The following is a 144,179-nucleotide window of genomic DNA, read 5'->3' as shown; positions in this document are numbered from 1 at the left end:
TGGAATTGAAATTGCAGAATGGAAATGCTAATTTACGCTTGCGGAATGGAAACTGCAGAATGAAAATGCTAATCTATGCTTGCAAAATCAAAATGCTAGTCTATGAAAGTAGGAAATGTCTAATCTACTTTTTCAGAAATGAAATTGCAGAATGGAAATGAAACAACTACTCTACTCTTGCTGAAATAAACTACTTAGCAGAAGGTTGTAGTAGAAAATAGAAGAAAAGCAGCAACCACAAATACTCTGATGCTTCCCCGGCAATGGCACCAAAAATATGGTGGGCTCTAGTATTGCAGCAATGATGCTACAACTCCTGGGACTTCCTTCTTTACTTTTATCAACCCGGTAGTTCGTAACAAACTTGGAAGCGACGGTGCTATATGCACAAGTACTAGCTCTTGCCGCAGGCTGTCACTTGATCAGCTAGCACAAGTCCGCTAGGAGCTTAAGCCAACTTATATGAGCTCTTAGAATAATATTTTAACTATGATGGATGAAAGCTAACTAAAAGGAGGCTAATCTACTTGCAGAAAGAAGCTGAAAGCTGAAAGGAAACGCAAACCCTAGTTTTACTGACTAGCCCTACTGGTGCAAGAAAAGAGATGAAAGTTGCAGAAATGGGTGCCATTGACTCTTGGAACGGTGAAATGCATGTGAATAAGCTACTTCTGAAGGAAAATATGGAAAACACATCTTTTTGTATTTTTGAGTAATTTTGTAGGATTATTATGCATGTGCTTTAACTATGTTTAACTGTGCAGGGGTTATTGGCGAAAGGAGATGGAATGGGTATTTGCAGGAGGTTAGGAAGGTGAGAAGAGGGCCTAAGGGGTCTCTAGCACCCTTCCAGAGAGTTTCACAGCGATCAGGTCTCGAGAAACTGCTCACGTGATCTTCTACAGGAAGTCTGCAGGGGTTCTACATGATGTTCTATAGGAAGCACCGAGAGAGGATTTTTGAGGGTTGATGGAGGAAAAACGGTGGGAAAGCGGAAATGGAGGATGGATGAGGCTATGAAGAGGTCTAGGACCTAGTAAATGAGACTAAGGAGTGATGAAGACGTTTGGATTTGTTCAAGGATGGAGGGAGCAATGTTGCACAAAAATGAAGAAATTAGGTCAAACTGGAAAAGTGTGGCAAATGAAGGGAAGGAATCTGGAATTTGGGGTTGAAGCAGGTTGTGTGAGGAAGGAAGGATAGGAAGGGATGGATTACAAGTGATCTGCACACTATCTCTCAAAACTAATCAAAGAAAGACTATAAAAATTAGAGATCTATCTACTTTGACCTAATCTGACCTAGAAACCAGAATCATGATGAACATCAAACTATGCACAAGAAATCATGCAAGAGAATTATGGAAACCTAAGCAAGAACAGATATAAATATGCAATCACCACTGGTATAAACTTTTCCATGTAAAAATCCAACACTTTCAATTGCATTGAAAGGAAAAATAATGTTTTTGTGGCAGCAAGTATGCCTTGGTCTCAGCTCATGGTCCCAAGGAGGGAGAGGTGAGATCAAGGGTTGCTTGACGGCCTTTTTTGAAGAAATTTTCTGTACTCAAACTGTCAAATCAACCTGAAGCATGAAAATCTATTTTAATCATCAAAATCAACCTAAGTAACAAAGCAAGATCTTAACCTAAATAGCAGAAATTATTCTATGAATGCAAAGAAAACACATAATAGTACATAAAGGAGGTACTGGCACTTGGGTTGGGCCCAACCCCAAGAGCTACAACCTCCTAAGAAAAGCTCAGATCTGGTGCAAAGTGAAATTTATCTCCATTACTCAAAAAATAACCATGTCACAGAAATGTTTACAGCAAAAGCTTGAAAATGAGTTGAAAGGCAGAGCAACACTAAAGTGCGAAAACAACTATTCAAGAGCTAAACTACCAAGGCTTGAAGCCTTCCTACTTATGCAACACGAGGACCTCCAACAACCCTCCTTAACTCGAGGGGCTTGGCCGCTCAAAACTGCAAGTAATCAGCCACTTCACAAAAGCTGCTCGACTGCCCTTGGAAATCATCTTTGGTGGGCTACTAAACTCCAATCTGATGGTGGAAAACTCAAGGAAGAGGCCATTTAGTGCAGGAGACACCCTTCCTACTAATCCTTAGACTTGTTCCCTCATATTTGGCTATCAACTGGCTCATAAATGCTTGACCTTGGTCCAAAATATGTCCAAAAATATGCAATAACACATATTAGACTTCATGGTCAAGTGACTAACCTCATTCATTCAATTAACATAATATACTCAAAAGCATGCACAAACTATGAAGAATGGTGGATTAATCGAGAATAATAGGCAAAATGAGCCCAATAAGTTACCCATTTTTGGGGCTCATCACCCCCCTCTATCCATATGATCGAGAATTGTCACTCTTTGTAATCAATAATATATTTAAGGTCTAATATAATAATACTTATAATGGAAATGATTATTATTATTATTATAAATTGGAATATAATAATAATCGACATTTCTAATTATCATACCAATAATAATATATAAAGAACTAACCTATTAAAGAAACAATATCATGTTTATACATATACCAATTTGTGATCAAATTGGTACATTTGTGCCTTCCATCTTAAATTACAATTTACAATTTACAATTTACATTACATTACAATACGTTTTACATTTATATTTGTTTTAATTTGAATATTAATTAAAACATATAAAGTCAACATTTTTTCCTTTCTATATACACATATTTCTGAACGTTTACAAATTGTTGACATACTTACATTATGCCTCAACATCTCCCTCCTACTGGGTTGTAGAACACCTCTAGGCACAAAGAGGGATTATTGTTTAAGAATCGACAACTATGCATTCCACAATCTTTAGCAAGGTTGAATCTTATTACAAAGCTACACGGTGGAGGCTTGGGTGGACATTTTAGCATGGATAAGACCACAAAATTGGTAAAGGAAAATTGTTTTTGGCCTAGCATCAACAAGGATATCAGGAATTTTGTTGAGTGTTGTAGAGTTTTCCAATTAGCAAAGGGTAGAAATCAAAATACAAGATTGTGAACTCCATTGCCAATAACAAAAAAATCTTTGGGAGGATGTGAGCATGGATTTATTCTTAGGGCTACCTAGGACACAAAGAAAGTATGATTATATGATGGTTGTAGTAGATCAATTTAAAAAAAATGGCAAATATAGTAGCATGCAAAAAGACAAACAATGTTATTAAAGTGGTTGTTCTATTCTTTAGAGAAGTTGCTAGACTTTTGACAGAGATACAAGATTTCTTAGTCACTTTTGGAGGACACTCTAAAAGAAAATGTCATCTAAATTGTTGTATAGTTCAACCAACCATCCTTAGAAAGATAGGCAGAATGAAGTGGTGAACATAATTCTTGGAAATTTGTTGAGAAGTTTTGAGTGGTGAAAATCCCAATCGGTGGGATATGATTTTGGCACATGATGAGTTTTCCTATAATAATTCAATGAATAGATCCATCGGTAATATTATTTTCCAAATTATTTATGCAGGTCACCAAAATGGATTGTGGACGTGATAAGTTTTTCTGATTTGTAAGAAAGATAGAGTGTTGATGCAAGTGATTTTTCAGAAAACATACAAGAAAAGCATGAGTAGGTGAAACAAACTCTTCAACAAAGTAATGCCAAGTATATCAAGTAGAAAAATTTGTAGATGAGGATGAAAGTTTTTGAGGAAAGTGAATTGGTAATGGCACATTTATAGAAGGAAAGATTTCATGTGGATACCTACAAAAAACTAAAGTACAAAAAGATAAGACCATGCAAAATTTTGAAGAAAATTTCTGAAAATGCATATAAGCTCAAGTTACCAAAAAATTTGGATATCTCTCCAATATTCAATGTTGTTGAATTGTATGAATTTCATGAAGGGGAAGAGATGATGAGCAGCACACCCAAGATGAATGGAAGTAGTAGTTGCCAATTAAGTTAGTTGAGGAAGTACATTAAATTTTGGCCAAAAGGTTTAGTGGGAAAAATTGAAATAAAAAAATATCTATATTATTTAGTGAAGTGGAAAAAGAGAATTCTTGAGGATGCATTGTGGTTTTCTGAGAAAGAGTTAGTATTCCTACAAGTTTCTTCATCCTTTGAAGAAACTACCTCATGAGCTGAAAGCTCGCGCTTTTGTTACCAGAGGTTTCAAATGTAGGAGCATCCTTTGGCTCTGGTAAGTTGTATCAACCAAAAACATTTAATTTTTGAATTAGACAACTATTGAATAATAAAGTTCAGTAACACCATTGCTATTACTCTACACTATTGGGTTGTGCTGCTATTGTGAGTTGTAGTTTCACGTGGATGAATTTTGACTCTTACCAACATGTAACAAAAATAAATAATCAAAGAAGTTAAAAACATTAACCATTTAGTTACCCGAAAAGGGAAGATGAATATGAATATGAATATGAATGGGATCATTTTAATTTTCCCACATCAAAAGGTGAATGGATAGGAAAATCATTGAAAAGGTAACGCATAAGTTGAAGAAAGGGATGTTTTTTGGAAAAAAGGATGTTTGAAGGGAAACCAAGAAAAGGCAAAGAAGAATTGTACTGTGCATCGAGTGGAGGACAAACACAATGTTACATAGAAGCCCATGCAGAAGAAACAAACTACAAAAGAACTGTAAGTCATGCGAACACAAAAAGAAGAATTCTCTAAGTTTCAGTCACCTTGTATCAATCTCCATTTGATTGAATAAAGAAAGGTTTTATTGTTGTTACAATTCCTCTGTATTGTTACATGTCATTCGTTTTTTTTGCAATTTCTAGTTACACTATAAAATTTCCCCGATGGGGGTGGAAATCGTCCAATTGGAGGCCCAAGTCTTGAGCATAAATGATCTACCCACACATCATTAATTCTCAGGAAGTGTGTATAGCAAGCCCAACAGAGTGACAAGAGAGTGAACATTCTGAACGCAGTTCAGGTTATAAGTGAATTGGTTTGGACAAATATGCTCATTTGCTTCGGGTGGGAGATGGAGTGGAGAGTAAGAGGTGCAATATTTACATGATAGCGGGAGGCTATGTTGTAAAGCTACTCCCCTTATTTGGTCGGTTGGTGTGTAAGGAGAACCATGGAGGGAAGGATGGAGTTGCGCAGGCACCTAAGACGATGCTCAGTGTGACTTGGGACCCTAGCTCTAAACGGCCTCTGGTGAGCATAACATTTTTCGTGAGGGTAGAGGGGTGGTTGGTAGCGAACTTGGGTCCTCTTTCTACTTGGGTCAAGGGGTAGTATACCCTACCTTCTCACGAGTCACATGTATTCTCATTTTATTTAATCTCTGTTGGTTTTAATTTCTAGTTCGTTATGTCTTGTTGGGGGTCTGTCGAAGGTTGTGGGGTGGACGAAGGGTATTATTGCCACATTGGTGGCCTTGGTGTCTTTCTTATTGTCACTCTTACTTTATTTTGGGAAGGTTAGTTTCATCTTCGGGTGTTCTGGAGGTCTTAGTGTGGTGGGTGTTTCTATGTGGCCCTAAGGAGGAATGTGAGCAGAGTCAGGTGGTTTTCAGAGGGTGCAGGGGGTAAAATTTTCAAGCCATCTCATCCAAGTCATACATCGAGGTGGTAGTTTGCTGACAGTGGAAGAGAATGACATTGGCGACCTCGAAGGAGAACACTATAGTGTTTCTGTAGCTACAGAAGATGATATCGGGGTCAACTTGGAAGCTTTTGCAACCTACAATGAAATTCCAAGGTGGGGAGTGGGGAATGTAGCGATTTCTGTAGTTTGGTCGGGAGGGTATACTTGTGCAACTAATGGGGAAGGTGAAGGGTAGTTGAGGTGGGGACCCATGGGGACCCCCCTTGAATTGGTGATGCTTCATCAAAGAGGTAGGCTCAGAATTGGGGCTGGCCCTTGAGGATAGGGTGTTGTTCATCCAGTGGCCCAACATAATGAGGGGGAAGAATTAGAACAGTCACACCATGTCTCCCCAGGGAAACTAGAATTACCACCACTCTTTGATTCCCTGGAGGCCCAAAATTGGCTTGTGCTAGTTGATAGTTGCAGTGGAGCACTGGGCCAAAGACAGACAACATGACCCTAATGAGGTCATCAATTTCCTACATGATATACAATCAATTTCCTACATGATATACAACACAATTAATGGCATTTATTGGACTGTAAAGTCTCCCTTCGCAGAGATCAAAAGTGGCTCCATAAGTGGCTCCATAAGCAGATGGATAACTTTGAAGTTAGGATGGCTCACATGCAATCACATATACATGAATCATTTTGATGCCTTGGAGGTGGTGAACCTGAAAACCCAGATCCGAGTAACATTGTTGGCTAACGAGTTTGGAATTTATTGAGAAAACTAGGTGACACAAGGCATGGCACACTAGTTAACTGCATCTAAGTTTTCCGTCGATGTGGAAATTCGATTTTTTTGAATTTAATCAAGGAAAAATCAAATTGAGAATTTCTTATTTCATTTTTTAACATTCTCTGTCACATAGTCTTCATTGCGATACTTGGAAGAGCATATGATTTTTCATGAGGGATGTATTTTATGGATACAACCATGGTAAGGAGAGAAAACATGAGAATTAAGATTTAAATGTGGCTTAAAGAGATTGTGGGTCCAACATTCTAAAGGGGAGTTTCAACCTCCAAGTAGAATATAGTTTCTCTTATAGTGCCTTGGAAAGTAGGGATGGATCTCAAATATTTTCTAGCAATGGGTGTGGAAGGAAAATAAGACAGTTCAACCTTAGATGAAAGTTATGTAGACTAGGGGCATACTACTCTACATTACCCAATTGTGTGCCGCTTTGATTTGTAGTTTCCCGTGGATGAATTTTGATGTTTGTTCACATGTAACTAAAACATTCAAGAAATTTAAAAGGAATAACCATTTAGTAACCTGAAGACGGAAGATGAATAAGAATGAATCAATTTTAATTTCACATGGATGAATTTTGATGCTTATTCACATGTAACTAAACCAATCAAAGAAATTAAAAATACTAACCATTTAGTGACTTGAAAAGGGAAGATGAATAAGAATGAGATCATTTTTAAGTTTTCCCATCTAAAAGGGAATGATCAAGAAAATTATTGAAAAAGAAACACAAAATTTAAGAAAAGGAGAATTTCTAGAAAAGGGAGGCAGCGAAGGAAAGGCAAAGAAGAACCACGCACCCAGTGGAGGACAAGCACGATGTTAAGAGAAGCCCATGCAGAAGAAACAAACTAGAAAATGATTGTACGTAGTGTGAACACAAAAACATGAATTCTTTGAGTTTGAGTCGTATTGTATCATATTAATTTTGATTCATTAAAGCATGGTTTTAGTGCCATTAAAATTCCCCCCTATTTTGTTAAATGTGATTTTTTTTTTTGGCAATTTTCAATTACAATTAATAATTATATGAAATTATAAGGGGTTATGAAAAAAGGACTCGATGAGGGATTCTTGGAGCTCTGCAACCCTAATGACCCTGCAGCCATGAGGTAGGCAACACGGAACACCTCAAAAAACTAGCAAACAGACGATCAGAAGTGGACAGACGTTTCAGAAATGACAGAGGAGACTAAGAGGGGAGAGATCCCCTCCTACAGGGATGCGACAATGGGAGAAGGAACTAGTAACAACAAAGAGGAAGCTGCTCAAAGGCCACTAGGACCAATATTGGGTGCACGCTGGCAAGCAGGAAGCAAAGGAAGATGTTTGCACTGCGAAGTGGAGAAACCGAGGTTTGTCATTCCGATGAACAAACTAAAGAGGTACAGAATTTATATGAAAGATCATGCACTGATCTGCAAGTTCATCGGAGTCTGGCCCTAAGAAAAATCACTGACAAGATGGATCCAGCAGAAATGGCAGCCACGCGGCCACATTGAACTGAAGCTGGGAGCTCGCGGCTTTTTCACAGTAATCTTCTCAAACCTGCAAGATAAAGAGAAAGTGTTTGAAAACATACCATATTTCCATAATAATGCAGGGTTATTTATGAGGTATTGGGAGGAATGCTATAACCCAAACTAGGAAAAATTCCTAGTAGCACCAGTATGGGTCAAACTATTTGGATTGCCTATGGATTTTTGGGATCCAGAGATTCTTTAAGGAATAAGGAACACCATAGGTAGTTTTGTAAAGATAGAGGAATCAACAAAAAGAGGGAGGTACACCTCGTATGTAAGAATATGTGTATACATGAATATAACAAACCCTATACCAAGTGTTGTCAAACTCGAGTATCATGAGGAGGTCTGGTAGTAGGCTCTGGACTATGAACACATACCATTTAGATGTAGAAAATGCCATGAATATGGGCACCTTTTTAAGGAATGCCCTCTAAATGCAAAGGAAGAAGAAAGAAATACTAAATAATAAAGGAAAACTAATGAAGATGATGAGCGGTTTCAAGAAGTAAAAAACAAGAAACAACCCACTAAAGAACCCCAACAGAAAGGTAGGAAATATCAGCCAACTATAAGGCAAGAGACGAATAGGTATGAAGCATTACAAACAGAAGAAGGGAAGGAAGAAACCTACAAGATGGACTACCAAGAAGGGACAAATTATGAAGGGGGGGGGAATGGATACTAGGAATAACAAGTAGATAGATCAAGAAGAGCCAAAAGAACAGGGGACCCAAGAAAAGGAAATACATCAGGAGTATGAAGTGATGGAAGTAGACACAAATAAAGGGGAAGACACAACAACAGAAGAGGAAATTCTAAAAGATTTACTGGATAAGTGGAAGAATCTGGACGAACGTTTTACCCCAGAGGAAGATAAAAAAACTATACAGAGATATCTTCCAAAAATACAAAGAAAAGCAAGAGAGTGGGAAAACAGGGATGAATGAATAGCTTGGAATGCAGGATAATAACCACGAGCATCCACAAAAAGGGAAAGGGGGAAAAAGAGGAAGGAAGAACCTACAAGAATCCATTCAAATAATGGGGGAAATGCTAGTTAACACAAGAAGAGTTGTACCGATGTCAGTGGTCTTCCACCAAACAACCCAATCGTCTCAATGATTATTACATCCTGGAATATAAGAGGGCTTAACAGCAAGGGCAAGCAAAGATACCTGGTTGAGAGGATTAAAAAATAAAAACCTCAGATAATGTTGCTACAAGAAACAAAAATAACGGGAGCAAAAATGGAGGAAATTCTACAGAAAATTAAGCCCTATTATGAAAGTATGATAATAGATGCAAAAGGGAGTGCAGGGGGAATAGCAATACTATGGAACCCAGCAGAAGTAATGGCTGACCTATGGATAGGAATGTGAAGGATTCTATCAAGGAGATTCAGAATGGTAGGACATGAATAATGGTTCTTGGTATCAGCAGTCTATGGGCCTCATATACTGCTGGAGAGAGAGGCCTTTCTAACACAGCTGTGTCAAATGGGAAACCTACATACAGCAAAACTTTGGGTGATAGCAGGAGATTTTAATATGATAACAACCACAATGGAAAAGAAAGGAGGACTGCAACGAGAGGATGCAGATATGGAAAGATTCAGGGAAACCCAGACAACCCTCCAATTGATTAATATTAACACTATCAATGGAAAATATACCTGGAATAATAGAAGAGGAGATAGTAGACATATAGCCTCCAGATTGGACAGGTTCTTAGCCACAGAACACTTCCTAGGGAAAGATATATTCTATGAAGTAACAATCCTACCCTACCAAGGTTCGGATCACTAGGCAATAAAACTAGAAATAGACATAAACAATCAAAATCAACACAAACCTTTCAGGTTTGAAGCCTTTTGGCTAAGAGACCCAACTCTAGTTGAAAAGCTGGAAACCTAGTGGCAGAAAAATGGAGTAATACAAGGGAAGAATAAGATGCACACACTTCAATTGAGACTCAAGGAGTTGAAAAGTGAGATTAAGACATGGAATAAAGAGGAATTCGGTAACATCCATAAAGACAAGGAACAACTCCAAATAGCAATGCAAAGGATACAACAAAAAATCATAGAGGAAGGAAGAACTGAGGAGAGGGCAAAGGAAGAAGGGGAAGTGCTAATCAGACTGGAGGAAAGGAGAAAACAGGAGGAAATCCTGTGGCTCCAAAAGTCAAGAGTTCAGTGACTAAAAGAGGGAGAACGGAATACAAAATTTTTCCATCAAGCAATGCTGCAACACAGGCAGCAAAACCAAATTTTCTCCCTCAAAAATAAACAAGGTAACGGAGTAATACAGAAAGAGGAAATGGAAAACCTCCTAACTCAACACTTCAAGGGAATATTGACAGAGCCGCAAAGTAACCGACATGAGGAGATAACAAAGATAAAACAATTCATTCCAAACAAAGTAAGCAAGGACCAAAACCTTGTGCTTCAATGGGTGATTACGGAAAATGAGGTTGAAGAAGTAATCAAGACAATGGCGAAAAACAAAGCCCCTGGCTCGAATGGTTTTACAGCGGAGTTTTTTCAAGAAACATGGTAGTTTATGAAAAAATATATTATTAATCCAGTAGAAGAATCAAGAAGCCACAAACAAATTCACCCAGCATGGAATGCTACCTTCCTGGCCTTAATAACAAAAGTAGACCAAGCTGAAGAACCCCATAGCTTCAGACATATCTATGCAATGTAATCTATAAAATCATGGCCACTATAATGGTAAAAAGATTACAACCCCTGCTCACGGAATTGAGAGCAAAAGAAAAAACAGGGTTTGTGACAGATAGTGGATGGGATTGTAGTGGTACAATAGGTGATCCATTCCCTAAACAAATCTGTAAATAAAGGAATGATGATCAAACTTGACTTAGCGAAGGCATATGATAAACTCAGCTGGCAATATCTACAAGAAATCTTGCAAGCATATGGATTTGATGATAGATGGATTGCATGGATAATGTCCATGATATCCACACCTAGTATGTTAAAGCTTCTAAATGGGACTCCGACCGAAACCTTCAAGCCTACCCATAGCCTACGACAGGGTGACCCTCTCTCACCATTCCTGTTCATCCTAGCAGTAGATGGTTTAGGCCACTTAATCAACGCCAAAGTAAGCAGAGGAGAATTTAAAGGGCTCAGACTATGGGGAGAAGACTTAACTATCACACATCAACAATTTGTTGATGATGTGATGATGTACAGCCAAGCAAACCTCAAGGAAGCAAAAAAACTCGAGGAGATCCTAACATAATTCACCAAAGCTTCAGGAACAGAGGTGAATAAAGAGAAAACTGAAATATTCTTTTTCAACACTCCAAAAGTGAGCCAAGACTTCCTGGCAAGAAATTTGGGGTTCCAAATTAGGAAATTCCCAACAAAATACTTAGGAATACAACTAAGTGACTAGCAGTACAAAGTAGCGAACTGGTAAGGTCTGATAACAAAAATTCAAAAAACAATGGAAAATTGGATGTTTAGAACGCTCAATACACCGAGCCATCTCATACTTCTGAAATCAATCCTACAAGCTATGTTGATCTACCAAATGGCAAGTCAAGCAATCCCAAAGACCATATTTCAGAAAATGGTTTAAATCTTCAAAAAATTTCTATGGCAAGGGAAAACAAAACAAAAAAATGGGCATTGCTTTCATGGACATGGCTAAGCAAGTCAGTTTTAGAGGGAGGTCTGGGACTCAGAGACCCTAACATATTGAACCAAGTCATAGGGGCGAAATTATGGTGGAGATGGATTCAAGGAGGGAATGACCTTTGGAAACAATTGTGGGAACAAAAATATGAAGTAGCATGGACACCAGAGGGTAAACTCTCAACCTTGATAGAAAAGAAAAGCTCAATGATTTGGAACCTAACCAACAGGAATAGAGCCCTGATAAGAGACAATAGCTTCTGGGAAATTCGAGAGGGAAACAAAGCAGATTTTTTGTAGGAAGGGTGGCAACAAAGAGGTACCCTGAGTCAAGAACACTAGCTACACGAAGTACAATAGTATACAACCCAAATAGTGGAGGACGCAGTAAGGAATTATTGGGTAGGGGACCAAAATAGTTATTGGAGACAATGGAAGATGAGGAAGGATTGGCCTGAAGCCCCAGAAACGGATCAATGGACTACTTATCACAAAGAACTGGAAACTAGGAAAATAGCTATCAAAGAAGGAACAGACATAATAATATGGGGAAAACGCATTAAAGGCATGTTCAAAATATCAGAAGGCTACCACCTAAAAACAGGAGGAGCGAGCAATGCAGACACAAAAAATGGAAAAGAATCTGGCAACTAAAAACCTGGCCAAAAGTGGCATTTTTTACTTGGTCTGTGCTACATGGGAGAGCTCTAACTTGGGACCAACTAAGGTGGAAAGGGACGCACGAGCCCTCACGCTGCGCACTTTGCCAACAGCAAGAGGAAACCATGGAGCACATCACCAACTCCTGTAGTGTAAGTAGCATCCTGTGGAAAAATCACCAATAAATCTTTGGGATTACAGAAAGAAAGTTAGAAAGTATTAAAACAACAATTGAACTATGGAGTAGCAAACCGTACCGCAATGTGATCCTCAACTATGCTTGGAAGCTGTCAATTGGATTCTTCCTGTGGAATCTCTGGAAAGCCCGAAACAGGGTAATATTCAGAACAGATAAAAATGACACAGGGGAAATTTGGAACCAAATTATGGGGAATATAAGGGTGTCGGTCGGATAAATCGTTCTTACGGAGAAGAATGATCTCCCTAGTATCAACAGATATCTAGCAACAATCAGGACAAGCAAATCTACCTTTCTCTAAATATATTGTGATTTATTAATAAAAACTAAGAGTTGTTTTAGACCCTACCTTAAGTCCAACGCTAGTTTGTGGCAGCCATGCTTCGATCACCCGAAAGAGTTTCCTTTTAAGAACCTCCAATCACAAACAAGCACACATCAAATAACACCTGCATAGCTAATATAATAAATCATATTCATCATGGTGATCAAGGAATCCATGAAATAAATCATAAAACACAGCTTATTGAGAAAAATAAACTTGATTGTATTAACTTTGAAAATAGAAGAACTTTACAACCTTTGGTGCCTTGATGTTGTACAAGCTCCTCCCAGGGTCCAAGAAATAATCTCCTCCACTTTGACAAGCTTCACACTCTTCCCAATGAGATCAAAAAAGGTATGTAATCTCTCCTCTCAAGCTCAATTAGGAAGACTAAATTCCAACAGCATTTCACCTCAAAAATATTCAGCTTTCAACCTCCTCAGTAACCAGCCCAATGCCTCATTTCATAGTGCAGAGGGAGGAAGTTACAGGTCCACCTATAAAGGGATAGAGTCCTCCTTCAAAGGGATAAGCTCCTCACAACAAGGGGTTAGATCCTTTAGGTATGGGATGCATGAACCTTAAAGGAGCAAACTTTCCACCTCAAGATTCCCTCTAGAAGCTTCCAGAAATAACCCAAAGTGATTTTTTAAGAATGTACTTGCGCCTTTTTTACTTTTACAGGGGTCCGCACCCATAACATATAGACAGAGCAGTCAAGTACACAGGGGACATGACCAGTGGGTGCGGGACCACAGGTAATGCTAAGAGAAAGTGCGGAACCAGAGTTTTAGAGACTTTTAAGGGCTTTCTCTTATTTTTCAAGGCTTGACATGAAGAGATGAGGTTTAAGACTTGCAAAGGAGGAAAGTATGAGTGGTGATAGACTCACACTGATTGCAGAATGTCATGGTGACAATATTTTGTGCAACAGATTGCCCCCTAAAGTGCGAAGTCTGTAATAGATGAGGATAGCATTTGTCATCCAAGAAGAGTGAAGTACTTTATCATTTCAAGGATCATCCTGTGGACACCCTGGTCAGAACCTATAAAAACATTCAATACAAAAAATATATATGTGAACATATCATCGCTGAGGTGGGCATTCCCATACTCAGTTCAAAACTGACTAGAAAACTAACTAAACTGCTCTGATATAGGAATGATTTTGTAATACATCATAGGTATAGACATATGTAGACACAGTGTGGGCGCAACCATCTGTTTATGAATAGTATAATGAATAACACAATTCCTCACATCCTGGATGGTGGAAACTAGATCCAGGGTCTTGATTTCTACTTCCCGAAATAGTACGATTCTATCCATGTGAATGAATGTGTCGAAGTCGAACATGGTAGAAACCACTTGATTACCAATCAATGATGTGAACTGTTTAACAAGTGTGATAGAAACCACCAGTAATGTCAATGGCTCTCAAAGTACTCAGTACAATCCATGAAATGTGAATAGATGAGCTGATGTCGAACATGTCATAGAATCCTTTGATCGAAGGTCAATGATGTAACCTATCGTCGAAGGCGAGAAACTTGCTATTGAGGCATGCAGATTCCAAGGTAATGATGATTTCTAGAACACCTTTCTAGATAATGAGCTGAATTCGATAGAAAGTGACCTGTCGTAGGCAAGCCCACAACACGAAATCATAGATCAAGTTTGAAGAAATATATTTGGCAAGGACTAACTCAGGGATGGTCAAGATGGATGATAGATATTTTGCAGATGAATGGTTTATTTGAACTGACCTCTTGAACACATAACGACACTGCAGATGGTTTTGTGATAATTGACCCAAAGCTAATACCCAAAAACGAGCTGAATACTTTCAATATGGTTTGATTAACTGTTAGGCAAAGGATTTCCCAACCCAGGTGAATAAAAAGTGTCGTGTTCAAGAGTGGTTAAATGCTTTCTAAGACAGAAAGTATAAAAAATAGGTTCATTTTTCTCTCTTTTCCCCCACCATTTCTGGCAAGTACCTCTTTATTTTTGACAAGCTTGAGGAGGATAACATTTGCTTGGTTATAAGCTCACCCTTCGGATGAGTCCAACTTAGTTTAAAATTCGAACCCTAAGAAGGAGTGGTCCGTTCCTGTTTAAAATTGAACAGGTCCTTTACTGTCAAATTTTAATGAGTCCAGTATAGGAGAAACTCTGTGTTTTTCAATTTTAGGGAGTCAGAAGCAAAACTTAAGAAAACTCCATGGTTGTCCTTTTTTGTAAATTTGTGTCTCCCAAGTCCGAAAAAGTATAAAATAATACTTGAGAGAATCGTTTGACCATTACGATCAAGGAGTACTTTTCATAATTAGTGTCTTTGATCTCAAAAAGTAAAAAAGCAATCAATGACACGTCGTTTTATAACCAATATCGAACTTGAAACGACAAAAGCCCGAAAATATTTTCATGTTTATATGGTCAGAAAAGAGTTGTAAGTGGACCGTCCTTTTAATTCCATTTTAACGAGCTTAAAAATAAAAACTCAGCAATATTTTCATATTTTACGAGTCAGAAAAGAGCTTAAAGAGGACTCCAATGTTTTTTGTTGAAAATGATCAATTTTGCCTGAAAAATCCAATATTCTGCACAAAAACTCAAACATTCTTCATACATGTTTAAAATAGATAAAAATGCATCAAAAATTTACCTTATTAAAGTGAAAAATAAACAAATTAAAAATTCATTTATTCAAAAAAGCTTATAAAAAGGGATTTTGTAAATTCATTTTTACCGTTTGACTTCAGAGTGAGAAAAGAGAGCTTTTGGGTAAGAAACTTCCTGTGAATATTGTGGAAAATCCAACCATTGGAATCGAAAACTGTCATCTCCAGGTAATCCACATCACTTTAATCTTGCATTTCAACTGTTTGAATTTCGTTTCTAGGCTTCCATTTTGATTTTTTAAGGAAAAATTAGTTTAAAAAACTGTTCGCGGGGGTCCGCAGGCACAACATGCGAAACCTGCAGACCCCGACTTTTTCCTACAAAGGAAAGAGCCAGGGGCCCACACCTGATGCTTAGGAAGAGTGCGGACCTATGCACTGTCCCTAACAAGCGGGTGCAGACCCCGCGAAATAGGTTTTAAAACTTCAATTTTTTCATTTATGCCCAAAATTTTTTGAACTAAAATGTTCTAATCTGCCGTTTTTGCAATGTAGGATATACAAAATGCTCATTTGGCGAGAACGGGAGCTCGAAGATGTGGACCTTGCCACAATTAATCATCAGCCCTCATTGGATGCATTGAGGGCATGCAGACTATTTAAATTCGGGGCCATACCTGGCATGAGGGCCCAAGTAGACTTTTTGCAATGGCTGGTGGATAGCTGGAACATACAGGACCAGTGTTTCATTATTGGTGGCCACCGGCTCGAAATCGAGCTAGAGGACATTTATTTCTTGACTAGTTTTCCCAAGAGAGGTGAACGATTATCTCTATTCGGGACTAGGCCAGGTGGCCAGTCTGTCGATAGTCTCCGACTAGAGTTTTGTAATGACCAAAAAAAGCACAAAGGGATCGATATCAAAACTATCTCCCGTCCTGACCTTAAAGTAATTGCATTTACTGTCACTAGACTCTGCAGAAGTGTAGCACTTCATGTAGCTACCGGATCCCAAATGCGAATAGTAGTAGACTGTTATCGAGGCACCATATTCAACTGGTGAGAAGCTGTTTTGGCGAATGTAAAAGGCCAACTAACTAGAGCAAAGAACGGACAACTAAAAAACTTTGGATGTGGTTTCCTAGTTGTGAGATTTGGTCTAGAGAGGTTCCTGATGTTGGTCCCACAATATCTTTCCGTTGGAGTTGGACTTCTCCGAGAGGATAAGCTAATGCGTTGGGTTGCAGTTATGGCCCGTCATCCTGAGGAGGGTTCAGAGGTTGTTCAATTTCCGCCTAAGTATTTTCGTTGGTTAGAGAACCAACTTTTCGTGATTCAGGATTTTCCTTATGTTGGGATAGATTATCGTGGTGATCCAGACATGACTCTTCCACTAGGAGAGCAGTGGGATGATTCAGGTAAAATCATTCTCAACATTTTCTAAGTTTTAATTTTATTTTTTTTTAAATCGTCCAAAACTGATAGTGAAAGTTTCAAATGCAGATGTGGGTCGACGGCGACCAGCCACTCTCCGACCCTATGAGAGGAGACACCCAGCTGCAGCAGTAATGACCCCACGAGATGAATCTACAGAGACCCTGACCGAATTGGAAAATCGTCTTGAGCGTTTGACAACAAATATTCCAAAGACTAGCATAGATGATATTCCACTTAGGTTACAGCACTATGTGATTGGGGTCCCAGGACCTTTCAGGAGGTTCCTTTGTAGGGTGGCCCGAGCAGTGGTTTCTTATCGTGATCATCACCAATGATAGGATGATCGCCTTTGTAGACTCATACAACATTTTTGCTTTTTGTACTATCTTTTTTGCCGATCATAAGGTGTTTTTAAACCTATGATTGAAGATGATGTATATTTGACACACTTCTATGCTATGTTATATCACTATTACTAGCTATCTTGTATAACATGTTATGGAATGTTTTTAAATTTACTATTTGATTATTGCAAATGTCTATTTAACATTCGAGAAGCAATTGCATCTGCTAATGTATTTAAATATCTTGGAATATGCTGATATTCAATGTAGTCAAATTCACGTTCCAAGAGACGAACTCTTAAAAATAATCTTAATATCACTGGATTTCTAGTGGCATAAACTCTATTAAGCTGCAATACAACGAGTTCAGAATCTAACCTAACAATCAAACTCTGAATCCCGAATGAGATGGATTCAGATAATAACTCAATCACTGCACTATACTCTGCAATGTTGTTTGTTGTTTGACCGAGGCTTACCCCATGCATAGATACCAACTCATCAGAGGGTGAATAGATAACCCAAGCTACGGAAGAAATGTTCAGTGTATTACGACAAGCACCATCAGCGAAACCAATGTATGCTTTGAAGAGACGTTGACATCTGCAATATCAAGAGTAAAATCAAGGTAAGGAGGAATAATGATAAAAACACTCTCTAAACTAAGCACACTTTTCTAAACTAAAACACACCAGCTAGAAAGAAAACTAATCTAACTAAAATATCCACACCCAGATTTAAGCATAATATCTCTTCAGATAAAGACCATTTCTGGGTTTACCCAAAGAGACACCGTCAAAATCTACCAATTCATAGGCCCCTTTTGTCAGCTTTCGCTTAACAACATAAGGACCATGCCACATAGATACAAATTTTCCAGCCCCTAGCTTATCGTTTGCTTGATCGTATAGTAAGACTAGGTCTCCTTCCGAAAAATTACGAGGTGTAACATTTCGATCGTACTAAGCTTTAATTCGTTTGGCATGAGTTTCGATTGCTAATGCAACATCACGTCGATTCTCATCTAACTGAGCTAAGTAAAACAAACGTTTCTCCTCTTCGGAAGTGGCTGGGAGTAATTCTATGGGTATTTGCAATGACGGAATTTCGCATTCAATGGGTAGCACAACTTCCAAACCATAAACCAGTTGAAAAGCAGTGAAACCAGTTGATGTTTTTACTGAGGTTCAATATGCCCAAAGTGCTGAAAATAACATGTTATGCCAATCCGACCTATGAATACCAATGATTCATCGGATCATAATGACTAGAACTTTGTTGATCACTTCAACCAGACCATTAGCCGGAGGGTAATATGGAGTAGAACTATCGTGACGCAGGCCAAGTTGATCTGTTAGTTCAGTCAACATGATGTTTCGAAAATGACTCTCATGATTGGTAATAATCACTTGAGGAACACCGAATCTAGTAATTATATGATTGAAAACGAAAACTGCAGTAGTTTTGTCGTCTGCTGAAAATGTAGGCATCGCCTTGGCCCACTTAGTAAAATAATCTACCGCAAGGATGATATACGCATGTCCCCCGGCCGAGTGAGGTTACATGTAATAAAGTCGATACCCAACTTCACAAAAGGGCCGACGACAATTATAGGGTGGAGAGGAGCAGGTAGAGCACGCATCTTTCGATCAAAAATTTGACAATTGTGGCATTTTCGGACCGCGTAAATACAATCTTTAAATAAAGACTGCCAGAAATAACCAGCGCGCAATATCCTTTGGGTCATGGCATACCCAGACATATGACCGCCACATGCTCCAGAGTGACAGTCATTTAGAACCTTTTCAGCTTCTTCATGAGTTAAACAACGTCGGAAAACAGAATCCGCCTCATGACGATAGAGTGTATCTCCAATAATTTTGTATTGTTGGGATTGAAAACGTATTTTTCGTCGCTGAGTTCGTGAAATTTCAGGCCGAAAAGATTGGGTTTGGAGATAAACAATGATATGTCCATACCATGGATCAAGATTACTAATAAGAAACAAGGATTCGTTCGCAATGCGCTCTTCCACCATAGTTTTAGTATCAGCACGCGGGAAATCACACATCAGTTTCGCAAAAACCAAAGATTTCTTTGCCTTGGATTTTTCAAATTCCAAGTCAAATTCCTACAGGATGACTATCCATTTGGAATAATTTCCCCCTAACAATTGTTTGGTCAAAATATAGATCATAGGGTTACAATCAGAAATTACGATAGTTTTGCATAGTAAGATGTAATGACGAAATCTTTGGACAACTTGAACAGTTGCCAAGGCCAATTTCTCCACATGCGAATATTTAAGCTCAGTCGGATTCAAAATTCGACTAAGATAGTAAATCACATTTTCACTGTTGATTTCATCTTCCTGAACTAAAACCATCCCAATGGTGGAATGAGAAGCAGCGAGGTACAAGAAGTAATCCTGGTTGTAGTTGGTAGGATGCAATAACGGTGCATGGGTCAATGCGTGTTTAAGTGCATCAAAACATTTGTCAACTATCTCATCCCAAAAGAATGGAGTATTCTATTTCAACAACCTGGTAAAACACTTTGTTATCTTAGCATAGTTAGGAATGAAACGATGTAAAAAGTTTGCTTTCCCTTGCAAACTTTGGAGTTGGCGAAGAGTCAAAGGAGGAGGCAATTTGATAATAGCTTCAACCTTTGAGGGATCGACACGAATGCCGGATTTTGAAACAATGAATCCCAGTAAACGACCCGTTTCTATATATAAAACACATTTGTGTGGATTCAGCCTAATTCGATAATGCCTACATCTCATAAATATTTCTCGTAAATGAGTGAGATGATCGGCTCTACGTAACGAATGGGCAGGTAAATCATCGAGATAGGGCTGCACAATGTGCTTGATGTCATAAAACGCGTAAGACATAGCTCTTTGAAAATTTTCTCCGGTGTTCTTTAATCCAAAAGGTAATTTGCAATAAGAAAATGTCCCCCATGGACAAATGAAAGCCGTTTTTTGTTGATCAGCAGGAAATATGTTGATTTGATTGTAATCAGAAAAACCATCCATAAAGGAGAAAATTTCACTGTCGGCACAATCATCAATGATTTGATCGATATAGGGAGTTGGGTAATTGTCTTTAGGACAATCTCGATTAATATCCCTATAATTGATACATATTCTTATCGTTCCTTGCTTTTTTTTAACAGGAACAATATTCGATATCCAATCTGTTAAGGGAATTGGATAAATGAAACCTGCTTGAAGTAATTTCTCAACTTCTGTTATAATAGCAGCAGCTTTTCGCGGATGTATCTGACGCAAACGTTTCCAAACAGGTTTAGCATCCAAGTAAGTTTTAATTTTATGAACAACAATTGCTAGATCGATTCCTGGCATTTCTTCATATGACTAGGAAAACACGTCTTCGAATTCTTGAAATATGGCTTTATAAGTTTGGAGTTCATTGTCCGTACAGGAAGCACCTATATGAATGTTTTCAACAATTCCTGGTTTAACTGAAATGTCAACAGGAGCCATTCGAGAAATATTTCCCAAATTTAACTCAAAATCAGGATGTTGAAATGGATTCGATGGTTCTTTGACATAATCAGTATTAAAAATAGATGAAAAATCATTTGCAAAATGATCAAGCTCAGGTAAAATCGAAGATCGATGATGAAGATCTTCCCATGGTAAATCATCAACAAACAAAAGTTCACGAATCTGCTCATCAATATGAACAAGCTCGGAAAAACTTGTTGAATCTGAGGTTGATATTGAAAGTGATTCTACATGGACCACTTTCATTAGATCAATTTCGGTTGAAGAAGGGTCGGAAAACGACTGTACAGCCTGATATGCAATTTCATAGGGCCTCAACAGCATCGCATCACCAAAATAATCCACCTCAGATTTGGAAGGTACGATCCAAGGATCATCAAAAGCAATAGTGTTTGATGAAATCATATGAATAGTTGAAGTAGAAGGTGATAAGTTAGGATGAGGAAAGGAAAAAGTTCCTAGTAAACCAAAATCTTTAACTAATCCTACCCCAACATCCTTGTAAGGGATAGTTGTTTTACCGACATGTTGGATACTTTCAGAAGAGGCTGGGTCAGATGAAAAATAAGTCAACTAGTCTATGGTTACGATCTTTCCATTATGAGGAAACTTTATAAGCCGAAAGACCGATGAAACAACAGCAGTCATAGTGTAAGACCAGCTACGACCCAAAAGAAGGTTGTAATCTAGAGGGGCATCAACCACTTCCACGTCTAGATTAACAGTTTTGCCTTTAACTCCTATAGGTAAATCCTGTAGAATTCCAAAAGGATGGAACCAACAGCCATCAAAAGACTTTAGAATCATCGGGGATTGATTGAGTGTAGGAGAACCAAGCAATCTCCAACATTGGATCGACATAATACATGTAGAAGCTCCCTCATCAATTACAGTCCTAAAGCAAGGTTTGTTTTTTACTAACACTGGAATCTGGAAAGCCATTTGATGAGGTAGGCGAGGTGTACTATTCTCTAAATTGAAGATTAGAAGGTTTGAATCCTGAATATCAACAGCTCCTATAGCTGACAAAAGTAATTTACGTTGTGCTGGGCATGATTGCAGCACCTCTAAAGCCGACATTGCTGAAGGGGAAATAGCTAAGTCTTCAACAATGTTATAATTATGAGCAACTCTCGCATGCGGATTGAAAGCTGGCTTTCGAAGTATACCTTTAGCAGGTGGTTTGATTACTAAGTCTGGGTTAGGTTTCTCGATCTGTAGCGGATCAGAACCGGAAGGAGTTGAAGTTGATGGGTTTGAATTAAAATATTCTGCTTCCTTACCACCAACAGGAATTTTAGTACCATAATCTTGCAATCGCGTCGTAATCCTGACATAAAACATCATCATTATGGGTTCTTCCAAGGCATTTGAGGAAGAACCAATCATCTTACTATCTTGATTAGGAAAAGGATCCTTCAAGACAGCAGGCGTTTGAGAACCTTTGACGATTTTCGCAACCTCAACATGATGTGGGCAGTCTCTTGTAAAATGCTCTTCATCACAAATGAGACAAGGATAGCGAGGTTTACGTTTCTGATCAGTAGATTCAGTTTTATCTGATTTCTCTTTTGAGTTTTGTTTATTTTTCTTCTTCCCTTTATTTTTACTGCCGGATTTTGATTTGGCCGTAGATGATTCTACGACATCAATATCGGCAGGAATTCCAACGGAAGAGTCTCCTGTCAGGGAATCTGATAAAGTTATAATAGGAGAAGAAATCTGCCAATTTGTTGGCTGGATAAATCGTTCTTGTGGAGAAGAACAATCTCCCTAGTATCAACAGATATCTAGCAACAATCAAGACAAGCAAATCTACCTTTCTCTAAATATATTACGATTTATTAATAAAAACTAAGAGGTGTTTTAGACCCTACCTTAAGTCCAACACTAGTTTGTGGCAGCCATGCTTCGATCACCCGAAAGAGTTTCCTTTTAAGAACCTCCAATCACAAACAAGCACACATCAAATAATACCTGCATAGCTAATATAATAAATCATATTCATCATGGTGATCAAGGAATCCATGAAATAAACCATAAACCACAGCTAATTGAGAAAAATAAACTTGATTGTATTAACTTTGAAAATAGAGGAACTTTACAACCTTTGGTGCCTTGATGTTGTACAAGCTCCTCCCAGGGTCCAAGCAAGAATCTCCTCTACTTTGACAAGCCTCACACTCTTTCCAATGAGATCAAAAAAGGTATGTAATCTCTCCTCTTAAGCTCAATTAGGAAGACTAAATTCCATCAGCATTTCACCTAAAAAATATTCAGCTTTCAACCTCCTCAGTAACCAGCCCAATGCCTCATTTCATAGTGCATAGGGAGGAAGTTACAGGTCCACCTATGAAGGGATAGAGTCCTCCTTCAAAGGGATAAGCTCCTCACATAAAGGGGTTAGCTCCTTTAGGTATGGGATGCATGAACCTTAAAGGAGCGAACTTGCCACCTTAAGATTCCCTCTAGAAGCTTCCAGAAAATAACCCAAAGTGAGTTTTTAAGAATGTACTTGTGCCTTTTTTACTTTTACAGGGGTCCGCACCCATTACACAGATATACAGCGGTCAGGTACGCAGGGGACACGACCAGGGGGTGTGGGACCGCAGGTAATGCTAAGAGAAAGTGCAGAACCAGAGTTTTAGAGACTTTTAAGGGCTTTCTCTTATTTTTCAAGGCTTGACATGAAGAGCTGAGGTTTAAGACTTGCAAAGGAGGAAAGTATGAGTGGTGATAGAGTCACACTGATTGCAGAAAGTCATGGTGACAATATTTTGTGCAACAGATTGGCCCCTAAAGTGCGAAGTCTCTAATAGATGAGGATAGCATTTGTCATCTAAGAACAGTGAAGTACTTTATCATTTCAAGGATCATCCTGTGGACACCCTAGTCAGAACCTATAAAAACATTCAATACAAAATATATATATATGTGAACATATCATCGCTGAGGTAGGCATTCCCATACTCAGATCAAAACTGACTAGAAAACTAACTAAACTACTCTGATATAGGAATGATTTTGTAATACATCACAGGTATAGACATATGTAGACACATTATGTGCGCAACCATCTGTTTATGAATAGTCTACTGTATAATGAGTAACAAAATTCCTCGTAGCCTGTATGGTGGAAACTAGATCCCGGGTCTTGATTTCTGCTTCCCGAAATAGTACGATTCTATCCATGTGAATGAATGTGTCGAAGTCGAACATGGTAGAAACCATTTGATTACCAGTCAATGATGTGAACTATTAACAAGTGTAAGAGAAACCACCAGTAATGTAAATGGCTCTCAAAGTACTCAGTACAATCCATGAAATGTGAATAGATGAGCTGATATCAAACATGTCATAGAATCCTTTGATCGAAGGTCAATTATGCAACCTATCATCGAAGGCGAGAAACCTGCTATTGAGGCATGCAGATTCCAAGGTACTGACGATTTCTAGATCATATTTCTAGATAATGAGCTGAAGTTGATAGAAAGCAACCCGTCGTAGGCAAGCCCACAACACGAAATCATATATCAAGTTTGAAGAAATATATTTGGCAAGGACTAACTCAGGGATGGTCAAGATGGATGACAAATATTTTGCAGATGAATGGTTTATTCGAGCTGACCTCTTGAACACATAACGACATTGCAGATGGTTTGGTGATAATTGACCCAATGCTAATACCCAGAAACCGGCTGAAGACTTTCAATATGGTTTGATTAACAGTTAGGCAAAGGATTTCCCAACCCAGGTGAACAAAAAGTGTCGTGTTCAAGAGTGGTTAAATGCTTTTCTAAGACACAAAGTATAACAAACAGGTTCATTTCTCTCTCTTTTCCCCCACCATTTCTGGCAAGTACCTCTTTATTTTTAACAAGATTGAGGAGGATAACATTTGCTTGGTTATAAGCTCACCCTTCGGATGAGTCCAACTTAGTTTAAAATTTGAACCCTAAGAAGGAGTGGTCTGTTCCTGTTCAAATTGAACAGGTCCTTTACTGTTAAATTTTAACGAGTCCAGTATAGGAGAAACTTAGTGTTTTTCAATTTTAGGGAGTCAGAAGAAAAACTTAAGAAAACTCCATGGTTGTCCTTTTTCGTAAATTTGTGTCTCCCAAGCCCGAAAAAGTATAAAATAATACTTGAGAGAACCGCTTGACCATTACGATCAAGGAGTACTTTTCATAATTAGTGTCTTTGATCTGAAAAAGTAAAAAAGCGATCAATGACACGTCGTTTTATAACCAATATCGAACTTGAAACGACAAAAGCCCGGCAATATTTTCATGTTTATACGGTCAGAAAAGAGCTATAAGTGGGCCGCCCTTTTAATTCCGTTTTAATAAGCTTAAAAAGAAAAACTCGGCAATCTTTTCATATTTTACGAGTCAGAAAAGAGCTTAAAGAGGACTCCAATTTTGTGAAAATGATCAATTTTTCCTGAAAAATCCAATATTCTGTACAAAAACTCAAACATTACTCATACCTGTTTAAAATAGATAAAAATGCATCAAAAAGTTACCTTTTTAAAGTGAAAAATAAACAAATTAAAAATTCATTTATTCAAAAAAGCTTATAAAAAGGGCTTTTGTAAATTCATTTTTACCGTTTGACTTCGGAGTGAGAAAAGAGAGCTTTTGGGTAAGAAAATTCCTGTGAAGATTGCGAAAAATCTGTCGTTGGAATCGAAAACCGTCATCTCCAGGTAATCCATATCACTTTAATCTTGCATTTCAACCGTTTGAATTTCATTTTTAGGCTTCAATTTTGATTTTTTAAGGAAAAATTAGTTTAAAAAACCGTTCACAGGGGTCCGCGGGCGCAAAATGCGAAACCTGCAAACCTTGACTATTTCCTACAAAGGAAAGAGCTAGGGGCCCGCACCTAATGCTTGGGAAGAGTGCGGACCTACGCACTATCCCTAACAAGCGGGTGCAAACCCCGCAAAATAGGTTTAAAAACTTCAATTTTTTCATTTCCGCCCAAAACGTTTTGAACTAAAATGTTCTAATCCACCGTTTTTGCAATGTAGGATATTAAAAATATTCATTTGGCGAGAACTGGAGCACGAAGATGTGGACCTTGCCGTAATTAATCATCAGCCCTCATTGGATGCATTGAGGGCATGCATGCTATTTGAATTCTGGGCCATACCTGGCATGAGGGCCCAAGTAGACTTTTTGCAATGGCTGGTGCATAGGTGGAATATACAGGACCAGTGTTTCATTATTGGTATTTCTTGACTGGTTTGCCCAAGAGAGGTGAACGATTATCTCTATTCAAGACTAGGCCAGGTGGCCAGTCTGTCGATAGTCTCTGACTAGAGTTTTGTAATGACCAAACAAAGCACAAAGGGATCGATATCAAAACTATCTCCCGTCCTGAACTTAAAATAATTGCATTTACTATCACCAGACTCCGCGGAAGCGTAGCACTGCATGTAGCTACCAGATCCAAAATGCGAATGGAAGTAGACTGTTATCGAGGCACCATCTTCAACTGGTGTGAAGCTATGTTGGTGAATGTAAAAGTCCAACTAACTAGAGCAAAGAACGAACAACTAAAAAACTTTGGATATGGTTTCCTAGTTGTGAGCTTTGGTCTAGAAAGGGTCCCGATGTTAGTCCCACAACATCTTTCCGTTGGAGTTGGACTTCCCCGAGAGCCTAAGCTGATGCGTTGGGTTGTAGTTATGGCCCGTCATCCTGAGGAGGGTTCAGAGGTTGTTCGATTTCTGCCTGAGTATTTTCGTTGGTTGGAGAACCAACTTTTCGTGATTCATGATTTTCCCTATGCTGGGATGGATTATCGTGGTGATCCAGACATGACTCTTCCACCAGGAGAGTAGTGGGATGATTCAGGTAAAATCATTCTCAACATTTTCTAAGTTTTAATTTATTTTTTTTAAATCGTCCTGACCTAAATGATCCTGCATTAAGGGCTAAATTAGCTAAAGGTATGGGACATAATTATTATGGAGAGCCCGCTTGGCCCAATGATCTTTCATATATTTTTCCAGTAGTAATTTTAGGTACTATTGCATGTACAATAGGTTTAGCGGTTCTAGAACCATCAATGATTGGTGAACCAGCAAATCCATTTGCAAGTCCAAAAAAATAATAGTAAAAGTTTCAAATGCAGATGTGGGTCCATGGCGACTAGCCACTCTCCGGCCCTATGAGAGGAGACACCCAACTGCAGCAGTACCAGCCCGACAAGACGAATCTACAGAGACCCTAACCGAATTGGAAAATCATCCTGAGCGTTTGACAATAGATATTCCAGAGACTAGCATAGATGATATTCCACTTAGGTTACAGCGCTATGTGATTGGGGTCCCAAGACCTTTCAGGAGGTTCCTTTGTAGGGTGGCCCAAGCAGTGGTTTCTTATCGTGATCATCACCAATGATAGGATGATCGCCTTTGTAGACTCATACGACAATTTTTCTTTTTGTACTATCATTTTTTCCATTCATAAGGTGTTTTTCAACCTATGATTGAAGACGATGTATATTTGACACACTTCTATGCTATGCTATATCACTATTACTGGCTATGTTGTATAACATGTTATGGAATGTTTTTAAATTTACTGTTTGATTATTGCAAATGTCTATTTAACATTCGAGAAGCAATTGCATCTGCTAATGTATTTAAATATCTTGCAATAAGCTGATATTCAATGTAGTCAAATTCACGTTCCAAGAGACGAACTCTTAAAAATAATCTTAATAACACCGGATTTCTAATGGCATAAACTCTATTAAGCTGCAATACAACGAGTTCAGAATCTAACCTAACAATCAAACTTCGAATCCCGAATGAGATGGATTCAGATAATAACTCAATCACTGCACTATACTCTGCAATGTTGTTCGTTGTTTGACCGAGGCTTACCCCATGCATAGATACCAACTCATTAGAGGGTGAATAGATAACCCAAGCTGCGGAAGAAATGTTTCGTGTAATACGACAAGCACCATCAGCGAAACCAATGTATGTTTGAGGAGACGTTGACATCTGCAATATCAAGAGTAAAATCAAGCAGGAATAATGATAAAAACACTCTCTAAACTAAGCACATTTTTCTAAACTAAAACACACCAGCTAGAAAGAAAACTAATCTAACTAAAATCTCCACACCCAGATTTAAGCATAATATCTCTTTAGATAAAGACCATTTCTGGGTTTACCCAAAGAGACACCGTCAAAATCTACCAATTCATAGGCCCCTTTTGCCAGCTTTCGCTTAACAACATAAGGACCATGCCACATAGGTACAAATTTTCCAGCCCCTAGCTTATCGTTTGCTTGATTGTATAGTAAGACTAGGTCTCCTTCCGAAAAATTACGAGGTGTAACATTTCGATCGTACTGAGCTTTAATTCGTTTCGCGTGAGTTTCGATTGCTAATGCAGCATCACGTCGATTCTCATCTAACTGAGCTAAGTAAAACAAACGTTTCTCCTCTTCGGAAGTGGTTGGGAGTAATTCTATGGCTATTTGCAATGACGGAATTTCGCATTCAATGGGTAACATAGCTTCCAAACCGTAAACCAGTTGAAAAGGAGTGAAACCAGTTGATGTTTTTACTGAGGTTCGATATGCCCAAAGTGCTGAAAATAACATGTTATGCCAATTCAACCTATGAATACCAATGATTCATCAGATCATAATGACTATAACTTTGTTGATCGCTTCAACCAGACCATTAGCCTAAGGGTAATATGGAGTAGAACTATCGTGACGCAGGCCAAGTTGATCTGTTAGTTCAGTCATCGTGATGTTTTGAAAATGACTCCCATGATGGGTAATAATCGCTTGAGGAATACCGAATCTAGTAATTATATGATTGAAAATGAAAATTGCATCAGTTTTTCCGTCTGCCGAAAATGTAGGCATCGCCTTGGCCCACTTAGTAAAATAATCTACCGCAAGGATGATATACGCATGCCCCCCGACCGAGTGAAGGTTACATGTAATAAAGTCAATACCCCACTTCGCAAAAGGGCCGACAAAAATGATAGGGTGGAGAGGAGCAGGTGGAGCACGCATCTTTCAATCAAAAATTTGACAATTGTGGCATTTTCAAACCACGTAAATACAATCTTTAAATAAAGACGGCCAGAAATATCCAGCGCGCAATATCTTTTGGGTTGTGGCATACCCAGACATATGACCGCCACATGCTCCAGAGTGATAGTCATTTAGAACCTTTTTAGCTTCTTCATGAGTTAAACAACGTCAGAAAACAGAATCTGCCCCACGACAATAGAGTGTATTTCCAATAATTTTGAATTGTTGGTATTGAAAATGTATTTTTCGTCACTGAGATCGTGAAATTTCAGGCCGAAAAGATTGGGTTTGGAGATAAACAATGATATCTCCATTCCATGGATTAAGAGCACTGATAAGAAACAAGGATTCGTCCACAATGGGCTCTTCCACCACAGTTTCAGTATCAGCACGCAGGAAATCACACATCAGTTCCGCAAAAACCAAAGATTTCTTTGCCTTGGATTTTTCAAATTCCAAGTCAAATTCCTGCAGGATAACTATCCATTTGGAATACTTGCCCCCTAGCAATTGTTTGGTAAAAATATAGATCATATGGTTACAATCAGAAATAATGATAGTTTTGCGTAGTAAGATGTAATGACAAAATATTTGGACAGCTTGAACAACTGCCAAGGCCAATTTCTCCACATGAGAATATTTAAGCTCAGTTGGATTCAAAGTTCAACTAAGATAGTAAATCACATGTTCACTGTTGATTTCATCTTCTTGAACTAAAACCATCCCAATGGTGGAATGAGAAGCGGCGAGGTACAAGAAGTAATCATGGTTGTAGTTTGGAGGATGCAATAACGGTTCATGGGTCAATGCGTGTTTAAGTGCATCAAAAGATTTGTCAGCTATCTCATCCCAAAAGAATGGAGTATTCTGTTTTAACAACCTGGTAAAACCCTTTGTTATCTCGGCGTAGTTAGGAATGAAACGACATAAAGAGTTTGCTTTGCCTTGCAAACTTTGGAGTTAGCGAAGAGTCGAAGGAGGAGGCAATTTGACAATAGCTTCAACCTTCGAGGGATCAACACGAATGCTGGCTTTTGAAACAACGAATCTCAGTAAATGACCCATTTCTATACAGAAAACACATTTGTGTGGATTCAGCATAATTCAATAATGCATACATCTCAAAAGATTGCTCGTAAATGTGTGAGATGATCGGCTCTATGTAATGAATGGGTAGGTAAATCATCGAGGTAGGGCTGCATAATGTGCTTGATGTCATGAAACGCGTAAGACATAGCTCTTTGAAAAGTTTCTCCAATGTTCTTTAATCCAAAAGGTAATTTGCAATAAGCAAATGTTCCCCATGGACAAATGAAAGCCATTTTTGGTTGATCAATAGGGAGTATGTTCATTTGATTGTAACTGGAAAAACCATCCATAAAGGAGAAAATTTCACTGCCGGCACAATCATCAATGATTTGATCGATATAGGGAGTTGGGTAATTGTCTTTAGGACAAGCTCGATTAATATCCCTATAATCAATACATATTCTTATCGTTCCTTGCTTTTTGTTAACAGGAACAATATTCGATACCCAATCCGTTAAGGGAATTGGATAAATGAAACATGCTCAAAGTAATTTCTCAACTTCTACTTTAATAGCAACAGCTTTTCGCGGATGTATCTGACGCAAACGTTGTCGGACAGGTTTAGCATCTGGGTAAGTTTTAATTTCATGAACAACAATTGTTGGATCGATTCCTGGCATTTCTTCATATGACCAGGCAAACACGTCTTGGAATTCTTGAAATAGGGCTTTATAAGTTTGGAGTTCATTGTCCGTACAGGAAGCACCTATATGAATGTGTTCAGCAATTCCTAGTTTAACTGAAATGTCAATAGGAACTGTTCGAGAAATATTTCCCAAATTCAACTCAGAATCAGGATGTTGCAATGGATTCTATGGTTCTTTGACATAATCAGTAGTAAAAATAGATGAAAAATCATTTTCAAAATGATCAAGCTCAGGTAAAAACGAAGATCGATGATGAAGATCTTCCCATGGTAAATCATCAACAGACAAAAGTTCACGAATCTGCTGATTAGTATGAACAAGCTCGGAAAAAGTTGTTGAATCTGAGGTTGATATTGAAAGTGATTCTCCATGGACCACATTCATCAGATCAATTTTGGTTGAAAAAGGGTCGGAAAACGACTGTACAGCCTGATATGCAATTTCATAGGGACTCAACAGCATCACATCACCAAAAGAATCCACCTCAGATTCGGAAGGTACAATCCAAGGATCATCAAAAGCAATAGTGTTTGATGAAATCATATGAATAGTTGCAGTAGAAGGCGATACGTTAGGAGGAGGAAAGGAAAAAGTTCCTAGTAAACCAAAATATTTAACTAATCCTACCCCAACATCCTTGTAAGGGATAGTTGTTTTACCGACATGTTAGATACTTTCAAAAGAGGCTGGGTCGGATGAAAAATAAGTCAGCTGGTCTATGGTTACAATCTTTCCATTATGAGGAAACTTTATAAGCTGAAAGACCGATGAAACAATAGCAGTCATAGCGTAAGACCAGCTGCGACCCAAAAGAAGGTTGTAATTTAGAGGGGCATCAACCACTTCCACATCTAGATTAACAATTTTTCCTTCAACCCCTATAGGCAAATCCTGTAGAATGCCAAAAGGATGGAACCCACAGCCATCAAAAGCCTTTAGAATCATCGGGGATTGATTGAGAGTAGGAGAACCAAGCGATCTCCAACACTGGATCGACATAATACACATAGAAGCTCCCTCATCAATTACAGTCCTAAAGCAAGGTCTGTTTTTTATTAACACTGGAATTTGGAAAGCCATTTGATGAGGTAGGCGAGGTGTACTATTCTCTAAATCGAAGATTATAAGGTTTGAATCCTGAATATCACCAGCTCCTATAGCCGACAAAAGTAATTTACGTTGTGCTGGGCATGATTGCAGCATCTCTAAAGCCGACATTACTGAAGGGGAAATAGCTAAGTCTTCAATAATATTATAATTCTTAGCAGCTCTCGCATACGGATTGAAAGCTGACTTCCGAAGTATACCTTTATCAAGCGGTTTGATTACTAAGTCTGGGTTAGATTTCTCAATCTGTAGCGGATCAGAATCGGAAGGAGTTGAAGTTGATGGGTTTGAATTAGAAGATTCTGCTTCCTTACCATCAACAGGGCTTTTAGTACCATAATCTTGCGATCGCGTCGCAATCTTGACATGAGACATCATCATTATGGGTTCTTCCGAGGCATTTGGGGAAGAACCAATCATCTTAATATCTTGACTAGGAAAAGGATCCTTCAAGACAGCAGGCGTTTGAGAACCTTTGACGATTTTCGCAACCTCAGCACAATGTGGGCAGTCTCTTGTAAAATTCTCTTCATCACAAATGAGACAAGGATAGCGAGGTTTACATTTCTCATCGGTAGATTTAGTTTTATCTGATTTCTCTTTTGAGTTTTGTTTATTTTTCTTCTTCCCTTTCTTTTTACCGCCGGATTTTGTTTTGGCCATAGAAGATTCTACGACATGAATATCGGTAGGAATTTCAGTGGAAGAGTCTACTATATGGGAATCTGGTAAAGTTATAATAGGAGAAGAAATCTTGCCAATTTTTCGGTCGGATAAATCATTCTTGCAGACAAGACCGATGTCCCTAGTATCAACAGATATCTAGCACCAAACAGGACAAGAAAATCTACCTTTCTCTAAATATATTGCGATTTATTAATAAAAACTAAGAGGTGTTTTAGACCCTGCCTTAAGTCTAACATTAGTTTGTGGCAGCCATGCTTTGATCACCCGAAAGAGTTTCCTTTTAAGAACCTGCAATCACAAACAAGCACACATCAAATAACACCTGCATAGCTAATATAATAAATCATATTCATCATAGTGATCAAGGAATCCGTGAAATAAACCATAAAACATAGCTTATTGAGAAAAATAAACTTGATTGTATTAACTTTGAAAATAGAAGAACTTTACAACCTTTAGTGCCTTGATGTTGTACAAGCTCCTCCCAGGCTCCAAGCAAGAATCTCCTCTACTTTGACAAGCCTCACACTCTTCCCAATGAGATCAAAAAAGGTATGTAATATCTCCTCTCAAGCTCAATTAGGAAGACTAAATTCCAACAGCATTTCACCTCAAAAATATTCAGCTTTCAACCTCCTCAGTAACCAGCCCAATGCCTCATTTTATAGTGCAGAGGGAGGAAGTTATAGGTCCACCTATGAAGGGATAGAGTCCTTCTTCAAAGGGATAAGCTCCTCACATCAAGGTGTTAGCTCCTTTAGGTATGGGATGCATGAACCTTAAAGGAGCAAACTTGCCACCTCAAGATTCCCTCTAGAAGCTCCCAAAACTAACCCAAAGTGAGTTTTTAAGAATGTACTTGCGCATTTTTGACTTTTACAGGGATCCGCACCCATTACACAGAGACAGAGCGGTCAAGTACGCAGGGGACATGACTAGTGGGTGCGGGACCGTAGGTAATGCTAAGAGAAAGTGCGGAACCAGAGTTTTAGAGACTTTTAAGGGCTTTCCCTTATTTTTCAAGGCTTGACATGAAGAGCTGAGGTTTAAGACTTGCAAAGGAGGAAAGTATGAGTGGTGATAGACTCACACTGATTGCAGGATGTCATGGTGACAATATTTTATGCAACAGATTGCCCCCTAAAGTGCGAAGTCTGTAATAGATGAGGATATCATTTGTCATCTAAGAAGAGTGAAGTACTTTATCATTTCAAGGATCATCCTGTGGACACCCTGGTCAAAACCTGTAAAAACATTCAATACAAAATATATATGTGAACATATCATCACTGAGGTAGGCATTCCCATACTCAGATCAAAACTGACTAGAAAACTAACTAAACTTCTCTGATATAGGAATGATTTTGTAATACATCACAGGTATAGACATATGTAGACACAGTATGGGCGCAACCATCTATTTATGAATAGTCTATTGTATAATGAATAACAAAATTCCTCGCAGCCTGGATGGTGGAAACTAGATCCATGGTCTTGATTTCTGCTTCTGAGTTCCGTTATTACCATTCGATACCCCATGTTCAATGTGTTGAGGAGATGCTCCTGAAAAAGTGCCAGTGAGTGACTGATACCCAGAAGGAACAGAAGGACCGCAATATAAAAATGTTTCCGGTGATTGGGAAAACATGGATGATTGTCTCGACATATTCAAAGGAGGATAATAGCCTCTAGGTGTTGGATAAAAATGAATTCGAGGTGGTGAAAAACTAAGAACCGGATTTTCTAAAAAGTTAGTCAATGAGACATACCAAGCGTACCTCCTAGGTGGACTGTAGAAAATTGATTCACACTCCTTAAGTTCTAAAGTTGGTTGATTTTTAGGGAGACTTATATCTTCTTCTGGACTAACAAGTTCTTCAATAGAAATAAGTCCCGAAGGAAGATTTTGGGTAATGATCCTTCCTACCCTGGGTGAACCAGGACCATTAAAAGTTGGAGAAGCAAATCCTGAGGATGGAGTAGTAGCAGGTTCAGTTTCAGGCTCAGAAATTTCAGGTTCTTCAGCTAATTCACTAGTAGAAGAAATACTACCAGTAACTTCGGAAAATGAAATTGGTTTAGAAATATACTCTGTTGCTTGAACTTGATAATCAGGATGAATAATTAAAGAAGATTCTCTATCTTCTGGTGACCCAACTCTACTGTCACTAGGAGTTACAAGTGCTCATAGCCCTTCAAGCTGGCTTGGTGAATACTCGAGAGGTTGCCCCTGAAGTCTACGGGATTGTCTCAATAATTCATCCACATTTAAATATTTTAATTATTTCACACGCAAACAAAGAAAATCTCAATAAAACCACCTAAAGTCTCTAAAGAAACAAACAATTGAATCACACGCCTAAAAAATCTAAGAGTTCAAACCACACACAAACAGTAACTTTTCGTACCAAAAACACTAGTTGGTGATGAAATCCAACGTCGCAGAATTCAATACAGAAAGGGCGGTTGGAACAGTTACCCCGACAACCTGCTTAATGAAACAGACTGGCACAAGTTTCTTCACAAAACCGTCTCGAGTGAAGAGAACCCCCCAGAGAGTCCAAGTGAGTCTAGTCGACGTCTGCTCTAGGTACAGTGGGATCTTCCCTCCACTATCACCTTAGGAAAGAATCCTATAGATTATGGTCACTATGGTTACCAACAGAAACAAATATACCTGGGGGAACAGTCTACGATCTGATACACACGCAAGGGCAGAGTAACAAAGCTCAATCCCCTTGAAGGCTCCTTGACATAATCCAAGGTTTACCAACAAGTGACCCCAGGCTCCTTGACAATGGTCAATCCGAGGTTTACCGTTTTTAATACGTGTATATCTACTATTGTTCCCAATGAGGAAGGATTGATTACCTCACTGGTTCAGATGTGATCTCGTGCTTGACTCCTTTAAGAGGAGCTTCCCAGAGCATATATGTAACAATTGGAATTTATTTCCTACTGCAAGATATAGCTACTTGTTTGTTTTAACTGTCTTGGAGAGTTAATTACTCCCTACTCCAAGATACTAGCCTAAGTTATGTTGGTGATAAGAGCCCTAGAAATAAAAAGATTGCTAATCAATTTTACTTTAAGCGTTATTTTTATAGGTTGTTTCTTAAGTCAGAAGGTATAGAGATGAAACTTTATGGTGTGAAGACTTGACTCCAAAACACTAAAAATGCACCTAAGCTGATAAACAATTCTTTTTCTTTCATGAATTTCTAGTTAAAGAAAGAGTTGAGAATGCAATTCTTTGAAAAACAAATCTTTTCTTCAACATATAAATGAAAAGAAAATCTTTTTTGACTTTTTCAATAAACTCAAAACAAGACTACTAATTATGCTCACGAAAAATCCCTTTTCTTTTTCAACACTCAAAAACTATAGAAAACAATTTCTTTCAAAAGAGATTCTACAATTTTTAGAAAACACTCAAAACTATATAAAAAAAAAAACTATGCTTGAGATCTAAAAATTTCTAAAAACCTAATTGAAGTAAAAGCTTAAAAAAATTCTTTTTTATAATGTTTTACTTATTTATTCAACAAACTAAGGACTAATTAGTTCAGAATAATGAATTAATCAAAAAACACCCAGCTATGTTTTCTTTTTTAAAAATGAAATTCGAAACTTTCAAACAAGTTCGTTCAAAGCTTTGCAAAGAGAAAACGAGATCTATTTCTCACTAAGGGCAGATTTCACAAATCAGTCAGACTCATCAAGAAGACCAAAAAGACCAGGGTAATCTGAGGTTTCTTAGGCTTCTAATCTCTGAGTTACTACTAAGACCAAGCGAAAATCAAACCAGGCACGCAAAACTTCTAGAAAATCACCTAAAACCAAAATGCCAATGGAACTCACTTACAAGAAATTTTGATAGGACACATGCAGATCTGAGTAGAGACTAAAAAGCGTAAATAAATCCTAAGCTTAACTGGACGAAAACAATTTAGGTTTTACAAAAATTTTGGCAGGGTCCGCAGGCTTCTAGTAGAACCAGATGCGGTACCGCTCTGTGCACTAAAGGAACAGTGCAGGGATGTCTACACAGTCTTGTAAAAGAAAGTGTTGTCCTCTTCAAAATTTCGGAAAAACCAAAATATAGTCTAGATCCTAAAAACTACCCAATCCCACACATATCAAGCAAAAACCAAAAACAAGAAAAAGTTTCTCAAGTCAAAGTAAAAGGAAAGGCAAAAAACCAAAATTTAAGTCCCTAGTGGAGTCGCCAATTTGTCGGCCAGATAAATCGTTCTTGCGGACAAGAACGATCTCCCTAGTATCAACAGATATCTAGCAACAATCAGGACAAGCAAATCTACCTTTCTCTAAATATATTGTGATTTATTAATAAAAACTAAGAGGTGTTTTAGACCCTACCTTAAGTCCAACGCTAGTTTGTGGCAGCCATGCTTCGATGGCCCGAAAGAGTTTCCTTTTAAGAACCTGCAATAACAAACAAGCACACATCAAATAACACCTGCATAACTAATATAATAAATCATATTCATCATGGTGATCAAGGAATCCATGAAATAAACCATAAAACACAGCTTATTGAGAAAAATAAACTTGATTGTATTAACTTTGAAAATAGAAGAACTTTACAACCTTTGGTGCCTTGATGTTGTACAAGCTCCTCCCAGGGTCCAAGCAAGAATCTCCTCTACTTTGACAAGACTCACCCTCTTCCCAATGAGATCAAAAAAGGTATGTAATCTCTCCTCTCAAGCTCAATTAGGAAGACTAAATTCCAACAGCATTTCACCTCAAAAATATTCAGCTTTCAACCTCCTCAGTAACCAGCCCAATGCCTCATTTTATAGTGCAAAGGGAGGAAGTTACAGGTCCACCTATAAAGGGATAGAGTCCTCCTTCAAAGGGATAAACTCCTCACATCAAGGCTTAACTCCTTTAGGTATGGGATGCATGAACCTTAAAGGAGCGAACTTGTCACCTCAAGATTCCTTCTAGAAGCTTCTAGAAATAACCCAAAGTGATTTTTTAAGAATGTACTTGCACCTTTTTTACTTTTATAGGGGTCCACACCCATTACACAGAGACAGAGTGGTCAGGTACGCAGGGGACATGACCAGTGGGTGCGGGACCATAGGTAATGCTAAGAGAAAGTGCAGAACCAGAGTTTTAGAGACTTTTAAGGGCTTTCTCTTATTTTTCAAGGCTTGACATGAAGAGCTAAGGTTTAAGACTTGCAAAGGAGGAAAGTATGAGTGGTGATAGACACACACTGATTGCAGAATGTTATGGTGACAATATTTTGTGCAACAGAGGGAAAAAATAATCTGGGAAATTGAACAGAGGAAGAATGGAAGACGGAAGGTAAGGAAACCAGCATCATGAACCGAATGGAAACAAAAGTAAAAAATACAAGTAGCACAAGGAAGATCCAAGATGCAAAACAGGTCAGAGCGGAAGAAATCTATAGGAACCGCCCCCAAGGATTCATCAAAATAAACTTTGATGGGGCAGCCAAAGGCAACCTAGGAGAGGTGGGTATAGGAGGGATATTCAGAGACGAAGAAGGAAGGATCATAAGGGTATATGTAATGGACTGCAGCATTGCCACAAACAACAAAGCAGAATATCATGCACTAAACAGGGGACTGGAGATAGTGATACGAGAAGGGTACCAAACATTGCAGATAGAAGGGGATTCTAAGCTAGTCATAGACACCATAAAACAACTACAGCAAGGAGTAAACACGAAAAAACTAGGCAAAAGTTGGCAGACGGCGTGGGTAATTACAGAAGTAGAAAAGAAACTTCAACGACTGGCATATACTATCTCGTCCCATGTGAAAAGGAAAAGAAATGCCCCTACGGATCTCCTCACGAACTGGGGATGCCGAAACAAAGAGCACCAATTAGACGCGGGAGAAGCAGAACTCAACCGGAATGAGGAAATGAATCAGATGAAACAGGCAGTCGAGGCAAACCAGAGACACCAAGAGAATCTGAATGACGTAGAGAGGAGGGCAGAAAGACAAAGGCAAGCGCAGGCAGATCAGCATAGATCATCCACAAAATAGAATAGGACGGAAGAAAGGACCGAGAGGACATGGATGATGAAAGAGGAAAGAGAAAAGATAGACCCGAGAAGCGTGGGCGCAAAAATGGAAAGAGGTGGGCACAAGGAGAACAGGACAGCAGGACCAAGAAGGGACAGCAGAGGAGAGCCAGATGGCAATGCAGAGTCAACAAATGGACGACAAGAGTAGCTGGGAGAAGATAATCATAAATGAAGCACGAAGGATAAGACATTTGGGCAGCATCCCAAGGAAAGTGGGCCGGAAAGCGCGCCATGGACCGTTGGAAATGGAGACAGTTGGAGGCAAGGTTAAGATAGAGGAATGTTAAAAGAACAAAGTATGAGGGATCCCATGCATGTTGCATGTGGACGTGGAAGAAGGAAGGTGGTGAGATAGAACACGTCGACGACCAAAGACAGCTGCAGAAGATAGAACAACGATTCCAAACTGACGGGTATGTGAAAACTCCTCCCCCTCACTTGGAAAAAAGCTCTTGCATGAAACAAAACGTAGGCATGCAGATAGATAGGAATAACCGGTATCACCCCAGATTCAGTTATAGAGTTGAGGTAGTATGGGTCAGGGGAGAGGCCCAAGACTCCATGGCTAGGAAGGGTGATTATAACAGGGAAGAGAAGGGCTCACAGGAAAAGAGAAACCCATTATTCCTTGACCCCTGTAACAGATGAGAAGCCCCTGGAATGCCAAGCCCTGGGATTATGCCCTTGGTAAGGCAAACTTGGAACACCCGAGTGAGGAAGTAGCTGCCTTCCATAGGAACCAGAGAATTGGGGAAAAAGTAGTAAGGGGACCTTGAATCAAAGGAACTCAAAATGGGAAGGGGCATAGGAAAACCTAGGAGAAATGGGAGGGGCCTAGAACGCAAGATGGTCCGCGCGGCCCAGAAAAAATACACCATCCTAGAGTAACCCTCAACAAATAAAAATCGGGACTGGAAAGCTCTAGAAAGGCTTTGGATTTGTACTCAAGTGTCAGTCATAACTCGAGAGGACCTATGAAGAGGGGTGGTAGCGCTATCCCATCAAATCACACTATCCCAATGGTTAAAACTGACCTTTGTGTTTATACTGTGATAGGTCTAGCATATAGTGAGGGGTCAACAGTAACCCAGCGATTCCACTGGAAGGATCAGAGCATCAGGAAGCTGCCTAGCAAAAACATGGCACCCAGGCGAAGCAAAAGGAATGTCAAGAAGGAAGCCGAAACAAGCAGCAAGGGCCAGACAAAAGGAAGAAAACCAACAGGTGAACAGGTCAAGAAACTAGTGGACGCCTACATGAAAACAAATGCGTAGGAAATCTGGGAACAGATTTGGAGCTGGGAACATGACTTGAGACAAAATCTTCAAGGTAGAAACCTTCCCTTGCATGAATGGGAAGAAATGATACAAGACCAGGCATTACAAATGGCAGACAATCTCTCTATACTAGAACTTTGCAACTATACTGGATCATGAAACACATAGTCGCTCGCGCTATGACCCTCCATCAAGAGCACATGGAAGGAGAAGTGGAGAATCGGCAGGAGCGAACCAAAGAACTGGAACATGTCAGCGAGGAAATAATGAAGGAATTGGCAACCATCCAAATCCAAACATATAGGAACAACCTAGCTCTAGGTCGCATTGAACAAACTCTATCTGAGCTAAAGTGGAAACTGTTTCAGCAGGGACGAGAGCTCCCAGGCCCAGGGGTAAAGCCACAGAACAAAGGAAAGAAGATGATGACCCTGGAAGCACAGGAAACTTTTCAAATAGCCTCCTCAGATGAGGAGTAGTAGTTTTATCTTTAGTCTTTTTTCTATAGTTTTTGAATGTTTATGTCGGAAAGACCAGAGAGAGGAACTTGGGAGATACAGATGATGATGATGAACTTATTTAAGTTTTCGAATGGATACAATGTTGATCGATGGCCACCTGGTTTCCCTCGGGCAGATGGTTGGTTAATCGATGTGTTGGGAATGTAAATTTGGAAAAAGTAAATATAGAAAATACTACCTTGTTTAAAAAAAAATAAAAATCTATGAAATTATTTAGAGGAAATGTTTGTAGTTGTGTTATCTGATAACGCATACTAGGTTCTGTGAGGCTCTAAGGAAGATTAGGGTCCCAGTACTGCATCAAGTTGCACTTATCAAATTCTTGCAATATTTTTAATTGTACATAGCTATAAAAGCGTCCCTAAAAGCATTTTGAAAAACATGTTGAACATAAAAATAGAACTTGTGATGCAATTCAATAATTTTGTTTCTCAAATTCATGTTCTAGTAATTGGGAAAAAAATTAGTAGCTAATATTTTCAAGTGAGTTAATTTTCTACACTCTTTTTTCAAAAAATATTCATCAATCTCCACTTTCTCTATAAATGATTCTTACGAATTTAATAGTATAAAATTTGTTTATCTTACAAATCGCTAAAATTTAATAGATACTCATTTAAATATTTTTATAAATATTTTACAATTTAGATATTAATGACTAATAAATTTTCAATATTTTTAAACTTTAAAATAATTTCCTATCCTTTAAATTTTCCATTCTCATAATATTTTAATTATATGGCTTTTGCTTCTCTAGTTACATACCATTTGCAGATCCAGATTTCAGCCTTTCTGGAATAGTTGGAAAAACGTTTAATGTTGAAAAACCTTCCCAGTGATGTATTCTTCAATCAATTCCCTATATTTTTCATAGACTTGTTAAGCGTAGTTGTGAGGGGAATTTTGGTTTGCACAATTTGTACACAATTTTATAAATCTCCATGTACTCCTTTATTTATTTATAACATTATGAAAGCTAAGAAGACTACATGATTAACCCGCCTCAAAAATTTTACTCTAAATTTATATTATTTATTTATAACATTATGAAAGCTAAAACAAAATTAGGTGAAGTTGTGTAAGTCCTAAAAAGGCTACATGTTTAACCTTTGGTTTAATCACCTAGGGATCATACCTGATTAGGGCCACACAAGCCTTAAAATGGTTGGATTTCGGCCTTGAGTTTCAAACTAGTGACCTTCACATCCAAAGTGCTTTAACAATGCACCCCATCACCTTCTTTTCTATACCTGGTAGGTTGGAATTTTTTTTGAAATTAAGATAACTTTCTTATTTTTAACTAAATCAATTGCAAATTTCAAAATATTACCATCAATAACCCTGAACATCTAACATAGATCCTAAATAAAATAAAATTAAATTAAATAAAATTAAATGTTGTAAAAATAAATAATTAGGTTCAGTAGGAAGCCATTCATAATTTTAAGATGTTATATATAACGGATATGCTAGTATCTCAGCTGAGAACTTAGATCAGAACAATAAAATGAAACGAAACAAATCTCGCGCATATATAGCATAGATCCTAAATAAAATGAAATAAAATAAAATTAAATGTTGTAAAAATAAAGAATTAGGTTTACGAGGAAACCATTCATAATTTTAAGATGTAATATATAACCAATATGCTAGTATCTAGGCTGAGAATTTAGATCAGAACAATAAAAGAAGCGAAACAGATCTATATATATATATATATATATATATATATATATATATATATATATATATATATATATATATTAGTTTGAAGTGGGTAGTTTAATTGGTGATCGAAGTTATGTGAAATAGTGTAAATTAAGAGATCCAAGGTTCAATTTCCTAGTGGTGACTCGGTCTACAAAAAAGACCCCATATCCATGAGTACGACACTGAAACAATCACTAATTACTTTCCTCTGAATTTTTTTTAATTAAATAAATAAATTTGTAAATTTAAAAAATATTTTAAAATTTGATAGATAAAAATAAAGTGAAATTATATTGACTTGACTCCATTAAAATAAAGTTCAACTACTGAAAAACATAAAATACAATAAAAATGTATTTTTACACTTGCATTGTATTGTTTTGAGGATTCTTCACCCAATACCCAAAAATATTGCAAATATGTTCCCAACCATGACATGCAATGAAAATAAAAAGGAAAATTTGTTCACAACAAATACAAAATGAATTTGTTTGTGGCAATTCTCAGAGCTTATTAATTAATGTCTAAACAATAAAATAAATATGATTTGTTTCAGTTTATCTATCCTATGTTTTGGATTGTTTTTTGGTATATTTTCTATTCTAATATGCTAGAATATGGTAGACTACAACAGACTACCTTCTTTGTCTAAACATGCTATTTTTTGGAGTTTTTCGCTGAATCAACGAAATATTTTTCTGGTCAAATCATATTTTTTATTGTTTAAAATGGTTTTTTTACTACATATATGGCTTCAACACCCTGAAAAACCCCTGGAGGATTATGGAGAGTTTACAACTCAAACTTGTGATTCCAACAAATATTTGAAAACACCAATATGACCTTTAGATGTTTCTTCGAGAATACCTTCTAAACCTTTCTCAACCTAAACAAGTGCTCTCATTTCCAACCCAAGTTCGGGTGTCTCGGCCTCCAATTTAGAGCCCTCTATTCTCCTGTAAATGCTGCTACACACTATCACAAAAAAAAACATTTTTCCCTCTTCTCTGTAGAAATTATGGTGTAGATTTGCAACTGCTCATGAAGTTTTAATCAAAATCACGAGACACAAACCTACTCTACTGCTCCGTGGAAGTTAATTCACAATTTAGAACAAAAATTTCAAACATGCAATAAGAAATAACACACATGCACACAATATTTTTCTTGGGGAAAACAATCTGCTAAAAACCCCAATGCCTACTTGCATTAATCTGATGAATAGAGATGTATTACAATTGGTTTTCTTAATTGAGCACAACCTGCAAGTGAATAACCCATCTCTCTACTCACTGAGAAGCTCTGACCCAAACTTACTCAATTTATGCCTCTGCTTAAGCCCCTATTTCCTTGTACAAATCCTTGAAAAATTAGGCCCCTATTATTTAGGAATTTCTCCAAAATGAATTGCATAATTCCCAAGGTTGATCATCTAAATGCATGAAACACTTGTACACTCAAGACTAGTCTACAATTGATGTTACACTGCCTTGGAATTTCCACAACAGCTGGGGAACTCGAATTCTCTGCATGCACTAGCTATTTTGGGTTGATTGATCATTTAAATAGATGATCACTAAGCTTGGTTGAAGTCCCACTAAATAACTAACCTTCCACTAGTTCCTCCAATAATTGGAACTAGTTTAACTAAAAACAACTTGAGATAACTAACTTTGATTGCTACAAATTAGGAATCACACATGCTTAACTAAACTCTAACTCCTCCAACTCAAATTAACTGAGTAAAATGAGTGACATAAGCCATATCAAAGAATTTAACTTCATCGAAGTTGTCTACTGGTGTGGAAATTCAAATTTTCTCAATTTAATCAAGGAAAAAACAAATTGAGAATTTCTTGCTACATTTTTCAACACTCCCTCTCTGCAAGAAAGGGATTATTAACCACCCCTATCCTACACTTGTGGAACTCAAACTTCCCTCTCAACAAAGCCTTTGTCAAAATGTCAGCATCTTGTTCCTCTGTCGAAATGTAGTGTAGCAACATTATTCGCCTCTGCACATAGTCTCGCAAATGGTGATACCATATATCTATATGCTTGGATCGATCGTGAAATATAGGATTCTTAGAGAGCTTAATGTAACTCTGATTATCATAATAGATATCAGTTGGATCCATAATTTGACCAAACAGTCCAAACAAGCATCTTTCCCATCCAGATTTCCTCACATGACACTTGACTTACAACCATGTATTCTTCTTCTTCCAAGTTGAGCGCCACAAATCTTTGCTTCATGTTGTACTCGGAAACAACTACAGACCCAACATTGAAAATTCCACCTGATGTACTCTTTCGGTCTAATGGACTCCTTGACTAATATGCATTTGTAAAGCCACACAACTTCAATCCCTCTGTCTGTCTGTACCATAGTCCAAACTGGGAAGTGCCTCTGAGGTACTGTAAAACATGCTTAGTTGCCTTCCAAAATAATTTGTTTGTCCTAACCATAGCTTGGCTCAGCTGTTTGACTACATAGTACATATATGTTCATGTGTTCATATGATACATTAGTGAACCCACTGGATGTCGATAAATGGTAGCATCCACTTCCTCACCTGAAGTGGCATCCTCCTTCTTCCAATTGGTCACTAGAGGTGTGTCCATAGGTTTACAAATATCCATGTAGAACTGTTGTAGTATCTCATTTGCATACTTACCTTAAGAGACAAATAATTCCCCACCACCTTGCCATACTTCCAACCCAAGGAAGTAGTGCATGAGACCCATGTCCTTCATGCAAATTCCCTTCCAAGGTCCTCTTTGCAAGGCCTGATCAGCTTCTCATCACCATATAGAATCAAATCATCAACATATAAGATAATAATAAGAAATTTACCTTCTACCAAGATGTGATAGAGGTTTGCATTCGCTTCACTTTTGGTGAAACCCAAACTAGTGAGATAGTTATCGATCCTGGTGTACCAAGCACGGGGTGCTTGTTTGAGATCGTACAACGCTCGCTTGAGTCTACACACATGAGACTCCCGATAAAATGTCTCAAAACATTTGGTTACTAGATGTACACCTCGTCCTCAATAACCACATTGAGAAATGTTGTTTTTACATCTATCTAGTGGATCTTCCACCCAATCTACGCAGCCAAAGCAAGAATTGATCTAATGTATGAGTACCTTGCTATAGGAGGAAAGGTTTCCTTATAGCCAATTCCCTCAAATCGAGAGTACCCCTTGGCCACAAATTTGGCCTTATAATTCTCTATGTTTCCATATGTTGCGTGCTTCACCTTGAAGATCCATCTCGAACCCACTACTGATTTATCTATTGGTCTTGGAACCACTTCCCAAACACTCTTATTTACAATGGATTTGTATTCCTCCACCATTGCATCAACCTATATAGGTTGCTCTATTTCTTCCTCAAAAGAGGATGGCTTAGTCTCTACAATCTCAGTCATTAGAGCCATGTATCTAGTGTACCAATCAAGTGACCTCATCTAGTGAAAATTTGAAGGAACTCCCACATTATCCCTTGCATCCTGCACAATTCTATCAACTTCCTAGTTCTTTTCCTTCCTTCTTTAGATGGTTCTTCTTGATTAGTTTTTTCTACTCTCTGCTCCTCATTTGTGGTTGCTCCACAACTTGCTAAGGCCCCTCCTTTGGAGCTAAAAGCTCCTCTTCTGGTGGGATCTAAAACTCCCTCTCAAGAGAGCACCACATCGCTTTTTCCTCATCAAACATTTACATCCCTTTGCACAACTATCATTCTAAGGGATTCCATGTACATATGGTAGTTGTGTGGAGTTTATGTGTAACCCACAAATACCCCCAACTCTGTTGTTGGCTCAAGCTTCTTCCTTGATTCTTTGGAGACATGGCAATAAACAGAGAAAGCCTCCTCCGGTGTCTTCATACCAATAATCCGATAAGGACTCTGGTTCTACACTGTTGTGTTGCATGCATCAGCCCAAAAATACAAAGTTATGCCTTGGTCATGCAACATCGCCCTCACTGCTCCCACAATACTACGGTTCTTTCTCTTAGCCACCACATTTTGTTGTGGGTTGTGGGGTGCTGTCAACTCTCATTGAATGCCTTCTTTTGCACAATTTTTTTTAAATTCATTCGACACGTACTCACCTCCATTATCACTCTTGAGAGCCTTCACCTTCTTGTCCATTTCTTTCTCAACCAGGGCCTTGAATTCTACGAACTTGGAGAATGTTTCATCATTCTTCCACATGAAGAAGATTCAACACTTCCATGAGAGGTCATCAATAAAAATGACAAATTATTTGTGTCTAATAGTGGAGGTTGCCGAAAAAGGTCTACAAACATCAGAGTGGATCCTTTCTATTACTGCATGTGCTTTGTTGTCTCAATCATGGAATGTGGATTTTTTTTACTTCCCCAAGGCACATCCTTTGCATACATCTTGTTGCTCAAGTGCTCCTTTGGGGAGGCCAATGATTATTTTCTACATAATATTCAAGGCACCATGATGCAAATGGCCAAGTATTTTGTGCTAAAGTCACCGACATCGAAGCCCTGCACTTTCTCTACCTTAGTGCTTAATGCAGCATAATCTTCCACATCTAGCTTATACAGGTTCTTCACATGAACACTGATCTGATTCACTTGTCTCGTGGTTATGTGTCTCAGGAATACTTTTTCTTTGCTGAAAATCACATCATAACCACGGTGTTCTAAGACTACAACAAAGATGAGATTTTATTTAGGCCCAGAACGAACATGACATCCTTGAGCTTGAGGGGGAAGTCTGACTCCCTTTGAAAGGTGATTGTACCAATACAGGTTGTGTTGTACCTTTCATCATCCCCCATATCTATGTGCATATGCAAATATTTCTCCTCCAGGTCACTGAAAAACTCTCAACACCCTACCATGTGGAACAATGCACCTAAGTCCAAGTACCACCGCTCCCCATCACTGTGTTGGCCATGCATGTGATAAGGGTAAAATCAAGCTCGAACTGTGAAGCTAAGGCTTCACCTCCTGCGCATCCTAAGCTCTTCTTGCTTTCCTTTTTATGTGAACACTTCGTGAAATAGTGCCTGAATTCATGACAATTGAAACATTTAATTTTCGACAAATATTTCTTCTTGCCCACTCGGTTGAATTCTAGTTTGGTTTGAGATTTCTTCCTTTTTCCCTTCTTTCCCTTTCCAACCAATCCAATGTTTTCTTCATCCTCACCCTTGGATGAAGTCCCATATTTGGTATTCCACCTTATTTCCTCTTGTACCAAATCCATCCATAAACGTTCCCAATTCGGTATTTTCCCCCTCCTCTTCACTAAATTTTGATAGCTATGCTTACCAAGGCCCAGAAGGGCTAGGCTTACCAAGTCATCCTTTGAAACAACAACACCAACTCTTGCAAGCTCATCAAAAACTTGTGTGAACCTACTAAGATATTGCGGAATAGTGCCATTCTTCTGCATCTTGATATTTTGAAGTTTATCGCTGAGCATGTTATCACTCAGGTTTTCCCCAAAGTTGTAAGAAAGGGAAGGATGCTGAGGTAACCATAGACCAATCTTTTAGATACAGAATCTAGCCAATCTGTATCCAGAGAGGGCTCTCTCTTTATGATTTAGCTTTTTTTTTAAAGGTATTAGACTAGTTATGAAGTTCGCGTGTTTTGTTTGAGTTTGAGTGGTGAGATTCAATAGAACAGAGAGGTAAGATAGAATAGTTCAGTCCATTGGGCATGATGGAGTCAAAGAAAAAGGTTTTCTGGATTTGGTTTCTTAATAGAGGATGGCTTCACAGAGCAAGGTAGTCAAGTAGGGAACAAATAGAGACTGGAAACAGATGGAATGGGCTCAACTGGGTGAAGGGTAGTTAAGAATCATTCAACCTATTGAAAGAGGGAAAATGGATGATTACTGATAAGGAGTAGTTAAGAATTCTTTAGAAAATAATCAACATGAAAGAATCAGGAAACAGGAGCAATTAAGATTTCGATGTTTATACTAATTCTTAAGAAAACACAGAGGATAATAAAGACTAAAAACAGAGTGCAGTCGAGAATATTCTGAAATTAACATTTTATTTATCATTCAGATTATGAGACACAGATGATACAGTAAACCAGAAAACTTTAGAACACAAGATATAGAGGACTTATTGATCCAGTGATTGATGCAAGAAATCTGTGACAAGTCCTCTGCTTCAATTCTTCATCTAGCAGGCCATACAACAGTTGGTTCCAAACAACTCTTTATTCCAAAACTTCAGTATTATAACACAATCTAGGAATCCACACACCACCCCAATACTCTAATGGAGGGGTTATTTATACAACAAAATATGTACAACCTATATCTCATAACAGCTGTGAGATAATATCTAGTTTTAACCTAAAATAGTTTACAAGTGAAGATAGAAACAGCTAGGAAAAGATATCTGATGTTGTGCTGGAGGTAGGCCTTTAATTCAGCTGGCAGCTATTTTTTGTAGTAACTCTGCGCCGACTTCCTGTCTTAACTGTGATCTTTAATTTTGATCTGCATTTCTTTAATGCTGACCAGATACTCTTTAATTCTGCTCTGACACTCTTTAATTATGATCTGATGTATTTAATGATGATCTGCTTTGCCTTTAAAGTTGAACTGATACACTTTGACTTGTTTTCCTCTGTTCATCGTTGTCCCTCGTGTTCTGGTAAAACAAAACTGCTAATGTGTCTTCTAATCATCTTTCCTCTGGCAATTTTTGTTTGTGAAGGTCCACTGGTTAGAGTAGCAATCTCCCTGTATATATTTATTTCTTTCTTCTGCAAGCTCCGAAGTCCCTCTGTTTGGTTTAAACTGCATTTTAAAAGAGGAAGAAACTGTGAAATGGCAGTTTGGTTGAGGTTGCGAGCTCGGTGCTGGAGTCCTTCTGGTCAGGAGGCAGTCGAGAAACTGGGGCAGGTGGCATGGAGGTGATGTGGTGGTGGTGTTATAAAAAGGACAGTGGTAAGCGGTTTTGCCCGCACCGCTTTTTGGGGTCAAGTGGTTTCAGGCAGAGGGCGAGCGAACAGGCTAAGAGTGCAACGCGTGGCAGAGGTACAGCAAAAGACCACCAAGCGATCGCGCGTTAAAAGGCGGAGGTTTGGGGGGTCGCGAAATGGTTATCAACCGTCGGATGATGGAGCAGAGATCTGATGGTTGTCAGGCTTGGAACATGGCGGAAAGTTAAGCAACGGTGCCGACACAATAGACTGTGTTTTTAAATGTTTCGCGACTATTTTGATTGGGTTGGGGGTAGTGGTTATTAATTAACCAAAGATTAATTAATCCCTTATAGTGCGCGGTGTGGAGGGTTCTCAATGAACTTCAAACAAATTCACCAATCCCTATTAAATTGTAACTATGGTCGTATTCGACCGGGGCAGGAATATTAATATTTGGGGCTTTTTATTATATTTATACAATACGGGATAGGGTAATGTTTTTTGGGATTTATAAAATAATAGAAGTTAAAAAATTAATATGAATTCATGAAATGAAAGCGCAAATCCAATGTTAAAAAACTTAGGCTACAGGGGGAAAAAAGGGGTTTTGAGGTGATATTATGCATTTTCCCAAGTAAAGTAGGGATTTACTTAAGTAAACTTTATGAAATGGAATGAGTGGTTTTTGAGCGTTTATTAAGAACATATTCTTAATATTTTAGGGGGAATTAGTGAATGTTTTAGGGAGAAGTATGAAGGGGAGTTAGTCATGAAACCTTGCCTCGCTTGAGCTGCTCCAAGTCTAATGTCTGCCATGTACTTGTGATAGAGATAAGATTAACACATTTAGAGACAAAATATTATCACAAGTGTTATTCTGCAACACCAATCTACCTACCCGGCCTACTTTAGTCCAAGCATTTTTTCTTCTTTCTTTGGGTGCACTTAGACTGGCAAAACCTTATCAACTTTTCTTTTTCTTTGCATGGTAAGCCTACCTAATTTTGCACTTATTACATCCAAGGGCTCAGATTCAACTGTTGAGAATCCTTTGCTTCTCTACCTATCTACTTATCTACCAAGATTAAACAGTTTGGTCAGATTTTATTCTCTATCTCTAGAACAGGAAATTCAAATATGAACTAGCCAAGATTAAGCTATTTTGGCCATTCATCAATTGTGGCAAAATTTTAACAGGCTGCACACAATGCTTTATTTACAGAAGTTGAAAAAGTAGTGGCATTTTGGACTTGCACACTTTCCCGGTCTTTCTTTATTTGGGGTTCATTTCTTTCTCTTTTTTGACCATTTTATTCTTTTCACCCTTTGATTTTTCTTTTAGGGTATACCCTCTTTACATTTTTTACATTTTTTTATTTTTTGATAATATGGAAAACCTTTGCAACAAGAAAAGGGATGAACATATTATGGAGCTCATCAAGTCAATCATGGAATATGACACCTATTGGTATAGGAGTATAACAGTGGCTCCACTTGGGGATGGCTTTCCCTGGTGGAAAGTCAAGAACAACAGGTCAGATGGCCTTCTGAATAACTTAGACTTTGCTCTGAAATTTCCCTTTTGCTGGTTGTTTTATTGTATGTATGACAACGCACTTGTGAAGATTAGGGCCTTCTCTCCGGGCTTCAACTGCAGCAAGTTACTATCCAATCCAAACTGTGACATTATTAAGGATATAGTATGTACATGTTAGAGTTAAAATTCATCAAAATACTGGATCAAAGTAGTGTTTTAGCATTCAACCATTCACTGGGCCTTCTTCTGTTTCTGTGCCATCTAGGCTCTTCAGAAAGTAAGTATTGTTCCCTTGCAATGCCTGGATGATAAATGGCCCTTTCCACAAGAAGTCAAACTTCCCATGTTTTCCTTTGTCTTCTCTCTTGGAATCCCACCTTAGAACTTTGTCTCCAATGTAGAAGTCTTCTGCTTTGGTCCTTTTATCAAATATTTTTTTGAGTTTTTCTTGTAACACTTGGGATCTTTGGTGCACTTCTTCTCTAGTCTGCTGCAAATGGATGGTCTGATTTATTCTCCTTTGAATGTCATTGGGTTCCACCTAAGCTTCTTGCAATAATTTCATTACAGGAACTCCTAAGGATGAAGGAAACACAGCCTCCATGCCATAGACTAACTCATAAGGGCTAGTTCCAATAGATCTCTTTGTAGTAAGTTTGTCTGCCCATAGTGCATTTATGAGTTTCTTGTGCCAGTTTTTCTTGTTCTCTTCCAACAATTTCTTAATAATATTAATCAGGATTTTATTGGAGGACTCAGCTAGACCATTACCTTGAGGATAATAGGTTTTGGAATGGCCTAAAGTGATATGGTATTTGTTACAGAAATTTATTATTTTCTTGGACTTGAAGGCAGTAGCATTGTCGGTTATGATCTTTTCAGGACAGCCAAACCTAGATAAGATGTTGGTCTCTAAGAATCCTATAATCATTGTATCATTGGCTTGTCTAGAAGGAATGGCTTCTATCCATTTGGTGAAATAGTTTGTAGCAATAAGAATCCATTTATGTTGGCCAGAAGAGGAAGGGTGTATTTCACAAATGAAGTCCAAACCCATTGTTGAAAAGGCTTTTTAGTGGAAATTGGTCTCAAGGGTAGGGGTAATAATTTCCTTTGCCTTCAAAAATTTGGCATTTGTGTCAAGCAGTGACAAACTTATTTACATCAGCGAACAAGGTTGGCTAGTAAATTCCAGCCCTTAGGATTTTGTCTGCAGTTTATTTCCAGTAAAGGTGTCCACCGCAATCCCCTGCATGAAATTCTTTGAGAATTTTGTCAGCTTCTTCTTTTATTAAACAATTCAGTAGAATACCTTCATGATTTTTCCAAAAAAGAGCATTATCTAAAATACAGAATTTTGAAGCTTTCATCTTTAAAAACCTTTTCTTTGTTCTGGATAACCCTGGAGGAGCCTGCAGGTTTAGTAATACATGAGTTATATCAGCATACCAAGGTGATTCTAAGAAGGCCTCGCTGATTTGTGGAGTCGCCATCTCCTGTTCATTATCCAGTTCATTAATGTCGAGGCTTGAAAGTTTGTTTCAGTCATGAGTTTAGTCAATCCCTGTCCTTTTATAAGCTTTGTATGTTTTATCTCAATATCATACTCCAATATATTAGCTATCCATTTACCTCGTTTTCCTTCAATTCCATCCTGAGTCAGGATGTCTTTGACAACAGCATTTGGTACATAAGCTACTACATGGGAGTACAATATATAGACTCTGAAGTCTTGAATAGCTTTCACAAGTGCAAAATCTTGCTTTTCCATGATTTTGTAATTTTGAGGTGCATCTCTAAGTGTTTTACTGAAAAAGGCTATGGGTTTTTTACATCCTTGATCATCTTTTTGCAGTAAAACAGTTGCTATAGTGTGTTCTGATGCAAATGAGAAAATTATGAAGTCTCTATCGAACTTTGGACTTGTAAGGACTGGTGTTCTGGTCAAATCCATTTTATTCTCTTCAAATGCCTGTTTGGCTTCTATTGTCCATTTAACCTTTGAATCCTTTTTTAACATATTGTTCAACAATCTAATTAATTCATCCAAATTAGATATGAATCTTCTCAAAAATTTAATCTTCCCTAGGAAAGCTTGAAGTTCTTTGACATTTCCGGGGTGGGGTATTCGCAGAATAGCTTCTATTCTGGCAGAACCAATTCTGATGCCATCTTTGGAGATGATATGGCCCAACAGTTTGCCTTCTTCTAGACCAAACAAAGACTTTAGGATTTAATGAAATACCATACTTTCTGCATTTTAAAAACACTTGTTTCAAATGATCTAAATGTTGCTGATCTGATCTAGAAAACACAGTGAGGTCATCTAGATATATAATAAGAAAATCGTGAATTTCTTTTGCAAAAGCTATGTCCATTGCTCGCTGAAATGATGCCCCTGCATTCTTAAGTCCGAATGGCATTTTAACATACTTCAATGTACACCATGGTGTTGTAAATGCAGTCTTTTCTTGGTCATCAGGATGAACCAGAATCTTATTGAAACCTGAAAACCCATCCAAAAGTGAAATCCTAGAAGCACCTACTACTTTTTGTAAAATATGATCCATCTTAGGTAAAGGGTAGTTGTCTTTCAAAGAAACCTTGTTTACATTTCTTAAGTCAATGCATAATCTGATTTCTCCTGTTTTCTTCCTGGTAGGCACTAAATTAGATACCCACTCTGAAAATCTGATTGGAGCAATTATCCCTGCATCATGCATTCGTTTGATTTCGGTTTCAATTGAAGGAAGCAGTACAGGGTTGATTCTTCTGAGCTTTTGTTTGAATGGTTTTTGATTTTCCTTGAGGGGTATTATATGTTGAATTAAAAATGTGTCATAAGATTTTAGGTCTTCATAGCTCCAGGCAAAAACATCCTGGAATTCTTTGATCAGTTCAACATACTTAAGTTTTTTATCAGGGGGCAAAGTTTTGGATAATTTTACCATTTTTGGACTCTCTTCAGTTCCTATGTTGTAGTCTTCAATGTCTGCTTTTAGAGGTTGCATCTAGGGTTTCTTTGGAATATCGTTGAAATCAAAGAGATCTTCCAAAAGAGTTAATCCTTTGGGCAAATGATTGTCTTTCAAATTAATGATTTCAGATTCTCCTTCAATAATCTTATCAACATCTATTTCTTTAAGATCTTGTATTTCCTTTTTGGTGAATTTCGTTGGATGAAGCATTTGAGTTGCATTTTTTGCTGAAATGTCTGTTTCTATCTGATTTGTTGGATCAAACTCACTAACCGTATCTCCATCTATGTTAGTGCTAGAAAATTCTTCTTCTAGGGTTAAAAAATTGTTGATCTGATTATCACTGTCAAACACTTTCCAGTTCTTTACATTATAAGGTATGGATGGTCACTGGCAAACATTGCTAGGCTGTGAGCTTGCAAGTTATGTTTTCTCGGGATTTTGGCAAGCTGAGTTTCTAGAAATGTATTGAGGATCTCTATAGTTGTTCCTCTGTACTCTCTTAATCTGGGATCATTTGTTAAGAACTTCCCTTTTATCTATTGAATGATTAAATCAGAATCTCCTAGGACTGACACTCTAGTTGCTCCCAATTTCTTGACCAGTTTAAGACCTAGCAACATAGATTCATATTCAGCCATATTATTAGTGCACCTAAAGTTTAACCTATATGCATGGCCTTTAGCATGATTGTTTTCAAGATTGTGCACCCAGACTCCTGCTCCTGCTCCTAATTTGTTCACAGAACCATCAAATTCTAAGTACCAAAGGCTTTCATGTTCACAATTAGTATCTGGAGTTTTAGGGATCTGTTCAATAGGGAGATCTGGATTTTGAGTTTCTTCCGATTTATCTAATGTTTCATGATTTTCAGAAATTTCTTGGATTCGGACACTGGATCTTTCATTCGCAATTTTTTCTGTTTCATCTGCTAGAACTTTAATTGCATGTGGGGGATCAATTTTAGCATTGTAAAGGATAAAAGAATCTATATCTGAATGTACTGAGTAGATAGGGAAATTTTGAGGTTTCTCTTGACTACTTACTACATACTTCATTAAGGTTTCTCTGTATAGTCTCTTGGGTTGACCAAACACTGAAATAGTAGCGTAAGACATGTCTAATTGTAGAGATCCTTGAAGCTTTGCACCCCAAGATCTAGACAATAACATGCCATACTTTGGTGGAATATCAGTGACTACAATGTCCACTAAGATGGTTTTGGCAGGATATTGGACTAGTGACACACATAAATCTTTGATTAAACCTAGACATTTGACCTGACTTGAATCAAAAGAGAAAAAGTCTTTATATGGCCTGGTGATGTCAAGGTCTAGTCTCTCCATTACAGATTTAGGCATTAAGTTATGAGAAGCACCAGAATCAAACATGGAATTATGAAGTATTTTATCATGTATGTTTAAACCTACATAGAAAGGAGGAACTTCTCCCTCTACTGTTTTTCCATTTACTTCAGGGCCAAATATCAATTCAGGCTGGTCATCAAAAATGTTTACTGAATCTTCGTTCACAGAAATTTTGAGTGATCTGCTGATTTGACTTCTATAAACATCATGTTTAGCCAATTTCGATAATGGAACAACTATCTTTAGTTTGCCTACTTCTGTCTCAAGATTAAAAGGTTTTTTGGTCTGAGTTCTTGTATTTTGGACAGCTGGATTTTCTGTGTTTTTCTCCTCTTCAGGAGTGGTATTATGGGCTGAAGTTGTTTCCAGATCAAGTTCTATAGGCTCTCCTACTTTTTATTTAGAAGAAATAACAGTGGAAGGTTGTCTATTAGGTGGTTGATTATCTGATACATCTTCAACAATTGGATTATTAGGGTTAGGACCTGTTCTAGCAAGAATATGTACAGGGGGGTTATTGATCTTACCTTTGTTAGGCTGCTTGGTATCTTTTTGTTTACTGGTTTCAGGGACATCTATTCTTCTGCTCCTCAGATTGTATTGTTTGTGGATTCATAAATGGTTGTATCATATCCCTCCCTAAAGTCAAATGATTCACTTGACCGAGTTTGGAATTGTTTAAGGATGTGAGCTTCTTGATCCTCATGGGTCAAGAAAACTTGTTGTTCATTGTTGAGTTCCATTAGATTAACTTGAGTGTCTTTTGTTGATTCATCAGAAGTTGAGGCTTCAGCATAATTTTCTTGAAATGGGGGCCTAATATTTTGGTCGAGCCCTGTCTTTCCAATGTCAGGATTTTGATTCTTCTTGAAATTTGGATTTCTCCCAGTATTGCTTGGTTGACCATCCCAAGGGGATTTTCTCTCAATTGTTTCTACTCTATCTCCAAGTCTATCCATTCCTTTAATAATAGAATCTAATTTTTGTTTGAAGGTAGAAGGTTCTTCTTTGAAAGGTGTTCTTCTTTCAGCTCTAGATCATTTAGATATCAAGTTGGCCTCAACGCTAACAGCTATACTCTGCATCTCTTCTAAGTTTCTAGGAGCTCTTTCCCTAAGTTGGTATGCCATATCAGAATCAAATGCATCAGGGAATTTGATCAAGGCCAAAACTGGAGGAGGTCTGAGATTTTGACGAATAGTATTGTAGACATTATTAAATCTGGTACAGCAATATTGGACAGTTTCTTGTGTGCCTCTTCTTAGGTTTTCATACTCTAATAAAATGTGGAGAGGATCTTTCTTCTTTTCCCATATGTTCAATAAGGTCTGATAAAGAGCTTGTGGGTCATTGATATTGTTTGCAGGGAGGGCTCTAAACCAGGTTCTAACATCTCCAGTTAAACTTTGAACAAATACTTTCATTCTAACATCATCATCATCAACCTCATATTTTTCAAAATAGTCGATCATTTTATTGGTATGTTGTTGAGCTGTGTAAGTGTCAGTACCTTCAAAAGAAGGGATTTTACTTTGATAGGCTTGGGGTAGAGCCCTTGGATTGGCAGGTAAGTTTAGGGGAGTATATCGGTTTGCCATGGTTGCAGAAATAGATGTGACAACTAGAGAAGTAGGGATAACAATGGGAATGTGTGTTGTAGATGGAGGAGTGGAGAGGGTAGTTGGAGGTGCTGATGGTGAACTTGGAGAAGCTGTAGTAATCACAAAAAGGTTTGGTGTTTTTTTAGAGATAAGCTCAGATTGAATAGAGCTCTGCAAATGTCTGTCAAGGTGTGAAGTAACAACTTCAATCTGCAAATTTCTATGAATATTGGATTTTGAACTGTGTGGGTTAACCCAGATTCTGAAAAGGTCTCAAATAAAGAGTTTTCAACATATTTATCAATAGGTTCGTCCTCAGGGTAGATCCATCTCACTGGATAGGATTTTGATCTGTACAGAGGCCGAGAACTAGCAGGATTTTCTTGGCTCCCTTGTCTTCTAAGAATCCTAGGAATCATATTAGGGTTTTCAAACACAGGTGGGGGATTAGGATCAGGGTTTGATCTTGTGTAATGAATCCTTTCTGAAGCCAGTTTCTAGGTGTGTTTTTGGTTTTTTCTTGAAAATAGATTTGACAATACAACTTTAACAGTCTCTTCTAGGAGGTTTTAGATGTGGGAATTTTCAACTTTCCTAAAGACTTTTTTGAAAAGAGGAACTAATCAAGTATTTGAAACCAACTGTCCAATCCATAAACTAGACTGGAGATAGACTGAAGTAGCATTTATTTACTTTTGCAATTGCAAAGCAAAGGCATTTCAAAGGCTACCTGGCTAACTTCAGGCTCCATCTGTAGCCTATGAAATAAACAATAGTAACAAACAATTATTCAGGTCCCCAGTGGAGTCGCCAATGATGTTATCACTCAGGTTTTCCCTAAAGTTGTAAGAAAGGGAAGGATGCCGAGGTAACCACACACCAATATTTTAGATACAATATCTAGCCAAGTTGTATCCAGAGAGGGCTCTCTCTTTATGATTTAGCTTTCTTTTTAAAGGTATTAGGCTAGTTATGAAGTTCATGGGTTTTGTTTGAGTTTGGGTGGTGAGATTCAATAGAACGGAGAGGTAAGATAGAATAGTTCAGTCCATTGGGCATGATGGAGTCAAAGAAAAAGGCTTTCTGGATTTGGTTTCTTAACAGAGGATGGTTGCACAGAGCAAGGTAATCAAACAGGGAACAAATAGAGACTGGAAACAAATGGAATGGGCTCAACTGGGTGAAGGGTAGTTAAGAATCCTTCAACATATTGAAAGAGGGAAAATGGATGATAATGATAAGGAGCAGTTAAGAATTCTTTAGCAAATAATCAACATGAAAGAATCAGGAAACAGGAGCAATTAAGATTTCGTTGTTTATACTAATTCTGAAGAAAACACAGAGGATAATAAAGCCTAAAAACAAAGTGCAATCGAGCATATTCTAAAATTAACGTTTTCTTTATCATTCAGATTATGAGACACAAATGATATAGTAAACCAGAAAACTTTAAAACACAAGATATAGAGGACTTATAGATCCAGTGGTTGATGCAAGAAATATATGACAAGTCCTCTACTTCAATTCTTCATCCAGCAGGCCATACAACAGTTGGTTCCAAACAACTCTTTATTCCAAAATTTTAGTATTACAGCACAGTCTAGGAATCCACACACCACCCCAATACTCTAATGGAGGGGGTATTTATACAAAAAAATATGTACAACCTATATCTCATAACAGCTGTGAGATAATATTTAGGTTTAACCTAAAATAGTTTACAAGTGAAGATAGAAACAACTAGGAAAAGATATCTGATGTTGTGCTGTAGGCAGGCCTTTAATTCGGCTGGCAGTTGTTTTCTGTAGTAACTCTGCGCCGATTGCCTATCTTAACTGTTCTCTTTAATTTTGATCTGCTTTTCTTCAATGCTGACCTAATACTCTTTAATTGTGCTTTGACACTCTTTAATTCTGATCTAATGTATTTAATGTTGATCTGCTTTGCCTTTAATGCTGAACTGATACAGTTTGACTTGTTTTCCTCTGTTCATCACTGTCCCTCATGTTCTGGTAAAACAAAACTGCTAATGTGTCTTCTAATCATCTTTCCTTTGGAAATTTGTGTCTCTGAAGGCCCACTGGTTAGGGTAGCAATCTCCCTGTATATCTTTATTTCTTTCTTCTGCAAGCTCCAAAGTCCCTCTATTTGTTTAAACTGCATTTTAAAAGAGGAAGAAACTGTGAAATGGCAGTTTGGTTGAGGACACGAGCTCGGTGTTGGAGTCCTTCTGGTCAGGAGGTGGTTGAGAAACTGGGGAAGGTGGCGTGGCGGTCGAGAAACTGGGGCAGGTGGCGTGGTGGTGACGTGGTGGGTGGCATCAGCAGAAGGACGGTGGTAAGCAGTTTTGCCCGCACCACTTTTTGGGGTCAAGTGGTTTCGAGCAGAGGGCGAGCGAACAGGCTGAGAGCACAAAGCGTGGCGGAGGTACAGCGAAAAACCGTCAAGCGATCGCGTATTAAAAGGCGGAGGTTTGGGGGGTCGTGAAATGGTTATCAATTGTCGGATGATGGAGCAGAGATCGGATGGCTGTCAAGCTTGGAACATGGCAGAAAGTTAAGCAGTGGGGCCGACACAATAGACTGTGTTTTTAAATGTTTCGCGGCTGTTTTGATTGGGTTGGGGGTAGTGGTTGAAAATATTTTGTCTTTTTCAACCTAAACTATGAAAGATAGACTATCTTTAACTTTGTGAACTATGTAAAATAACTATCTTTAACCTTGTGAACGTTAAAATAATTTCGTTCTTTTCTTCCTATATATTTTCTTCCTGTATATTCCGGACCTTCCAAAGTTCAGATGTCTAATGCCTTCTATTATCCTGGAAATGCTGCTACAGCTAAAATTTCATGAAAAATCCTTTGCCCCTCCTTTTATCTCACATTGTATGCATGGGATGCTAGGAAGCCCAAATAATTTTTATAGTTGTCTTGCTTAGAAAAATGGTACACATAATTTGGTCTTCCCTTTAATCGATTCAAACTTCCAACTCAACGAAAGTAACTGCAAGAAGCAGAAACGCTTCCATTCCTCTTCGTTTTCTTTGTCAAAAAACCTTTGTCCTTTTATGCCCCATTAGATTTATAATTGATATTGGATATATTTTCAGGCCAGATGTGTTATATCAGAGAGAGAGGGGTAGATATATTTTTTTTTAAATATTAAATGTATGTGGAAGATTTAACTGAAAAAATGTTGTTTTTGTTGTTAAATAAAAAAAGTGATTAAATTTATAAAGTTACTTGTATTTTATAAATTTGCCTATAATTGTATTATTAAAAGGTTTATTGTCATATGGTTGATTTTCATTCTGAATTTTTTTCTAAGTAAATTTGTTGCTACCATTGTCTTTCTTACATGCATTATATTTAACTCATGCAAAATAATTACATTTTCATTTATCTTATATTGATTAAGATATATTTACTAACTAGCATATATCCATATTAAGTACTGATTTAACATGAGCTGAGAGGGATCGAATTTCTTCATGTGCAATTTTTAGAGTGCTTAATACTTTTCGTTGTTTAAATTGTATTTTTAAATTCTAAATAGAATATATATGGGACCAAAATGGGTAGTGCAAAGGTCCAATGGTGGAAAGCACTTGGAAATACATCATGAGGATTCACTTGGAGCATTAACGAAAACATACAGGGACTAGCAGATGAAGTACTTAAGTAAGGAGTGCTTGATTTAGTTCACTATATTTGGAGCATGCAGCAGTGTAAGTAAAAATGCAAGTAGATCCTTCAATCATCATTTACTTGAGCATACTATTCTGAGTATTTGGAGTTGGTCACATGTAACAATTAAGTTTTCCTAGCTTTGAAATTGGGTTAGTCAAATGGATATTTGGAAATATGATTATTAGTCCTCAATTTGAACCTTTATCCCATTAGATAGTACTCCACATCTCAACAGAATGCACTATTGTGGCAAGTTTTGGGTCAAAGGTAGCATAATTCCTTTGATTCTCCTTTAGTTTCCTTCATTCTTCATACCAAACGATTGTCTTTACATAGTAATTATATTGACACTTTCTCTACAAAAATCTATCCAAATGACAAAATCCTAATTAGGATTTGCAAATTTCAAGATTGGGTCTTTCATGAGAAGCTTCTTTAATAGTTAAAATTATCCTTACATCTCTGTGTTCATTTGAATTTAGTCCCTTTCTTTTGCAAGGAAATGATCAATTGTGCAATCTTGAAAAATTCCTTAGTGAAGCTTACATAGTAACTAGAGCATGAATGATTTTATATCTATGACATTCCTTGTGTTACAGGAAAAGTGTCTACACAGAACTGCTTATCCCACTAAGGTGTGATAGCTACCTTAGAAACAAACAAAGTAAAGCTACTTTCGTCTTTCCTTTATGAAGTATAGATGAGAGAAGAACAAAGAAGACCAACCTCTATCTTGCGCTAATCTCCTGGTTCGATTCCTCTCTCTCTTGATAGTCTTTCGCTACTTGTTCCCTTGCACGCCCAGCTTCACAGAGTACCTGTAAGATCATAGTAGCACAGCACTATACAAGAACATGGATCTATAATCATAAACAATCTAGGATCAGATGTAAATTGACCATACAATGCATGCAACATAAATTACACAAGAGTATGGAGGAAAACTTGAATAGCTTTTATTGATAAACAAGAAAAAGCCAAGGGAGTTACAACCAGTTGTTCTAACCCAGCATCATCCTCTCAGCAAGGAAGCCCCTATTCACCTCATACAAAGCTTAGATCACCCAACAATCTGATGTTGTCTCAAGAAACCAACAACAATTCCTTACAATATGCAAAATTCCAGCCTCTGGATCTCTGGGATGAGGGATCCATATATAGATATTTGTAAGGGAGATGAGTCAGCTTTTGATTTGATTAGTGTCTTCCCTCTGATAGTTCTTGCTTCCACTTGGAGATTGATGATCTCTTACTCATCCTTAGTCGAATTCAGAGAGGCAAGTGTCACAGGAGAAGTTTCTGGAAGTTTCCATGCCTCTCCACCTCGCAGAATGACACTGCCATTTGTCACTTCTCGCCCATCACACCCCATAGAAGGGTTTTTTGAAATGCAACGCACCCACACAGTGTGTTTAGGTGAGATGCAACGCACTTTGCCTATGGAGCAGCTGAAATGATCCTGTTTTGACCAATTATGAGCAGTTTTTCATGGAGAACTTCTGGGAGAAGCTGTAATCAGTTGACCTTGTTCCTTTAGGGGTTAGAACAACACTTTTAGGGGCTTAGGAGCCCTTGGTTTATGTACATTTCATGCTTGGGTTTGTAGTGCCCAAAAATGTCTATAACAGTTGCCCCCTAAAGCATGAGGTCGTTAATTTTTTGATGTCGGGTGAAATGCTTTATTATGAGGATCTGAAGTTCTTTCAAGTTGGGAGGAGACCTGTAATAAGATACAATACAATACATTATCTTCATAATATTTTCATGATCTAGCTGAGGCGGGCATTCCCATGCTCAGCTTTATAAATTCATTTTCATGTACATAGGACAGACAATCGTCTGAGTGTAGACTGATGATTCTGATAGAGCCATCATCCCTCTGATTAGATGATTATCTGTGTACATTTGATGTCTTTATTTCCCTGAATATATATTGCAGCCCGAATGGATGAAACTAGATCCGGGGTCTTCAATCTCGTTCGATCTTCACTCGAAGTACAAGTCTATCCATGTGAGAGATGTTCTGGAGTCGAACATGGAAAGACATCGCCTGATTACCAGCCAATGTTGTAAGCTGTTAACAGGCGCGAGAGGAATCACCGATAATGATAATGACCCTCAAGGTACTGCAGTACAATTCACGTGGTGTGAATAAAGGACTTGGCGTCGAACACCACGCAAAATCTTTCATTCGAAGGCCATTGATGTAAACTTGTCACCGGAAGTGAGAAACTTGACATTGAGGCATGCAAGCTTCAAAGTACTGAACGGGGTGTTCCTAGATGGACTTCTTGGATAATGAGCTGATGTCGACAAGAAACGATCTGTCATAGGAGGGCCTTAATGAATCCCACATCAGTGACACGGAACGGATCAAATGATTTTAATGGAGGTGAAAATGATCTGATGACATACGGTTCAGGGTGGAGGTCATGAAAGAATGGAGTATGAATGTATTGTAGCGGGTGAGACATAGGTGAATTCTCTGAAAGACTTCTCTTGAACATATCGGCGACACTGACATGATGGATTGGTAGCATTACCCCAAATGTGGATGGTGTGATGGGACCATGGCGATGTGACCGGTGAATGAAACAACCCAACCCGACTTGGATGTGGAGTGAAAGTGTCATGTTCAAGAGCGACTTGCTACCAACAAAGTTTCTTCAAGTTTTCTTCCCAATTTTCCCCAGTCATTGCTGACCAATACCTCTTTATTTTTGTCAAGCTTGAGGAGGATAACATATGCTTGTTCTATAATTTTCCCTTCGGGCAAACCCATCGCTATGTTTTAATGAGCCTAGCAATAGTGAAACTCGTTCTTGTCTGCTATGGACAAGTTTGTCGCTATTAAGTTTTAACGAGTTTAACGACAAATATAACTCGGTCCTTTTCAATTTTAGAGAGTCTGAAAAGGAACGTAAAGGAAACTCCAAAATTCCTTTTTCGTCATCTAATCCCTTAAGTCCGAAAAAGTATAAAACAATACAGAAGGGATGAATTTTCGATACTTTTAACGAGCCGAACAAAACAAGTGCTCGATCTTTTTGTGTAATAATCCCTCAGGTCCAAAAAGATTAAAATTTAGAGGAGGGATAGCACTTCTGGTCCCTTTAACGAGCTGGAGAGGCCAATGGCTCGACAATCTTTTCATATTTTACGAGTCAGTTGAAAGAGCTTAAAGGAGACTCGTCTTTTGAGGAACGAGTGATAAAATTGGGTAGCAGCTGATTCCAGGTAAGGTTTGGAATGTTCCAATCACGGTAGTGTTACAAGGATGGCTAGTGAGATCACTCTTTGCAGTTGTTCCTCAAAAGGGGTAAACAATCAAATGGAGGTGAATGATCGGCCAATGTAGAGTGGAGGTGATGATGAGAACACGACCAAGGCTTTTAAAGGCTGAAGTACTACATTCACGATGGTTATTTACCGGGAAATAGTTCATTTTTTAATGAGCTTAAATGCGGGGGGAAACATTTGCTCATGGCTTATGTTTATTTTTTAACGGGCTTGAACTATGCGCTAAAACTGCTCGATACAATGGTCACTTCTTGACTTTACCATAAATAGCTTTGTTCTTTCAAATATTGTACTATGTTTTGCTTCATCAAAATAGTCAGAAATGAACAATATATTTTTGAAAAATGAGTTAGAACACTAATATTTTACTTCGAACTAAGTAAAAAGTAATGTAAAAGTGATTTTACCTCTCATTTTACCATTTCATTTGAATTTTGGTTTGTTGGAGCTTTGGAGGTGCTTTTCCCCCTTGATTTTCATCAGCTGATTTTGGGAGATTCTGTGGACGATTCTCGGCGCCGTCTGGACCAGGTAGGAGCTAAACTTGAGCTCTTTCATTTCATGCTTTCCATTTTGCATTCTGAGCTTGATTCCTAGTTTTTCTGAGCCTCTGGGGTTTGAAAAACTCGCCCTGTCTTCAGCGCACCCTTTGTGTATCGAAAGGTGCATTAGATGTTGGCCTATCTACTGGCCATTTGACATGCAACGCACCCAGAGCACTACTGTAGGTGCGATGGGCGCAAAGAAGGAATTTTATGCACAGTTTTTTATGGAAATTTTCCCTGTTTCTTAACAAAATCTGGATCTAACTCTTCTCTTGTTTGTTTTCAGAGATCTTTGGAGCAAGATGACTATTACATGGCGAGAACGTGAGCATGAAGAAGAGGACATGCTTGCTTTACATGATCCAGTCACAGTAAACGCACTGCGGAACTGTGGCTTGCTGAAGTTTTTCCGCATTTCTAGCATGAGACAACAGATCAACTTGCTGCACTATTTGCTCAATGCTTGGGATCCTACCAACCAGGTGTTCCAGATTAGGGGCAAATCCATCCCCTTGACTGTAGTGGACATCTATTTCTTGACTGGCTTGTCGAGGCGGGGTGCCCCCATCTCTTTATAAGGTTCGGCTCGAGGAGGTGAATCTGTGAGAGATTATGTTCGCCAGTATTGCAGAGAGGGATCTCAGCCGAGTAAAGACGGCAAGATCATCATCCGTGATGTCACTGACAGGTCCCTTAGGACTATTCTGTTCACTTTTGGTAAGATGGCTGATGGTGCGGCTCTTCATGTAGCCGACCAATCTTATGCAGTATGCCTTGGAATGTCTCCAACCGAAGGTGTTCAACTGGTGCGACGCAGTACTTCTTGTGATGAAAGAACAGTTGACCAAGGTGAAGAGGGGGAGGTTGAAGAACTTTGGGTATGGTTCTATTTTGACCGCCTTTGCCTTGGAAAAGATACCACTGATGCAGCTGCAGTATATTGCACTCGATTTACCTTCACCGACTGAACCACGTATGCAGAGATGGGTCGACCATATGTCTAGGCATGTTGGTCAGTCTCAGATTTCCTTTTCTGATACCTTCTTTGGGTGGTTTTACCATCAAGAGATGGTTTATTCTGAGTACCCATACACTGGTATGGACTTCCGGGGTGATCCACATTTAGTACTGTCGGCTGGCGAACAGTGGGGCGCCATTGGTAAATTATTTGACCATATCCCTGTTTATCGTTTTTCTTTTATAATGTCCTTGTGCTTTATCCTGTCAAGACTTAATCAAACTCATGTGTTCATGCAGATGTTGGTCCCGTTCGGCCAGTAGTACGCCTGAGAGTGCCAGCTGCCGCCCCAGCAGGAGAGGCTGTTGGAAGGGATATCCTTCGCGACCTCGATGTGGCCAAGACTCTCACAGCATTACAGGAACAGGTTGAGGGCCTCACTCTTGGTATTCCAAATGTGAGGACTGACGAGCTTCCCTTGAGGTTGCAGCGGCATACTACTGGTGTGCCGAGACGATGGACTTGGCTCTTACGCATGATCGCACAGGCTGTGAATTGCTATCACGAGCATCATTAGACTAGGGTGCCCCCTAGCGTTTTGAGTTTTTGGTCATTTGACCAATTTTGTCTTGGTTACAGAACATTATGTGTAAACCATAAACAGTTATATATTTATATTTTTTATTTTCAGAGTTTTATTTTGGTTAAGTTACATGATCCAAATGCAAATATTGATGGTATGCTTCTTTTTATAAATGTTGCAAATGTCTATCTAACACATAATTTGCCAATGAGTCAGTTAATGTGTTTAAGGTTCTGGAAATATTCTGATATTGAATAAAATCAAATTGCCTTTCCAAAATCTTAACCCTTAGGAACATGCGATAAATAGCTGGATTTCGGACAGAGTAGATACGAGTGAGTTGTAGTATGACGAGTTGTGAGTCTAGCCTGACAATCAGTCAGCGTATACCATGTGTGATGGTATCAGAGAGAAGTTCTATCAACGCGCTATATTCAACGATGTTATTCGTTGATCGACCAATACATATCCCTCTGAAACTTACCAACTCGCCGCTTGGATCAAAAATGGCCCAGGCCGCAGAAGATAGGTTCCGCGAACTATGACTCGCTCCGTCAGCATATCCAACACATGACTCCAATAGGTTTGACATCTGCAATAAATGTAAAAATTGGATTACTTGACCAAAACAAACACTTTAGCGAAAATAAAAACATAACAAAAGCATACAGGTTACTTATACTGAATCACGCATAGTAATGCTTGAGGTGCAACCCGTTACGAGGTTGTGCCAGTGGAATTCCATCATAATCCATTAACTCGCGGGCTCCTTTTGCTAACACTCGCTTAACAATATAGGGGCCCACCCATAAAGACTTGAATTTACCTGCCCCCAATTTATCGGATTCTTGGTCATAAAGCAAGACTAAATCACCTTCTGAGAAGACACGGGGTTTGACATTCTTGTCGAACTGCGCTTTGACTCGTTTCTTATGGGCTTCGTTAGCCAAAGCGGCATCACGACAGGTTTCATCCAATTGGATTAGTTCCAAGAAACGAGCCTCCTCTTCTGAAGTTCCAGGGAGAAGGTCAATTGCGAGTTTGAGGGACGAGATTTCACACTAGATTGGTAAGACTGCTTCCAGGCCATGTACCAGTTGGAAAGGTGTAAACCCAGTCGCATTCCTTACCGATGTTCAGTAAGCCCACAAGGCTAAGTACAGGATTAGGTGCCAACTTCTTTTGTGAACTCCAATCATCCTTTGCAGCATGTGCTTCAGGACTTTGTTGATTGCTTCGACTTGTCCGTTGGCTTGCGGGTAATATGGAGTAGAGTTGTCGTGAGACAACCCTAGTTTGGCAGCTAATTCGACCATCATGTGATTGCGAAAATGTGATCCATGATCTATGACTATAGCTTGTGGGACACCGAATCTGGCGACTACATGATTGAAAAAGAAAAGGGCAGTTGTTTCACCAGTATTATCTAATGTAGGCATCGCCTCGGCCCATTTGGTAAAATAGTCGACTGCGACTATGATATACCCATGCCCCCCGGTCGAGGTGGGGTTACATGTCATGAAATCGATGCCCCATTTGGCGAATGGCCCGACATCAACTATTGGCTGCAGTGGTGCGGGTGGTCTTCTAGTTTTTCTATTGAAAGTTTGACAAGCATGGCAACTTCTAACTGTGATTATGCAATCTTTGAACATTGTTGGCCAGAAGTATCCTGCTCGTAAAAAAATTTGCGTTGTAGCATAACCAGATTGATGCCCCCCACACGCGCCTGAATGGCAATCATTCAGGACTTTTTCAGCCTCCTCATGGGTGAGGCACCTTCTCAGAACCGTATCGATACCACGACGATAAAGTGTATCACCGACGATCATGTAGTCTTTTGCTTGGTATCGAATACGTTTTTGTTCGGAGCGAGAGGTATTTGGCCTATATTTTTGGGTTTGGAGATAAATGATTATATCCCCATACCACTAATTGCTTGAAGATATCAGAAACAAATTTTCATCCACGATCGTTTCTTCGGATGTTTCATCATTGGACGACGATGGGAGATCGCATAATAATTCGCGAAAACTAGAGATTTCCTTGACTTGGATTTTACAAATTCCAGGTCAAACTCTTGTAGAATTGCTATCCATTTTCAATATTTGCCCCCCAGCAACTGTCGCGACAATATATACGTCATGGGGTTGCAATCTGACAGAATGGTAGTTTTTCGAAAGAGAACGTAGTGTCGAAATCTCTGTATCGCTTGAACAGCTGCGAGCGCTAGCTTTTCAACATAAGAATATTTGCTTTCTGTATCATTTAAGTTCTTACTTAAATAATATATAGGATGTTCAATTCCGTTGTCTTCTTGAACTAAAACCATTGCGATGGTTGTATCCGCTGCAGCTAGATACAGGTTAAAGTCTTTTTGATAATCAGGAGCGTACATTAATGATGCTTTCATTAGGGATTCTTTTAAAGCATCAAAGGAAGCTTGCGCAACCTGATCCCAGACAAAGGGTACTTCCTTTTTCAAAAGACGCGTATAACCTTTAGCAAATTCGACATAATTTGGAATGAATCTCCTCAGAAAGTTTGCTTTCCCTTGGAGTTTTTGAATCTGAAGCAAATTTGAAGGTGGAGGCAAATTTATGATTGCCTGAACCTTACATGGGTTGAGACGAATCCCGTCTTTCGAGACTACAAAGCCAAGTAAATGACCAGAACTGACACAAAATACACATTTGTGTGGATTTAGCCGTATTTTGTAGTGTCGGCAACGTAGAAATATCGCTCTTAAATGCTGCGGATGATCAGTCCGCTTTCGCGAATGAGCCGGAAGGTCATCGAGGTATGGTTGAACGATGTTTTTGATGTCATGGAAGGCATAATTCATTGCCCTCTAAAAAGTTTCCCCTGCGTTCTTTAAACCAAAGGGTAATTTTCGATATGCGAATGTGCCCCACGGATAGATAAATGCAGTCTTTGACTGGTCCTGTGGGCGGATATTTATTTGATTATACCTGGAGAATCCATCCATGAATGAAAAGATTTCACATCCGGCGCATTCATCAATTATCTGGTCGATGAAGGGTGTAGGGTAGTTGTCTTTTGGACAAGCTTGATTTACATCCCTATAATCGACGCACACTCTAATTGTTCCTTGTTTTTTCATAACAGGGACAATATTCGATACCCAATCGGTTAGAGGAACCGGGTAAATGAAACTAGCATGGAGAAGTTTTTCAACTTCTGCCTTAATGGCAGCGGCTTTCTTGGGGTGCACCTTTCGTAGCCGTTGTCGTACTGGTTTGACATCTGGATACATCTTGATTTCGTGTTCAACGATACTCGAGTCAATGCCTGGCATTTCACTATATGACCAAGCAAAGACATCTCTGAATTCGCGAAAAAGAGCGTTATATATTTCCAGTTCTGAAGGAGAACAACATTTTCCAACATAAATATTCTCTACAACATCTGTTTTGGTTGAGATATTTATGGCGATAGTCTCTTCAATGTTGGACAAGTTTCGCTCGGAATCCACCGTGTTTACAGTGTTTGATAGGAAATCAAAACCTGAAGGATGATAAAGGTCATCAGGAGTATTTTCTTCACAATCCGGAAGAAGGGAATGATGGTGGTAATCATCCCATGGTGCCCCTTCAATTACCATTGATTGAACAATTCCTTCGTCGGTGACATGCACTCGCGACCAAGGATCTGAAGGGGTACCATATTCCTTAGACCTATCTATCCAAACGCTTGATGAGCGTTGATTTGGGTTTGCCTCCCATGCTAGGAACATTGATTGCTACAATATTTCTGTTGGGCTTGGAGGAAAAACCTGCGTATGATCCATGTCGATATCATTTTCTGAGATCTTTTTAGAAGATATCATATTGCAGGTTCCTACCGACACTACTTTCGCCAAATTTATTGGAGGTAGAAGGGCGAAAGTTCCCATTAATATAGGATCTTTTAGTAGGCCTACTCCGATATTTTGAAGCGAATGGGGGCTTCCATGGATCATTGGAATGCTTCGCGTAACTTGAGAACCATTGGGCAGGAAGTTTTGTTGATCGACGATTGTAATCCCTCCTTGAAAGGGAAATGCAATCTTTCTAAAATAGGTCGACAAAACAGCAGCCATGGCATATATCCATGGTCTTCCCAGTAGGATGTTGTAATTGAGATTTCCGTCGATTACCTCAACATCTATTTCTACTGTTTTCCCTCCTAGTTCAACCTTCAAGTTACTTAGAATACCATATGGGGTATATGTTCATCCGTCAAATGCTTTTAATGTCGTCGAAGATCGTGACAAGGTTGGAGATCCTAAAGTTTTCCAGCAACTCATCGACATAATACATGTAGATGCCCCCTCATCAATAATTGTTCCATGAACAGTTTTGTTGAGGGCTTTCACTTGAACGAGGAAAGGTAGTTGAGCTGGTAACTGAGGATCGTATCCTTTATGATTGAAGGATACAATATTGGAATCCTTTGAGTCTATCCCACCAATGGCTGATAAGAAAGCTTGCTTTTGGGATGGGCAATTTTGTAGTACCTCAAGAGTCGACATAGCGGATGGCGATTGGGCCAAATCTTCCACTATATTATAATGCTATGCTACTCTCGTGCGGGGATTAAACATCGACTTGTGTACTACTACCTTTGGCGGTTTTATCGTCAACTCGAGAATGATGGGTGGCACAACTTCTGTCGAAGTTGTTGTCGAACTACTAGGTTGATCTTTATCCTTGTTGTTTGACAACTATGGATTCCCATAATCTTTGTTTCTTGTCGATATCAAAGCATCATTTTGCTGTTTGGAAACCGACAACATTAGCACTTGAGACGGGGAAGCATTTCCACTGTCAACCAGATTTGTCCCTGGATTTGGAAACGGATCAATTAATATTGCCGAGGTTTTTGAATTCTTGAAGAATTTTTTAAGCTCAGCTCTATGTGGAGAATCTACGGTCCAATGATCCTCATCGCATATAAAGCATGGATTTTTTGGTTTCCTATTTCCAGGAGGGTTTGCAGAAGATTTTTCAGGTGATGATTCTTCCTGTTTCTTCTTCTTCCCTTTGCCTTTCTTCTTACCCCCTGGTTGCTTGGTTTCTTTGCCTTTATCTGTTGATATGGCATTTACTTCCGAGGCAAGAAGTTCCTCATTTGCATTTTGACCAGAAATCTTACGGGCCTTTTTAGATGTAGCCTTTGTCGATTTCGTGTCTGTTGCACCAATCACGCCATCACCGACATGAGAGTCATTGTTTGATTTAGGAGGGGGAGGAACTGAGAATTCCGGTCTAGGAGCGTCAGGTATTTTATCGTAGAGCGTGCCAGACTGAGTGTAAATCAAGTCCAAGTATTGCGCACGAGTGATAACATGCTCTTCGGTGACGACTCCCCCTTTTGCCACATCTTCCGTGATGGAAGGTAGTAATGACTTGATAAACCATTCAGCTAAGAGCTGATCGGGAACATACATTTTCACCATTCTACGACGACGTCGCCACTCATGTATATGATCAGATATGTGAGTGGTCGTCGTTTGTTTGAAGTTGGTAAGAAGTTCCGTTCCTATTTTGTACCTTATCGATAACTGAAAATGGGTTAAAAAGGTTGTGGCTAGGGTACTGAAGTTGTCGAATGAAGCTCTAGGAAATTCGATATACCATTTTGTTGTCGGACCAGTTAACGTCCTCTGAAAAGGGCGAAGCCTAATCGAATCATCGTTTAGGGTGTTGATGAACACCACAAATGAAAGGTCATCACATGATTCGACGGATATTCACCCGGATTTCCAATAATTTAGGAATATCTGATGGAAGTTTATGTGGAATTGTTGGCCACCAAGGGGCGTAAACGATTGGATCATTTGTTAAACGATTTAAATCAGGTAACTCTAAATTTGCCACGAAGGGTAACAGTTGATTCAGGTTAGGTGAAGCATAACTAGGATAAGATGGGATTGCCTGAGCAGTTGGTCTTTGCATACCAGCATAATGCATTTGATGCTGGTAACTTTGGCAAGGTTGGTGGGCATGACCATTGTAAAATGGTTGATTTTGACCGTTTTGAATATACGTCTGCCCACTATTTGCAAAGATTTGTTGCTCAGAACCTTGGTATACTTGTTGGAACTACGGTTGTTGGTATTGCACTAGCCATTGTTGTGAAGCCATGTGCTGTTGCCTGATACTAACTTTTTGACCAAGATGAGGGGTGATTGTACTCGTTTGAACCTGTGTCATTCCACCAGTCGGCAATTGTGGTTGAGTCGCAGGGTCAAGGGGCTGTTGCATTACAACCTGAGAAACCTGAGGTTGGCATACAATAGGCAACGCTTGAACTTGCGACACCATCACAATAGCTGGTGTAGTTGGTATACTTGACATAGGTAAGCATTGTTGCATCGAATATACAACTCTTGGTTGTTGAGGTAGCATCGGTACCCAACTGCTTGAAGTAATTCCAGCATAACCCGAATTTTGTTGTGAACTCTCATATGGATGTCCTCCCGAAGGGGATAATGAAAGGGCATACTACCCCCCATACGGTGGTAATCCATTACTTAAGGGTATGGTTTGCCGTTGAGGGCCAGACTGCCCAAATTGACCTCCAAATGGATCAATTTGTTGAGACTCAACATAAGAGTTTCCGGATATTATTCCGGATGAACAAACAGGAACAGACCATACCGTCGAAATGGCCCCTGAGTGGGCTCCTTCTAGTGATTGAGAGCTAGTTGGGACAGATGGTATACCGTCGAACATTGTTGGAGTGATAGCAGGGAGTTCTGTCGTCGCTGTGTCAGACGACACAGTCCTAGATGTTGACGGTTGTTCAAACATTTCTAGTCTATCCAAAAGATTACCTAGCGATTCTACAGGAGCTTCCGCTGGCGGTAGACTAACTTCTGATGAAGAAGGATACAGAGTGATCCCGACTCCAAATTGTGATGGAGTACTAGATGGAGGATCTTCCACAATCTCTTCTATAGTAATCAGAATAGGTGGAAGGAGTAGACCGTCAGGTCCGTAGAATATTTTTGGTGCCGAAGAAGGTATGGAATCGGCAGCGATAGATGTTTGAGGAGAAACACTCTCCGAACCGGTTGTAGATGGAACTGGTTCAGTGATACAAGTGCTTACCCTCAGACTAGGATCAGTACCATTGTCCTTCTATGGCTGTTGAACTTCTTCTGTAAAGGCAGGGATACCAGAAATGTTTGGAGTAACCGGAGTCTCTGATGTTGTTGGAACACTTGTTCTAACTTTAACAGGAGATTTGGAACCAGTTAAACGAGTTCACTTTGTCCGTACTAGCTTCGATTCCGGAGATAAAGACGGTTGACTCGTAAGCCTCTGCAAACGACGGGGTTTCAATTGAATTTCTTCCACGATTGCGGATTACTTGATCAACTAAAAATAAAGGGGAAGTATGTTTCTGAATTAGATGAATTTTAGACGCTTTGACACAACTTGTTTTTTCAATTTTTAAGAGTCGAGAAAAAACAAAAGATGACTCTAGTCACCTTCGATTTTTAATGAGCCTGAAGTGACATGCTCAGATGGACCTTTTCCGTTAAGGAGTCTGAAAAGGAATGAAAGGGACTGCTCTGGAAATCTAGGTAGAGGGATTACCAAACCAATCGCAAAACTGCAGAATACTTTTTACGGTACGGCAGTCAATCTTCCCAAATGCTGTGTTCAGTGCATTGCGATCGATAGGGCAGCAGACACGGCTTCCTATGGATAAAGGATTAAGCCTATTGTGGTCTCCCAAAATATACTCGACGGTACGTGGGAGCACAAGTCCGTACTGGCACTTATCGTCTCAAAGTGGAGGAATCACCCAACCATCAGTGAGAACAACAGTTACCAGGCTTTACGACACCGGAATACGTCTCTAGCCTAGACTTCTAAATGTTGTGCGTTAGGTTCCAAAGCATTGTTAGATTCATTGAATTTATTTTATATTTTATCTTGTTTATGAAGTTTTCCTTTCAGGTTCACCGTGAGATGTAGATGTGTAATTCCTAAAATGACATCTAAGATGATAAACAGTCTTTTATCTTCTTTGTGCAATGAAAATCCTAGCTACTAAGGAAAGAGAGACAGTATTCTTTCACAAAGAGCAAAGAGCACACTCTAAATGCACTGTCCTAAATCAAACCAATCAAACAGTCAAAATGCACATGCATGTATTTGTTCTCGACTTTCTTAGTATGTAAATGGTAAAAAGAAAGTTGATGCACAAATCTGAATTACTTTTCAAGCGACAGTTATCAACAAGTTTCTTTTCGAAATCAAAAATGGAGGCAATCACAACACCTTATGATTTGGAAATGAATACTTGTTTTCGACACTAGAAAAATTACAAATTCAGACCAAATAAAATAGTAACAGGATAATCGACTATCTACAGCAATCGAACTCTTTCCTATGCCTGAAAACGACACTTACAACGTTTTCAAATCAAAGGACGACAGTACGATTACGTTACTTTTGCAAAGGAGAACTGAAAATGACCCAACAAACACACAAAAACATTTACAGTTCTTTTGTACAAAGGAGGCGGAATAACAACAAAGAAAAGGGGTTTCAAACAGAGATATATTGATCACAGGCAGCAAAATTCATGAGTAGAACTGGAAAGAATGAACTACAGAAACCAAAACTGAACAATGCCTAGTCTGATCAGCGCACCAGTAACACAGGGAATTTGAAATGTAGCGCACCTACTACACTCGGGAAGTGCGCTGAATTTCAGATTCACAGAACAGTACCTGCGCTAGGCCAGAGACGAGTCTTTACTTGGGTTCCGGGTCACAGTTTGCAGTCCAGTTCATGGGTTTTGGCCGGGCAAATGGTAATCAGTAATGTAACAATCAAGGGTAGATCTAAAGAGGATATAAGAGCTATCACAAAGGGAAATCAGAGAGTTTGTAAATCAGTTGTCTAATTTATAAACAAATCCCAGAGATTGACTGAAGTGGCATTTATCTACTTTGCATTTGCATAGCAAATGCAGTTTGAAAGCTACCTGGCTCGACTTCAGGCTCCGTCTGTAAGTTTATAAAATAGAAAACAAGGAAGATAAACAAACAAACTAATTCGTCCCCAGTGGAGTCGCCATTTTGTTACAAGGAAAAGTGTCTACACATAACTGCTTATCCCACTAAGGTGTGATAGCTATTTTAGAAACAAACAAAGTAAAGCTACTTTCGTCTTTCCTTTATGAAGTATAAATGAGAGAAGAACAAAGAAGACCAACCTCTGTCTTGCGTTAATCTCCTGGTTCGATTCCTCTCTCTCTTGATAGTCTTTCGCTACTTGTTCCCTTGCATGCCCAGCTTCACAGAGTACCTGTAATATCACAGTAGCACAGCACTATACAAGAACATGGATCTATAATCATAAACAATCTAGGATCATATGTAAATTGACCATACAAATGCATGCAACATAAATTACACAAGAGTATGGAGGAAAACTTGAATAGCTTTTATTGATAAACAAGAAAAAGCCAAGGGAGTTACAACCAGTTGTTCTGACCCAGCATCATCCTCTAAGCAAGGAAGCCCCTCTTCACCTCATACAAAGCTTAGATCACCCAACAATCTGATGTTGTCTCAAGAAACCAACAGCAATTCCTTACAATATGCAAAATTCCAGCCTCTGGATCTCTAGGATGAGGGATCCATATATAAATATCTGTAAGGGAGATGAGTCAGCTTGTGATTTGATTAGTGTCTTCCCTCTGATAGTTCTTGCTTCCACTTGGCGATTGATGATCTCTTACTCATCCTTGGTCGAATTCAGAGAGGTAAGTGTCGCAGGAGAAGTTTCTGGAAGTTTCCATGCCTCTCCACCTCGCGGAATGACACTTCCATTTGTCACTTCTCGCCCACCGCACCCCATAGAAGGGTTTTTTGAAATGCAACGCACCCACACAGTGTGTTTAGGTGAGATGCAACGCACTTTGCCTATGGAGCAGCTGAAATGATCCTGTTTTGACCAATTCTGAGCAGTTTTTCGTGGAGAACTTCTGGGAGAAGCTGTAATCAATTGACCTTGTTCCTTTAGGGGTTAGAACAAAACTTTTAGGGACTTAGGAGCCCTTGGTTTATGGAAATTTCATGCTTGGGGTTGTAGTGCCCAAAATTGTCTATAACACCTTGGAATGCATGTTAGGTATGTGTTATATTCCTTTCATAAATACAAGCACATGTATGTTGTGTTGGGCATAGCGAGGAAAAATCCCCCCTTGTTGGGGGGTTCACAAAGGAGGGAAATCCCCCCTTGCACAAGGGTTCAAGGGCAATGCCTAAAAAAAAAAATTACCTGCCTTTTGGGTCAGTTTTTTATAGTTTTTGCCTTCATCAACTTTTTAGCTCATGGTGTTGTAATTTCGATTAAGGAACTATAGTTGTATTCAAATCCAAGGTAGACAAATTCACAGTTTATGGATTTTGTGGGATATCTATATATATATATATATATATATATATATATATATATATATATATATATATATATGGTCGTAGTCCATCAGCTAATAGCCATAACACCGTATAAAACAACGGCACCAATGGGGCTCGAACCAGCATTTGCTGGGTGGCTGGCCCACCAATTGCAGCGACTCCATATTACTCAACCGCCTAATATATCGGCAACCCCACTTAATTAATTCACCCAAAAAAAATAAACGCGCCAACCGAAAATACTACATGGGGAGGCCCGCGGGTTTGGCCTCGAGACCTCCACCCACTAAATACACCTCTCACCAACAAGCCAATGCGCCTTACATTAAAACTTTGCCCAGAATTTTATCTAAGAACCCTAACTCATCATTCGCCCGGAGGAGAGTTTCAAGCACAAAGTCCAATGCAAGTGGAACCTTGAGTAGGCACAGGAATTGAGGAGCAAAACCCTGACGCAAGGAATATGCGAGGAATCTAAAAGATTCCCTTGGAGTAAAATTTTCACAGTGATAGTATCATATCAAATTTATACTCAAACTAACTAGAATTTCGCCAGGAGTCTAATGGTATGATCAGTATTCTGATTTGAGCAGCAAAATTTCAGTCAACTTGCAGAGAGGAATCTTTGCAGAATCATGAGGAATCTAAAAGATTCCCTAGGGGCCCGAAATTGATTGTTTCAGAACCAGGCTGACTTATACCCATTTTTCTTAGTTTTTTCCAAGGAACACAATGGTGAAGTCAAATTTTTAATATGAGTGGTAGATTTCTAATCAAACAGTGAGAAGGAATCTTTGAGGAATCTTTGAAATTTTTTAGGGTCCATAATTTTGACCGAAGCATAAAAGGGGTCGAGTTTACAGTCATTTGAAACAATTTCACACCAGAAATTCAACAGTGCAGTCCATTTCTTCAGCAAAGGTGTGAATTTTTAGGCCATCCCCAGAAGTGGAGGTATAAGGTGGCTTTTGTACATGCTTGTAATTTGGTTTTCTTGAAGATTAATGAAAGATGCCTCCCCACTTTAAGCAAAACCCAAAGACGTAGCACACACTAGGTGAACTCCGTTATCAACATATTGTGTATTTACTTGTCATGGGTGTCGTTTATTTCTACTTTCTTTATGTGTATGCATTTCATGGTTACATGCTATTTTAAAAGAAATTATGTATGCATCTCTGCAGTGAAAATATCTGGATCGAGGTTGGTATCAGAGCGGGTCTTTTGTGTATGTGAATTGCAAGTGTATGATAACCAGGGAAAAGCTCCAAAGAGGTGAAGGAAAACTCAAATCCTTTGATCCAAAAGTGGGATGTGCAGCACGAAGAAGGAAAATGGTAGATAAAGTTGCTCAGTTGGAAGAAGAGCGAAATTATTGTAAGGCCTTCCACACTATGGCAAAAAAAGTGGACAATTTGTTTGCAACCTATGAGAAAACAATGAAGAAAGAGAAGAAAGAACCAGATGATCATGCCTTGGTAAATCATGAAGGTGGAGGAGAAGATCCCCATCCCTCTCCATCCTCAAGTGAAAGTTCTTCTTCTTCATCTTCTCATCATTCTAACAAGCATCATAGGAATGCATCTAAAAATCCATTTTTTAAGTTGGATGTCAAGTTTGATTTGCCTATGTTTAATGGAGAATCTAATGAAGAAAAACTAGATAATTGGATTAGACAAGTTGAAGTATATTTTCACATATAACGAATCAAAGAGGATGAAGCCAAGATCTAGTTAACATCCCTTCAGTTGAGTGGCACTGCTCTCATCTGGTGGGAAGGAAAACTACAAAAAGTTGGTGAGAGCAGTCAAAAACTTCTTTCATCTTGGGCTGAGTTTGTTTCTGCTTTAAGAGGACAATTTTACCCATTGGGTTACAGACAAAGGGCCATGATGAAATGGAAACATTTGAAACAAAGTAAAGGTCAATGGATTTTACAAATGATTTTATGAAACAAGCGTTAGAATTGAATGTTCCACTAGACACTCATGCGACATTGATGAAATATATTGGCTCTTTACATAGTTATTTGTGCCTTTCATTGTTATTATTTGAACCTAAAACTCTTGATAAAGCTAGTGTGAAGGTTTTTTGGGTCCCTATAATACTAGTGATTACCCCATTACTATTGTAGTTGTACCCCTTATTAATATTTATGTGGCCCTATTATCCCCATATTGTTATTATTGTGCCCCATAAAATCCCTCTATTGTTATTTTTGTGGCTTTATATTATTATTGTTAGGTCGGCTCGGTTATATTGTGACTCCTTATACTCCTATATATAGAAAGGAGGTTTTGTCATTTGAATTATCCAAGAATTGTTCATTTATGTAATGTAAAGGAGGTTTCCCCCTCGAAGAGGCTGAATTCTAAGGCGTGAAATTATCTTTTCTATCTTTTATTGAGCTGGTTTCATAACATTTGGTATCAGAGCTTTGGATTCTAGGGTTTCGCTGCTCCAAACAGGTCATCGTGGAATTTTTGTTAGAACTTTTTTTCTACAACGTTTCAAAAGCTAAAAAAAAACCCATTTGAGAAGACATCGTGCTGAATCTCAAGTCCAAATTTCAAAGATTTTCGCACTATATTTGTGGAGATATGATCTGAGGAAGTTGGTCTTTTTGCAGACTCCTGAATTACATTCCAAACAGGTGACCTGGGGAAAATCGTCATAACTTTCTCTCTGAGCATCGGATTGAAATTTTATAAGAAGCTACAGAAAGAGGACGGACTGTAGTTTCTTGTATATCGTTTTTAGAGCCAAAGGTCGAAACAGGGGCACGTGGCATGTCATACAAGTTCGCTCTACTGAACTAGTCTATAATTAGGTCACTATGGGAGATTTGACATAACTCTTCCTTGGAAAATCCAATTGGGATCAGACTGGTGGCATTGGAAAGAGGACACAGAGGGCTACTACAAGTCACAATTTTAGAACTGGATGATCAGAAATTACAAAGATACATCAGAGGCAATATCGAGCTCCTACGAAGTGAAAAAAAGTGTGTAGATTTTTTAAAATTTTTTGTTAAGCTTGGTTTGAAAATTTATTTTGAAGGAATTAAAAGGGAATAGTAGAGCATTGTTATTAGTAACTAATGCCCAAAGGAAAGAAAATGCAAACACCTAGTAAGCAACTTGAAAGCAGTAGCATGACTCATGAAGAAGAGGAAGAAATGCTACATGATATATCAAAATTACAAGACCAAGTGCAACAAATGTTAGTCTCACAAAAGCTAACAGAAGCTAATATAAATGGCATGGAATCTAAGATAAAGGGCGTGGAAGCTAAGATGAATGGAATGGAAGCTAATATGGACGATTGGAAAACAGATTTGAAGAAAGACATGGAAGAATTGAAGATAAATATGAATAAGTTGCTACAAGAAATGGTCACTAATGGTGAAAGGGTAGTAAACGAAACTCATGATGAGAACAAAAGAAATGTTAATCATGATTCCGTAGACCCTAATGTTGGATCAAAGACCCACCATATTCCAAAAATCGATATGAGGAAGTTTGATGGCAAGGATCTCGCAACATGGATATTATAGATGGAGAAATTTTTTGATCTCAATAATGTGCAAAACACACAAAAGGTACGTATTGCAACTTTATATTTGGAAACAAATCAGTTTGTATGGTATCAATGGCTTTGCTCTCATAAACAAATTATCACTTGGGCAATTTTTACGGAAGAATTTACAGCACATTATGAGGATACAAAAAGCAACACTTTTTTTAGCCAATTGATAAGTCTCAAACAAAAGGGTTCAATAATGGAGCACATTGAGGAGTTCCAAAAATTGAACATAAGGGTAAAAAATATTCCAGAGGAGCATAGAATTGATGTGTTCATAGGGACTTTAAAGGATAATATCCAACATGACGTTCGCCTTTGGGAACCTGATTCATTAGAGAAGGCATTCAGGTTAGCAAGAAAAATGGAAAGCAAAATTATGGCAACCAGGAAGCACACCACTCACAACTATAAAGATGGAAGTGTTGTTGCCCCTAGTCTTCCACAACCTATAAGGTTGACACCACAACAATTGGAAGAAAAAATAGCAAAAGGGCTTTGTTACAGTTGTGATAGCAAATACACTAAAGGTCATAAGTGTGCTGAGAAGAAATTATTCTACATAGATTGTGAAGAGGAAGAAGAAAAGGAGAAATAAAGGTCAAAAGAAGAGGATATACTCCAGGAAAAAAGCCTAGATAAAGAAGAAATGAATCTGACCATATCTTGTAATGCATTGGCGGGAATTACCACTCCTCAAACCATCAAGATAGAAGGACAAATCAAGAAGAAAAAGGTAATAGTGTTGATTGATTCAGGAAGTACCCACAATTTTATTCATTGTAAGGTAGCAAAAGAACTGAATTGCTTCTTATATCCAGCACCAGAGTGTCAAGTGATGGTTGCAAATGGAGGAACAATAAATTGCTCGAGAAAGTGCCATAATATCAAGCTATCCATGGGAGAATATGTATTGACTAGCCCAATGCTTTCCATTCCAATGCGAGGTGCTAATGTTGTACTAGGAGTCCAATGGCTACAATCCTTGGGTACAATAGCTTTTAATTTTCAAGAACTTTTCATGAAAATTTCGGTGGAAGGAAAGGAAGTTGAATTAAGGGGTATTGCAAGGAAACCGGGAAAGATAATCAGCTCTAACGGTATGACAAAGCTTCTAAAAAAGGAACAAAGAGGTGTAATTGCACAATTATGTTCGCTAGATGTTTCCACATTGGAATCATCTATTTCTCCAGATCTCCAAAAATTCTTGGACAATCATTCCAAGGTATTTGAGACTCCCAAAGGTCTCCCACCTATTCGTGATCATGATCATGTTATTCATCTAATTCCAGGAAGTGTTTCTCCAAACATCAAGCCGTACAGATATCCCTATGCCCAAAAGAGTGAAATTGAACTTATGGTTGCAGAAATGCTAGAGGCTGGTATAATTCAACCGAGTCAAAGTTCTTTCTCTGCTCCAGTAGTGTTGGTGCACAAGAAGGATGGATCATGGCGCATGTGTCCGAATTATAGGGAGCTCAACAAGCTCACTATTAAAGATAAGTTTCCCATTCCTGTCATTGATGAATTACTGGATGAATTTCATGGATCAATTTACTTCACCAAGTTGGATCTTCGTTCAGGATATCATCAAATCAGAAGGAAGACTGAAGACATTCCGAAAACAGCATTTAGAACTCATGAGGGTCATTATGAATTTTTGGTCATGCCTTTTGGCCTTACCAATGCACCTTCAACATTTCAAGGTTTGATGAATTCAATTTTCAAACCATTCCTTAGAAAATTTGTGTTAGTATTTTTTGATGATATACTAATCTACAGCAAGTCTTGGAAGGATCATGTTGAACATGTTGACATGGTGCTACAACTTTTGGAGGAGAAACAATTATATGCAAAAAGATCCAAATGTTTCTTTGGATTACAAGAGGTGGAATATCTGGATCATATTGTATCTCATGAAGGAGTTAAGGTAGACCCTAGAAAAATTAAAGCCATTAAGGAATGGAAAATTCCCACATCCATAAAGCATCTGCGAGGATTTCTCGGGTTGACAGGGTATTATCGCAAGTTTGTTAAGAATTATGGGAGAATAGCATCACCTCTAACAACATTATTGAATAAAGATGCATTTTCATGGACTCCAGAAGCAACAAAGGCATTCAAACATCTTAAAGAGGCAATGTGCCAAGCACCGGTCTTAGCTACACCGGACTTCACAAAAACCTTTATTGTGGAATGTGATGCTTTAGGAAATGGAATTGGTGTTGTTTTAATGCAAGATGAAAGACCCATTTCTTTTGAAAGTCATCCAATCAAGGGAAAGTTTTTACAAAAAGCTATTTATGAGAAGGAAATGTTGGCAATACTCCATGCACTTAAGAAATGGCGACCCTACCTAATGGGAAGACACTTCAAGGTAAAAACGGATCATGATAGCCTTAAATACTTTTTAGAACAAAGATTATCCTCTGAAGAGCAACAAAAGTGGGTCACAAAGATGTTGGGTTATGACTTTGAAATCATCTACAAAAAAGGGAAGCAAAATGTGGTGGCAGATGCACTCTCAAGAAAGGATGAGGATGTGGAAGCATTGTTGTGCGCCATTTCTATTATCCAACCAGATTGGATAAACGAAGCAAGGGAGGAATGGAAGAATGACGAAGAAGTGTGGGCACTTATCCGAAAGTTACAACAAGATTCCAGTATGTCTGATACATTTAGCTGGAAAAATGATTCGTTATGGTACAAAGATCGCTTATACCTCTGTAAGAATTCCTAGCTAAAACAAAAGATTCTTATGGAATTGCACACTTCTCCCTTAGGAGGGCACTCAGGATTTTTAAAAACTTACCACAGGGTTAAGAAGGAATTTTTTTCGGATGGCCTTAAATTAGATATTCAAAATTTTGTGGCGAAATGTTTGGTTTGCCAACAAAATAAAGTTGAAACAATTAAGACACCGGGTCTATTACAACCTTTATCCATTCCTAGCCAATGTTGGGAGGAGGTTTCAATGGATTTTATCACAGGTTTACCCAAGTTTGAGGGAAAGAGTGTCATCATGGTGGTAGTTGACAGACTTACCAAGTATGCACACTTTTGTGCATTATCACATCCATTTAAAGCCAGTACAGTTTCTATTGCATTTATGGAAACAATTCAAAAGCTACATGGAAACCCAAAGATTATTGTAAGTGAAAAAGATCCCATTTTCACTGGAAGTTTTTGGACAGAATTATTTTCTTGTCTTGGTACTCAGTTAGCTCATAGCTAATCTTATCATCCTAAATCTGATGGCCAAACTGAGATAGTAAACAAATGTTTGGAAGGATATCTTCGTTGCTTTGTATCTGATAAACAAACATTGTTAAACACACATGGGCAGCAAGAACAATATGAATGATAAATCATGAGAGTACAATTTTTATTAACAAGAGATATACATTTATAGTACATTATGTGACCGTTGGGTTTCACATCCCAAGGTCTCTTGAACTCCTTTTGTCCATTCGGCTTCCACACTAACCCATTGAGGATTAGGTGTCCAACATTCCCCCCCTTAATCCGAAGGGTTATGTATGAGTCTAAGAAGAGAGCTGAAATACAAAATGTCCAAAAATGCATGGCAGCACTAGGTTGAATGTGCTCTATGAAATGTTGGTATAAAGGGTGGTGGTTTAAGGATGACCACCAACACTGGAATGCTTAGTGAAGTTCCCAAAACTATTCCAAAGCTGGCAAGAAACTGAAGTTTTTTGCTAGAGGAAGTGCTCATATTGTTTTGGAGAGGGAAACCTTCAACCATGAAAGGGAGGTCTCACCCCGCATAAAAGGGATAAATTCAACCTGAAAAGGGAAGTCTCAACCTGTGATGGTTTAAGGATGACCAACAACTCCGGAATGCTTAATGCAATTCCTGGAACTCTTCCAAAACTGGCAAGAAGCTAGAGTCTTCTGCTAGAGGAAGTGTCCCCAATTTTGTTCCTATAATTCTTCCAATGCTGGCAAGAAGCTGAAGTCTTCTACTAGAGGAAGTGTCCCAGATTTCCAACTGAAGGCATGTTCACGGGCATCTTTGTCTCTGGCTACAACTCTGAAATTGGTGTGGCAGGTTGTGGCTCAGGCTCGCTTGATGTGGCTTTGAAGCTTGTAGATGACCATCATTTCCCCCCCTGTCAGATACAAGTTGAGATGATGGAGAAAACTACACTACAAGACTATTCAATACTCTAGAACAAGTTCTGACATGTGTTTGCAATATCTTCTTGGTTGTTGATGCCCATTGCCAAGAAGCGATCCATCCAAGATGAATCTTTGTTCTTGCAGGGTGTTTGTTGCTAAAGCATTTGTGTGAAGAATGGCTAGTTTTATGACAGTGCTTACATGGATGAAGATCAAAAGAGTGATATTTCAGATGGCCAACTCAGTCACAGTGTTGGCATTTCACAATCTGTTGTTGTTGTTGCTGTGGAAGAGGGGCAGAGTCTGGAACAGCTGAAGCTGAACTGTCATGAGGAGCAGGTGAACTTTCATGAATGAATCCAACACTCTGAAACTGAATGGGCTTTGAGTAGTCTAGAATATGAAAGGACAAGTCCTTGTCATATCCAAGACCAGTTATGTGCTTGTTGTGGACAAGCTATTCCCAAGGTCTGATGATGGGCTTGGGAAGTGCAGACTGAGTTTCTGCATCTGCATGTACAACTTCTACTTTATCTGAATGAACTGTAACATTATTGACTTGCTGTTTATGGGAGTCTGTTTCAATGTTCTGAACAGAAACATGTTTAGAATGATGACTCCTCTGTTTTAATTCTTCTTGTTGTAGTTTTGTCTCAAGCTGCAAAAACTCAATATTCTCCTGTGCATTTTGTAGACATATTTTAATATTGAATAAAGAGGTTTTGTTGATCTTAACCATCTCATCAACAGTGGAATGTATCAGAGTATTTAACAACTCTAATGCATTATCAAGTTTGGTCATTTTCTTCACCATCTTATACATTAAAGAAAAAGATCACAACTATCAACCAGTGAAGAAGAAGCAACAATCATTCACAATTCAATGTCACTGCAATATCCTTTATAAATGTCAGCAAATGATCAGTTTGCAACATAAAAGATTACAATCAGCTCACCAAACTCTTTATGCAGCAGTGGAATCAAGGAATCAATGCACTATAATGATTTTTAAATACAATGCCACAATTGGGGCAGCAGCAACTGCAAACTTGCTTGGATCCTTCAAGTACTCCTTCACTTTCAAATCAGAAATGATGGCTATCAAAACTTCAATAATTATAACACCATGTCATGGGCATTGGAATGAATCTCTAGCGTGCTGAAACAGCAGTGATAGACCTCCTTACATGTCCAAATACTTAGCAAACTGTATAGTGCTAGTCATATATACCATAGCATTTTACCATGACCTTTCAAAAGCCTTCCAACTATGCACAATTTCAGGAAAACCTCCAGGAGATTAGAGAATACTCGCCCCTACTTCAGATGTATATGCAGCCAATTATTAAGGAGATTTGACTCTTTGACAGCGATAAAATCTGCCCACAAAGGACAACTCGAACACAAACTGATAGAACTTGATTTGAAGATGCTTTTAAAACATTTGATTTTAATAATATATCAGCCTGCAACGTATATTCCTCCACAATATTCCTGGTACACCCCTTTATATCCATAGGAGCACCATTGTAGCAACGTATAAAAACTATAGCTTTCTATAGAAACGATAAAAACCTTTAGAAATGATAGAAACCATTGCTTTCTTCCATGGGAATCGATATTCCTTACCGCATTTACCCAGAGTTTTCAATTCCAACTTGTATAATTGAACAGTTCTTCATATATGCATTCAAAATTCAACACAAGAATGTCCCTACGATACAACGCAGTCCTTCTCAATGCACACGTGGAACATTTCAAAGTACAGTTTGAACTTTTCAATGCAATAGGAATCTTCAACGCACCAAGCACACTATACAACACTTGTTGGAAATAATACTGAGAGGGGGGGTGAATCAGTATTATCACATTTATAAAACTTTTCATTTCCAAACTCTGATTCATATATGCTACTTCCACAACTTCTTATGATTATGTTAATTGATCTTCAATGAGTGCATTAGAACATTATCAACCATATTATCAGTTAACAAATACAGTAACATAGAATAGATCATCACACATAAGGCACACACATGAACACCATGATATAAGGTGGAAACCCAATGCGGGAGAAAACCACCTGCTGCAAGTCATCTCAATCTTCTTTAATAAGAAAATCCTTTTACAATATTTTGTACTGGTGCAGTCTTATACCAGCACGGGAGCTACAACCCCCTTTACTCTTGTACTAGCCGATCCATTTACTAGTACGCAGGCTGCTACCTGCTACAATGCTCCAAAGATTTCCTTTAGCTCTTGTACTAGCTTAGATACTAGTACGTAGGTGCTGACCTACAATTTTCTCTCCTCCAGGTACCACGTTTCATCAATTTTTAGACTGGATACACTGAAGCACAACACATAATCTGAAAGACCACATTTCATCCAATTTTCATACTGGACCCAACAACATAAACAAGCTTCTGAATCACCCAAGCACTAGATCCATACATATACAAGTGAGTCATCAACCAGATCTAGTCCATCAGATCACATGAAGATAAGTCATTATGAACCCAATCCATTCATCTATCAAAACTGAAACAAACTCTATCACTTCTCAGAATACTGTCATAATATCAGAAACCAGACATCACTTCAAACCCAGAACACAACAATGATAAACATGGATAGCTAAATATATTTCAAGAGAAGTACGCAGCTTCACCCATGTAACGCCTGCGTACAGTATGCATTGTTCCCAACTGAGCACCTGCGTACCCACGCACTGTGCCTCAAAGACTTCCTGCGTACCTGCGCTCTGTGTCCAATGAACTGCCTGCGCACTTTCGCAGTTGCAGCGCTTCTGGTCTTGCGTATCTGCACACCTGCGACGCTTCTGTGCCTGCGTATCTCCACTTTTTTCTTTCACTGCACCTGCGTACCTTCGGTTATAGATAATTTCAAGATTTCAAGAATAACCCAGACAGTCAGAACTACAGATCTGATCATGCGCCGAAGAGATCTCAATCCATCAGTAGATTCGCCTTATTTAGATCTAGACATTACTCCCAAGAGATCATAATATTTCAGATCTAGCTCTCATAAGATGTTCAACCCAAAAACATATCTAAGCCAAATGATCTCCTTTGCTTTATATAGGCAAGCTCTTCCTCAAATCATGGATCAATACCACGGGCAAAACCATAATAACACAATACCGTCAGCTAAATACCAAGGGTTAAACATAAGAAACCCCATGTGTGCTTTTCTCTGCCTTGAAGTAAGTGAACTGGGGGTATGCACCTCCTGAACGGGATAACTACGGGTATGTACACACTTTATGTAACACATGCCTGTGTGTACGCACCTTCTGTAAGGTGTACCTGCGTACCCCTTATTTTCTAAGTCAATATTTGATAGCTGATCATCAATCTCTGCTGCTGACTTGAAGTACTGTGATCTATCACCTGAATGGGTTGCCATCAAGGACAACACTTTAGCCATAATGCCAACAATCCCCCCCTTTGGACTTGATGGCAAGGCTTACTTGTGAACTGTCATCTGATCCCTTTGTGTTGTCCGGTAACCCATGCACTCTATCACATCTGATATTTCTTCTGTAGATTCATCTGAATGTATACAAGTGAGATGATCTTCTATGAGAGGGTTGCCATCAAGTACAACATATGCATCATAGTGCCAACAATCTCCCCCTTTGGACTTGATGGAAACAACACCAAATCACGCTCCCCCTTTGACATCAAGGGCAAAGGGTTATGCTCCCCCTAAGAACATGCTCTCCTTGACTAAAAACTAGATCTGCTGAAGTCTCTGAATGAACTTCCCTTTTGTATATGCCATGGTGCTCCAATCTGATAATGCTCTTTCTGAGAACAAGCTGAGATGTCTGCTCTGCTATATAGTGTTGTTCATGCTCAAGCTCCCCCTGACTGCAAAAATATGTTCTACAAGAAGAACATAACTCTATATATCATAAATGACCTTCCTATCACCAAAAGACTCAATACATACATTCATCACAATGGTGATACATCAAAAGTTTACATATGATAACATCATTCATCCCAGGCATAGTGGGGAAACATAGGCCTTTACATGACCTGAAGAGATAACTACAAAAGAGACACACTATTACATAAAGACCAATCACCTAAGATAAATATCAACAACAACACTGTATGATCTGCTTCATAGTATCTGTCAACAGCAAGGTACGTCTGCATCAACTCATTCATAACCATCCAGATCTACATGAACCAAGAATCATCAAATGGAAGCATCTGTTCGAAACAACCTATCATCATATAGGTAAGATCTCATCATCATCATGTCTCCAACAATGCAACTTTGAATAATCATCCATGTATCCAGCCAACAATCCTCATCCATATATGTGCCAAGAACAATAAAGACTCCATGCAAGCATCATTAGAGAATCAACCACAAATCTGATCCAAGAACCATGTGAACAACTCATAACCATAGCAAGATGAAACATAAGCATTGTCACCAAGGACCATAATGCCAACAATGCATTAAGAACATATGCTCCCCCTAAACTGGTGCCATCTATCAGATCTGATCATGCATATCAATAAGAAGAGTCAGCCAATAATTGCCTTAAGACAGGTACGCAGTTTTTCTTTATCTTCTCTGCGTAGCCACGTACTTCACCTTCTGCTCCCCTGCGTACACCCGCAGAGATACTTCTGCTGTACTGCGTACATACGCAGACAGTCTTCAACTACACCGCGTACCCACGCATCTGTTCCATCAGTTGTGTCGCGCGCTCCACGCACCTTCTCTTCTATCGTGTCGCGTACTTCTATGAACCTACGTAGGTTATCCTTCTATCGCGCCGCGTATCTCCGATCTTACTACACACCTCTTCTTCTGCCTTGTCGCGTCCTTCCGCATGTGCTCTTCTGATAAGCCACGTACCTCCGCACAGGGACTGTGCCTTAACTTGCGTACATCCGCACCCGGTCTTATGCTCTCCTGCGTATGCCCGCACTTTTACAGTGAATGATCTGCGTACCTTAGATTAGGACCCAATTCAGATTTCCAGATCTGATCTTTTGCTCGAGAGATCATACTTCATAGATCAATTTCACTTTTCTTACTGTCTTTCTTCAATCATATACGCGATTGTGTCGTATCCAACTCGCGTATATAAGCGACTTCCCTTTATGGAGTTTGCATATGAGATTCAGGACACTAAAGTTTTGTACTTTCAACTCCCTCTGATTCTGGTATATCTGTACATTGTGCTGTACCACCTTTTTCTGACTGTACTTCCTTTTTCCTCCATATCTTCAAGCGTGATGATGACATTTTCTCCTTTTGATATGGTGCCCACACTTTGTTCCTGCATTCCTTAGCTATATGTCCAAGCTTGTTACATGCATAACATCTTACATGTTTCATATTCCTCCTGTAACAATCAGCAGCTTTGTGACCAAACATATTGCACGCAAAGCAATATCCATAAAAGTACCTTGATTGAGATGACCTTTCTGCATAATGGTCTTGAACTCTTCTTCTTCTATGTCTAGCTGCAACATGTCCAAGATTATGACATACATAACATTCAACATTATTCATAGGAGGAGTAAAGGATTTTCTTTGAGGAATCTCTTTCCTTGGTTGATGATGAGATGGATCTTTCATTTCTTCGTTGATCACTTTAGATTTCTCTTTAGAGTTCCTTGCCTCACCTTGTGAACTAGATTCACCTCCAACAGATTCATGGAAACCAAGACCAGTCTTTATATCAGGAGACCTTTGACTACTAAGAATATCATCCAAGACTTTAGAGCTATCTTGAAATCGTAAAAGCTTATCCTTTTCTTCTATTTTACCTTTCAAGATATTTACCTCAACCTGAAGCTGTTTTTCCTTTTCAAGAGATTGCTTTTTCAAATCTTCTTCAGCTTTTCTTCCTTCTTCCATTTGTTCCCTTAGTTTGAGAATATCCTTTTCTTGTTCTTTATTTAGATCCTGCTGCATTTGACGCACTTGGAAGGCACATTCCAGCTGGGATTTTAAGCTGATAACTTCATTGTCTTGTTTTTCAATTGCTTGATGTAGATCTTCATTATGCTTCCTTGATTCTTCAAGATCTCCCTTTAGTGAGAGGATTGTAGCTTCAAGATTTTCATCGTAGTTGGATCTATCTTTGAGTTTCTTGATGGTTGTGCTTCTTTCGTTGACTTCTTTTCTTAATGATGTTACTTCATGCTGCAATTTTTGACATTGGTCTTCCTTGTCCTTGAGTAGTTTTCTTACTTTTCTTCCTTCTTCTAGTTGGGCCTTCAGTTTGGTAGCTTCTTCTTTGAAGTCACATTCCCTTTTGTTCAATAGATCTTGTTGATCTCTAATTTTGTCTATCAGCCTTTTAAATTCTGCCTGTATTTAATATCTTTCTTGTTCTCCCATAAGAGCAAGTTCAGTAGTTTCATTATCACTTCCATCTCTTTCACAAGGAAATATAGCTGGAACATCAGAGGATAACACATTCATACCTGATAATGATTCTGAATCTGAAGAGCTTCTTATGCCTAATCCCCAATCGATTCTCCCACTGTCATAGTTCTTCTGAGATGACTTATTTTTCTTAGATGCTTTCTTCTTAAGCTTCTTTCCCATTGTTCCACGGATCTCCTTCAAGCGATCAAGCCTCTATCGAAGGACCTGCTCTGATACCAATTGTTGGAAATAATACTGAGAGGGGGGGGCTGAATCAATATTATCACATTTATAAAACTTTTCATTTCCAAACTCTGATTCATATATGCTACTTCCACAACTTCTTATGATTATGTTAATTGATCTTCAATGATTGCATTAGAACATTATCAACCATATTATTAGTTAAAAAATACAGTAACATAGAATAGATCATCACACATAAGGCACACACATGAACACCATGATATAAGGTGGAAACCCAATGCGAGAGAAAACCACCTGCTGCAAGTCATCTCAATCTTCTTTAATAAGAAAATCCTTTTACAATATTTTGTATTGGTGCAGTCTTATACCAGCACGGGAGCTACAACCCCCTTTGCTCTTGTACTAGCCGATCCATTTAATAGTACGTAGGCTGCTACCTGCTACAATGATCCAAAGATTTTCTTTAGCTCTTGTACTAGCTTGGATACTAGTACGTAGGTGCTGACCTACAATCTTCTCTCCTCCAGATACCACGTTTCATCAATTTTCAGACTGGATACACTGAAGCACAACACATAATCTGAAAGACAACATTTCATCCAATTTTCATACTGGACCCAACAACATAAACAAGCTTCTGAATCACCCAAGCACTAGATCCATACATATACAATTGAGTCATCAACCAGATCTAGTCCATCAGACCACATGAAGATAAGTCATTATGAACCCGATCCATTCATCTATCAAAACTGAAACAAACTCTATCACTTCTCAGAATAGTGTCATAATATCAGAAACCAGACATCACTTCAAACCCAGAACACAGCAATGATAAACATGGATAGCTAAATATATTTCAAGAGAAGTACGCAGCTTCACCCATGTAATGCCTACATACAGTAGGCACTGTTCCCAACTGAGCACCTGCGTACCCACGCACTGTGCCTCAAAGACTTCCTGCGTACCTGCGCTATGTGTCCAATGAACTGCCTGCGCACCTCCGCAGCTGCAGCGCTTCTGGTCCTGCGTATCTGCACACCTGTGACGCTTCTGTGCCTGCGTATCTCCACTTTTTTCTTTCACTGTACCTGCGTACCTTCGGGTATAGATAATTTCAAGATTTCAAGAATAACCCAGACAGTCAGAACTACAGATCTGATCATGCGCCGAAGAGATCTCAATCCATCAATAGATTCGCCTTATTTAGATCTAGACATTACTCCCAAGAGATCATAATATTTCAGATCTATCTCTCATAAGATGTTCAACCCAAAAACATATCTAAGCCAAATGATCTCCTTTGCTTTATATAGGCAAGCTCTTCCTCAAATCATGGATCAATACCACGGGCCAAAACCATAATAACACAATACCGTCGGCTAAATACCAAGGGTTAAACATAAGAAACCCCACGTGTGCTTTTCTCTGCCTTGAAGTAAGTGAACTGGGGGTACGCACCTCCTGAACGGGATAACTACGGGTATGTACGCACTTTATGTAACACCTGCCTGCGTGTACGCACCTTCTGTAAGGTGTACCTGCGTACCCCTTATTTTCTTCAATATTTGATAGCTGATCATCAATCTCTACTGCTGACTTGAAGTACTGTGATCTATCACCTGAATGGGTTGCCATCAAGGACAACACTTTAGCCATAATTCCAACAATCTCCCCCTTTGGACTTGATGGAAAAGCTTACTTGTGAACTGTCATCTGATCCCTTTGTGCTGTCCAGTAACCCATGCACTCTGTCACATCTGATATTTCTTCTGTAGATTCATCTGAATGTATACAAGTGAGATGATATTCTATGAGAGGGTTGCCATCAAGTAAAACACATGCATCATAGTGCCAACAACACTCACCATAATTCATTACGCACAACACTCACCGTGAAATGCACCGTGCCTCATGTTAGGACCATAATCAACAGAGGAGCAAAAACGGCATAGTTATTCAATGGACTAGCTAACAAGACGCACCAAAAGATAGAATGCAAAGGGATAGAGGACAAAGGGATCTCATGGTTCTTTGAATCCGGTGTATAAAATTATAATTCGAAAACATTATTTTACAGTACGCTTCATGTCATGTTCCCTGCAATGAAAATGAATATGATGGTAGGATTTTTTGCACCCAGAACCATAACACCGACAACATCAGGTGTATGCCTCAATTGGAAAGGCAAAGAAATGAATATGAACCTGCAGAGAATGGCAAGGAATTGGCAGATATGATAGACTACAAAAATTCACAGATGGGAGTTATAAGAGTATAAAGAGAAGCTAAAAATTAAGGAGTTGGCTCTTCAAATGAAGCAGCAGTTCTTCGACCCTTCCGTAAGCTAGTCATCTATCACCATCACCACGTCGAAACAAAATCAAAGGAAGCGGGAGATTTAGTAACTTTCATAAACTCAGAAGAAACTCAGCATCGGCAGCCGACTTATCAAGGCTTGCTGCATCAGCAACAAGTTAAAGTGTTGGACAGTGTTTAAAATGGGCAGCGTTAAAATGTTGATACCATTCGACAACATTACCAAACGCATTCAAACTTCTTACTCAATTCTTGTAACTTTTATATGTTTTCCTCTGAATTAGTGATGAATATGCATACTTAATTGATCATGTTTAAGCTATTTCTCATTTTTGAATGTTGTCTAGGAAACTCTTCATTGCTCCTATTTAGCCTTCATCCACTTTCCCTCTTTGGCTGGATGAGAGATCCTTAATTTCCTCTCATCCCCTGACCTCCATTCCATCTTGCTCCAACATTAATCATTGTGCCATGTGTAGCTATCCTGCTCCATATTCCTCTCTTCTACCAAAGAAAACACATCCATCAGTTCACATTCATGGACTCCATGCCCAATGGTTTGAACTTCTTACACTTTGCATGCCAACTCTGCTTGAATAGATCAACCATCCCACCAAACTCAAACAAAGCCCATGTGCATCATAACTAGCCTAAAATCACCCCTAAAACAAAGCTAAATCATAAAGAGAGAGCCCTCTCTGATTGCAGGTAGGCTAGGACCTGTAATCCAAATATTGGTTTGTGGTTACCTCGGCCGTATCCCTTAAGGAGCCAAGGGACAACCTGAGTGACAACACCTGGACATGTTTCGGAAGATTTCCCAAGATATGGGGACAGTGTAGGTGTGCAAAGCATCTTCCACCAATAGTTTGATGAGCCCATGATGGGCCAATTGATCTAGGATCCCCTCATTGAGCTTTTTACCTAATTCAATTAGTGACTGGAGAAGGAAATAGGGGATGCTCAGTTTCTTGGCTAGAGGCAAGTCAATTCCATGCCTTAGTTCACACAGCAACCTGAAATGATATCCATAGATGATGCTAAACCTACCTTCACAAGTGATGTACTTCATAATTTGGAAACTGACTTCACTCTAGCAAGGAGGCAAGCTAGTTCTTCTAACCCCGTTTTTGTCTTCTACATGTTGCTCCGTGGGCAGAAAGAATGACTTCTCAGCAATTTGGCCCAATGATCTCTCTTCTTTGGTCCAAGGGAGCCCCAATGAGAGACTAGTAACTGCACTGATGAGCTGAGGGGTGAGTTCCAGGTTCAAACCCCTAAAAATAACTATGGCATGTGTTTTTGACTGTGGTCTCAGGGACATAAAAAATTCCTCAGTTATCTCCTCATCATGACCCTAAATTTTGTCAAAGAAGGATATCCAATTTTCTCGGGTGAAAAGTTCCACCACCTCAGGATGCTCGTGCAGTTTGCTAGAGTCTGATGGTTCTTTCCTTATGAATACTCCTGGCATGGTGAGAGTGCTCTTTCTATGTTTTAATCAGAAAAGGAAATGCTCAGGCAACTAAACATCCAATCTGAAATGGAGGATAGCTGAATTTGGTTTCCCCTGAACTCAAGAAGGAATTTCTCATGTTTAATACCAACTAGCAACAATTCCATTGTTTGAAAACCGCTATCATCCAGAACTCGACTGTCTGTTTATGAAAGGAATAATTTTGTTTTTACAGACAGAGCATAAGGATCAGGTTCCCTTCTTAATGCACACGTAGATATGCAAATGCAAATTTTTTCTCACATAGGCTAGCCTCTACAGTTGTATATATCTTCCTTATATGAGAATTTAAAAAGAAAACATGGAGGAGATTTTTTTGCAGAGGAACTGGGGAAATTCAATGCAATATGCAGGCAAAAGTTTTACTTCCAATACATAGGCAAACTTTTCCTCTAATTTTTCAATCTGATGTCGTTCAATTCACCACCTTGCACAAACACACCATGCATAGAGGGGTTTTTTCGAGCCTACCTCCTTTGGAGTTCCAAATTCAACGAAAATCCCAGGGTTTCCTACTCTGTAAAGCTGTTTTGCCTTTCCTGTAAAATCCTTCCTGTATAAGGCCCCCAGTTCATATAGAATGCCACTGTGCCTCCGAGCGAGCCTAATACGCGGGAGATTTTTAAACACAGGCAGAAAAACTGGTGGAGGACGACTGGTTAACTGCTTTTGGAAGCGGTGGACGTGTACTCCAGTCGAGGACGTTGTAAGTGCAGAGTGAACAGAAGGTGGTGCATGTTTCGGTTGGGCATCTTTTAACTGCAGTGTGATTCGTGGTGAGGGGATGAGGTGGCTGGATCAGACCATTGGTTCGACGTCACAACCATAATTCTTTGGCGTGTCTCTGACTACCATCACCTCCTCTTTGCCGTTATCCACCACCACCACTACCATCACCTCCTCTTTGCCATTATCCACCACCACCACTACCAGTCCTGGCGATTTCTCCCTGAATGGACACTCCACACATGTTGGTTGCACATCTCGTTGGAAATTTTGAATGTAACGGGGCTCGTTTGGATCCCACGAGGATATGTAACTAGTCGAGGGTGGCCAGTTGACTGGCCATCAATTCCACTCAATCCGAACCATTCCCATAGGCATGCAGCTTTTAAAATATGATTTATGCAATTGACGGATGAGTTTAGGCACTTACCTGCGTGGTCACGGCCGCGTTATCTAGATTTCGGGTTTTGGAACCCATTTCTTCATGTGTTGTTGCCACATGCATAGGTTTTGGAACCCACTCCTTCATTTGTTGTTGCTACATGCACGCTGCATGATTGGCTTCGGCTGCTGCTGATATTCTGACGTTCAAGAAGAGCTCTTTGCATGTCCCTGTTGCCGTTCTTGGTTGTCCCTGTCTCCAGAGTATGTCTTCCAGAGGGATCAGCTGCTACAAGATTCCTGTAGGATGTCCTGTAGTTCTTGGAATGCAAAATAGAATGAGCAAGGCTATACTACTAATGAGTGTTCCAGCTGTTGAGGAGTTAGGATGGAGATTGACAATCATGGTGAGTGGGGAAAACTACTGCTTGATTTGTCAATAAAAGTTTTTGCTAGAAATATGAAGAAAACAGGGTTTTCTGTGTGTGACTGTGTTGGAACAAATAAAAAATGGGTGCAATGGAGGGGCAAAGAGATGGAAGAGGGTGACATATGGAGATGGATGGAAACGGGGATGTTTGCAGGTCTCATAGGCAGATTCCCAACCTTCGGATTCCCTTCTTAGATCAATTTTGCTCGTTTGTAGGTTCTACAGGATCTTCCTGTAGAAGACACAAAACTTCCTGTAGAAGGTGAAATTTTGGCCCGAATGAGATCAAATCTTAGGAAAGGGTAGTGGTCATGGAGGAATTGATTGTGAGGGATGCTTGCAGCCTAGTGCTGGCCTCTGTCCTCATTTTGTGCGATCCTCCTAACCTGCAATGTCCTTCTTGCAACCTGCAAATTGTTCACCAAATTCAAGTTTATTTTTCTGTTTTTTTTTTCTTTCTTTTTTATTTTTTATTTTTCTTTTCTTTTTGGAGACAGCCGGGGCACCTCCAGGAGGTTTTCACCCTCACTGCCTACCCTGGGCGCCTCCAAGAGGTTTTCACCCAAGGATCTTTTATTCTTTTCCTGTTTTTTCTTTTTTTCTCTTTTTTTTTTTTTTGCTCAGAATGTGGACGTGGTGGAGACAGGGGCCTGCTCCACTACAGACACTGATTTATCTAAAGTTACAATGAACTCCTTCTTAGAAAGGGGCTTCCTGTAGATCTTCAATCGATGCCCATTGATGAGCATGGGGATGGCTTCTTCATCAATGGTCCTGATAAGGACTGAACCATTATCGTTACATTTCTCCACTGTATATGGTTCCAGCCATCTTGTCCTCAGTTTCCCTTTGAAATCCTTGTATCTTGAATCATATATCAGTGCCCAATCTCCTGGCTGAAATTGCTTTTCTTTAAGGTGTCGGTCATGCCATATTTTTCTTTGGATTTGGACCACCTCAGAGTAGAGGAGGGCCTACATTCTTTGTTCATCTAGTCCATTCAGCTGAAGCAATCTTTCTTGTTGTGCATGGCTGAGATATAGGTATAGCTGAGCTGCCAACCTCAATGTGTTGTATTCAAATTCTATGGACAACAAAGCCTTCTTCCCATAGACCAGCTCATAAGGTGCGAAACCTGTTGTAGTTTTCCAAGTAGTGTTGCAGGCCCGGGTGGCCTCAACTAAGCGATCTGCCCAATCCTTTCTGCTGCTACTCACCACTTTAGTCAAGATCTCTTCCAAAGCTCTATTAGTGACTTCCACCTACCCATTTGCTTGTAGATGATAAGGGGTGGAAGTTCTGTTTTTAATCTTGTGATGAGCAAGCAGGTCTTCAATCAGGTTAGAGGTAAACTGGCTTCCTCGATCTGTGACTAATTCTCTTGGGTAGCCAAACTTACAGAAGATATTTTCCCTCAAAAACTCAACCACTTTTTCTTCTGTTGCTGCCTTGATTGCCTTTGTTTTTTCCCACTTTGTCAGGTAGTACATGCACTAAATGATGTAAGAATTTTATCTTCAAGGAGGATTTATAGGACCCACAAAGTCCATGCCCCACTTCTCAAATGGCTCGAAAGTCACCTGAGGTTGGAGGGGCATTTCATCCCTTGGAGTTGATTTCCCCATCCTTTGACATCGGTCACATTGGATGATGTATCTTCTGACATCTTGATGAAGAGTAGGCCAATAGTAGCCTGCTTGTAGAATTTTGAAAGCGGTTCTTTTTGCTGCAAAGTGGCCTCCACAGGGTCCATCATGATAGGTCAGGAGGATGTCAAAAACTTCCTCCTCCCCGACACAATGCCTCAAAATCTGATTTGGGCCAAGTTTGAACAGGTTGCCCCAAATCCAAGTGAATGGGGTGCTTTTCCTCACGATCTTGCTCTTCTCTCTTGAGGATAGGTGTGGCAGGAATTGTGCTGAAACCAAGTAATTTGCTATATTATCAAACCATGGCGAGAGTACTAAAATAGCAAACAGGTGTTCATCTGGCAGTTGATCATCCACCACCCCTTCTTCTCCTGCAGGAAAATCTAGTCTAGATAGAAAATCAGCAACAACATTTTCCTTACCTGGCTTGTCAACAATGGTCAAATCAAATTGCTGCAATAAAAGTAACCATCTAATGATACGAGCATTTACATCAGGTTTATTCATCAAATACCTAATTACAGTATGATCAATGTGTACGAATGTTTGATAACCAGTGATGTAGTGTCTGAACTTGTTTAGGGAATGGACTACAGCTAGGAGCTCTTTCTCGGTTACAGTATAGTTTAATTCTGCCTTGGACAGGTTTTTACTGACAAAATATATGGCATACGGTAGCTTCCCTTCAACTTGTCCTAAGGCTGCTCCTATAGCTTTGTTCAAGGCATCTATGTGAATGTGGATAGGTAGGGCCCAGTTTGGACCTCTCAAGACTGGGGTAGTTACCATCTTATCCTTCAACACATCTAGAACCTCTTGACAGCTGTCAATCCATATAAACTCAACATCTTTCCCCAAAAGACCAAACAATGGAGAGGCTAGCTTACTGAAATCTTTAATGAACCTTCTATAATATCCCACTAAGCCTTAAAAACTCCGAACATCCCTTACCTTCTGAGGAGGTGGAACCCTTTGGATGATAGCAATCTTTCTAGGATCCACCTGTAAGCCTTGCTGAGAAATTGTATGACCTAGCACGGTCCCTTTAGTCATCAGGAATTCACATTTATCAGGACTGAGGGACAGGTTCATCTCAATACACTTGGTTAAAACTTTTCCCAGGTTAGTCAATGATTCTTGGAAGTTGGACCCATAAGGAGTAAAGTCATCCATATAGATTTCCACCGAATCATGAACCAGCTCAGTGAATATGTTCAATACTGCTCTCTGGAAAGTGGCAAGAGTGTTGCATAACCCAAAGGGGAGGACCCGGTAGGCAAAGGTACCCCATGGACAAGTGAAAGTGGTCTTATATTGGTCTTCCAAGCTAATTTGGATCTGATTATACCCGCTAAACCCATCTAGGAAGGAAAAGAACTTCTTCCCTGCCAAGCCATCTAACACTTGATCTATGAAAGGCAAAGGGAAATTCCTTCTTGGTAGCTTTGTTAAGTTCCTGATAATCTATACAGATTCTCCACTTCCCATTTTTCTTGGGCACCAGCACCAGAGGAGAAACCCACTCGCTGTCAGAGATGGGGTAGATGAATCCTACATCCACTAACTTTTGCTATTCTTCTTTGACAATGTCCTTAAGGGCTGGATTCATTCTCCTCTAAGGCCGCCTGACTGGTTTACAATCCTATTTAATGTAAATGTGATGGGTACAAACTGAAGGGTGGACTCCCTTCATATCCTTGTAGCTCCAAGCAAAAGCATACAAATGGTGGTTCAATAAGCTACACAGCTCATTCTCTTGAGAGGGAGATAGGGATGAGTTGATATTCAAAGTTCTTTCAGGGCCAAATTCCACATTCTTAACTCGGGAAGAGGTCGGATCAGCCACACAAAGATCCACTAAAGCACTGGCTTGGGTGTCTCCTACCAACTCTTCTAATGGCAGCACACTGGGAGGTGGATTTTGGATTAAATTCTCAAAGGTCATCCTCGGTTTGAGGACCCCCCCTAGTGGCTTCCACGGTGTAGAGTAGACTTCACCCTCATCTTCCTCCTCCAACTAGAGAGGTAAGTCATGTTCGAGAAAAGGTTGGGCAGGAGGATATAGGACTAGCTATTTGGATATTGGCCCATTCTTAATGGTCATGCTCCCAGCTCGACAACTAATGTAAGCATCTGCAGTAGCTAACCAAGGCCTTCCCAAAATGAGGGGGTATCCAGTGAGCTTTGCCTTTGGCTGAAGTACCAAAAAGTTCGCAGGGTACTCCCAAGAATCAACGGAGACCAGGATATCTTCCACAATCCCTTCGGGAGTCACGATGGAGCGGTATGCTAACTGTAGTACTGTCGAGGTCTTTCTCAGGGAACCCTGAAGGTTAAGTTTGAGCATAGTGTCCCTGGTTATCAAATTAATGGCAGCCCCTAGATCAATCAAGGTGTGGGGGATTATGGTGCCATTGATTTGTACATCACTACAGGACTCCCAGGGTCCAAATGTTTTGGACAGATACTTGTCCCAACATTAGGTCGGATAGTTGTCCTATGACATTGATAGTTGGGGCATCTCTCTTGCACCTGCCTGGGTGCCTGAAACACTTCTCTTTGATCAGTTTGTTGTAGATTGGTGCATCTTTGATGGCCTGGAGAAGTGGTATTTTTACACACAGTTGTTTAAGTTCTCCTAGAAGTTCAGTCTCTTCTCTTAGGAAAGGGTGGAATGGCTTTGGGTTCACTTTCCTATTCCTCTACTTCATCCTCCTTAGGAGAAGGTTGGCTATCTGGGAGGACCTTCCCAGATCAAAGGTTGATCTCATGAATCTCCACAACGTAGGTAGGGCATGTTGTCTCTCCAGTATATACCTGCTGGGCCTGTCTGTTATTGGGGTTCGGGTTCAGTTGAGCAGGCATCTGGGGTTGTCTTGGAGGAGCAGGAGGTAATGGTTGTGGTTGAGCAAGTGGTGGAGGAAAAATGGTGGTAGGAGAGTTGTACTAGGGCCTCCGCGGTGCATCCCATTGAGGTTGTGGCTGAACATGAGAATGAAATGAATGAGCAGCAGGTTGAGTATGGTATTAAGGTGGATATGACCACGCAGGGGGTGCAGACCAGGAAGGATGAGCAGGGGGACCCCAAGAAGGTATGTGAGTGGATTGGTTGGGGTTATAATACGTTTGGGATGTCCCTTGCATCCCCTGCTTGTAAGGTTTGGATCCATGTGGCCTCCTTTAGTTGAGGAAGTAGAGTGGTTCAGTGGCTCCCTCAACCCCTTAGTACACAACTTTAAGTCAGGGTAAGGTTGGACACTGGTTTGTAGGGTGGTCTTCCTCACAAAGGAAACATACCTCTACTGAGTGCAATGGAAACTCGTTTTTAGGATTCTTCCTAGTGCATCTAGGACAAAACATGGCCAAAGCCCTCTTAGCTTCCTCTTTCTTCTGTTGGATTTGGAAAGTATCCAGTTGCATGGCAATGGTGTTATAGACATTTTTGTGCCTTACAGCATTGAGCATGAAATGTCCATAATCTAAGGGATCCAAAGTACCTAAACATGTTGTTCCTACCCCTAGAGGAACAAGGCTAACAAACCACAACAATTCACAAAAGTTCTCCACCAGAAACTGCTCAAAAACAAGTCAATTCAGGATCAATTCAGTGGCTCCACTAGCTGTTTGCACTAAATGTCAAAGCCAACACTGGCTACCTGCGCTGAATGTCAAATCCAACACTGGCTACCTACGCTGAGCGAGAATGGACATGTGGCAAGTTCATTCCACAAGGTGTCAAAACCCAGGAAGCTTCCAAAATGACACTTGCCTCAACGAATTCGACTGGTGATGAGTAAGAGGTTCCAAATCTCCAAGTGGAAGCAAGAACCTCCAAGTGGAATCAAGAACTGACAGAGGGAGAGGACACTAGTCAGATCTCAAGCTGACTCATCCTCTCTCCATACATCTATATATGGATCTCTCCTCCATGAGATCTGGGGGGCTGGAATTTTGTGATTGCAAAGAATTGCTGTTGGTTTGAGATTGGAATCATTGGGTGCTTAATGCTTTGAAGGGGGTGAAGATAGGAATTCCATTTGCTGGGAAGGAGATGCTGGATTGGAGCCCTCTAGGTTGTATCTCTTCATGAACCTTTTTATTCATCAATAAAGCTATCTTGGTTTCTCCTATATACTGATGTATTTTGATGTATGATTGCATTAGTATGTTTAGTTTATCTCTAATCCTGAACTAGTTATGAATATGAATCCATGTCTTGTGTAGTGTTCTCTTCTTGTGATCTTGCAGAAACCTCTTGAAGCTGGGCAAGCGAGAAGGCAAGTAGCTGGGAACTCTCCAAGAGAAGAGAAGCCAGATCGAGGGACAAACGGAAGACACCGGTTAGTCCATCCATCTCTCTCTTCATTCTTAATTCATAAAGGAAGAATACTAGAATAGCTGTCTCTGTTTGTTGCTAAGGCACTGTCACACCTTAGGTGGATAGGATCGTCCTGCATAGGCATTTTTCCCCACAAAAAATTGGCGACTCCACTGGGGAAATCTGTTTAGTCATTTTATTTGTGTTTCTATCATTGTTTGTTTCATAGACTCGACAGCAACAATCGAACTGCATCTGCTATTCCCAGATGCAAAGTAGACGGTTGCTGCTTTGATCCAACCACTGGATTTGTCTATGATCTGAACAATGGACTCACAAATGATTTGATGATCCTTTGTGATAGATCTTAGTACTCCCTTAAAGCATACCTTTTATTGCACCTTGCTTGTTGCTTTTATTTGGCCTGAAACAGTAGATTAAATAGCAATCTGTGACCCAGAACCTAGTGAGAAACTCTCGTTTCTCCTTCAGCACGACCCCTGTGAAGAGGTTCTTCATTTCAACGCAGGTCCCGTGAAGGCTACCTGCGCTGAATGTCAAAACCCCTGTGTTGAGGTTGCGCTGAACCAGTTTGGCCTTGTGCAGCTGGGGTTCTCTGCTCTGTTTTGCCTTGTTTTGATCTCTGATTTTTGCAGCCTGTAACCAGCATAGGTACCAGTCTGATAACTCCTTTTCTCTGCTTAAATTCCGCCTCCTTTTGTACAAAAAGACTGTGAGTGTTTTTATGTGTTTGTGGCGTCATTTACAGTTTTCCTTTGCATGAGTGAAATAGTCATCCTGTAGCCCTTGATTCAGATCTGTTGATTGTGATCTTAGAAGAGATTTCATTGGTTGTTTGCAGTTGATTATACATTTACTCTTGCTTATTGGTTTGAGTTTGTCTCTTTTAAGTGTCGAAACAAGTATTCATTTTGAAAATCGTTAAGTGTTGTAATCTCTTCTACCCTCTCTGATTTCGGAAAAAAGTAAACTTGTTTGTATTGGTCATTTAAAAGCGAATTCAAAGTTGTACAAAAAGCTTTCTTTGTAGGCATCAATACTAAGAAAGCGGAAAACAAACACCTGCATTTTGCATTTGCATCTTGATAGTTTGCATGATTGATTTAGGAAAAGTGCATTAGAGTGTGTTGATTTCTCTTTGAGAAAAGATGGTGTCTTTCTTTTCCCTTAGTAGCTAGGATTTTCAAAGTTGAAAAGATACAAAGCTTTCTTATCATCTTTAGACTGCATTTAGGAATTGTATCATACATCTCGTGGTGATCCAGAAAGGCAAACTTTTAAAAAGATCAACCTAAAATAAATTGAATGAACTTAACAACGCCTTGCAACATAACGCACAACATAGAGGTCTAGGCTAGAGACGTGTTCCGGCGTCGTAAAGCCTGGTGACTGTCGATCTCGTTGATGGTGGGTGATTCCTCCTGAGAGACGATAGCGCCAGTACGGATTGTGCTCTCACGTATCATCGCATATATATTGGGAGACCCCTATAGGAATAAAACCTTTATCCTTAGGAAGCCGTGTCGGCCACCCTACTGATCGCAATGCACTGAACACAACATTCAGGAAGATCGACCGCCCGTACCCTAAAAAGTATTCTGCGGTTTTGCGAAAAGTTTGGCACACCCTCTGCCTAGAACTCCAGAGCAGTTCCTTTTGGCCTTTTTCAGACTCTATAACGGAAAAATTCCATCCGAGCATTTGTCACTTCGGGCTCGTTAAAACATCGAAGGAGACTAGAGTCATCTTTAGCTTTTTCTCGACTCTTTAAAAGTGAAAAAGCAAGTTGTGTCTAAAAGCGTCTAAAAAATTCATTTAATTCGGAAACACATTTTCCCCTTTTGTATTTTGGTTGATCGAGTAATCCGCAATCGTGGAAGAAAGTCAATTGAAACCCCGTCGTTCGCAGAGGCTTACGAGTCAACCGTCTTTGTCTCCGGAATCGAAAATAGTACGGACAAAGCAAACTCGTTTAACCGGTTCGAAATCTCCTATCAAAGTTAGAACAAGTGTTCCAAGGACATCTGAGATTCCGGTTACTCCAAACATTTCTGGAAACCCTGCCTCTATAGAAGAAGTTCAACAGCCACAGAGGGACAGTAACACTGATCCTAGTCTGGGAGCAAACACTTGCGTTACTGAACCAGTTCCATCTGTAACTGGTTCAGAGAGTCTTGCTCCTCAAACAACTGTTACTGTCGATTCAACCCCTTCTTCGGCACCAGAAATATTTTACGAACCTGACGGTATTCCTCTTCCACCTGGTTTGATTGCGATAGAGGAAATTGTAGAGGATCCGCAAGCAAGTACTCCAACTCATTTTGGAGTAGGGGTCACTCTATTTCCTTCTACATCAGAAGTTAGTCCATCACTAGTGGAAGTTCATGTAGAATCGCTAGGCAATCTATTGGATAGACTCAAAATGTCTGAACAACCGTCAACATCTAGGACTGTGTCGAATGACACAACAACAGCAGAAGCCCCTGCCGTCACTCCGACAATGTTTGTCGGCATACCATCTGTCCCGACTAGCTCACAACCACTAGAAGGAGTCCACCCAGGGACTATTTCGACAGTGTGGTCTGTTCCAGTTTGTTCATCCGGAATAATATCCGGCAACTCTTATGTTGAAACTCGCCAGATTGATCCATTTGGAGGTCAATTTGGGCAATCCAGTCCCCAAGGACAAATAATCCCCTTGAGTTCCGGATTGCTACCGTATGGGGGGCAGTATGCCCTTTCATTACCCCCTCCGGGAGGGTATCCATATGGGAGTTCACAACAGTATTCAGGTTATACTGGAATTACATCAAGTGGTTGGGTACCTATGCTACCTCAACAACCAAGGGTTGTATATTCTATGCAACAGTGTGTACCTGTGTCGAACATCCCGACCACACCGGCCATTGTGACAGTGTCGCAAGTTCAAACGTTGCCTGTTGTATGTCAACCTCAGATTTCTCAGGTTGTAATGCAACAGCCCCTTGACCCTGTGACACAACCACAATCGCCAACTGGTGGGGCGACACAGGTCCAAACGGGTACAATTACCTCACACCTTGGTCCAACGGTTAGTATAGCGCAACAGAACATGGCTTCACAATCGTGGCTGGTGCAATACCAACAACCACAATTCCAGCAAGTGTACTAAGGTTCTGAGCAGCATATCTTTGCGAACAGTGGACAACCGTATATTCAAAATGGTCAAAACCAACCACTTTACAGTGGTCAAGTCCACCAACCGTATCAGTCATACCAACATCAATTACATTATGCTGGTATGCAAAGGCCCACTGCTCAAGTGATTCCATCGTACCCTGGGTATGCTTCACCTAACCTGAATCAACAGTTACCATTCGTGGCAACTTTAGAGTTACCCGATTTACACCGGTTAACCAAAAATTCGATTGCTTACGCCCCTTGGTGGCCAACGATTCCTCACAAACTTCCATCAGACATTCCTAAATTTAATGGAAATCCAGGTGAAGACCCATCGAATCACGTGATGACTTTTCATCTGTGGTGTTCTTCAAACACCCTGAACGATGATTCGATAAGGCTTCACCTTTTTCAGAGGACGTTAACGGGTCCAGCGGCTAAATGGTATATTGAATTACCTAGAGCCTCGTTCGACAATTTCAGCTCCCTAGCCACGACTTTCTTAACCCATTTTCAATTACCGATAAGGTATGAAATGAGAACGGAACTCCTAACCAATTTCAAACAGACAACGGCCACTCACATATCTGATCATATACATGAGTGGCGACATCGTCGCAGGATGGTAAAAACGTATGTTCCCAATCAGCTATTAGCTGAATGGTTTATCAAGTCGTTACTTCCTGCCATAACGGAAGATGTGGCAAAGGGGGGAGTCGTAACAGAAGAGCAAGTTATCGCTCGTGCGCAATATCTAGACTTGGTCTATACTCAGTCTGGCACGCTCTACGACAAAATACCCGACGCCCCTAGACCGGAATTCTCAATTCCTCCTCCTCCTAAATCAAACAATGACTCTCACACCGGCGATGGCGTGATTGGCACAACAGACACGACATCGACAAAGGCTACATCTAAAAAAGCCCGTAAGATTTCCAGTCAAAATGCAAATGAGGAACTTCTTGCCTCGGAAGTAAATGCCGTGTCGACTGACAAGGGCACACAAGTGAAGCAACCAGGGGGGAAGAAGAAAAAGAAAGGGAGAAAAAGGAAACCCCCTGCGGGGTGTCATATATGCGATGAGGATCATTGGACGAGAGATTGTCCACATATAGCTGAAGTTAAGAAACTCTTTAAGAGTTCCAAAACCTCAGCAGTATTGACTGATCCGTTTCCAAGCCCGGGTACCAAACTGGTTTCTAATCAAAATGCTTCCAGATCCCAAGTGCTTATGTTGTCTATCTCAAAGCAGCAAAATGATGCTTTGGCAAGGAAAAAAGATTACGGGAATCCACAGGTGTCGAATAACAAGGCTAATGGACAACCTAGTAGTTCGACAACAACTTTGACCAAAGTTGTGCCATCCACCATTCCTGAACAAATGATAAAGTCGCCAAAGGGAGTAGTGTACAAGTCAACATTTAATCCTCATGAAAAAATAGCACAGAATTATAATATAATAGAGGACCTGGCCCAATGGTCGTCCGCTATGTCGACGCTTGAGGTACCGCAAAATTGCCTCTCCCAAGAGCAAGCTTTATTATCAGCAATAGGTGAAATTGACCCAATGGACTCCAATCTTGTGGCCTTTGATCATAAAGGATATGACCCTCAATTACCAGCTCAACTAGCTTTCCTTATTCAAGTGAAATCCCTCAACAAAACTATTCATCGAACAATTATTGATGAGGGGGCATCTACGTGTATTATGTCGATGAGTTGCTGGAAGAATTTAGGCTCACCACCCTTGTCGAGATCGTCAACGACGTTAAAAGAATTTGATGGACGATCATACACTCCATACGGGATTTTAAGTAACTTGCAAGTTGAACTAGGGGGCAAAACAGTAGGAATTGATGTTGAAGTAATTGATAGAAACCTCGATTACAACATCCTACTGGGAAGGCCCTGGATATATGCCATGGCTGCAGTTGTGTCGACCTACTTCAGGAAGATTGCATTTCCCTTTCAAGGAGGAATTACAGTCATCGACCAACAAACTTTCCTCCCCGACAGTTCACAAGTTACAGGAAGCATTCCAATGATCCATGGAAGCAATCATTCGCTTCAAAATATTGGAGTAGGTCTCCTAAAAGACCCTGCCTTAATGGGTACTTTTGCCCTACCGCCTACAAGTAATCTGGCGGAAGTGGCCACAGTGGAAACCTACAATATGAAATCTTCTATATCTAATGGATTTGGAAGATTCCTAAACATTTTGTCAGCGTGGATCATCGCCCTAACAGAAATACTGTAAATACAGTGGGCTCCGAGGACGGTTCTAATCTCGTGTCAACCTCGTTAAAAAATGAAACAAGGAGTCATGAGGATAGTTCTTTTACTGTGTCAACCTCATTAAAAAATGAAACAATCTCCTTTCCAAATCTCAAAGGTAAACCTTCATTCCAACCACCAAGTTGAATGCAATGAAGCTTGGGGGGCATGCACCTCGATTTGCGTTGTTATGCTAGGGGCATGCAAACTTATCATCGAGCAGTTTTAGCACACAGTTCATGCTCGTTAAAAAATAAACGCAAGATCCGCACAGTTTTAGCGCATAGTTCATGCTCGTTAAAAAATAAACATAAGATCGAGCAAGTGTTTCAGTCCACGTTTAAGCTCGTTAAAAAATGAACTACCCGGTAAATAACCACAGTGAATGTAATATCATCAGCCATTAAAGCCTTGGTCGTGTTTGCACCATCACCTCCACTTTTCCATTGGCCGATCATTCACCTCCATATGTTTGTTTACCCATTTTGAGGAACAGCTGCAAAGAGTGATTTCACCTAGCCATCCTTGTGACACTGCCGTGATTGGAAAATTCCAACCTGTACCTGGAATCAGCTGCTAACCCTGTTTATCACTCGTTCCTCAAAAGACGAGTCTTCTTTAAGCTCTTTTCATCTGACTCGTAAAATATGAAAAGATTGTCGAGTTGTGGCCTTCCAGCTCGTTAAAGCGACCGGAAGAGCTATCCCTCCTCTAGATTTTAATCTTTTTGGACCTGAGGGATTATTGCACAAAAAGATCGAGCGCTTGTTTTGTTTGGCTCGTTAAAGCTATCGAAAACTCATCCCTTCTGTATTGTTTTATACTTTTTCGGACCTAAGGGATTAGATGACGAAAAAGGACTTTTGGAGTTAACTTTATGTACCTTTTCAGACTCTCTAAAAATGAAAAGGACCGAGTTATCTTTGTCGTTAGACTCGTTAAAATCATTAAATAGCGACAAACTTGTCTTTAGACGAGAACGAGTTTCACTATCGCTAGGCTTGTTAAAACATAGCGATGGGCTTGCTCGAAGGGCAAGTTATAGAACAAGCATATGTTATCCTCCTCAAGCTTGACAAAAATAAAGAGGTACTGGTCAGCAATGACTGGGGAAAAATTGGAAGAAACTCAAGAAAACTTTGATGGTAGCAAGTCGCTCTTGAACATGACACTTTTCCTCCGTACCACAATCGGGTTGGGTTGTTTCATTCACCGGTCGCATCCATGGTCTCGCCATACCATCCATATTTGGGGTAATTGTTACACAGTAATTTGTCACCATCCCTGTTACTCCTCTTGTCGTACCTTGGAGGACTCATTCCGGGAGTTATAAGAAGTGACAAGGGCTAAAAACACTTGCATTATGTTCCCCTGAGTATGCACTCCATGTTCCCTGAAGACACCTTCTGCAGATCATCCTTAAAAAGTGCTCTTTTTCCATTGGCGCAAGTCCACAGTATCCTACCCGCGCCAATGATGGAGATCCTCAAAAGAGGGTGCGACCATTGGCGCTCTGTCTCAGAGCAACGGTCGCGCCAACCAAATTTAGTCATGCTTTTTGCCTTAATGCACGTCCGACTGTTGTTTCCTTCATTACATGAAGCTTTTCTGAGGATAGAAAATCAGGCTTTTGTCGAGCTTTATCCATCTTTATGGCTTTTGCTAATTCCACAAAAGGTGTCCCGGTTCATCGCATCCTCCTCCCTTCTCCATCTATATAAGCTTGTCATTATGCATTGGACAAGCTAGTGCTAGGGCTAAAGTGCTAGTGCTAGTGCTAGTGCTAGTGCAAGAGAGAGTGTTGGTGTTAGTGTTATGCTAGTGATTTGGTAATTGAGTTATAGTAGTGATGGTTATTGGTCATGGAGAGAATGCTAATGAGTGCTAGAGAGGTTATGCTGCCGGAGAGGAGTTGCATGTCAAGACACATATAGTTACTCACCCAGCCAGGAGAAGGGTCGACGTCAGAACAATGGTTATAACTTTTCCTGTTTATTAATTGATGAGCGACTGTTATTATAGTTCCAATCTCATTATCTGTCATGGTGATATGTTGATTTATTTCCTTTCTGACTGAAATATAGTTGTGCCTTGGTAGTTTCTATGTTGGTATTTGTCTCTTCCTTTGCATGTGCAGGTATTCGTTATGATCTGTTGTGGCAAGGGATCGAGGACATCAACTCTGCTTCAATCGTAGCGTTGGACTCCAGGTTAGTCTTCTTGATTCACATTTGATGCATAACTAGGAACTTGCGTAGCAGCGTGGTTTGTTTGTGGCTAGTTCTGTGATAGGTAGGGAAAATTTTAAGAACCCCCCCTAAATTTATAAATATAATAAATGGGCGAATCTCCATGGTATATAGGAAAAATGGAAGGCGATATATATATTATATCTATATATATATATATATATATATATATATATATATATATATATATATTTTTTGGCGAATCTCTCACCAGGCATGGCGAATATTTTACTCAATTATAAAATCTTGTAAGATCTTGGCGAGTCTTCCACTAAATAATAAAACTTTGTAAAGTCCTAGTGAATTTTAGCATAGGCTACATGCTTGTTTAATTCCCACTTTTAAATAGGCTACATTCCAGGTGAATACCATGGGTCAATACCATGTGCCATTTTGGTGAATACCATGGGCCAATACCATGTGCCATTTTTATTTTTATTAATTCTAATATTAGGGTTAATAATGGTTTTTTGCATGGTATTAATAACAATCTAGTCCATGGTATTTGTCCCATAGTATTTTGGCCATAGGTTTCACCTAAATATAACCCATTTTTTGAGACTTATGGAGTAAATATAAAAAAATGTTTTATTTGTTTACCATACCTCTGGTTTATTTATATTTTTATTAATTTACCGTACCTCTTTTACAAATATGGTATTTGGCCCATAGGATTCACTTAAATAAAACCTCTTTCTTGAGCCTTCATAAATATAACGAGGGTTATGGACTAAATATAAAAAGAGGTTTTATTTATTTACAATACGTCTAGTTTATTTATATTTTTATTTATTTACCATACCTTTTGGGTAAGTATAAAAAGACGTTTTATTTATTTACCATACCTCCACTTTACTTATATTTTTGTTTGTTTACACCCTTACATGTATATAAGGTGATTTATGGAATAAATATAAAAAATGTTTTATTTATTTACCATACCTGTCATTTATTTATATTTTTATTAATTTACCATACCTCTTTTATAAATATGGTATTTGGCCCATAGGATTCACTTAAATAAAACCTATTCTTGAAAATGGGCGAATGTAAGGTTGTAAGTCCTAATTTCAAGGGCTAAATTTACCTTTTTTACCCTCTTCCTTAAAATAAGGTGGGCTATTTGAGGTGATTTTTAAAAATGTACTATGATACAAAATATTCGCCCACTAAAAATTTAAAACCCCTTAATTTCGCCAAAAGGCGAACATTCGCCCCTAAAATTATCCTTGGTGATAGGCTAGTGGGATCGCCTCTGTCCACAGAGGGGATTTACCTTACCACCAAATTGGCGACTCCGCTGGGGAGTAACTCTTTGATTTCTGTCTTGCATGTTAATTTTCTTCTGCTTGCTTGAGTGCATGAGCTTCCTGAGTCAGTTTTGAGTCGATTCTTTACTGTTTGACCCATCTGAGCACTGTCAACCCGACCTGAGACCGTATCTCTTATCTTTTTAGTTGGCAAGCTTAATTGGCGCGGTTATTTCTCTGACAGTCGCGCCAGTTGGCGCATGTTGCTCAAAAGCAACTCGCGCCAATTCTGTGGTAGCGCAAGTTGCAGGCTGACAGTCGTGCCAGCTCTGTAAATTTTTCCTGTGTGTGGGTAGAAAGCTCATTCAGTCTCTTTATATATCTCTTTCAGCCTCTGGAACTGTGTTGAACCTCTACTTGACTGGTCTTAGCCTGTATCCCTCAGCTGTTTGCTTATTTCCAGTGACTTTGTATGTCTAGCCTTCTGTGGGAAGTTTCGGTCTCTTGATCATCCAGTCAGCTTGTTGATTGTTCTACACCTATCCAATGCTTTGTTGAAGCTTGATCTTCTATACTCTGAATACTTCACTTCTAGCCTCTTTGAAGTTCACTAGTTTTTGTGTTTTTCCTTGCTTGCATGGTTCATTTTGTGTTTTAGAGTTGGTTCTATTTCATTGACTGAACTTGGATTGTGCATATCTCTTAGAATTTGTTTACATGCATCATGCCATCTTAAAGGAAAGGAAAACAAAAAATCTTTTGCATTATAGTAGTTAGCATTTATTGTTATTTGTTGCTATTGAAAAGAAAAAGACAAAATTTCGTTTCTTGTTATTAGTTGCATTAGGATCTTTGTTCTTTGTTGAAGTGATCATTTCGTTTGTGAAAAAGATCTCAACCCTCCTGTAGATAGAATTCATCGAATCAATTGATTTAATTCCGGCATATAGTTTGCATGTAAGAAGTTTCCGAGATATCACATACGGTAGGACCAAAAAACTGAAACATAATCAAAGATAAACCTTAAAATGAACTCAATGAACATAACAACGCATTGGAACATAACGCAAACACTTTAGAGGTCTAGGTTAGAGACGTGTTCCGGCGTCTTTAAACCTGGTAGTTTATCGTCGAGTGGTTGGGTGATTCCTCCACGGTGAAACGGTAGCTGCCAATACGGACTGTGCTCCCACGTACCGTCGAGTATATATTGGGAGACCCCTATAGGAATAAAGCCTTTATCCATAGGAAGCCGTGTCAGCCGCCCTACGATTCGCAATGCAGTGAACACAGCATTCACGAAGATCGACCACCCGTACCCTAAAAAGTATTCTATGGTTTTGTGAAAAGTTTGGCACACCCTCTACCTAGAATTCCAGAGCAGTCACTTTTGATCCTTTTCGGACTCCCTAAACGAAAAGGTGCCTGTGAGCGTCTTGTCACTTCGTGCTCATTAAATATTCGAAGGAGACTAGAGTCATCTTTTACCCTTTTCTCGACTCTTAAAAAATGAAAAGGTTAAGTTCAGTGTCTTAAAAATTTATTGGCCACGATAACATCTACCCAATTAGATTTTGCGTGCGTTAGCTTGAGTAGGGTTAATTCTCGTTCAATGGCAGCCTTTCCGATGCCCACCGGCCAAGGTGTTCCTCCTGATGGGTACCCTCGCCCATTTCCTTCTGTTGGAAATGTTGGTGTTCAGTATATCGCAACATTGTCTTTGCCTGGGTTGACCATTGATTTACCCGTATGGTTGTTTTCAAACTCGGTGGTCCCAAGTGTGATGACTCCTGTCCCACCACCACCTCCTCCACCCGAACAACACCATGTTGATTCTAAGGTGGACCCCTTCCCTTCTTCGCCTATTGCTGCGTCCTCATCTTCTACTTCGCCTGGTGAAACCTCAGATTTCACTAACCAGGTGGCTAAGAAGAAGAAGAAGAAGACCAAAAAGAAGAATTCTCCTAAGGGAAAAGTCGTATCTACCACAAAGCTATCAGAAGTGGAACCATCTTCTGCTCCTCCGCGGAAGCTCCGGTCTCCTTGTCAATTATGCAAAGGCGACCATTTTCTTTCTGATTGTCCTGGCATTCCCAGGATCCTAGATATATGGTCCCGTGACCCGACTCGTCCCTTGCTGTCGCAAATTGACGACACCTTACTAGTTGGTAACAGAAAAGGGAAGGTTCGTTTCCCTTGTCGACTTTGTGAGGGTAATCATCTCCTTCACCTTTGTCCACTTATGGATGAAGCTTCCCGTCTTTTGGCAAGTCTGTCGAATTCCTTACCCCAACTACCCGCTGGATATCAGCGTCTTTTCACACCTGCAGAGCGTCTTGTTACACCTGCAGAGCGTCTCTCCGCTAACCAAGTGGTCAAACATGATTCCTCTTTGGTCCAGCTTTCTCTTCCTGAACCTACCTGTGCTCAGCCTGTTCCAGACCAGTACCTGGTCGGAAAGAGTGTTGCTCAGCCTGTTCCAGACCAGTACCTGGTCGGAAAGAATGTTGCTCAGCCTGTTCCAGACCAGTCCCTGGTCGGAACAAGTGATTTATATTCATCATCTACGCACTACTTGATCATCAAAGATGAACCCCCTGAGTCCAAACCAACCGAAAGTCCACAGTTCAAGCTTACAAGTAACCCGGTCTTTCAAAAGGTTTTGCCTACAGAAGTTCCATCTTTAGCTGCTCTTACATCTGAATCTAAACCAGACGAAAGTCAAACGGTCCTGATTACAAGTGACCCGGTTTTGCTTTCAGAACTTCCACCCCTAGATGATCCTACATCTGAATCCAAACCAGACAACAGTCAAACGGTCCGGCTTACAAGTGACCCGGTTTCGCCTTCAGAAGTTACCTCCTCAGATGATGTTATCACTGCCAAGAATGATGAACCCACCGTCCAAATTCTATTCATTGACGTAGACGTTAATGATCAAGTGAGCATTCCTCTCATTTCTTCACAACAGGAAGAAAGCCCATTAGAGGCATATCCGGCTGTCTATCCAGTCCCACCTCCGAGCAACCTGGTTGTTTCCTTTAATTGGGATCACCTAGTCAATCCTTGGTTACCAGCCTCCATACCATTTCGAATTATAGTTCAAGTCTATCGCACGGTTATGGCTGGTACAATTATTGATGAAGGATCTCCTGTGAGTATCCTTTCTTCAACAGCTTGGGAAGCACTTGGTTCCCCACTGCTTCTGCCTGAGATGAGAAGCCTTGTAGGTTTCCATCGAGAAATCACTCGACCTTTAGGAATTCTTCCCAATGTACCTATCACGTTAGAAGGGAAGACTATCCAAATGGGTCTCATGGTAGTCTAAGGTCCGTTAGATTACAATTTACTCCTTGGACGAGACTATATTTATCGCATACGTGCTATTGTGTCCTCACTCTTCAGAGTGATGTGTTTTCCGCATGAAGGCAGAACGATCAAAGTCGTAGACCAACTTTCATTCCCCGGTTCACACTTCACATATAGCCATTTGCCATTCCTAAATGGTCTTATTTCCACAGGAAATGCCCCAGCACCTACCCCGTCATTCTGATGACGGCAGCTCGCCCGAGCGCGTGACTGAAGCCCGGGGGCATCCTCCAATCGAGTCTTTCTAAGTAAACCTTCATTCCATCCACTCCGTGAATGTCATGAAGGGGGCATGTATCTCGATTGGTATAATCATGCTGGGGGCATGCAACAATTTTCTTTTTTCTTTTAACAAGCATAGTTTTTCGTTTCAAGCTTGTGTAAACATGAAACCGAACCCAAGCATAGTTTTTTTCGTTTCAAGCTTGTGTAAACATGAAACCGAATCCAAGCAAAGTTCTTCATGGTTCAAGCTTGTGTAAAAATGAACCCAGTTACATCCCGTGATTGCCTTTTATCCGCTAAAATCCTGCTAGATGAGCCTTGGTTGTTTCATTGCATCGCCACCATCTTTTTTGGGCCGATCATACGCTTTCACTTGGTTGTTTCTCCTTTCCTAAGGAACCGCAGCGATGAGTGGTCTTGTTAGCCAGCCTCTTAACCTTCACGTGTTTCAAGTAAAGTTCCACCATTACCGGAACCAGTTGCTATCCCTTATACCACTCGTTCCTTCAGGACGAGTCGCCTTTACGCTCTTTTCTGACTCGTAAAATATGAAAATATTGCCGAGTATTTTTCCCTTTTTGACTCGTTAAAGAAAATAAAAATGGAGGTCCGCTTTCAGCTCTTTTCTGACCATTTAAAGAGGAAAAGATTGCCGAGTCGCTCCTCTTGACTCGTTAAATGGTGATAAGGGGCGGTCGTTTTAAGTTATTTTTGTCGACCGTTAAAACATAAAAATATTACCGGGTTTTTGTCGTTTCAAACTCGTTAGTGGTTACGAAACGACGTGGTTTTGACCGCTTTTTTACTTTTTCAGGTCGAAGTCACTAATCATGAAAAGTACTCCTCGATCGTAATGATCGGGCAGTTCTTTCGGGTATTATTTTATACTTTTTCGGGCCCGAGAGACACAACTTTACGAAAAAGGACATCCCTGGAGTTTCCTTTTCTGCTGTCTTTTCAAACTCTCTAAACAAGAAAAGACGTCGAGTTCTTCCTTTGTCAGACTCATTAAAACTTAATGACATCGGATTTTGTCACAACACAAGCATATGCTATCCCCATCAAGCTTGTTAAAAATAACTGGGGTACTCGCCAGAAATGGTGGGGGAAAATAAAATTTTTTGAACCATAATTGTTACCGTAACGGCAGTATGTCGCTCTTGAACATGGCACTTTTTGCTTTCGTGTCCAGGGTGGGGATATTTCATCTCATATCTTTCACTTGCTTCCATGGATTTGGGTACCCTATTTGACCTCTCATTCACTCATTGCCTCGTCATAATGACCTTTGATACATTGATGTCAAATACTGCCAATTCCGTTAATGTGCCGCCGATATGTTCAAGAGAAGTTGACCTCTGCAAATAAACAACCTCCCTCTGATAGTTCGCACAATCTTGATTCACGACATTATCTCTCTGTCTCGTGTCGATGATGTGGGAAACATTATGGCCCACCTTCGATTAAGGTCACTCCCTGTCGACTTCAGCTCATTATCCAGGAAGTTGACCTAGAGACTCCCTTCCGGTGCCTTGGAGCCTGCATGCCTCAATGGCAGGTTCTTCGTGTTCGACGTGAGGTTTCCATCATTGGCCTCCGATCGAATGATTCTACGGGTGTTCGACTTCAGCTCATTGATTCACACGCCGTAGATTGTGCCTATAGTACCTTGAGGGCCATTGTCATTATTGGTGGTACCTCTCGCGTCTGTTAACAGTCTTTATTATTGACTGGTAATCAGGCGATGTTCATGCATGTTCGACTTCAGCTCATATATTCACATGCTTGGACTTGTACTCTTGTTCGGGTCGAGATGGAGCGCAAGACCCTGGATTGTGTCTGTTGTAATCCAGGCGTGATTCTTAATACTTGACTCATTCACTGGATGGCTGCGACCACACCTGAGTCAAATCATTGATCCTAACCAGATGGCTGCGTCCATACTATGGATCTAGATTATTTATGTACTCTCTTATGGATGGCTGCGACCATACCACGTACATCTTGTAATTGAACTATCAGTCAGGTCTCTTAATACAGCTCCTCGGCGGCAATAACTATATGTGCTCTTGTGTGCTCTTATGTGTGTGTTCTTGTAAAGAATTTCACCCCTCTCCACCTCTCGGACTTCATGCTTTAGGGGGCATCTGTTACATAGTAATTTGTCACCATCCCTGTTACTCCTCTTGTCGTACCTTGGAGGACTCATTCCGGGAGTTATAAGAAGTGACAAGGGCTAAAAACACTTGCATTATGTTCCCCTGAGTATGCACTCCATGTTCCCTGAAGACACCTTCTACAGATCATCCCTAAAAAGTGCTCTTTTTCCATTGGCGCAAGTCCACAGTATCCTACCCGTGCCAATGATGGAGATCCTCAAAAGAGGGCGTGACCATTGGCGCTATGTCTCAGAGCAACGGTCGCGCCAACCAAATTTAGTCATGCTTTTTGCCTTAATGCACGTCCGACTGTTGTTTCCTTCATTACATGGAGCTTTTCTAAGGATAGAAAATCAGGCTTTTGTCGAGCTTTATCCATCTTTATGGCTTTTGCTAATTCCACAAAAGGTGTCCCGGTTCATCGCATCCTCCTCCCTTCTCCATCTATATAAGCTTGTCATTATGCATTGGACAAGCTAGTGCTAGGGCTAAAGTGCTAGTGCTAGTGCTAGTGCTAGTGCAAGAGAGAGTGTTGGTGTTAGTGTTATGCTAGTGATTTGGTAATTGAGTTATAGTAGTGATGGTTATTGGTCATGGAGAGAATGCTAATGAGTGCTAGAGAGGTTATGCTGCCGGAGAGGAGTTGCATGTCAAGACACATATAGTTACTCACCCAGCCAGGAGAAGGGTCGACGTCAGAACAATGGTTGTAACTTTTCCTGTTTATTAATTGATGAGCGACTGCTATTATAGTTCCAATCTCATTATCTGTCATGGTGATATGTTGATTTATTTCCTTTCTGACTGAAATATAGTTGTGCCTTGGTAGTTTCTATGTTGGTATTTGTCTCTTCCTTTGCATGTGCAGGTATTCGTTATGATCTGTTGTGGCAAGGGATCGAGGACATCAACTCTGCTTCAATCATAGCGTTGGACTCCAGGTTAGTCTTCTTGATTCACCTTTGATGCATAACTAGGAACTTGTGTAGCAGCGTGGTTTGTTTGTGGCTAGTTCTGTGATAGGCTAGTGGGATCGCCTCTGTCCGCAGAGGGGATTTACCTTACCACCAGTAATGCTACCAATCCATTGCATCAGTGTCGCCATATGTTCAAGAGAAGTCGTTCAGAAAAGTCAACCGTGTCCCATCCACTGTCGTACATTATCCTTCATCCTTTCATGACCGCCAACCTGAATCATATGTCACAAATCGTTTTCACCTCCATCAAAATCATTAGCTTCGTTCCGTGTCATTGATGTGGGATTCATTAAGGCCCTCCTTTGATGGATCGCTTCTTGTCGACATCAGCTCATTATCCAAGAAGTTGATCTAGGAACAACCCCTTCAGTACTTTGAAGCTTGCATGCCTCAATGGCAAGTTTCTCACTTCCGGCGACAGGTATACATCAATGACCTTCGACCGAAAGATTTTGCGTGGTGTTTGACGCCAAGTCCTTTATTCACACCACGTGAATTGTACTGCAATACCTTGAGGGTCATTGTCATTATCGGTGATTCCTCTCGCGCTTGTTAATGGTTTACATCATTGACCAGTAATCAAGCGATGTCTTTCCATGTTCGACTTCATAACATTTCTCACATGGATCGACTTGTACTTAGAGTGAAGATCGAACGAGTTTGAAGACCTCGGATCTAGTTTCATCCTTCTGGGCTGCGATATATATTCAGGAAAGATAAAGACATTGACATGTACAGCATTGCAGCAGATAATCATCCTACTCAAAGGATGATAATTTCATCAAAATTATCAGTCTACCATCAGACGATTGTCTGTTCTGTGTATAGAAAAATGAATTTATAAAGTTGAGCATGGGAATGCCCGCCTCAGCTAGATCATGAAAGCAGTATGAAAAATAATTTATTGTATTGTATCTTATTACAGGTCTCCTCCCAGCATTGGATGAACTTCGGATCCCCCTGATAAAGCATTTCACCCGATAAATGGCCTCATACTTTAGGGGGCAACTGTTATAGACATTTTTGTGCCTTACAGCATTGAGCATGAAATTTCCATAATCTAAGGGATCCAAAGTCCCTAAACATGTTGTTCCTACCCCTAGAGGAATAAGGCTAACAAACCACAGCAATTCACAGAAGTTCTCCACCAGAAACGGCTCAAAAACAAGTCAATTCAGGATCAATTCAGTGGCTCCACTAGTTGTTTGCACTGAATGTCAAAGCCAACACTGGCTACCTGCACTGAGCGAGAATGGACATGTGGCAAGTTCATTCCACAAGGTGTCAAAACCCAGGAAGCTTCCAAAATGACACTTCCCTTAGGGAATTTGACTGGTGATGAGTAAGAGGTTCCAAATCTCCAAGTGGAAGCAAGAACCTCCAAGTGGAATCAAGAACTGACAGAGGGAGAGGACACTAGTCAGATCTCAAGCTGACTCATCCTCTCTCCATACATCTATATATGGATCTCTCCTCCATGAGATCTGGGGGGCTGGAATTTTGTGATTGCAAAGAATTGCTGTTGGTTTGAGATTGGAATCATTGGGTGCTTAATGCTTTGAAGGGGGTGAAGATAGGAATTCCATTTGCTGGGAAGGAGATGCTGGATTGGAGCCCTCTAGGTTGTATCTCTTCCTGAACCTTGTTATTCATCAATAAAGCTATCTTGGTTTCTCCTATATACTGATGTATTTTGATGTATGATTGCATTAGTATGTTTAGTTTATCTCTAATCCTGAACTAGTTATGAATATGAATCCATGTCTTGTGTAGTGTTCTCTTCTTGTGATCTTGCAGAAACCTCTTGAAGCTGGGCGAGCGGGAAGGCAAGTAGCTGGGAACTCTCCAAGAGAAGAGAATCCGGATCGAGGGACAAACAGAAGACACCGGTTAGTCCATCCATCTCTCTCTTCATTCTTAATTCATAAAGGAAGAATACTAGAATAGCTGTCTCTGTTTGTTGCTAAGGCACTGTCACACCTTAGGTGGATAGGATCATCCTGCATAGGCATTTTTCCCCACAACAAATGGTCTGTCTCACCTCACTTTTAAGGTCTTCCATCTGATTTGTAAACTCATGTTTGGAGAAGGTGGCACTAGCTGAAAGTGGATTCCCCCTACCTCTTTTCTGAGCTGCCCTAGAATGGTTTCTAAACACAGTCTTTATGTCATCATAAGCTAGTTGGTAGATGTCTCGTCCAGCTAGCAAATGGAGGGTATCTAGAAGGTCTTCAGGGACTCCTCGAAGCAGAACCAGCTTCAGAGATTCGGGGTCAAGTGTGCACCTGACCCTTTTATAACTGAGTTGGAACCTTTCTTCATAGTCTTCCAGAGACTCATCTCTTCCCGTGGTCATTCGAAAGATTTCTCCCTCCGTTTCCTTTGACCTACAGTATTCCTGGTATTTGTTGTTAAAGGCTTGATGCATTTGAGCCCAAGTTGTGATAATCTTTCCAGATAACCCCATGAACCAGCGTAGTCATGCATCCTTGAGGGTAGAGGGAAATAGTTTCAAATTTTGCTCATCTTCTGCATAGTCATAAGTTCGACAAAGGACAGCAAACTCAAACAAGAAGGTATCAGGGTCTTCAATGGTCAATCCATGGAAGTGAGGTAAGGCTGAGGGACTTATGTTTTTCATTTTTGTGTCCCCATGTGTCTCTCGGATGGGAAAGGCACCTTCTATTCTCTCCTCATTCCCTATACCATTCCTGTGTTCAACCATGGTCTCAAGAGGAACGTTTTCTTGCACTTCTTCTGTTATAGGATCTTCGTATATCTCTGGAGGTTCACCTATAGGTTCTTCTGGATCACTGCGACTGAAGAAGAGAGAAGGGTGACTTAGTAATGTGGTGGGGGTGTTGGGTAAGAATTTTCCTGTATGGTATCTATTCCTATGAGGCATGAAATGAAATATTTTTGGTTGATTTTTGCTTTTTTCTACTTATACCTACAAAACTGAAATAGATTGAACTGAAACTAAATAAAATCCATCTTGTTGAAATGAAAATGCAAAATTGAAATGAAAGCAGGAAAGGACTAATCTACGCTGCTGAAATGAAATTGCAGAAAGGAAATGGTAAGCTACGCTTGTGGAATTGAAATTGCAGAATGGAAATGCTAATTTACGCTTGCGGAATGGAAACTGCAGAATGAAAATGCTAATCTACGCTTGCAAAATCAAAATGCTAGTCTATGAAAGCAGGAAATGTCTAATCTACTTTTGCAGAAATGAAATTGCAGAATGGAAATGAAACAACTACTCTACTCTTGCTGAAATAAACTACTTAGCAGAAGGTTGTAGTAGAAAATAGAAGAAAAGCAGCAACCACAAATACTCTGATGCTTCCCCGGCAATGGCACCAAAAATATGGTGGGCTCTAGTATTGCAGAAATGATGCTGCAACTCCTGGGACTTCCTTCTTTACTTTTATCAACCCGGTAGTTCGTAACAAACTTGGAAGCGACGGTGCTATATGCACAAGTACTAGCTCTTGCCGCAGGCTGTCACTTGATCAGCTGGCACAAGTCCGCTAGGAGCTTAAGCCAACTTATATGAGCTCTTAGAATAATATTTTGACTATGATGGATGAAAGCTAACTAAAAGGAGGCTAATCTACTTGCAGAAAGAAGCTGAAAGCTGAAAGGAAACGCAAACCCTAGTTTTACTGACTAGCCCTACTGGTGCAAGAAAAGAGATGAAAGTTGCAGAAATGGGTGCCATTGACTCTTGGAACGGTGAAATGCATGTGAATAAGCTACTTCTGAAGGAAAATATGGAAAACACATCTTTTTGTATTTTTGAGTAATTTTGCAAGATTATTATGCATGTGCTTTAACTATGTTTAACTGTGCAGGGGTTATTGGCGAAAGGAGATGGAATGGGTATTTGCAGGAGGTTAGGAAGGTGAGAAGAGGGCCTAAGGGGTCTCTAGCACCCTTCCAGAGAGTTTCACAGCGATCAGATCTCGAGAAACTGCTCACGTGATCTTCTACAGGAAGTCTGCAGGGGTTCTACATGATGTTCTATAGGAAGGGCCGAGAGAGGATTTTTGAGGGTTGATGGAGGAAAAACGGTGGGAAAGTGGAAATGGAGGATGGATGAGGCTATGAAGAGGTCTAGGAACTAGTAAATGAGACTAAGGAGTGATGAAGACGGTTGGATTTGTTCAAGGATGGAGGGAGCAATGTTGCACAAAAATGAAGAAATTAGGTCAAACTGGAAAAGTGTGGCAAATGAAGGGAAGGAATCTGGAATTTGGGGTTGAAGCAGGTTGTGTGAGGAAGGAAGGATAGGCAGGGATGGATTACAGGTGATCTGCACACTATCTCTCAAAACTAATCAAAGAAAGACTAAAAAAATTAGAGATCTATCTACTTTGACCTAATCTGACCTAGAAACCAGAATCATGATGAACAGCAAACTATGCACAAGAAATCATGCAAGAGAATTATGGAAACCTAAGAAAGAACAGATATAAATATGCAATCACCACTGGTATCAACTTTTCCATCTAAAAATACAACACTTGCAATTGCATTGAAAGGCAAAATAATGTTTTTGTGGCAGCAAGTATGCCTTGGTCTCAGCTCATGGTCCCAAGGAGGGAGAGGTGAGATCAAGGGTTGCTTGACGGCCTTTTTTGAAGAAATTTTCTGTACTCAAACTATCAAATCAACCTGAAGCATGAAAATCTATTTTAATCATCAAAAGCAACCTAAGTAACAAAGCAAGATCTTAACCTAAATAGCAGAAATTATTCTATGAATGCAAAGAAAACACATAATAGTACATAAAGGAGGTGCTGGCACTTGGGTTGGGCCCAACCCCAAGAGCTACAACCTCCTAAGAAAAGCTCAGATCTGGTGCAAAGTGAAATTTATCTCCATTACTCAAAAAATAACCATGTCACAGAAATGTTTACAACAAAAGCTTGAAAATGAGTTGAAAGGCAGAGCAGCACTAAAGTGCGAAAACAACTATTCAAGAGCTAAACTACCAAGGCTTGAAGCCTTCCTACTTATGCACCACGAGGACCTCCAATAGCCCTCCTTAACTCGAGGGGCTTGGCCGCTCAAAACTGCAAGTAATCAGCCACTTCACAAAAGTTGCTCGACTGCCCTTGGAAATCATCTTTGGTGGGCTACTAAACTCCAATCTGATGGTGGAAAACTCAAGGAAGAGGCCATTTAGTGCAGGAGACACCCTTCCTACTAATCCTTAGACTTGTTCCCTCGTATTTGGCTATCAACTGGCTCATAAATGCTTGACCTTGGTCCAAAATATGTCCAAAAATATGCAATAACACATATTAGACTTCATGGTCAAGTGACTAACCTCATTCATTCAATTAACATAATATACTCAAAAGCATGCACAAACTATGAAGAATGGTGGATTAATCGAGAATAATAGGCAAAATGAGCCCAATAAGTTACCCATTTTTGGGGCTCATCACCCCCCTCTATCCATATGATTGAGAATTGTCACTCTTTGTAATCAATAATATATTTAAGGTCTAATATAATAATACTTATAATGGAAATGATTATTATTATTATAATAAATTGGAATATAATAATAATCGACATTTCTAATTATCATACCAATAATAATATATAAAGAACTAACCTATTAAAGAAACAATATCATGTTTATACATACCAATTTGTGATCAAATTGGTACATTTGTGCCTTCCATCTTAAATTACAATTTACAATTTACATTACATTACAATACGTTTTACATTTATATTTGTTTTAATTTGAATATTAATTCAAACATATAAAGTCAACATTTTTTCCTTTCTATATACACATATTTCTGAACCTTTACAAATTGTTGACATACTTACATTATGCCTCAACATCTCCCTCCTACTGGGTTGTAGAACACCTCTAGGCACAAAGAGGGATTATTGTTTAAGAATCGACAACTATGCATTCCACAATCTTTAGCAAGGTTGAATCTTATTACAAAGCTACACGGTGGAGGCTTGGGTGGACATTTTAGCATGGATAAGACCACAAAATTGGTAAATGAAAATTGTTTTTGGCCTAGCATCAACAAGGATATCAGGAATTTTGTTGAGTGTTGTAGAGTTTTCCAATTAGCAAAGGGTAGAAATCAAAATACAAGATTGTGAACTCCATTGCCAATAACAAAAAAATCGTTGGGAGGATGTGAGCATGGATTTATTCTTAGGGCTACCTAGGACACAAAGAAAGTATGATTATATGATGGTTGTAGTAGATCAATTTAAAAAAAATGGAAAATATAGTAGCATGCAAAAAGACAAACAATGTTATTAAAGTGGTTGTTCTATTCTTTAGAGAAGTTGCTAGACTTTTGACAGAGATACAAGATTTCTTAGTCACTTTTGGAGGACACTCTAAAAGAAAATGTCATCTAAATTGTTGTATAGTTCAACCAACCATCCTTAGAAAGATAGGCAGAATGAAGTGGTGAACATAATTCTTGGAAATTTGTTGAGAAGTTTTGAGTGGTGAAAATCCCAATCGGTGGGATATGATTTTGGCACATGATGCGTTTTCCTATAATAATTCAATGAATAGATCCATCGGTAAGATTATTTTCCAAATTATTTATGCAGGTCACCAAAATGGATTGTGGACGTGATAAGTTTTTCTGATTTGTAAGAAAGATAGAGTGTTGATGCAAGTGATTTTTCAGAAAACATACAAGAAAAGCATGAGTAGGTGAAACAAACTCTTCAACAAAGTAATGCCAAGTATATCAAGTAGAAAAATTTGTAGATGAGGATGAAAGTTTTTGAGGAAAGTGAATTGGTAATGGCACATTTATAGAAGGAAAGATTTCATGTGGATACCTACAAAAAACTAAAGTACAAAAAGATAAGACCATGCAAAATTTTGAAGAAAATTTCTGAAAATGCATATAAGCTCAAGTTACCAAAAAATTTGGATATCTCTCCAATATTCAATGTTGTTGAATTGTATGAATTTCATGAAGGGGAAGAGATGATGAGGAGCACACCCAAGATGAATGGAAGTAGTAGTTACCAATTAAGTTAGTTGAGGAAGTACATTAAATTTTGGCCAAAAGGTTTAGTGGGAAAAATTGAAATAAAAAAATATCTATATTATTTAGTGAAGTGGAAAAAGAGAAGTCTTGAGGATGCATTGTGGTTTTCTGAGAAAGAGTTAGTATTCCTACAAGTTTCTTCATCCTTTGAAGAAACTACCTCATGAGCTGAAAGCTCGCGCTTTTGTTACCAGAGGTTTCAAATGTAGGAGCATCCTTTGGCTCTGGTAAGTTGTATCAACCAAAAACATTTAATTTTTGAATTAGACAACTATTGAATAATAAATTTCAGTAACACCATTGCTATTACTCTACACTATTGGGTTGTGCTGCTATTGTGAGTTGTAGTTTCACGTGGATGAATTTTGACTCTTACCAACATGTAACAAAAATAAATAATCAAAGAAGTTAAAAACATTAACCATTTAGTTACCCAAAAATGGAAGATGAATATGAATATGAATATGAATGGGATCATTTTAATTTTCCCACATCAAAAGGTGAATGGATAGGAAAATCATTGAAAAGGTAACGCATAAGTTGAAGAAAGGGATATTTTTTGGAAAAAAGGATGTTTGAAGGGAAACCAAGAAAAGGCAAAGAAGAATTGTACTGTGCATCGAGTGGAGGACAAACACAATGTTACATAGAAGCCCATGCAGAAGAAACAAACTACAAAAGAACTGTAAGTCGTGCGAACACAAAAAGAAGAATTCTCTAAGTTTCAGTCACCTTGTATCAATCTCCATTTGATTGAATAAAGAAAGGTTTTATTGTTGTTACAATTCCTCTGTATTGTTACATGTCATTCGTTTTTTTTGCAATTTCTAGTTACACTATAAAATTTCCCCGATGGGGGTGGAAATCGTCCAAGTGGAGGCCCAAGTCTTGAGCATAAATGATCTACCCACACATCATTAATTCTCAGGAAGCGTGTATAGCAAGCCCAACAGAGTGACAAGAGAGTGAACATTCTGAAGGCAGTTCAGGTTATAAGTGAATTGGTTTGGACAAATATGCTCATTTGCTTCGGGTGGGAGATGGAGTGGAGAGTAAGAGGTGCAATATTTACATGATAGCGGGAGGCTATGTTGTAAAGCTACTCCCCTTATTTGGTCGGTTGGTGTGTAAGGAGAACCATGGAGGGAAGGATGGAGTTGCGCAGGCACCTAAGACGATGCTCAGTGTGACTTGGGACCCTAGCTCTAAACGGCCTCTGGTGAGCATAACATTTTTCGTGAGGGTAGAGGGGTGGTTGGTAGCGAACTTGGGTCCTCTTTCTACTTGGGTCAAGGGGTAGTATACCCTACCTTCTCACGAGTCACATGTATTCTCATTTTATTTAATCTCTGTTGGTTTTAATTTCTAGTTCGTTATGTCTTGTTGGGGGTCTGTCGAAGGTTGTGGGGTGGACGAAGGGTATTATGTGCCACATTGGTGGCCTTGGTGTCTTTATTATTGTCACTCTTACTTTATTTTGGGAAGGTTAGTTTCATCTTCGGGTGTTCTGGAGGTCTTAGTGTGGTGGGTGTTTCTATGTGGCCCTAAGGAGGAATGTGAGCAGAGTCAGGTGGTTTTCAGAGGGCGCAGGGGGTAAAATTTTCAAGCCATCTCATCCAAGTCATACATCGAGGTGGTAGTTTGCTGATAGTGGAAGAGAATGACATTGGCGACCTCGAAGGAGAACACTATAGTGTTTCTGTAGCTACAGAAGATGATATCGGGGTCAACTTGGAAGCTTGTGCAGCCTACAATGAAATTCCAAGGTGGGGAGTGGGCAATGTAGCGATTTATGTAGTTTGGTCGGGAGGGTATACTTGTGAAACTAATGGGGAAGGTGAAGGGTAGTTGAGGTGGGGACCCATGGGGACCCCCCTTGAATTGGTGATGCTTCATCAAAGAGGTAGGCTCAGAATTGGGGCTGGCCCTTGAGGATAGGGTGTTGTTCATCCAGTGGCCCAGTGGCCCAACATAATGAGGGGGAAGAATTAGAATAGTCACACCATGTCTCCCCAGGGAAACTAGAATTACCACCACTCTTTGATTCCCTGGAGGCCCAAAATTGGCTTGTGCTAGTTGATAGTTGCAGTGGAGCACTGGGCCAAAGACAGACAACATGACCCTAATGAGGTCATCAATTTCCTACATGATATACAATCAATTTCCTACATGATATACAACACAATTAATGGCATATATTGGACTGTAAAGTCTCCCTTCGCAGAGATCAAAAGTGGCTCCATAAGTGGCTCCATAAGAAGATGGATAACTTTGAAGTTAGGATGGCTCACATGCAATCACATATACATGAATCATTTTGATGCCTTGGAGGTGGTGAACCTGAAAACCCAGATCCGAGTAACATGGTTGGCTAACGAGTTTGGAATTTATTGAGAAAACTAGGTGACACAAGGCATGGCACACTAGTTAACTGCATCTAAGTTTTCCGTCGATGTGGAAATTCGATTTTTTTGAATTTAATCAAGGAAAAATCAAATTGAGAATTTCTTATTTCATTTTTTAACATTCTCTGTCACATAGTCTGCATTGCGATACTTGGAAGAGCATATGATTTTTCATGAGGGATGTATTTTATGGATACAACCATGGTAAGGAGAGAAAACATGAGAATTAAGATTTAAATGTGGCTTAAAGAGATTGTGGGTCCAACATTCTAAAGGGGAGTTTCAACCTCCAAGTAGAATATAGTTTCTCTTATAGTGCCTTGGAAAGTAGGGATGGATCTCAAATATTTTCTAGCAATGGGTGTGGAAGGAAAATAAGACAGTTCAACCTTAGATGAAAGTTATGTAGACTAGGGGCATACTACTCTACATTACCCAATTGTGTGCCGCTTTGATTTGTAGTTTCCCGTGGATGAATTTTGATGTTTGTTCACATGTAACTAAAACATTCAAGAAATTTAAAAGGAATAACCATTTAGTAACCTGAAGAGGGAAGATGAATAAGAATGAATCAATTTTAATTTCACATGGATGAATTTTGATGCTTATTCACATGTAACTAAACCAATCAAAGAAATTAAAAATACTAACCATTTAGTGACTTGAAAAGGGAAGATGAATAAGAATGAGATCATTTTTAAGTTTTCCCATCTAAAAGGGAATGATCAAGAAAATTATTGAAAAAGAAACACAAAATTTAAGAAAAGGAGAATTTCTAGAAAAGGGAGGCAGCGAAGGAAAGGCAAAGAAGAACCACGCACCCAGTGGAGGACAAGCACGATGTTAAGAGAAGCCCATGCAGAAGAAACAAACTAGAAAATGATTGTACGTAGTGTGAACACAAAAACATGAATTCTTTGAGTTTGAGTCGTATTGTATCATATTAATTTTGATTCATTAAAGCATGGTTTTAGTGCCATTAAAATTCCCCCCTATTTTGTTAAATGTGATTTTTTTTTTTTGGCAATTTTCAATCACAATTAATAATTCTATGAAATTATAAGGGGTTATGAAAAAAGGACTCGATGAGGGATTCTTGGAGCTCTGCAACCCTAATGACCCTGCAGCCATGAGGTAGGCAACACGAAACACCTCAAAAAACTAGCAAACAGACGATCAGAAGTGGACAGACGTTTCAGAAATGACAGAGGAGACTAAGAGGGGAGAGATCCCCTCCTACAGGGATGCGACAATGGGAGAAGGAACTAGTAACAGCAAAGAGGAAGCTGCTCAAAGGCCACTAGGACCAATTTTGGGTGCACGCTGGCAAGCAGGAAGCAAAGGAAGATGTTTGCACTGCGCAGTGGAGAAACCGAGGTTTGTCATTCCGATGAACAAACTAGAGAGGTACTGCACTGATATGCAAGTTCATCGGAGTCTGGCCCTAAGAAAAATCACTGACAAGATGGATCCAGCAGAAATGGCAGCCACGCGGCCACATTGAACTGAAGCTGGGAGCTCGCGGCTTTTTCACAGTAATCTTCTCAAACCTTCAAGATAAAGAGAAAGTGTTTGAAAACATACCATATTTCCATAATAATGCAGGGTTATTTATGAGGTATTGGGAGGAATGCTATAACCCAAACTAGGAAAAATTCCTAGTAGCACCAGTATGGGTCAAACTGTTTGGATTGCCTATGGATTTTTGGGATCCAGAGATTCTTTAAGGAATAAGGAACACCATAGGTAGTTTTGTAAAGATAGAGGAATCAACAAAAAGAGGGAGGTACACCTCATATGTAAGAATATGTGTATACATGAATATAACAAACCCTATACCAAGTGTTTTCAAACTCGAGTATCATGAGGAGGTCTGGTAGTAGGCTCTGGACTATGAACACATACCATTTAGATGTAGAAAATGCCATGAATATGGGAACCTTTTTAAGGAATTCCCTCTAAATGCAAAGGAAGAAGAAAGAAATACTAAATAATAAAGGAAAACTAATGAAGATGATGAGGGGTTTCAAGAAGTAAAACACAAGAAACAACCCACTAAAGAACCCCAACAGAAAGGTAGGAAATATCAGCCAACTATAAGGCAAGAGACGAATAGGTATGAAGCATTACAAACAGAAGAAGGGAAGGAAGAAACCTACAAGATGGACTACCAAGAAGGGACAAATTATGAAGGGGGGGGGAATGGATACTAGGAATAACAAGTAGATAGATCAAGAAGAGCCAAAAGAACAGGGGACCCAAGAAAAGGAAATACATCAGGAGTATGAAGTGATGGAAGTAGACACAAATAAAGGGGAAGACACAACAACAGAAGAGGAAATTCTAAAAAATTTACTGGATAAGTGGAAGAATCTGGACGAACGGTTTATCCCAGAGGAAGATAAAAAACTATACAAAGATATCTTCCAAAAATACAAAGAAAAGCAAGAGAGTGGAAAAACAGGGATGAATGAATAGCTTGGAATGCAGGATAATAACCAAGAGCATCCACAAAAAGGGAAAGGGGGAAAAAGAGGAAGGAAGAACCTACAAGAATCCATTCAAATAATGGGGGAAATGCTAGTTAACACAAGAAGAGTTGTACCGATGTCAGTGGTCTTCCACCAAACAACCCAATCATCTCAATGATTATTACATCCTGGAATATAAGAGGGCTTAACAGCAAGGGCAAGCAAAGATACCTGGTTGAGAGGATTAAAAAATAAAAACCTCAGATAATGTTGCTACAAGAAACAAAAATAACGGGAGCAAAAATGGAGGAAATTCTACAGAAAATTAAGCCCTATTATGAAAGTATGACAATAGATGCAAAAGGGAGTGCAGGGGGAATAGCAATACTATGGAACCCATCAGAAGTAATGGCTGACCTATGGATAGGAATGTGAAGGATTCTATCAAGGAGATTCAGAATGGTAGGACATGAATAATGGTTCTTGGTATCAGCAGTCTATGGGCCTCATATACTGCTGGAGAGAGAGGCCTTTCTAACACAGCTGTGTCAAATGGGCAACCTAAATACAGCAAAACTTTGGGTGATAGCAGGAGATTTTAATATGATAACAACCACAATGAAAAAGAAAGGAGGACTGCAACGAGAGGATGCAGATATGGAAAGATTCAGGGAAACCCAGACAACCCTCCAATTGATTAATATTAACACTATCAATGGAAAATATACCTGGAATAATAGAAGAGGAGATAGTAGACATATAGCCTCCAGATTGGACAGGTTCTTAGCCACAGAACACTTCCTAGGGAAAGATATATTCTATGAAGTAACAATCCTACCCTACCAAGGTTCGGATCACTAGGCAATAAAACTAGAAATAGACATAACCAATCAAAATCAACACAAACCTTTCAGGTTTGAAGCCTTTTGGCTAAGAGACCCAACTCTAGTTGAAAAGCTGGAAACCTAGTGGCAGAAAAATGGAGTAATACAAGGGAAGAATAAGATGCACACACTCCAATTGAGACTCAAGGAGTTGAAAAGTGAGATTAAGACATGGAATAAAGAGGAATTCGGTAACATCCATAAAGACAAGGAACAACTCCAAATAGCAATGCAAAGGATACAACAAAAAATCATAGAGGAAGGAAGAACTGAGGAGAGGGAAAAGGAAGAAGGGGAAGTGCTAATCAAACTGGAGGAAAGGAGAAAATAGGAGGAAATCCTGTGGCTCCAAAAGTCAAGAGTTCAGTGACTAAAAGAGGGAGAACGGAATACAAAATTTTTCCATCAAGAAATGCTGCAACACAGGCAGCAAAACCAAATTTTCTCCCTCAAAAATAAACAAGGTAACGGAGTAATACAGAAAGAGGAAATGGAAAACCTCCTAACTCAACACTTCAAGGGAATATTGACAGAGCCGCAAAGTAACCGACATGAGGAGATAGCAAAGATAAAACAATTCATTCCAAACAAAGTAAGCAAGGACCAAAACCTTGTGCTTCAATGGGTGATTACGGAAAATGAGGTTGAAGAAGTAATCAAGACAATGGCGAAAAACAAAGCCCCTGGCTCGGATGGTTTTACAGCGGATTTTTTTCAAGAAACATGGTAGTTTATGAAAAAATATATTATTAATCCAGTAGAAGAATCAAGAAGCCACAAACAAATTCACCCAGCATGGAATGCTACCTTCCTGGCCTTAATAACAAAAGTAGACCAAGCTGAAGAACCCCATAGCTTCAGACATATCTATGCAATGTAATCTATAAAATCATGGCCACTATAATGGTAAAAAGATTACAACCCCTGCTCACAGAATTGAGAGCAAAAGAAAAAACAGGGTTTGTGACAGATAGTGGATGGGATTGTAGTGGTACAATAGGTGATCCATTCCCTAAACAAATCTGTAAATAAAGGAATGATGATCAAACTTGACTTAGCGAAGGCATATGATAAACTCAGCTGGCAATATCTACAAGAAATCTTGCAAGCATATGGATTTGATGATAGATGGATTGCATGGATAATGTCCATGATATCCACACCTAGTATGTTAAAGCTTCTAAATGGGACTCCGACCGAAACCTTCAAGCCTACCCATATCCTACGACAGGGTGACCCTCTCTCACCATTCCTGTTCATCCTAGCAGTAGATGGTTTAGGCCACTTAATCAACGCCAAAGTAAGCAGAGGAGAATTTAAAGGGCTCAGACTATGGGGAGAAGACTTAACTATCGCACATCAACAATTTGTTGATGATGTGATGATGTACAACCAAGCAAACCTCAAGGAAGCAAAAAAACTCAAGGATATCCTAACATAATTCACCAAAGCTTCAGGAACAGAGGTGAATAAAGAGAAAACTGAAATATTCTTTTTCAACACTCCAAAAGTGAGCCAAGCCTTCCTGGCAAGAAATTTGGGGTTCCAAATTAGGAAATTTCCCAACAAAATACTTAGGAATACAACTAAGTGACTAGCAGTACAAAGTAGCGAACTGGTAAGGTCTGATAAGAAAAATTCAAAAAACAATGGAAAATTGGATGTTTAGAACGCTCAATACACCGAGCCATCTCATACTTCTGAAATCAATCCTACAAGCTATGTTGATCTACCAAATGGAAAGTCAAGCAATCCCGAAGACCATATTTCAGAAAATGGTTTAAATCTTCAAAAAAATTCTATGGCAAGGGCAAACAAAACAAAAAAATGGGCATTTCTTTCATGGACATGGCTAAGCAAGTCAGTTTTAGAGGGAGGTCTGGGATTCAGAGACCCTAACATATTGAACCAAGTCATAGGGGCGAAATTATGGTGGAGATGGATTCAAGGAGGGAATGACCTTTGGAAACAATTGTGGGAACAAAAATATGAAGTAGCATGGACACTAGAGGGTAAACTCTGAACCTTGATAGAAAAGAAAGGCTCAATGATTTGGAACCTAACCAACAGGAATAGAGCCCTGATAAGAGACAATAGCTTCTGGGAAATTCGAGAGGGAAACAAAGCAGATTTTTTGCAGGAAGGGTGGCAACAAAGAGGTACCCTGAGTCAAGAACACTAGCTACACGAAGTACAATAGTATACAACCCAAATAGTGGAGGACGCAGTAAGGAATTATTGGGTAGGGGACCAAAATAGTTATTGGAGACAATGGAAGATGAGGAAGGATTGGCCTGAAGCCCCAGAAACGGATCAATGGACTACTTATCACAAAGAACTGGAAACTAGGAAAATAGCTATCAAAGAAGGAACATACATAATAATATGGGGAAAACGCATTAAAGGCATGTTCAAAATATCAGAAGGCTACCACCTGAAAACAGGAGGAGCGAGCAATGCAGACACAAAAAATGGAAAAGAATCTGGCAACTAAAAACCTGGCCAAAAGTGGCATTTTTTACTTGGACTGTGCTACATGGGAGAGCTCTAACTTGGGACCAACTAAGGTGGAAAGGGACGCACGAGCCCTCACGCTACGCACTTTGCCAACAGCAAGAGGAAACCATGGAGCACATCACCAACTCATGTAGTGTAAGTAGCATCCTGTGGAAAAATCACCAATAAATCTTTGGGATTACAGAAAGAAAGTTAGAAAGTATTAAAACAACAATTGAACTATGGAGTAGCAAACCGTACCGCAATGTGATCCTCAACTATGCTTGGAAGCTGTCAATTGGATTCTTCCTGTGGAATCTCTGGAAAGCCCGAAACAGGGTAATATTCAGAACAGATAAAAATGACACAGGGGAAATTTGGAACCAAATTATGGGGAATATAAGGGTGTCGGTCGGATAAATCGTTCTTACGGAGAAGAACGATCTCCCTAGTATCAACAGATATCTAGCAACAATCAGGACAAGCAAATCTACCTTTCTCTAAATATATTGTGATTTATTAATAAAAACTAAGAGTTGTTTTAGACCCTACCTTAAGTCCAACGCTAGTTTGTGGCAGCCATGCTTCGATCACTCGAAAGAGTTTCCTTTTAAGAACCTCCAATCACAAACAAGCACACATCAAATAACACCTGCATAGCTAATATAATAAATCATATTCATCATGGTGATCAAGGAATCCATGAAATAAATCATAAAACACAGCTTATTGAGAAAAATAAACTTGATTGTATTAACTTTGAAAATAGAAGAACTTTACAACCTTTGGTGCCTTGATGTTGTACAAGCTCCTCCCAGGGTCCAAGAAATAATCTCCTCCACTTTGACAAGCTTCACACTCTTCCCAATGAGATCAAAAAAGGTATGTAATCTCTCCTCTCAAGCTCAATTAGGAAGACTAAATTCCAACAGCATTTCACCTCAAAAATATTCAGCTTTCAACCTCCTCAGTAACCAGCCCAATGCCTCATTTCATAGTGCAGAGGGAGGAAGTTACAGATCCACCTATAAAGGGATAGAGTCCTCCTTCAAAGGGATAAGATCCTCACAACAAGGGGTTAGATCCTTTAGGTATGGGATGCATGAACCTTAAAGGAGCAAACTTTCCACCTCAAGATTCCATCTAGAAGCTTCCAGAAATAACCCAAAGTGATTTTTTAAGAATGTACTTGCGCCTTTTTTACTTTTACAGGGGTCCGCACCCATAACATACAGACAGAGCAGTCAAGTACACAGGGGACATGACCAGTGGGTGCGGGACCACAGGTAATGCTAAGAGAAAGTGCGGAACCAGAAGTTTAGAGACTTTTAAGGGCTTTCTCTTATTTTTCAAGGCTTGACATGAAGAGCTGAGGTTTAAGACTTGCAAAGGAGGAAAGTATGAGTGGTGATAGACTCACACTGATTGCAGAATGTCATGGTGACAATATTTTGTGCAACAGATTGCCCCCTAAAGTGCGAAGTCTGTAATAGATGAGGATAGCATTTGTCATCCAAGAAGAGTGAAGTACTTTATCATTTCAAGGATCATCCTGTGGACACCCTGGTCAGAACCTATAAAAACATTCAATACAAAAAATATATATGTGAACATATCATCGCTGAGGTGGGCATTCCCATACTCAGATCAAAACTGACTAGAAAACTAACTAAACTGCTCTGATATAGGAATGATTTTGTAATACATCATAGGTATAGACATATGTAGAAACAGTGTGGGCGCAACCATCTGTTTATGAATAGTCTATTGTATAATGAATAACAAAATTCCTCACATCCTGGATGGTGGAAACTAGATCCAGGGTCTTGATTTCTGCTTCCCGAAATAGTACGATTCTATCCATGTGAATGAATGTGTCGAAGTCGAACATGGTAGAAACCACTTGATTACCAATCAATGATGTGAACTGTTTAACAAGTGTGATAGAAACCACCAGTAATGTCAATGGCTCTCAAAGTACTCAGTACAATCCATGAAATGTGAATAGATGAGATGATGTCGAACATGTCATAGAATCCTTTGATCGAAGGTCAATGATGTAACCTATCGTTGAAGGCGAGAAACCTGCTATTGAGGCATGCAGATTCCAAGGTAATGATGATTTCTAGAACACCTTTCTAGATAATGAGCTGAAGTCGATAGAAAGTGACCTGTCGTAGGCAAGCCCACAACACGAAATCATAGATCAAGTTTGAAGAAATATATTTGGCAAGGACTAACTCAGGGATGGTCAAGATGGATGATAGATATTTTGCAGATGAATGGTTTATTTGAACTGACCTCTTGAACACATAACGACACTGCAGATGGTTTTGTGATAATTGACCCAAAGCTAATACCCAAAAACGAGCTGAATACTTTCAATATGGTTTGATTAACTGTTAGGCAAAGGATTTCCCAACCCAGGTGAATAAAAAGTGTCGTGTTCAAGAGTGGTTAAATGCTTTCTAAGACACAAAGTATAACAAATAGGTTCATTTTTCTCTCTTTTCCCCCACCATTTCTGGCAAGTACCTCTTTATTTTTGACAAGCTTGAGGAGGATAACATTTGCTTGGTTATAAGCTCACCCTTCGGATGAGTCCAACTTAGTTTAAAATTCGAACCCTAAGAAGGAGTGGTCCGTTCCTATTTAAAATTGAACAGGTCCTTTACTGTCAAATTTTAATGAGTCCAGTATAGGAGAAACTCTGTGTTTTTCAATTTTAGGGAGTCAGAAGCAAAACTTAAGAAAACTCCATGGTTGTCCTTTTTTGTAAATTTGTGTCTCCCAAGTCCGAAAAAGTATAAAATAATACTTGAGAGAATCGTTTGACCATTACGATCAAGGAGTACTTTTCATAATTAGTGTCTTTGATCTCAAAAAGTAAAAAAGCAATCAATGACACGTCGTTTTATAACCAATATCGAACTTGAAACGACAAAATCCCGGAAATCTTTTCATGTTTATATGGTCAGAAAAGAGTTGTAAGTGGACCGTCCTTTTAATTCCATTTTAACGAGCTTAAAAAGAAAAACTCAGCAATATTTTCATATTTTACGAGTCAGAAAAGAGCTTAAAGAGGACTCCAATGTTTTTTGTTGAAAATGATCAATTTTGCCTGAAAAATCCAATATTCTGCACAAAAACTCAAACATTCTTCATACATGTTTAAAATAGATAAAAATGCATCAAAAATTTACCTTATTAAAGTGAAAAATAAACAAATTAAAAATTCATTTATTCAAAAAAGCTTATAAAAAGGGATTTTGTAAATTCATTTTTACCGTTTGACTTCAGAGTGAGAAAAGAGAGCTTTTGGGTAAGAAACTTCCTGTGAATATTGTGGAAAATCCAACCATTGGAATCAAAAACTGTCATCTCCAGGTAATCCACATCACTTTAATCTTACATTTCAACTGTTTGAATTTCGTTTCTAGGCTTCCATTTTGATTTTTTAAGGAAAAATTAGTTTAAAAAATTGTTCGCGGGGGTCCGCAGGCACAACATGCGAAACCTGCAGACCCCGACTTTTTCCTACAAAGGAAAGAGCCAGGGGCCCACACTTGATGCTTAGGAAGAGTGTGGACCTATGCACTGTCCCTAACAAGCGGGTGCAGACCCCGCGAAATAGGTTTTAAAACTTCAATTTTTTCATTTATGCCCAAAAATTGTTGAACTAAAATGTTCTAATCTGTCGTTTTTGCAATGTAGGATATACAAAATGCTCATTTGGCGAGAACGGGAGCTCGAAGATGTGGACCTTGCCACAATTAATCATCAGCCCTCATTGGATGCATTGAGGGCATGCAGACTATTTAAATTCGGGGCCATACCTGGCATGAGGGCCCAAGTAGACTTTTTGCAATGGCTGGTGGATAGCTGGAACATACAGGACCAGTGTTTCATTATTGGTGGCCACCGGCTCGAAATCGAGCTAGAGGACATTTATTTCTTGACTAGTTTTCCCAAGAGAGGTGAACGATTATCTCTATTCGGGACTAGGCCAGGTGGCCAGTCTGTCGATAGTCTCCGACTAGAGTTTTGTAATGACCAAAAAAAGCACAAAGGGATCGATATCAAAACTATCTCCCATCCTGACCTTAAAGTAATTGCATTTACTGTCACTAGACTCTGCAGAAGTGTAGCACTGCATGTAGCTACCGGATCCCAAATGCGAATAGTAGTAGACTGTTATCGAGGCACCATATTCAACTAGTGAGAAGTTGTTTTGGCGAATGTAAAAGGCCAACTAACTAGAGCAAAGAACGGACAACTAAAAAACTTTGGATGTGGTTTCCTAGTTGTGAGATTTGGTCTAGAGAGGTTCCTGATGTTGGTCCCACAGCATCTTTCCGTTGGAGTTGGACTTCTCCGAGAGCATAAGCTAATGCGTTGGGTTGCAGTTATGGCCCGTCATCCTGAGGAGGGTTCAGAGGTTGTTCAATTTCCGCCTAAGTATTTTCGTTGGTTAGAGAACCAACTTTTCGTGATTCAGGATTTTCCTTATGTTGGGATAGATTATCGTGGTGATCTAGACATGACTCTTCCACTAGGAGAGCAGTGGGATGATTCAGGTAAAATCATTCTCAACATTTTCTAAGTTTTAATTTTATTTTTTTTTAAATCGTCCAAAACTGATAGTGAAAGTTTCAAATGCAGATGTGGGTCGACGGCGACCAGCCACTCTCCGACCCTATGAGAGGAGACACCCAGCTGCAGCAGTAATGGCCCCACGAGATGAATCTACAGAGACCCTGACCGAATTGGAAAATCATCTTGAGCGTTTGACAACAGATATTCCAGAGACTAGCATAGATGATATTCCACTTAGGTTACAGCACTATGTGATTGGGGTCCCAGGACCTTTCAGGAGGTTCCTTTGTAGGGTGGCCCGAGCAGTGGTTTCTTATCGTGATCATCACCAATGATAGGATGATCGCCTTTGTAGACTCATACGACATTTTTTCTTTTTGTACTATCTTTTTTGCCGATCATAAGGTGTTTTTAAACCTATGATTGAAGATGATGTATATTTGACACACTTCTATGCTATGTTATATCACTATTACTAGCTATCTTGTATAACATGTTATGGAATGTTTTTAAATTTACTATTTGATTATTGCAAATGTCTATTTAACATTCGAGAAGCAATTGCATCTGCTAATGTATTTAAATATCTTGGAATATGCTGATATTCAATGTAGTCAAATTCACGTTCCAAGAGACAAACTCTTAAAAATAATCTTAATATCACTGGATTTCTAGTGGCATAAACTCTATTAAGCTGCAATACAACGAGTTCAGAATCTAACCTAACAATCAAACTCTGAATCCCGAATGAGATGGATTCAGATAATAACTCAATCACTGCACTATACTCTGCAATGTTGTTCGTTGTTTGACCGAGGCTTACCCCATGCATAGATACCAACTTATCAGAGGGTGAATAGATAACCCAAGCTACGGAAGAAATGTTCAGTGTATTACGACAAGCACCATCAACGAAACCAATGTATGTTTTGAAGAGACGTCGACATCTGCAATATCAAGAGTAAAATCAAGGTAAGGAGGAATAATGATAAAAACACTCTCTAAACTAAGCACACTTTTCTAAACTAAAACACACCAGCTAGAAAGAAAACTAATCTAACTAAAATATCCACACCCAGATTTAAGCATAATATCTCTTCAGATAAAGACCATTTCTGGGTTTACCCAAAGAGACACCGTCAAAATCTACCAATTCATAGGCCCCTTTTGCCAGCTTTCGCTTAACAACATAAGGACCATGCCACATAGGTACAAATTTTCCAGCCCCTAGCTTATCGTTTGCTTGATCGTATAGTAAGACTAGGTCTCCTTCCGAAAAATTACGAGGTGTAACATTTCGATCGTACTAAGCTTTAATTCATTTGGCATGAGTTTCGATTGCTAATGCAACATCACGTCGATTCTCATCTAACTGAGCTAAGTACAACAAACGTTTCTCCTCTTCGGAAGTGGCTGGGAGTAATTCTATGGCTATTTGCAATGACGGAATTTCGCATTCAATGGGTAGCACAACTTCCAAACCATAAACCAGTTGAAAAGCAGTGAAACCAGTTGATGTTTTTACTGAGGTTCAATACGCCCAAAGTGCTGAAAATAACATGTTATGCCAATCCGACCTATGAATACCAATGATTCATCGGATCATAATGACTAGAACTTTGTTGATCACTTCAACCAGACCATTAGCCGGTGGGTAATATGGAGTAGAACTATCGTGACGCAGGCCAAGTAGATCTGTTAGTTCAGTCAACATGATGTTTCGAAAATGACTCTCATGATCGGTAATAATCACTTGAGGAACACCGAATCTAGTAATTATATGATTGAAAACGAAAACTGCAGTAGTTTTGTCGTCTGCTGAAAATGTAGGCATCGCCTTGGCCCACTTAGTAAAATAATCTACCGCAAGGATGATATACGCATGTCCCCCGGCCGAGTGAGGTTACATGTAATAAAGTCGATACCCAACTTCACAAAAGGGCCGACGAAAATTATAGGGTGGAGAGGATCAGGTAGAGCACGCATCTTTCGATCAAAAATTTGACAATTGTGGCATTTTCGGACCGCGTAAATACAATCTTTAAATAAAGACGGCCAGAAATAACCAGCGCGCAATATCCTTTGGGTCATGGCATACCCAGACATATGACCGCCACATGCTCCATAGTGACAGTCATTTAGAACCTTTTCAGCTTCTTCATGAGTTAAACAACGTCGGAAAACAGAATCCGCCTCATGACGATAGAGTGTATCTCCAATAATTTTGTATTGTTGGGATTGAAAACGTATTTTTCGTCGCTGAGTTCATGAAATTTCAGGCCGAAAAGATTGGGTTTGGAGATAAACAATGATATGTCCATACCATGGATCAAGAGTACTAATAAGAAACAAGGATTCGTTCGCAATGCGCTCTTCCACCACAGTTTTAGTATCAGCACGCGGGAAATCACACATCAGTTTCGCAAAAACCAAAGATTTCTTTGCCTTGGATTTTTCAAATTCCAAGTCAAATTCCTACAGGATGACTATCCATTTGGAATAATTTCCCCCTAACAATTGTTTGGTCAAAATATAGATCATAGGGTTACAATCAGAAATTACGATAGTTTTGCATAGTAAGATGTAATGACGAAATCTTTGGACAACTTGAACAGCTGCCAAGGCCAATTTCTCCACATGCGAATATTTAAGCTCAGTCGGATTCAAAATTCGACTAAGATAGTAAATCACATTTTCACTGTTGATTTCATCTTCCTGAACTAAAACCATCCCAATGGTGGAATGAGAAGCGGCAAGGTACAAGAAGTAATCCTGGTTGTAGTTGGGAGGATGCAATAACGGTGCATGGGTCAACGCGTGTTTAAGTGCATCAAAACATTTGTCAACTATCTCATCCCAAAAGAATGGAGTATTCTATTTCAACAACCTGGTAAAACACTTTGTTATCTTAGCATAGTTAGGAATGAAATGATGTAAAAAGTTTTCTTTCCCTTGCAAACTTTGGAGTTGGCGAAGAGTCAAAGGAGGAGGCAATTTGATAATAGCTTCAACCTTTGAGGGAGCGACACGAATGCCGGATTTTGAAACAATGAATCCCAGTAAACGACCCGTTTCTATATATAAAACACATTTGTGTGGATTCAGCCTAATTCGATAATGCCTACATCTCATAAATATTTCTCGTAAATGAGTGAGATGATCGGCTCTACGTAACGAATGGGTAGGTAAATCATCGAGATAGGGCTGCACAATGTGCTTGATGTCATGAAACGCGTAAGACATAGCTCTTTGAAAATTTTCTCCGGTGTTCTTTAATCCGAAAGGTAATTTGCAATAAGCAAATGTCCCCCATGGACAAATGAAAGCCGTTTTTTGTTGATCAGCAGGAAGTATGTTGATTTGATTGTAATCAGAAAAACCATCCATAAAGGAGAAAATTTCACTGTCGGCACAATCATCAATGATTTGATCGATATAGGGAGTTGGGTAATTGTCTTTAGGACAATCTCGATTAATATCCCTATAATTGATACATATTCTTATCGTTCCTTGATTTTTTTTAACAGGAACAATATTCGATATCCAATCTGTTAAGGGAATTGGATAAATGAAACCTGCTTGAAGTAATTTCTCAACTTCTTCTATAATAGCAGCAGCTTTTCGCGGATGTATTTGACGCAAACGTTTCCAGACAGGTTTAGCATCCAAGTAAGTTTTAATTTTATGAACAAAAATTGCTAGATCGATTCCTGGCATTTCTTCATATGACCAGGAAAACACGTCTTCGAATTCTTGAAATATGGCTTTATAAGTTTGGAGTTCATTGTCCGTACAGGAAGCACCTATATGAATGTTTTCAACAATTCCTGGTTTAACTGAAATGTCAACAGGAGCCATTCGAGAAATATTTCCCAAATTTAACTCAAAATCAGGATGTTGAAATGGATTCTATGGTTCTTTGACATAATCAGTATTAAAAATAGATGAAAAATCATTTGCAAAATGATCAAGCTCAGGTAAAATCGAAGATCGATGATGAAGATCTTCCCATGGTAAATCATCAACAAACAAAAGTTCACGAATCTGCTCATCAATATGAACAAGCTCGGAAAAACTTGTTGAATCTGAGGTTGATATTGAAAGTGATTCTACATGGACCACTTTCATTAGATCAATTTCGGTTGAAGAAGGGTCGGAAAACGACTGTACAGCCTGATATGCAATTTCATAGGGCCTCAACAGCATCGCATCACCAAAAGAATCCACCTCATATTTGGAAGGTACGATCCAAGGATCATCAAAAGCAATAGTGTTTGATGAAATCATATGAATAGTTGAAGTAGAAGGTGATAAGTTAGGATGAGGAAAGGAAAAAGTTCCTAGTAAACCAAAATCTTTAACTAATCCTACCCCAACATCCTTGTAAGGGATAGTTGTTTTACTGACATGTTGGATACTTTCAGAAGAGGCTGGGTCAGATGAAAAATAAGTCAACTAGTCTATGGTTACGATCTTTCCATTATGAGGAAACTTTATAAGCCGAAAGACCGATGAAACAACAGCAGTCATAGTGTAAGACCAGCTACGACCCAAAAGAAGGTTGTAATCTAGAGGGGCATCAACCACTTCCACGTCTAGATTAACAGTTTTGCCTTTAACTCCTATAGGTAAATCCTGTAGAATTCCAAAAGGATGGAACCCACAGCCATCAAAAGCCTTTAGAATCATCGGGGATTGATTGAGTGTAGGAGAACCAAGCAATCTCCAACATTGGATCGACATAATACACGTAGAAGCTCCCTCATCAATTACAGTCCTAAAGCAAGGTTTGTTTTTTACTAACACTGGAATCTGGAAAGCCATTTGATGAGGTAGGCGAGGTGTACTATTCTCTAAATTGAAGATTAGAAGGTTTGAATCCTGAATATCAACAGCTCCTATAGCTAACAAAAGTAATTTACGTTGTGCTGGGCATGATTGTAGCACCTCTAAAGCCGACATTGCTGAAGGGGAAATAGCTAAGTCTTCAACAATGTTATAATTATGAGCAACTCTCGCATGTGGATTGAAAGCTGGCTTTCGAAGTATACCTTTAGCAGGTGGTTTGATTACTAAGTCTGGGTTAGGTTTCTCAATCTGTAGCGGATCAGAACTGGAAGGAGTTGAAGTTGATGGGTTTGAATTAAAATATTCTGCTTCCTTACCACCAACACGAATTTTAGTACCATAATCTTGCAATCGCGTCGCAATCCTGACATAAAACATCATCATTATGCGTTCTTCCAAGGCATTTGAGGAAGAACCAATCATCTTACTATCTTGATTAGGAAAAGGATCCTTCAAGACAGCAGGCGTTTGAGAACCTTTGACGATTTTCGCAACCTCAACACGATGTGGGCAGTCTCTTGTAAAATGCTCTTCATCACAAATGAGACAAGGATAGCGAGGTTTACGTTTCTGATCAGTAGATTCAGTTTTATCTGATTTCTCTTTTGAGTTTTGTTTATTTTTCTTCTTCCCTTTATTTTTACTGCCGGATTTTGATTTGGCCGGAGATGATTCTACGACATCAATGTCGGCAGGAATTCCAACGGAAGAGTCTCCTATCAGGGAATCTGATAAAGTTATAATAGGAGAAGAAATCTGCCAATTTGTTGGCCGGATAAATCGTTCTTGTGGAGAAGAACAATCTCCCTAGTATCAACAGATATCTAGCAACAATCAAGACAAGCAAATCTACCTTTCTCTAAATATATTACGATTTATTAATAAAAACTAAGAGGTGTTTTAGACCCTACCTTAAGTCCAACGCTAGTTTGTGGCAGCCATGCTTCGATCACCCGAAAGAGTTTCCTTTTAAGAACCTCCAATCACAAACAAGCACACATCAAATAATACCTGCATAGCTAATATAATAAATCATATTCATCATGGTGATCAAGGAATCCATGAAATAAACCATAAAACACAGCTAATTGAGAAAAATAAACTTGATTGTATTAACTTTGAAAATAGAGGAACTTTACAACCTTTGGTGCCTTGATGTTGTACAAGCTCCTCCCAGGGTCCAAGCAAGAATCTCCTCTACTTTGACAAGCCTCACACTCTTTCCAATGAGATCAAAAAAGGTATGTAATCTCTCCTCTTAAGCTCAATTAGGAAGACTAAATTCCATCAGCATTTCACCTCAAAAATATTCAACTTTCAACCTCCTCAGTAACCAGCCCAATGCCTCATTTCATAGTGCAGAGGGAGGAAGTTACAGGTCCACCTATGAAGGGATAGAGTCCTCCTTCAAAGGGATAAGCTCCTCACATAAAGGGGTTAGCTCCTTTAGGTATGGGATGCATGAACCTTAAAGGAGCGAACTTGCCACCTTAAGATTCCCTCTAGAAGCTTCCAGAAATAACCCAAAGTGAGTTTTTAAGAATGTACTTGTGCCTTTTTTACTTTTACAGGGGTCTGCACCCATTACACAGAGATACAGCGGTCAGGTACGCAGGGGACACGACCAGGGGGTGTGGGACCGCAGGTAATGCTAAGAGAAAGTGCAGAACCAGAGTTTTAGAGACTTTTAAGGGCATTCTCTTATTTTTCAAGGCTTGACATGAAGAGCTGAGGTTTAAGACTTGCAAAGGAGGAAAGTATGAGTGGTGATAGACTCACACTGATTGCAGAAAGTCATGGTGACAATATTTTGTGCAACAGATTGGCCCCTAAAGTGCGAAGTCTCTAATAGATGAGGATAGCATTTGTCATCTAAGAACAGTGAAGTACTTTATCATTTCAAGGATCATCCTGTGGACACCCTAGTCAGAACCTATAAAAACATTCAATACAAAATATATATATGTGAACATATCATCACTGAGGTAGGCATTCCCATACTCAGATCAAAACTGACTAGAAAACTAACTAAACTACTCTGATATAGGAATGATTTTGTAATACATCACAGGTATAGACATATGTAGACACATTATGTGCACAGCCATCTGTTTATGAATAATCTACTGTATAATGAGTA

This window comes from Pinus tabuliformis, chromosome 6 (assembly GCF_031772625.1).
Source record: "Pinus tabuliformis cultivar Carrire ecotype Pingquan chromosome 6, CPIR1, whole genome shotgun sequence".
In the NCBI taxonomy this organism is placed as follows: Eukaryota; Viridiplantae; Streptophyta; class Pinopsida; order Pinales; family Pinaceae; genus Pinus; species Pinus tabuliformis.
Note: the sequence above shows the minus strand (reverse complement) of the source record.